At 26.3% G+C, this 144,179-nt stretch overlaps 12 protein-coding genes across 17 annotated transcripts; 6 read left to right on the forward strand and 6 right to left on the reverse strand.

Annotated features, from left to right (window-relative positions):
- Positions 1–1,984: 1,984 nt before the first annotated feature.
- LOC129613514 (cyclin-dependent kinase 12) lies at positions 1,985–9,249 on the reverse strand. 2 transcript variants are annotated; one of them, XM_055527622.1, is made up of 9 exons: positions 8,592–9,249; positions 8,380–8,499; positions 6,727–8,296; positions 6,451–6,631; positions 5,587–5,941; positions 4,599–5,519; positions 4,143–4,531; positions 3,505–3,978; positions 1,985–3,428 (listed from the first exon to the last, which is right to left on the reverse strand). In XM_055527622.1, exons 3-9 carry the CDS (start codon positions 8,258–8,260, stop codon positions 3,305–3,307), a joined length of 3,978 nt encoding a protein of 1,325 aa, XP_055383597.1. In that variant the 5' UTR covers positions 8,261–8,296; positions 8,380–8,499; positions 8,592–9,249; the 3' UTR covers positions 1,985–3,304. The 2 variants fall into 2 exon arrangements, with proteins under 2 accessions (XP_055383597.1, XP_055383595.1); XM_055527620.1 differs by having other exon boundaries at positions 6,685–8,296.
- A 1,616-nt stretch (positions 9,250–10,865) lies between these two features.
- LOC129613512 (serine/threonine-protein kinase PLK4) lies at positions 10,866–14,194 on the forward strand. Its single transcript, XM_055527618.1, has 8 exons — positions 10,866–10,998; positions 11,063–11,158; positions 11,221–11,974; positions 12,037–12,443; positions 12,508–12,890; positions 13,012–13,531; positions 13,586–13,717; positions 13,791–14,194. The coding sequence occupies exons 1-8, from the start codon at positions 10,963–10,965 to the stop codon at positions 14,034–14,036; spliced, it is 2,574 nt and encodes an 857-aa protein (XP_055383593.1). The 5' UTR covers positions 10,866–10,962; the 3' UTR covers positions 14,037–14,194.
- Positions 14,195–14,736: 542 nt separating this feature from the next.
- On the reverse strand, positions 14,737–16,591 carry LOC129613585 (putative gustatory receptor 2a; the record flags this gene model as incomplete). The annotated part of the gene is made up of 3 exons (XM_055527715.1): positions 14,737–14,878; positions 14,970–15,128; positions 15,812–16,591. Coding segments are annotated over 3 exons (1,008 nt in total), but the record flags the coding sequence as incomplete, so codon positions are not given.
- A 1,874-nt stretch (positions 16,592–18,465) lies between these two features.
- On the forward strand, positions 18,466–20,542 carry LOC129613525 (tRNA-dihydrouridine(47) synthase [NAD(P)(+)]-like). Its single transcript, XM_055527631.1, has 2 exons — positions 18,466–18,574; positions 18,629–20,542. The coding sequence occupies exon 2, from the start codon at positions 18,645–18,647 to the stop codon at positions 20,358–20,360; it is 1,716 nt and encodes a 571-aa protein (XP_055383606.1). The 5' UTR covers positions 18,466–18,574; positions 18,629–18,644; the 3' UTR covers positions 20,361–20,542.
- A 3,471-nt stretch (positions 20,543–24,013) lies between these two features.
- On the forward strand, positions 24,014–28,077 carry LOC129613523 (glutactin). Its single transcript, XM_055527629.1, has 7 exons — positions 24,014–24,087; positions 24,210–24,628; positions 25,154–25,300; positions 25,492–26,152; positions 26,259–26,446; positions 26,809–27,133; positions 27,776–28,077. Exons 2-7 carry the CDS (start codon positions 24,227–24,229, stop codon positions 27,925–27,927), a joined length of 1,875 nt encoding a protein of 624 aa, XP_055383604.1. The 5' UTR covers positions 24,014–24,087; positions 24,210–24,226; the 3' UTR covers positions 27,928–28,077.
- A 1,664-nt stretch (positions 28,078–29,741) lies between these two features.
- LOC129613450 (viral IAP-associated factor homolog) lies at positions 29,742–30,873 on the forward strand. Of its 3 annotated transcripts, none has more exons than XM_055527524.1 (3): positions 29,742–29,936; positions 30,051–30,773; positions 30,825–30,873. In XM_055527524.1, the coding sequence occupies exons 1-2, from the start codon at positions 29,931–29,933 to the stop codon at positions 30,741–30,743; spliced, it is 699 nt and encodes a 232-aa protein (XP_055383499.1). In that variant the 5' UTR covers positions 29,742–29,930; the 3' UTR covers positions 30,744–30,773; positions 30,825–30,873. The 3 variants fall into 3 exon arrangements, with proteins under 3 accessions (XP_055383499.1, XP_055383498.1, XP_055383500.1); XM_055527523.1 differs by having other exon boundaries at positions 30,051–30,769; XM_055527525.1 differs by having other exon boundaries at positions 29,765–29,818; positions 29,873–29,936; positions 30,051–30,873.
- On the reverse strand, positions 30,839–38,377 carry LOC129613449 (tuberin). Its single transcript, XM_055527522.1, has 16 exons — positions 37,577–38,377; positions 37,383–37,510; positions 37,173–37,331; positions 37,017–37,109; positions 36,826–36,959; positions 36,598–36,772; positions 36,348–36,542; positions 36,138–36,288; positions 35,324–36,042; positions 35,019–35,271; positions 34,536–34,964; positions 34,280–34,479; positions 31,570–34,218; positions 31,333–31,503; positions 31,179–31,274; positions 30,839–31,124 (listed from the first exon to the last, which is right to left on the reverse strand). The coding sequence occupies exons 1-16, from the start codon at positions 37,644–37,646 to the stop codon at positions 30,984–30,986; spliced, it is 5,763 nt and encodes a 1,920-aa protein (XP_055383497.1). The 5' UTR covers positions 37,647–38,377; the 3' UTR covers positions 30,839–30,983.
- A 148-nt stretch (positions 38,378–38,525) lies between these two features.
- Positions 38,526–39,466, forward strand: LOC129613567 (uncharacterized). Of its 2 annotated transcripts, XM_055527689.1 has the most exons (6): positions 38,526–38,564; positions 38,618–38,774; positions 38,895–39,011; positions 39,072–39,089; positions 39,153–39,237; positions 39,295–39,466. In XM_055527689.1, the coding sequence occupies exons 2-6, from the start codon at positions 38,633–38,635 to the stop codon at positions 39,347–39,349; spliced, it is 417 nt and encodes a 138-aa protein (XP_055383664.1). In that variant the 5' UTR covers positions 38,526–38,564; positions 38,618–38,632; the 3' UTR covers positions 39,350–39,466. The 2 variants fall into 2 exon arrangements, with proteins under 2 accessions (XP_055383664.1, XP_055383662.1); XM_055527687.1 differs by having other exon boundaries at positions 38,895–39,089.
- Positions 39,467–41,070: 1,604 nt separating this feature from the next.
- Positions 41,071–42,293, reverse strand: LOC129613549 (probable cGMP 3',5'-cyclic phosphodiesterase subunit delta). Of its 2 annotated transcripts, XM_055527662.1 has the most exons (3): positions 42,017–42,293; positions 41,633–41,953; positions 41,071–41,509 (listed from the first exon to the last, which is right to left on the reverse strand). In XM_055527662.1, the coding sequence occupies exons 1-3, from the start codon at positions 42,070–42,072 to the stop codon at positions 41,428–41,430; spliced, it is 459 nt and encodes a 152-aa protein (XP_055383637.1). In that variant the 5' UTR covers positions 42,073–42,293; the 3' UTR covers positions 41,071–41,427. The 2 variants fall into 2 exon arrangements, with proteins under 2 accessions (XP_055383637.1, XP_055383636.1); XM_055527661.1 differs by lacking the exon at positions 41,071–41,509 and having other exon boundaries at positions 41,516–41,953.
- A 1,489-nt stretch (positions 42,294–43,782) lies between these two features.
- On the forward strand, positions 43,783–50,518 carry LOC129613569 (protein argonaute-2). Its single transcript, XM_055527691.1, has 10 exons — positions 43,783–43,918; positions 43,977–44,038; positions 44,109–44,160; positions 46,672–47,774; positions 47,830–47,927; positions 48,107–48,925; positions 48,977–49,118; positions 49,173–49,820; positions 49,873–50,234; positions 50,292–50,518. Exons 1-10 carry the CDS (start codon positions 43,906–43,908, stop codon positions 50,383–50,385), a joined length of 3,393 nt encoding a protein of 1,130 aa, XP_055383666.1. The 5' UTR covers positions 43,783–43,905; the 3' UTR covers positions 50,386–50,518.
- LOC129613570 (Golgi apparatus protein 1) lies at positions 50,506–55,252 on the reverse strand. The gene is made up of 9 exons (XM_055527692.1): positions 54,619–55,252; positions 53,946–54,570; positions 53,465–53,887; positions 53,101–53,402; positions 52,916–53,042; positions 52,472–52,857; positions 51,198–51,939; positions 51,017–51,123; positions 50,506–50,961 (listed from the first exon to the last, which is right to left on the reverse strand). The coding sequence occupies exons 1-9, from the start codon at positions 55,081–55,083 to the stop codon at positions 50,791–50,793; spliced, it is 3,348 nt and encodes a 1,115-aa protein (XP_055383667.1). The 5' UTR covers positions 55,084–55,252; the 3' UTR covers positions 50,506–50,790.
- Positions 55,253–97,788: 42,536 nt separating this feature from the next.
- Positions 97,789–129,549, reverse strand: LOC129613586 (zinc finger protein sens-like). The gene is made up of 6 exons (XM_055527716.1): positions 129,482–129,549; positions 125,143–125,490; positions 122,926–124,024; positions 122,631–122,811; positions 102,685–102,835; positions 97,789–98,036 (listed from the first exon to the last, which is right to left on the reverse strand). Exons 2-6 carry the CDS (start codon positions 125,348–125,350, stop codon positions 97,789–97,791), a joined length of 1,887 nt encoding a protein of 628 aa, XP_055383691.1. The 5' UTR covers positions 125,351–125,490; positions 129,482–129,549.
- Positions 129,550–144,179: the final 14,630 nt, after the last annotated feature.

Genomic DNA, 144,179 nt, shown 5'->3' on the forward strand with positions numbered 1-144,179 from the left:
GTTTAATTTTAGGCATTTTATTTATTTTCACTCTATTTCCAAATAAAATTTTTTGTGCATGGTCACTTGTCGGGGAGAATCCAATAAATTTGGATCAGAAGTTATATCACATCGGTGGCAATCAATCAAACTATATTTCAAAGGAACAATTTGATCAAAAGCAGAACAGTTTAAAAGAAAGTAGTTCTGAAGAAAAAAGCATTTTATATGGCGGCAATACTTATTCTCATTCTACAATCAATAAACATCCCGAATTATATGAATTAAATACTATATTAAGTTTATTATCGATTTCAAATTCAATTTCATTAAACATCTTGTTAAATTTAATGACAACAATTGGTTTTGGTAACAATTACATAAGAAACATTGATATGGGATATTATAACTCTGTCTATGATGTTCATAATCTACTACATCATCAAACGCTAACAAATCAATATCGGAACAAAAATTACAATTTTTTACAAAATAAAGGTAACTCATCTGCATATTATCGTTTAATGAGAAAGTTACGATAATTTACGCAAAATATAATATTTGTAATATGTACATATTATACTAATAAATGAAAATAAATATTTTTGATTGTTAAATATGTATATGTATTTATTTGTATCGTAATGAGTGAATTTTGCTTAATTTAAGAAGTTCATTTTTTTCGTCAGAGATTAAATACTTCGTTGGTTTTCATTACAGGCCATTCACTTTTATAATGGTGGATCTATTAAAAGTTTTAATTTTAGTTATGAAATATCTGCGTCTACAAATACTGAAGATGGTACGAGTAAAAGAAAAAAATAAAATATATTTTATATTTTTACGTAATTACTTTTCTTTTAATTTTTATTTAAATGGTATTTATAATTTTTTTTTTTTTTGATTTTAGTTTATAAATATAATTTTTGTATTATTTACTTATACTGCTAAAGTAAATTAATTTAATATGAAATTTCATTAAGTTTCAAACATAATTATTTTGTGTATTTTTAATTCATTTTTTATTGAATTTATTTCTAAGATTTATTTTATACAATTCTACAAATTTATTATACAAGATTTAGTTCCTGTTTCATTTACATACATGTGTATTGCGTATGAATTTATGTATATACAATATTGTTTATGTTCTTTTATATTTATTATATTTTTTTATATGTAATTTTTTAAGAAATTTTGAAATAATATTATTAATTTTTGAACAAAACAAAAATTAAAAATATTTATGTATGAATTTAAATTTTTTTACCTAAGTTATACATTTTTCATGTATTTTTTAAAATTAAAGATTATATTTTTTTTTTTATGTTTAACTATTTATTTAAGTTTTCCTAAACCGTCCTAACTAAAATGGAAATTTGAATGCATTAATTTTTTTGTCTGTTATTGTTTTATTTATTTTTTGAAAGTTTTTCAGTCTCGCTCGAATATCAAATTAGCACTTACTTTTCTCCTAGTTTTAATGATTTTGTTATTAAATCAAAAAAAAAATATGATAAATCAATTTTTTTTTTTAAGAAAATAAGAATACTGATTATTTCGAAACCCTCGGTCTAATAATGCATATACAAGTGTTTATATTTTATCATAAAGGAATTTTTGTTAAACCTGGAAAATTACTATGTGGTCTCCATTTATAATGAATTAATTTTTAGTTAATTTTTTATAATGATAAATATAGCTTTATATCACTAAATACAAATAAGATTTTTTACAAAGGTTTGTTTTCCATTTGAAAGCAGATATAAGTAATTAGAAAATATGTGAATTTTTTTAGATATTCATTGTCCAATACAAAAAATAAAATTATAATTTTTAAAAAAGGAATTAAAATGATAAGGTAATCGAATTAAAATATGTAATTCTTTTTGGAATTATATACAAGGTTTGTAATTTTGAAATTATAAAATATTTTTTTTGAATTTCATAATATTGAAATGTTAGATTTAACCCCGTTAAACAGCTATGAAAAATATTTTTAGAAAATCTTTTTCTTTTTAAATTTTATGAACGTGATGCTCCTTAAAATTTTCATAAAGGACTACTTATGGCTTTTACGTGCACTAGTATAAATTTTATTTTGAAAAGTAAATTCTCTTGTAAGTCAGTTTATTAAAACAATTCGATTTTTTTTTATCAATTTTCGTCTTTCTATTTAAATATCTAAAATTTCCTACCAAAGAATTTCGAATAATATCACTAAGTTATTTCAGAAGTTATTGAAACAAAAAACTTAATTTTTTTTTATTAGTTTTATAAAATTTTGAAAAGAATTATTACATGTTTTTCTAGTTTATTTATTCTCTATAAATAACTAAAAATTTATTGCTCTATTTTCAATACATAATCATATAAGTAAATATAAATTTTAAATAATTTAATAACAAAACTAAATTATTCATGAAATCTGTTTTTTTTTTTTTTTTATTTTAAAGTTTTTGTTTGTGTTTCTTAATATAATTCAATTATTAGTTTCATATTTTTATACAATTGAATTGTTTTATAAATTATAACAAAAACAGCAAAAAAGAAAAAAAAACAAACACTATTTAAGAGGATTATTAAAAAATAATTAAGAAATAAAACTCGCATAAAATTATCTTAATGTTTATTTAAATAAACTACCTCAAATTTATATGGATAAAACAGTAAAAAATTTTTGAACACCATACGCAAATTTAAAATTTTTACTTGATTGGCCGTCTCTCTCCATGTGGTAAAATTGCAATTGATCCATATTATATGTGTGTTGATTTTTAAGTTTTTGTTAGTGCTAAAATTACTACAACTGATTTAATAGCTTATGAATTTATTTGAATAAAAAGTCCTAAATTTTTTAATTAAAACTTCAGTAGTTTAAAAGATTGTAAGTCAAATGGGAATATTTTAATTTTTTTTAATTTTTTAAGCTATACCTTTTACTTTTTTAATTTTTACATTGAAATGTCGCATTATAAGGGAAAAAAAAATAATTTTTGTTTTTCAATTTTTTTTTCTTTTTTCAAATATATTTCTGTTATAATTTATTTATATAGAGAATAAAACTATTTTATAGCTAAAGTATATTACCTCTAGATTTATCAAAAGAAATAAAAAAAGAAGAAATTCTTAAACAAAATTGATTACTCCTTTTGCTTGTGGAAAAATTTTTTATAAAGAGTTTTTAAATCTTTATTTATTATTTTTCTTTTGTCTTATTATGGAATCCATATCACTTTTTTTTTAGTTTTTTTTTGTTTGTTTTATAATAATAATTATAATTCTTAACTTAGAGTTTAAATTAATATTAATTATTAATTTTCAATTAGTTATTGTTGACACTACCAACGACTGCACTAGCTGATTCTTGTTCCCTTAATAAACGTCGCCTTTTCTTACTCCATAATTCATGACAATCTTGCCACGTTGGCAATTTTGGAATAGGCATTCTATTAAAATAAATAAATAAAATAATTCAAAAATGTAAGTTTATGTTTAAAAGCTAATGTGATTTCATTAACTCACTCTTCAGGTCGAACATTTTTAAGCCATGGAGATTTTAAAGCGTCTTCTGCTGTTATTCTTTTATCTGGATCCAAATCTAGCATTTTATCTAACAAATCTAATGCTGAATTTGGCATAAAATCAAAATCTTCCCTCAAACGCCTTCGGTATTGTTTTTTAGGTTTTAATGTATGGAATAACGGTAATTTAATAATATTTGGCCAAACTGCAGGCACAGGTGTACCACATACTTTGGATATTGTTTCTAATTGTGCCATTTCAGCATTCGCTTGGAACAATGGTCTTTTCAAAAATAATTCACCTAATATGCAACCACAACTCCAAACATCTATTGATGGTCCATAACGTTCTTCACCCAATAAAAGTTCGGGTGGCCTATACCATAATGTGATAACTTTATTAGTATATGGCCGTTCTCTGTCTTCAGCGTTATAAAGGCGGGCTAATCCAAAGTCAGCTAATTTAACTTCACCCCTAAAAAATATAAAAGTTATTCATTTTTAATTAAAGCTCTTACAATAATTATACATATAAGCTTAGATTAAAGTAAATATTTTTACTCACATTCTTATGTCAAAGAATGTGAGTAAAAATATTTACTTTAAGGTTAAATTAGTTCGCAATTTTTTCAAACTTACTTGTTGTTCATTAATATATTTGAGCATTTAATATCTCTATGCAAAAAATTTTTTCTGTGACAATAGTTTAGTCCATCTAATAACTGACGCATTATACTGGCATTGTTATCTTCTGTGAAGTCAACCATACCAGATTCCAATAGACCCATCAAATCATGGTCCATATATTCGAAAACTAAATAAAAGGAACCTTTATCCTTTCGAAATTCTAAGGCATCTTGTTTATCGGTAACGATCTCCCGCAAATTAACAATATTTTTGTGATTAAGTTGACGTAAAATTTTTATCTCACGCACAGCTGTAATAGGAAAGCCTTCCTTTTCATGCTCTAAACGCACTTTTTTTAAAGCAACCATTTCATTCGTATGATTGTCACGAGCCTTGTACACCTATTTTTTTACATAATAAACATACTTGCATTTTATAAAATAACCACAAATTTTCAAAATTTCTTACCTGGCCGTAAGTACCTTCACCAATCTGGGCAATTACTTCAAAAACATCTACACACCTTTCTCCCCAATCGCGTACAGCAGCTCTTGATGATCGCCTGTTTAAAATTGTTGGTCGCTTTTTCCTAATCATTGCAGATGTATTTTGCTTGTTGTTTGCGCTGTTGTTGCCGCTACAAACAATTGATTTGCAATCATTACTTTTCACTCCGCTGGATTGGCCTAAATCATCTGGACTACCAATGAATTCATAATCGTCGCCACTTAAATCTTCTCCGCCTGGTACCACAGGCGGCATTGGTAAATTTAAGAGACCTTTTTTTGCTGGATTCGTTGATATATTGTTATTAATTGCTATTGAACTAACTTTTGACAAAATTTCTTTTGCATTTTCTTTAAAATCATCATCTTGATGAGGAGGACTTGGTGTAGGCGCATTAACAAAGTCTTCTACATTTACACCTGGTGGCATAGGTAAAGTTGTAAGACTACCTTTCAAAATTTTTGCTTTGGTTTCATTATTATTATTTTCTACAGAATGTACAACTTTGCTATTGTTATTTATATTTATGTTTGAACTATTAGTACCAGCACAATTTGGATAATCCACAATATTTGTGGATATTTTAATTGTGGTGGAAAATGATGAATCAGTCACATCTTTAAGGCTCTCGATATTAGATGTGATTTGCGGGTTACTTGTTTCAGATTTATCCTCGTTCACTTGGCTTGAAATATGAACATTAATAATTTCGGATGATTCAGTTTTGGGGTTTTCAGATGATTCATTTATATTTAAACCATTAACTAAGGTCGGTATTGTAGCTTTTGAACCTGTTAAATCAATCAGATCACCATGAATTGAATTGTTTTCGGTATTGCTAGGACCATTGCTATTGCTTTCTTCTTGTTTCTCAAGAATTTCCTAAAAATAAATCGAATTTTCAAGATTTAAAAAGAATCAATCCACTAATAATAATGAAAAAATTTACTTGCAGAGCTTTTTCTCTTTTATGTTTGTCTTTGACTAACTCAGCAAATAAGCTTGTTTCACTGATTTTTTTATTATATTCTAATCGCTTTTTCTTCATTTCTGCACTGCAGCTACTATTATTTGCCGGTGGAGTAGTTGGTGAATAACTTTTCGACCTCCGATACCGTGACGGTGGTGGGGATGGTGATATTAAATTACTTGAATAACGTGAACGTGGCGACCTACTGCGGGAAATTCGTTTGCCTGATTTTGAACGGTGATCTGGTGATGTGCTACTTATGATATGCTGACGTTTACTATGCTTTGATTTAGATTTAGATCTTTTTCGATGAGAATTGCTCGAACTTGGACTCCTGTAAGTTAGAAGATAACATTATGATTTTTTTACACTTTAAACTCAAAACTCTTTTTACTTAGTAAAACAAACATAAAAAAGCCGATTTGGGATTTTCTAAATATGTTTCAATTCAATATACAAAAACAAATTTCTTTTATCTTAAACGAAATATGATTTTAAATACATTGAACAAGTAATTATTTATACGATATATAACATATTTTTGTGAATCAAAACCAATTTACTTAAATGTTGTTACATTATTTAAGAAATTTTTATGATTGAGTATAAATTAAATGCAACAAATTAATTAGATTTCGTATGTTTTTAAAAATATATAAATTGTTTGTTTCACGAAAAACCTATAGAAGATATCGATAGACTGAAGATTCAGTTCATCTACTGATATTCATTTTTTTGGTTCAACTACACAATATTTTCGATAAGAAAAATCTTAGCAATAATATTTTTAATTAAACTAGCAGAAAAATACTTTAATTAAATAAAATTGCTTTTGCAATATACCTTGAATAACGTCGAGAATGTTTAGGTTCTTTGTACTTATCATAACCACTGCTGCGATATTCCTTTTCCCTTTTGCTACTAGTATAGTGATATTTAGATGAAGATTGTTCTACTCTCTCGTAAGTCATATCCCTTTTTCGACGTTTATGTGGCGGCGAATTTTGATGATAACTGCTACGATCTACAAAAAAAGTTTGTATGTTAAATTAATTTGTTATGAATTTTAAATAATACCAGGAGAAATCGGCTCAGGATTAACACGCCTACTTGAATTACCAATTTCAACTTGCGTGTGATGATAGTGTGAGTTATTATTGCTGCTACTGCTTCCATGATTTCCATGGTGACGAGATGTCGACGTTACACCCGACCCTCCTCCTAAAGAATGTCGTGTGTAATGATCATTAATAGGACTTAGGTAACTTTTGGAACTTTTTCCTGCTGATCCACTGTGGTGACCCATAGGAGGGGGAGGCGTATGAGGAGAAGCAATACCATAACTGCCTCGCAATTTTCCTCCACCAACGGATTGATTATTACCACCAGATGCAATTAGATTTCTCATTGGTGGTGTCCTATGATGATGCATATGGTGCGAATGCATATGTAAAGGCGGCGTTGTGGGCCGCCCTATACCTCCAACATTACTAACACTATTTGCACTTCGGTGATGATGAGAAGAGCTACTACCACCGCCTATTGAAGAAGATTCTTGATAATAACTTATATTACTATTGGGCCGCAGTGGAGGAGGAGGCGTACCAATAGAAACTGGACTCACGTCTTTAGTTGGAGTATAAGTAGAATATGATGGAGACTTAGGACCACAACTCATTCTTTTGCTTAAAGGGGGCGGAGTAAAATTTTGATCTAAAATTGAATCGTTATCAGATATGCTTTCGATGCTTGAAATTGATTTTTGTCGCTTTTTCTTGCTCTTTTTTGATTTCTTTTTTTTATGTTTCATTTTTTTGTCCTTCTTTCTTTTTTTACGCTTTCGGCTGATTTCTTCTAATTCTTCTTCATCCTCATCGTCTAAATCAATGCTGGCTTCAGAAATACTGAAATCATCATCTAGCATGCATCCATTTCCACTAGACATGTCAGCATTACTGGAATGATCTGCACTATTTGTCAGACTAGAACCTTTATTGTTTATAATGTTACCATTTCCAGCAATATTTATATTTCTATTGTTTCTTTCAATACTTTTGTTTGTGCTTAAACTAATAACACTTTTTTCGTTCAAAATTTGGATAGACTTATTTGATTTGTATTGTGCTCCAATAATAATTCTTTCCCCACTTTGCAATGTAGATGAGTTTGATGAAGAATTTATGGGAGATCCTACTACTCCAATGATTCTACGTATCTCACTAGGTGACATTTTCGCAATGCTATTTTCGTCAAAATGTTGTTCTTCTTCATCATCTTCATTTTCCTGTAAACTTGATGGTGTTCTTCGTAATGTTATATTACAAGATCCTGTACTATTACTAATTTGTGAAAATGAATTTTGCACAATCGTTGACGTAGAAGAACCCATATTATGATGTCCTGTCATATTATTAGGATTATTAATATTTGCTGTCATCAAATTCGAACGATTTGATAGTCTTTCTAAGGCTGTGTCACTTTCTTCAGTATGTATTTCACCCGCTTCTGGATCAGAAAAGTCTTCTGAACTAACATCAGAATATTCAACAATTGGATGTATTGGTGGTGGTGGTATGTCGCGATTTCTTTTAAACTTCTTTGATTTTTTAATATTCCTTTGTAAGTTTTTATGATTTCTATTATATTTATCCATTATTTTTTAATTGTAATTTTGCTTAAAATTTTCAATCTAAAATAAAGAAAATTAAGTTTTTTACACAAGTCATCAAACAAAGTAACAATTCACAAAGTGATGAATTTGTTTTAACATACCTCTTCGATTTAATTACGATTGAAACTTTCAATGAAAAAATCTATGTGGTAAATGACATAACTATAAATTAGTCCTTAATGTTAAGAAACTGTTTAAATTTTGGAGTTTACCAAAGTTTCCTTTAAAAAAAACACAAAATAATGATATCAAAATAAAATAATTTTGATTTAAAATTTTTATAATTTTTTACCTTGTTGAAACCTTTACATACCTATTCAGAGTTCCAGTTTTCAATTCAAATAAATCAAAAATTGAATTCAGCTTTTTTATTTACAAAAAATGAATTTTATTTAATGTAAATATAAAACTCGTATTATCAAAACTCTTTTCAAATAAATTTTTTAAAGTTTTAATATATTTAAAACAATATTTTTTTGGCACTTTTTCATTGAATTCGATATTTAATCACACACTTTCCAATATGTACTACCGACACACTAGACATTTGTTCTAAATGAGGGCAATTTTTTTTTCGTCAGTCGAACAACTTTTATATTTACCCAAAAATTCTTTAAAATTCACTTTCGTATTATTCGCACAAAATTCATTGTCTTAATAAAATCTTTTTTAAAGTTAAATTTTTTCTTTTTTACCTCATTGTAATCTGATCAATTTTTTTTTATTTTTATAGTTATATTGCGATATCTTTGACTATTTCAGCATTATAACGTAATTATTATTACTTATTGATACATTTGTGTAGTGCATAATTGAAAATCTTTCTAATGAAAAAACATTACATTTTAAGAAAAGGTAGCTTTTCTTATATTTTACATGAAAATAAAAAGATTTTTAATCATATATGAACAGAATTTCTTTTTATATTACGAGTAATATGCAATTTCTGCGATGGATGCCGTGCTGTATAATTCGTATGGTCACGATCAAAATCAATCAAAAGTATAAAATGTCATCTACAGTCTTGCCATTCTTCCAGAAAATTGAATAGAGAAGAAAAGGATTTCAATGAAATTTATATTAATCACAAATAAAAAGTTTATAAATTTTTTTTCCATGTGTTAAGTTTTTTCTTAATTATTAATATAGGATAATATTTTTAATAAATAATTGGGATTACACAAGCATAACAAATATGGAAGAAAAATTTTAAAATTTGGCAATACTCAAGCTATGTCAAATTTTTATAGAGATATGTATTAATATGTATCTATTTTTAAGTTTTATGTATAGAACTATTATATAGTAAAGTTACTAGCAAGAAAGAGATGATTGAAAATTTCGTTTGTCAAAATAGCTATTAAACAATTTTTGAAGTTTTTTAGAATACGTTTGTTTGTTTCCGGAAATTTATTAAATTTTTGCAAGAAAATGCTTGTTTTCGAAGAAAATTTGAGTTTTATTTAAAGAGGAAACTCGGAAATAAAAAACTTCTTTCAAATCTCTTTTATTACAAATTATCGAATATAAATTTGTTAGCAAAATATTTTTTATTTTCTTCAAAAAATGAACTAGATGCTCTTATTTTGAGTTTAGAGAAGAATTGAACAACATATATGTAGTAATAGAATAGAGTAATTTCTAATTTTGAGGTCATATTTGAGGTTAGATTATGTCGAACATACAAATTGTGCCAGCATAACTGATTCCTAATATTTTTAAAATTTGTATTGGTTCTTCTTTTTTCCGAATTGAACACAACTCAGCGAAAAATAGAAAATTGAATACATATAAGTGAAAATATAAAATTTTGTTATTCGATGTTTAATTTATTCAGTCTAATAATATTAATGTAAACGTTGCAGTATACAACGAAAAACAGCTGATATTTCGTCCTAAAAAAATGCATGTCGCATATACTTTATGTCAAAATATTTTAGCAAGTTTTTAAATTACAGCACGCGAAATACACGACAAACACGCATCACTTTTAAAACGCGTACAAAAAACTTTTTGTTTAATTTTTTTTTCATGTCAAGTTATTGCTACAAATTCTACAGAGATGTTTTGTATAAGGATATAGTTTTATTTCGTTTATTTTTCAATGGTAATTAAAAATTTTAATGGTAATATAAATTTTCTTTTTGAAATGGATATGGACAACATAGTTAATTAAGAATTACAAAAAGAATTAAGAATAAGATAATTAAATAAGCTTAATTAAATAAGCTTAATAAGAATTAATTAAATAATTAATTGAGATAAAATTATTATACTAATTAAATTAGTTTGAAGAATGAATAATCGTAGTTACACAATAACAAAAAATGTGTTTATTTTCAAATGAAATTTTCAAAAATACAACAAATGTAATTTTATTTTTATTGAAAAAGAGTGCAATAAAAAATTTTGTTCTTTCTAAACTTAAATTTGAAAAATTTATCCTTTTGTTCCAAAGTGACCGTAAACTGGCAAATGTCACAAAATGTAACCGGTGGAATGCTAATATAATTATTGAACGAGTTGTTTCGTTAAATGCTATTTTCTTTTAAAATTGGTCGGTTGACAGTTTACTGGGTAATGTAATAGCTCGTAAACAACCTAATTATTATTTATTTATTTTTTAATGAAAAAAAGTTGTTTCAAAGTATTATTTCCAAACTTTAAAGCTCTAAATTATAATAATGTCTTTTAAAGACTCCTTTGGTGAAACGATAGAGGTTTATAAACCTTTGCTTTTATATTTTTTATATTAAATAGATAACTAATTTTGTAAATTTTAAGGAATATGAAATTTTAAACTTGCTTGGTAAGGGAGGCTTTGCTTGTGTTTACAAAGCAAGATGCAAAAATACTAATCTGTTCGTTGCTATAAAAATGGTAAAAAATAATTTAATAACCCATGTATGTTGCACACAATTTCATTCTTTTCATGAAAATAGATCAACAAAAAACTGATGCAAGCAGCTGGCATGGTAGATCGTGTACGTCAGGAAGTATCAATACACTCTCGACTGAAACATTCTTCTATTTTGGAGCTTTACACATTTTTTGAGGATTTCAATCACGTTTATTTAGTTCTGGAATTAGCTCATAACGGCGAGCTACAGCGATTTTTAAAAGATCATAAAAAGGTCTTAACAGAGTCTGAAGCTGCCGAAATTATGCAGCAGGTTGTTTCTGGTCTTCTCTATTTGCATTCTCATAAAATATTACATAGAGATATGTCATTATCTAATTTACTTCTTACTAAAGACATGCAAGTAAAAATTGCTGATTTTGGATTAGCCACACAGCTTGCACGACCTGACGAAAAGCATATGACAATGTGTGGTACCCCAAATTACATCTCACCAGAAGTTGCATCAAGATCATCACATAGCTTGCCAGCCGACATTTGGGGCTTAGGTTGTATGTTTTACACTTTACTTGTTGGCCGACCTCCGTTTGATACTGAAGGAATAAAGTCCACGTTAAATAAGGTTGTTTTAGCCGAATACGATATTCCGAACTTTTTATCAAATGAAGCTCGAGATTTAATTGACAAGTTTTTAAAGAAGAACCCTGCTGAAAGAATTAAATTAGAACATGTACTGCGTCACCCCTTTTTTTTAAAGCATCAAAAACTTCAAAGCTGTGACACTTTCAAAAATTCCGTAGCTTTGAGTGATAGTGGAATCAATACTTTCTCCAGTGGTACGTATTTAATTTTTTGTAAATAACAATTTTTTAATTTAATTAAAAATTCTGTATCTTAGAAAGAAGTCATCGCTCTACTAGGTCCAGATCAGCAGACAGATTCGGGGACTTAAAAGGCGATTATAGAAACGAGAAAGAAGTTCACCCAAGACATATCCATCCAAGTTTTGGGTTGGATCACCAACTTCATCAGGACAAAAAAGAGACCCAAGATTTCATTCTTAATTCATTGCATAATGAATGTTGCACTACAACGAAACAAACAATGGATCATCAGTTTTGTACAGAACAGAGTTCTAAACTTTTATTTGATATTCCTAACAGTAATTCTTCACAAAACTCCTATAAGTTCTTAGAAGACGTAAAATATCAAAAAAGTATTCTTGACGATGGTTACAGTAGCAATAGTATAAATCACAAATTATTTACATTTAAAGAAGAGGAATATAAGGAGAACCTTTTCCATGTAAGTTTAAATATTTATGATTTTTATGACTGTTTCAGGAATTTTTTTATCATTCTTATTAAAGAAATATGAAAACCAGTTGGATAATATTCAAGTTCTATGTGAAGATAACTTGTTTAAAAAAAATCTATGTGAAATAAATCATGACAACAAGGTTTCTGATGCTGATCAAATAGATAATCATAATTTTTTAATAAGTGGTCCAGCTTTTAGAGGACTTAAAGAAAACTTTGAGGCGAAAATACCAGTTCCACATTTATCAACAGAACGACTGCAGCAAACAAGGCATAAAACTAAAAATGCTGTTATGAGTATAACAGAGGACGGTGAAGTTGTTATTGAATTTTTGAAATATAAACGTAACATTCATGAAGAAAGGGTAATAGATGTTTGCTGGATATCAAGTGATGGAATGAGGATAATTATTTATCAACCGAACGAAGGAAGGTAGTGAATCTATATTTCATTTGAATAAATTGCTATTAAAATTGTATAATAAAGTATTATATAAATATAGTTCATATACAAGATTATTTTCTTGCAAACTAAATATACGTATTGTTTTAAGGGGTATACCTGTGTTGGATAAACCTCCTCCGAAATCATTTTCAAATGGTACAAAAGAAACTTATAACTACAATGAATTACCATCAAAGCATTGGAAAAAATACATTTATGCTGCACGATTTGTAAATCTCGTCAAAAGAAAAACTCCAAAAGTAACTTTCTACAATTCTGAAGCCAAATGTCAGCTTATGGAAAATTTGGAAACTTTTGAGATGTTTTTTTGCAATGGTGCTAAGATAATACGATCAGAAAATGATGTAATAAAATTAACTGATGAGCATGGATTGGACTTTAATATTGATTATACGCATATACATAATCCTGATATAAAACGGTTACTTAAACAGTATAACACGTGTTTTAATCACTGCAAATATATCGAAAGAGTTTTAAGTCAAATACCCGGGACTGGAGCGTGCTTTCCTGTAATTATTGGTAGGAAAACATATGTGGAACTAAGGGGATCATCTGGAAATGTAAAAGAAAATTCAAATATATATCAAACACCCAAATCACGTGACGTAATTTTATCATATAATTTTTTAAAGCATTTTAACTCAATTTATCAAATATAGATATCATCAATTGATTTTACAATGAGTGCATCGTCATCTCTCCAGTCAACGGTATCAACAAGCCGGAAGCCTTTCAATTCAAACATACCAATCAAAAGTTCGAACATTCCAGGAATTGGAAGGGCAGTACAGGTATAAATCGTTTTATATTTTGATTATTTTTTTTAGGATTATGATTTTTAATGATAAGTCGTTTTTAATTTAGTTGTCGCAAGGAGTTGTGGAAATACAATTCTATGATTCAACAAAATTATCAGTTATTCCAACAAGCATAGGTGGTGGCATTACTTTTACGAACTCAAATGGTTCTAGTACGCATTATGCAAATGTTGAAAATCTTCCAAAATTAGTTAGAGAAAAGTATTCAAATGTGCCTACCGTTATAAAACATTTAAAATGCAACGAAACCAAAGTTGTTGTAAGCGATTACAAAATTAAACATTTGAGATAGTTGCAATGAAAAATTTATTGACACTAGTTTATAGAAAATAGAGATGACTAGGTACACCAGGTTTGCTATTTAGTGATAACAAATTTTGAAATATGTACAATACTTTCATATTTTTATATTTTATCATTAGTTTATATTTTTCATTATTTATTTTCATTAAAAAGTACAATTTACATAATGTAATATATTTAATAAATTAAATTTGTATATTAACAGGCATGCTGATAATTTTTTTTAATGAATTTGATTAATATCATAATATGGCAATACTGAATTGTATTTTTGTTAAAATAGGAAAATAAAATATAATGCCAATTATAAAAACTATTATAATATTTACATCATTTTAATGCCGTTTTTAAACTGTATACGAGAGTTTAAATTTTACAATGAAAGTAAAAGCTCCATAAGAATTTTAAACTGCAATAGCGATTAACGATTGAAACGGTAGCGATTTGCATCGATATTATACAAACCTGATGTTAAAATTAAATTTTGTACCAACAGATTAGTCACACACAATAAATATGGACGTGCAAACAGTTTTATTATGGATAGGATTATTTGAAAATGTTATTTCAAATCAAACATATTTGTTATTTTAAAATTTTTTATTATTTGGAATAAATATGGTATTTACATAACAAAGGCTAGTAAAAACCAAAATTACATACGTATGTATGTATGTCTGTCAGTACGCCTGAGTGTAAATTAATGGACATCGTGCATTTTAATTTAAAACATTACCAAAGAAGAGTTCAACTGTTTTTTTTTTACATTGTTCTTTCACTTAATAAAAATTGAATCAAAATTACTAAATATGTCACAGTAGCAGCAGCCATCTGAAATAAACAAAAGTTTTACATTAAAAAACATTACAGCATGTTAAAGTTATGTATGTATGCATGTATAAGACAAAAATTTCCTTCTTACACTTCCCAACAAGTTAAAATTAATGTTAAAAAATCCGTTTGCTGTTATAGAGATTGGCTCATGAATTATTTGTAAAGAAAATTCACTTATTAAAGCATTATATTTCTCGTTTTCATTGCTTTTTTCCAATTTGTTAACTAAATTTCCTGTCCGCTCTCCCTATATTTATAAAAAAAAGCCTTAATATTGTCATCAAATTTTCTACATATTATATGGAATATAGTCGGCCTAGAAAAAAAAAACTTGTATCTTTTTTGGCGAAACTTTATATGAATGTATATACTGTATTTTTTACTTTAAAACATCTTTTTTTCAAATTTTTATTAATGTTTAATTAGAACACTGAATTTTTTAGCTTCATTTCAAGAAATTACAAGAAATATAAATATCATACGTAAAAAAATATTGTAAAAGAAAAGAATACACCAAAAATAAAAACAATTAGGTCGAACCTTAAATTTTTATTTAAATAATTTATTTTTATTTAATAAAGACATAAGAATTCCGAGCTCTGAAAATGTAATGAATTTAATAAGAGGCTTCTATACTTTTTAATCTTCAACAAAATTCAAGAATATTTTTTCGAATCACACTTGCCTAAATTCGCGTTACAAATAAAAAATTATGTACAGGTCAAAATTAAAAATTTATCTTCTATAAATTATAAAATAAGTATACTGTTAGAACGATTATTTTACTACTCAAAATTTTGTATAGGAAAATAAAAAAAAAACACAATTTAAATATGTAGATTATAAAAAGTAAGTACACCTATGTGTAATAAATAAAAATTTATACATAAGTAGGTATCTATAAAAATTATTTCATGTTATAGTTTATACCTTATTTGAGCATTCTTGACATCCCCACGACAAATAGCCTATAATTAAAATTAACGGTAGCATTGTACCCAAACATTTCCATATCGTTTCTGGTTCTGCCATATTTTCAATTGCCATAAATAACCAATACGCATTACTCGTAAAATCCAAAAAATACGATGTAATAATAGATAGTAATGACCAACCAAAGCATTCGTTAATCAAATTAACCGTATCCCATAGTCCATTATAAATATGCTTCAATGCCAAAATAGTTTCTATATTTTTATTAGATTTCATATTATTATTGTTTTCAATCAAAGAATTCACACTATCAATAGTGAAAATTCTTTTTTTGTAATTATACTGTTCTTTAATGAAATTTAATAAAATTTCATTTAAAATATCAAATCGTTCATTTACTAATATTATATATGAAAAACATTGAATAACACGTAATCTTAATGATTGTACTGTAAAAAAGGAATACCAGTAAACCGTGTTAAAATTCGTTCCTATAATAAAATTAATTAAAATTAACATATTTAGAATTAATATAGTTAAAATTATTGATATTTTATTTAGTAAATGAACTCGAATATTTCGCAAATTCACGGTACGATTTAATTTTGTTTTAAAATCATTATCAATTTCGTTATAACTTGTAAAAATTTGAAATTGTTTTTCTTTTGTTAGAATGGATTGAATTATAGTTGTAATATGTGCAACACTTTGAGATACAAATACTAGACCACTAACTAAACTTGACAATTTACTATCTTCAAAAACATTTTTAACGAAAAATGCTATTATAAAAATAAACGTGATTAAAATTATTAAAAATATAGAATGAAAATTAAGAATAGTCTGAATTTTGTGATGAACTGAAAAAGGTGAAAAACCGAATATTTTCAATATAATGAGAAAAATTGGTATGTTAAAAACGATAGAATTCATTTTTTGAGTATCCGTCATATTTTGAATATTTGTTCAAGCTAATAAGAAATTAAAACTATTATGTAGTTTTAAAAACATATTCCAATGTTAAATTATTTTAACTTTATTAAATATTAAAAAAGAAAATGAAATTAATTTGATAATGAGTTTTGACTTAGTGTCTAGGAATGAAAAGGTGCTACCTATTTGCATACATCAATCAATTATTTTTTTTTTTCTTTGCTTTTTAAAATTATTATTTTTCATTAAACTTAATCGATTTTTATATTATATAAAGTAGGTTTATTGTAGCCAACACAAATTTTTTATGTTATGTTAGATAAGTGCACATATTATGATTGATGCGTGTATGTGTCGGATACATAAGTTATTTTACATACATACGTATATCCCGAATAACATTTCATTCGTTTTTTCGCAAAAAAAAAAAACAAAAATTCAAAAGTTACCGGTGCCCACGGTGGTTGTAATTGCTCAGTCGACAGTTACCGCAACAAAACTGTTTCAGTATCTTTTAATTTTTGTACAATAATTTCCTATGCCTTATGAGATTAACATAAAATATCACCATTTCTAACCAAAAATTTACTAAGTTTAGCAAGAAACGGGATCGAACACGAGGTCGCTTCGTGCTAAATTTTAAAAAAACTTAGTTTATAAATTTAAAAATAAAACACGATCAATGGTTTTTTTCTTTTAATAAATTTATTTCCCTTAATAATTTCTATCAAAAAATGTTGTATAACGAATAAAATTTATATTTTATTCGTTATAAATATTTTTAATATTTATTTAAATATTTCTGCGTGTCGTACATTGTACATATGTAAAGTAATTTCAAATTTATCTACATATATTATATTTTATGTAATTGTACCTTATTACTTTAATATTAAATGTTATTATTGGTTACAAATTGTTACTCGGGATCTAGTCAAAAACATACATATCCTTTAGGTTATTTTTTAATTAAAGAAGGAGTTATATAAGTATTTCTGTAATTAATTTTGGTAAGTTCTAGATTTATCGACCTTATTCAATTTCAAAAAAATCGACCTTATTTGAATTTTTTCTTGGAAAATTTCAAAATTCACTAATTTATACGCATGCATGTATATATGTATTTTCATATTTATATATTCATATATGAAATGTATATTATATTTTCCTCATACGTAATACACTTTCAGTTACATTAAATACATATGTATGCACATACATATGCTTAAATTTAGTGTCTCTTTTACTGTTATATGAATATATAACATGAATTATTATAATAAATGAAACGGCAAAATTTACGGTTTAATCTTATAGTGTGATGGCAGTAGTATAGGTAATACCAAGGTTACTTATTGTTTTTTTTATAATTTTCGTCTTATTAATTTAAAATTTAACAATTCGTAACAAATTGTTAAATTTTTCTTCGAAAATGAGATAATTTCACTTTGATATACATATTACAGTAATCAAACCTGGGCGTATATTATATCTTAGATTTTGCTGTATATGTAAACAGTACCTTTTGAGTAATAGTTTATTAAAGTTGACTTACAAAATACCTACCACCGCAAAAATAAAAATGGTTTTTAGAAAAGTACTGTTTTCAAATTTTGGTCGAAAAATATTTTTTTTTACTGCCAGTCTAAGATTAATACGTCTATTGTTAGGACAAGAATTGTATTGTTCTCACGCATGATTGTCATTCTGTCATTCTAAGATCAGTTTGACAACTATTTGTTCGAAAAGTTTATTGTTTGTAAATACTGCACGTGGTAATTTTGTTAAATAACAAAATACTGCTCCTATTATTCTAAATTTTGATAAGTAATAATTTGTGCAATTTAATTCGTTATACATAATTAAATTATATCTTTGTAGATTTATCCTCATAAGGATGGATCCTGGCATTTGCTATATAAAAAAGCAATTTCTTTCAGAAAATGAATCTTACGAAAACGAAAAAACAAGTTTAAAAAGATGCTTAGATTTAGATGCGAATTCAAATGGCACAACAGAGACCAAAATTCAAAAACGGGAACATCCTAAAAAATTAAAAAGCAAAGGTATGAACAAAAGTCGTCCTGTATTCAAAGAAGATAGAAGTACCGCCTTATGTAAAGTTTATGTTAATGGGCCAACAAATGATATCTGCGAATTTAAAAATTGCGTTTATTCCCATAATATAGAAGAATATATGAAAAATAAGCCAGAAGATATTTCCGAAGTTTGTTATGTTTATTCAGTTAAAGGGTTTTGTCCAAGAGGACTTACATGTAGATTTTCAAAGTCACACATAGATGAAAACTTTAACAACAAAAAAAGTGAATTCTTTGTTGAACCTTCAAATATTAGATCAAAAAATGGATTAACTAGTGACCTTCAAGTGAAATTGCGGAAATATAGTTATGATTTTTCAAAAGCTAAAAGCTTAGTAAAAGTATTTGATAAAAACGATGATCAGGCAGTTGGAGATCACTCAGAAAAAGACAATGTACGTGATACAAATAAATTGGTTGGATGCATCGTTGAAGACGAAAAAAGAAAATGCAAAAGTGAGAAGTTTCGTAACAAATTGTTTTTAAGTCCACTTACAACAGTAGGAAATTTACCATTTAGGAGAATATGCAAAGAATATGGTGCTGATATAACATGTGGCGAAATGGCTTGTTCAGTTCCTCTAGTCAAAGGATTATCGCAAGAGTGGGCATTGACAAAACGTCACGAATCCGAAGATATTTTTGGTGTGCAAGTATGTGGAAATTCTGCTCAAATAATAGCACAGTCAGTTCAACTTGTTAGCGAGAATGTTGACGTTGATTTTATTGATCTCAATATTGGTTGCCCAATTGATTTGATTTACAAGTCTGGCGGGGGTAGCGCTTTAATAAGAAGAACTAAACTTTTAGAAACTATTACCAGAAGTTGCAGCACACTATTAGAAGATATACCATTTACAGTGAAAACCCGAACCGGTATTTATGCCGATAAAAGCGTGGCTCACGAATTGTTACCGAAACTTGAAAATTGGGGTGCAGCTGCCATAACTTTACATGGACGCTCAAGGGAGCAAAGATATACTAAATTGGCGAATTGGGAATATATCGAAGAGTGTGCTCAAAAAGTTAATATTCCAGTAATTGGAAATGGCGACATAATAAATTTTTTAGATTACAATGAAAAAAAAGAATTGGCTCCACATGTGTCCTCAATAATGATAGGAAGAGGCGCCTTAATCAAACCATGGATATTCAAGGAAATTAAAGAGCAAAAACATTTCGACATAACAAGTTCGGACCGATTTGAGATATTAAAACGTTATACAAATTATGGGCTTGAGCATTGGGGTTCTGATACTAGAGGAGTTGAGACAACAAGGAGGTTTTTGTTAGAATGGTTATCCTTTTTATATCGGTACGTGCCATACAATTTAATTGAACATCCGCCCCAAAAAATTAATCAAAGGCCCCAAAAGTATTGTGGACGGGATGAACTTGAAACTCTAATGTCTTCGCCTAATTGTAGTGATTGGATAAAAATTAGTGAAATGTTGCTAGGAAAGGTTCCAGATGGTTTTCAGTTTTTACCAAAACACAAAGCTAATTCTTATTAGATTTTTTTTTTGTTCATTTTTGTTCTAATTTTAATATTTTTTTAAAATGCATTTTTACAGTAATTTTGTTAATATTATTTATTATCTTCAAAACATAATTTTTTTTTGTAATGTTGTAATTAAAAACTGCCAAAAAAAGATCCCTCCGTTACGAGAAATGCAATTTTATCGCATCGGAAAAACATTATTAATAAGGAAATGACAATAGTCATCCTTAACTGTGCTCCAGCAGTTAAAGGATATAAATGAAGTTCCTGCAGTTATGATACAAGTATATGTGTATTTTACAAATCCTCTTCCCTAAAAATCTACCAGCTGACCCTTATTGGACTATGATCTATATGGACTGACTAAACTGTATAAACAGATGAGCACAAACATATTATGTATTTAAAATATTTTCTATACGCTTCAACAACTTTCATAATGCAGTTAGTACGCTGAATTTAAATTGTTATTTTCGAACAATAACAGTTTGCTAGTTTTGCAGATTTTTCAGTTTGAATTTATCTCACGTGTTCTATGTTAATATCTAAGTTATTACTGAATTATCGAAAATCCCTTGTAAAAAAATATAACGACTTTTTTACGAAAAATGTGAAAAATTTGAAAACTTAAGTATTTTAATTTAGAATGAAAGCTTGAACTCTACAACCTTATACATACTTATGTGTAGAATTACGAATACGATTTAAGCTGTGCACAGATCAATCCATTCATACATACATATGTATGTATATGTTTGTTTATTATATTATTTGCGATCGTAGTAAAGTAAAGCAATGTGAAAATAATAGGTGTAATTAAAGAAAAATACACTTATTTGTGTTTGTTTATTTCAAAAACATTTTTAGCAAATATTTAATAAAATTAACTTTAGGGTGCACTTGTATTTTTTTATTACTTCCAACTTAATACTTTTTTATAAGAAAGACATGTATTTTAATTTTTAAAGCCTAAGGGGGTTTTCGTTTATTCAGTTCTAGAATAGTTCTAACTTCTAGTATATTCGAAAAAACAGACTACACACACTTAAAATATAGATCGTTCGGAAATTACTGGCTGCAATAAAGTGCGTTCGGAAATTCACTATGCAATAAAGAAATGTTAAATATGTAGCGCACCTCTAGTATGAAATTTGTCGCTAACTCACAAAATTTTTTTTCTATTTTAATTTAAAATTCAAATAAAAATTTAAATTTTAAAATTGCAGATTCAGATATCAAAGGGTTTTAAAGTAAGTTTTCTTTAAGTTTTTAAATCTAGTTAAAATTTTCTTATTTTGAAGCAAATTGGGAGGCAAAAAGTTAGGATACAATTTCATAAACAATGTCATTTATGTTATTTTCTAACGAGAGATTATTTAGAAGTTTCAGAATTTATAGCCTGCGTAAACAAAAAAAGTTAGCTAAATTTTTTGCGTACTGTTTAACGCTGCAACTTAGAAATTTTAGTTCTAATGTTGGACTTTCAGCGCAGCGTGCATAACCGAAAACGCCCTTAGTTTCATATCTACGATATTGCAAATTTAAAGTTAGAGGCTTTATAATGCTTCGTATGTTCATACATATATACACATACACATCGCATAGATGTACATCGATATTTATACTTAAGCATTTTCAAAGACATATGTACACATATTTACATAAATATGTATATGTATATTAAAATAAATTCAACAAGTTTTCAAAATCTTACATGCTTATAATATTAAGTTCTTTCAAAATATTCAATTAAGAATATAGAGCCCAGATGCTATCATTATCCCTTATTGATAAAGATATTTTCTTTAGAGATTTATGTTAGGTTAGGTTGTTAGGATAACGTAATTCCCGTAAGATGGACCAGTTGTGATTACTTTTAAAGTAATTTATTTGAAACGAAACAAAAAAATAAGCACATGTAAGTGATGTATTTTTAACACACACCATTACATATAATTCACGATGGATTAAAGATTTAAAACTAATATAGTGAGTAAGTTAAACTTTTTATACGTAGATTTCTACCATTATTTTTTATAACGCTTTTTAAAACTGCATATTGTAGTGGATTATTTTTTAAGTTTTTATTCTTATTTTATTCCAGTTTAACCTGACAGCAAGAGTTAATGTATTTTGAATGCGTATTAAATTCATTATTCATTTCAAGTATGTACATAATAATAATATGTTAAAGTACATAGAGTGAAACGTTACAGATTTTGAGCAAAAGATTTAGTTTTTGATAGTAATTTTTCTAATATTAATATTGTATAGGAAACATTATTTTAGATAATTCAAATGTTTTAAATATTATCCAAACTATCACGAAAAGTATGTGTCTTTTAATTTCTCGATGTTAATGAAATAAACATAAATTTAAATTAATTTTACACATGATTATACAAAACATAATATACATAATATGTACGTAATAACAGCTTGTATGAAAGCGAACATAGTAAGGGTGTATTCGGAAACTGAAGTCGGACTGACTTTATTTAAAATATGTTTGTATGTAAATATTCTTAATACTTGTCGAAGAACTTAAATATGTATAATAAAAAAAATGGAAAAGTTCAGCCCCTTATTCATGCCTACAAATTACGAGTCTGAAATCTTGTTATAACATTGCTTTTGATCTTATTATAACATTTCTCATGTCCCATATTGCAGTAAACTATGGTTTTCAAATCCGATTTAACTTTGTTCTTTCAAAAGTAAATTTTTTAATTCAATAGTATTATATTGGATTAAGAGGGCAAAGATTTTCTAAAAAGGCAGCTCAATAGTTATAGATATGTATACCGAGATACTTACATACATACATATGTATATGTTAAAATAGATGTGTGTACGCACGTTTTTTAATTTATTGAATATACAACTTTGACGAAAATTACGATAATTAAGAAACAAACGTTAATATTATATATAACTAACCATTTAATATATTTACATTAATTCTTTAAACTATTTGTGCAAATGGACATCTAATGGATACCTAATGCAACGCATATATTCACGTTGCATTAGAGAGTATTAAATATTGTTAAGTTTAATTTTAAAATGATATATGTATTTTAGAAAAAATAATTTTAAACACCCTATTTAATATTGAAACATCCAAAATGAAATCCATTAAACGGCTTGAGTTTTGCTGTTATCTTTTTTTCAACTTTGATTGCAATGTAAATAATAATTAGCATACAGTACAAGACGAAATCTTTTACACTCATAATTTTTAATTTAAAAAAATTGCTTTATTTAAAATCATTTTAAATGATGTTGGATCGAAAAAATTTTGAAAATTTTTTTTTCGAGGAATGAAAATTTTTATACAAAAATAATTTATTTTGAATTTACATATCGTACTTATTGTGTAAAAAATGCAGTTGAATATTTTACAACCATGAATTATGTAATTTATGTGTAAAGAATAGTTATAATGTATTTACTTAGGTAGGTATTAATCTTTTTTTATAAATTGTTGGCTACATACATACCTACATACATATGTATCTAAATGTATGCCTCTACTAAAAATTTTTGTTGCTGATAATTTACTTGACAGGATTCAATACTTTCAAAAGATACTGTTGTAAATTTAAAATGTGTAGATCAACTTTTTTTGATTAGATTAATATTTTCTTTGGGTCTATGCTTATACACATATTATGTATATACATATTCAGGCAACTACGAATATTATATTTTATACAGTTTTATTTTTCGAGTCATAGGTACTTAAAAATGAAGTTGTTTTATTTTTCTAAAAATTTTATTCAAATTTCATACCTACTTTCTTTTTTTTTTCTTTTGTCTAAATAATTTTTGTTAATTCGCGCTACCCTATATATAATAGTGGAATGTATCATAAATATGACAGAAAATATTCAATATTCAGTTGAACAAACAGAACACTCAGCTCTTGATCTTTTGAAAAATACAACAAAAAACAAAGCCGTAAATGATTTGTTAACATCAAATTCAAAACATAATAAAAAATCACTCAAATTCAAAATGATAGCAGCCGGCTTACTATTAACAAGTACATTGATATTTACAATTGGTTTAATAGTTTATGTTGAAACAACAAGTGTATTAATTACTGAAAAATCATCACCTGTTCCAACAGCACAGCAAAATGACCTTTTAATTGGATTACCAGGGCAAGGATTTTTATTAGGGTCGAGAACGACTACATCATGGACAAATAAAACCATTTTACAATTTTTGGGTATACCATATGCAGAAGCACCAAGTGGCATACAAAGATTCAAGGTAATTTTAAATCATATCTAATGACCTACTTACATAAGTTCATATGAATTTAATTAGGTATAAAAAAGTGCAACATAATAAAAATAATAAGTATTCTAAAAAACTTGCAATCAATATTAATATGTCTGTATACATATATGTACATGCATCTTTAAACAATAAAATCTTTATGACGTCGTTGATCGTACTTATTTTTTTTGTGCTAGGTACTTATACTTATAACAGTAAACATGATTATGCCTTATATTATGAATAAATGAACACTTGATTTTAAAACAAGATTTTCAACTCTTTATATACATGTACATACATCCATATGTACACGTATATGCATTTTATGCATATTCTTAAGATAATTCTGAATAATATAAAATATGTATGAACTTATAACTACAAAACTTACATACGTAGGTTTTGGCTAACAATATCAAATGAACTTAAATAATTTTAAAATACTAAAAGAAATTTACTTAATTTTTTAATTTAAAATAAATTTTTTAAATTATTTAATTTTTCGTAATGTAGCCTCCAATTCCAAAATATCCATGGGCAGGTATATTAGATGCATCTCAATATGGACGTCCTTGTCCAGAAATTACAAAGTTAAATAAAACTAGTGACAAAAGTTATAATGTAGAAGATTGTTTAACTCTCAATATATTCACAAAAAATGTAAGTAAATGTTGTTATGCAGAAAATTATGTTAATTTAAAGGCATACATATTATTTAATTTAAAAATAGAATATGTAGGTTATATAAAATTTCTAGTAGTACTACTAAAATACCTCTTACAATTTTATTTTTTCGCAATAAATAATTTATGTATTGAATCATTTAATTTCTGTTAAAAATTAAATTTTAGAAGAAACTAAAATTACCTGTTATGGTCTACATTCATGGTGGTGGTTTTTCAAATGGGTCCGCAGCAGAATATCAACCAAATTTTCTTTTAGAAAAAGATGTAATATTAGCTGTTATACAATATAGACTGGGTGTTGTTGGATTTATTTCAACTCAATCTGATCTTATACCTGGAAATGCTGGGATGCATGACGTTATTCTAGCATTGAAGTGGATTCAAAAATATATACAATTTTTTGGTGGTGATTCAAATAAAATAACTATATTTGGTCAATCGTCTGGTGCTGCAATGGTAACCTTATTAACATTAACACCATCAATACAAAATCATAAATTATTTCATCAAGTCATTGCACAATCAGGATCAATATTCGCGCCATGGGCGATAAATGAAAATCCAATTAAAACTGCAAAAGATATTTGCAAAAAAATTTGTGAACCTGAAAAAATGGATTGCTCTACAGTTGAAAATGTTAACAAATGTCTATTGAGTGCCGATATTAAAGATCTGCTACTAATTAGTTCAAATGATTTATGTATAACATTAGGTGATTTAGGAGGAATATTACCAAAATTGCCAAAAATTTTAGCTAGCAATATTAAACAAAAATACACTGCATTGACAGGATTCACAAAACATGATGGATCGTTTATTCTCAGCGGTAAGAATTCGAATAATCGCAGTTATAAATTTATAATTTAAATTTAAAATGTTATAATTTTATAATTTAAATTTTTTTGATTCATATTTTTCTTATTTAATTTTAGTGATTTTTGATAAATGGATGAACCATATGAAAGGAAATATAGATGCAAAATCTTTATTTAATTTAATTGTAGAAAATGCTAATGATGATAATACAGGCATTATTAAAAATTTACTCTACAGAGATATTTTTTCAAATAAAAATCAAATAGATAAGTCGTTTGAGGATTTGATACCAGAATTCATTGATGTAAGTAAAAATATTTTAATGTTTAACTTCCGGTTTAAATTTCTCTAGAGTAAGCAATTTTTCAATGCTCAATACTTTCAATCGACCAAAATCATGAATAACGTGAAAATTCTGGCGGCATTAATTGTTTTTGAAAAAATGTCCATAAGCCTTTTGAGTTGACTTCTTTGAGAATGCATTAAAGGCCTTATTTTTGTAAAATCAAAATTTAAACAGAACATTTTTGCTTATCTTCGTAAAACGTTCAGATTCAATGGAAATACGGGAAAGTTTTAAATTCAAAACAGTATTAAAATTTCTGTTTAAATTCTATTAATTTTTTAATATATTTTTCTTTGTTTAAAATTTAATTTACATTTCAGCTTTGCAGTGTATTATATTTTAAATCACCAGCACTAACATTCGCACAAATGAATTCACCTTATAAAAATAATAAAACATTTTTATATACTTTCGATTACGAAGGTGCAAATACTAGATTTGGTTATGAATTAAGTACGGATCACTATCCATTTAATGGTGGGGTTCATCATTCTGATGATTATATTTATTTATTTCCATATCATTATAAAAATGTGAATGAACATGACACCAAGATCATTCAAAAGATGGTAAATATATGGACGTCATTTGCTATTAAGGGCATTCCAACTTATTCTGATAATGTAGAATTATCGCCAATGAATGGTAAGGCATATTATAAAGTATAAAATTATATAATAACGTTTTAATTATTTTTAAATACTTGACACTTATAATTATTTTTAAATATTTGATAAATAAAGTACACACAGCTAAAATGCATTGCGCGATATCTTAAATAAACCCATCGCAATTGCCATATACTGAAATCTGGTCACGAGATCCGAACGTATCCCAAAATGTAATATGTGAAATTTTTTCGAAAGTTGAGCTCTTTGTTTCACCTCGAGTGAATTTTTTTTTGTTATTTCGTACATGGTATCGGAGGTGCATAGGGTATACATAATAATGCATATGTGTGTATATGTATTTACATAGGAATGGACCATAAAAAAACATAAATAATGTGCATTTACAAATTTTGCTCGAAACAGATTTTTAAGTTTTTTGTTCTATCCACTAAATATTATGTGGAAAATTAAAATCTATTCAGTTGATATGACCTTGGAGTCGATGATAAAATTAATTGTACATATGTACCTATATACCTAAATGTTGAATATAATTTTTTAATATGTAGTTATCATACAATATAGACACTTCTACTACCTATTCGCAAATACTTTTTATCATTACTATAAAATTCAGATTGAATTAAATTAAATTAAACTCTTCGTTTTAATAAAGGTATTGGGCCATATATAAAAATAAATGAAAATATTACAATTGGAAACGATTATAGTGATGAATTTTTTGCTGCAATAAATGATCCAGAAAACTTTAAATTAAAGAAAAACATTGTAGAATCAAGGTACTACCCCTATTCAACAGCTGTCTAGTACTCTTATACTAATACAAAATTGTAAAAAATCTGTAAATGGCTAAAATTAATAATAATAGCATATTATATTATTTTCATCATATTTATTTATATTTTAGTTTTAGCACGTACATAAAATTTATTATATAGTTACAAAGTTTGAAAATATTAATAAATGAATAATAAAATATATTTGACAAAAATGGCGCAATTGTAATTTATTTAGGCTATTATTTGTTTTGAAAGTAAATTAATTAAAATAATATCTCATTTACAATTGGTTTTTACTATTCAAAACTTTAAGGGACCTATTAAACTTTAACCCAACTAAAACGCAAATGGATAGTCATAAATTTCCAAAACTAGTCAAACTGACTAGCCATTAGTTTTTCTATATCGTGTTTTTGTGTCTACATTCCGTAAGTAAAAGAAGGCACTTAAGGCTAAATTAAGTTCGCTTTAGTGCTTTTGTACAAAACAAATCTCCTTACTAATACTTCAACTGCTATGACAGTTCTTACTGCTATTTAATCCTGCACAGTATATAAATTTAAAAATTTTTTATACCTTTAAAAGTTTCACTAAACGGCACTTGATGTCTTAAAATTACCAATTGGTACCAGTCAGGAATTAGTACGGCGAATATAAAAGTAGTAAAACAGAGAAATATGTTACAGTAAAGACTAGGCAGCACTGGCTCTGCAACTCAAAAGCAGAGCTGTTATTTTGGGCTCCGAACCGAACTTCTTTTTACCTTTTGTTTACTTATGCTCCGATGCTCCACTAGTCTATTAAACTAGATCCACTTGTTCCGATTTGTAAATTATGGATACAAAAAACCCCTTTCTAAGAATAATTTGAACATTTTTGAACTCATTACTTAAGTGATTTTGTTTTTGGTTTTTTAACATAATATGTAGATATCACTTACTTTGATTTTGAATTTTATTAAATATAAAAATATACAAAAATAATATTCTGAGCTATTCAATAATAATATGTAGCTCTATAATTCTATGTACATTATATAAAGAAAATCAACCTCAAAACACAAAAATAACAACTCCATACAAAAATGAATTTCACATGTACTTACTTAAATAGTCCTAAACACAGAATCATAAGAAGCCAAATTTAAAACTTCCTCGTGTAATTTTTTTTGTGTTTTGTCACAACTTTTCGGATTTCTAAAAAAACTTGAAAATATGTTGGTTATTGATGAAATACGTTTCTTTATTTGTGGTGAAATGTCTACTCTGAGAGACTTCAACTAAAACGTTTGTATTTTTATGTAACTGTGAATAATAAATTTGTTTCCATATTTGTATTTTTTTAACAAAAATTATCCATCTACTCTACGGCAGGCTAGTCACCTACCTAGTTAAACCCTATGACGCTATGAAACTAGTGCATGAGAAATCATGCACTAGCCCTATGCTCCTTCTAGGAGTGAACAAAGGAAAAAAAAAAAAAAAAAAAATCCATCTACCAATATTGTTTTGAAAATTTTGCTAATAATGCCACTGTCTGTATAGGCAAAATTGGAAATACAGATTCTAAATATATTTTATATATCATGATGATCGAAGGCTAAATGTATATTACATTTAGATAAATGTATATGTATGTGATGTGTGAGATAGGTACATGACATGTAAGACTGGATATTCTTTAGTAATAATTTAAAAATATTTCTAAACGAATTAAGTATAGTTAAAACATTAAAGTTGTATATTATTTTATAATATTACAACATCGGGTAGTCGTGTTGACGTTCCACAATTGAAAGCTCCATTTTTTTCGTAAAATCGGCTACTCTGTAAAATTGTAAAACGACAGCCTTGCTCAAAAGTCAAATAAGAATGGCAAGGGGACGGTTGATACATCATCTATCATAAATTAAAAGAGAAGTATATCGAAATTCGAAATTAATTACTTCAAAAATTAATTTCAGACTTTTTAAGTTTTTTTTAAAAGTAGCATTTTATATATTTTATTTTTTTGAGGATTTGAATCTACGCAATGCTTGTAAGTTATTTTTTTTAAGCACGTGTGCTTATATCCATATTATGTTCTAAATTTTACATCAGCTGTTCATGACCATATAAGGTAAAAACTTTAATGAGAATTTTAACATTTTAGAATCCTGACGAAGATACAGAATGGAATGATATTTTACGATCTAAGGGTATTCTCCCTCCAAAACCTAAAGAGACTGAAATAACAGAAGAGGAAATTGTTTCGATAGTAGAAAAAACTATTAAACAAAAGACACAAAATGATGGTAAAAAAGAATTAGATCAAATGAATTTAGATGAGCTAGATGAGTTAGAAGATTCTGAAGATGAATATGTTTTGGAGGAGTATAGACGTAAGAGAATAGCTGAAATGAAAGCTATTGCAGAAAAATCAAAATTTGGTGTAGTTTGTTCCATTAGCGCTCAAGACTATGTGGACGAAGTGAACAAAGCTGGAGAGGGGATTTGGGTCGTTTTACATTTATATGCAAATGGGGTTCCTTTATGTAATATAATAAATCATTATATGGCATCCTTAGCACAAAAGTATCCTCAAACAAAATTCCTGAAGTCGGTCGCTACAACATGCATTGCAGATTTCCCTGAAAAAAATTGTCCAAGTATTTTTATATATTATGAAGGCAATTTAAAAAAGCAATATATAGGATCAGTAGAATTAAGAGGAGACAAATTGACAAAGGACGAATTAGAATGGATGCTTGGGCAATCAGGAGCTATTAATACTGATTTAAAAGAAGACCCACGTCCAAAAATTCGGGATAAAATGCAAAATGATTTACAGTTTTGCGATTTTTAAATTATACTTTAAAATTGTTTATATATGTATGTAAATTTATGTATAAATAAGTTTTGTTTATATATAACCTTTCTTTTTTAGGTAATTTAAAAAAATAAAATATTGGTTTGTATTTTTGTGTGGATAAGTATATTTTTGTATATATGTAACGAACACTTTTAAAATATTTTGTTAAATCTAAACATTTACAAAGAAATTTTTAGAAAATTGTAAAACAAATTTTTGTAACAGAAAACCAAATTATGTATATTTTGTAAAATCGTGCATATTTGGTCTGTGAATTTTTGAAACATCTCCCGATGAACCTGATGTACCCACTCCCCCACTAGCGCTGGTTGCTGTATCTTGATCCATTGTCGAAGTGTGCGATTCTCTAAGTAACTGAAAGAAAATTGACAAATGTTGAATTTTTACACGAATATTGATAAACATTACCTTTGCTCGAATATTTTTTATTTTTCTTAATCTTTCAAGCCAATTCGATGCATAAGGATTTTTGCTCTTCAAACTTTGATATACATGAGATGCAAGCTAAAATATACAATGTCACATATATATTATAAATCATTTTTATATTGGTAAATATTACATTTGCATGTAAAGCTAATTGCCGTGCCAACAATGGTGCACTGCGATCTGAAACAATTTTCGGATCTGGGTGACAAACGAAATTAGCGATTTCTTTCCGAGCTTTAACAAAAACTTTATTAGCGTTTAGTTCCAGTGGTTGCACCACAACGCACGCATAGTTAAATTGACCCTAGAATTTATAAAAGTTCGAATTTTTAATGTCTATCAATCATGCTTAAACTAAGTATGTATTTACTTTTATTGTTTGTAAATTATATTCTTCACCACTTTCATTATAAACTATGCTGACGTAGTCGTTTCCAATATGTAATTTTTTCTGATTGCAATTAGGATCGTTCTCTTTGTTCGGCATCAAAGTTGCAACATGGAAAGTGACATGTACAGTATCATCTTTCCAAACGTATGTAAATAAACCATCTTTGCCATTTTCTTCCATGCCCACAAAAAAATTATGCTCCTTTCCCTCTTTTAAGCTTATTAAAGTTCCTATATTTCTTAGAAATTCAAAATAACGTAAACTTCCATAGCGATTTTTTAAAATTTCTGTTTCGTTATTGCATTGACCTGGTCCAACGTATAACACTCCTATTTTATGAGTTTCAAATGGTGGAATTAGATCCAGCAACTTCACAGCATTTGTATTTTCCTGGTTTATTTTTATAGGAGTTTCAATACACTGTAATTGTCCTGTATGAAAAAGTTGCAAAAAAATGAAGCTGGGATCAATTCCAAGCCTTAAATTTGATGGTGGCGTGTGTGGACCTCTTTGCCTGAATGTGGGTGTGCTGCGTATAACTGAATTTCGATTCACTTCCCGTACTACAGAAATTGTTTTTGAACGTACTCGGGGCATATCTCCGTTATCCCCACCGCTTGAGTCTCCAACATTTGGTGCAAAAGACGCTATTTTATTTGCTGCGTTTTTCGCTAAAAGGCGAGGAGAAAGGGGAATTGGCGATTGGGGTGGTTTAGTTGAAAGCTTTTGAATATCTAATGGTATTTTAAGACTGGTCGTAGATGCCGAAGTTGTTACATTGTAAGTAGCTGGTTGACTCGTCACATCGTCAGCTGAATGTTGTTTTGGTGGAAGTACAGGTATGTCATTGGTATTTAAAGAGTCACTTTTTCTATCATTTTTTTCGCAATTGGATGTAATAGTTAATGGTGATTTATTATTTTCAGTGTTTTTAACTATATGACTTTTTATTAAATCAGAGTGACTCGGAGGAGTTGAACCAGGAATTTCTTCAGGTATAGCTTCGCAGCTTACTCTCATGTCCTTAGAAAAACCACTGCTATTGCTCATTTTTTTCTTTTGCAGTTGCTCTGCAATTATATTTTCACTATTTATTTCGTCTGCCTCAGATTGGTGGGCAGCAACTGTTACGACAGTGGCGACAATGCCGTCTGTCCATTGTTTACTGGATTCTGATTTGGAACTACCTTTTGTATGCGTGAACGGGCTTCTCCAGCTTGAACTCATTTCTGGGCTCGAGTTAACTCGTCTCACTGGGTTTCTTGATCTTGATCCCTCTGAATATTTTCTACCACAATCATCAAAAGGCAAATCATCGTTATTTTCGTCTTCATCAGGCTCAACATCACTAAAGCTTCCCGCTGATTCTTTATTCGAAATTATCTTTTTTGGAATATCAATGGGACCCGATGTTCCAGTTAAAGAAGACGTTATTTCTTCTTGCCTTTTAAGTTTTAATTTAGCTACAGCTTTCGCAGTAGAGTGCTCATTTTGTTCCATTTTTTTTTCTTTGCTAAAAGTTTCACCTGTTTCCTTACTTAAACTAGTTTCTACAGCTTTATCAATTATGTCAGCATTTGCAATCGATGTAAATGATTTATTTTCATTTAAAAATTTAGGTCCAAAAACCCCGCCGTAGTGACTAGGCATGAAAAGACCTATTAAGTCATTAAAGGGTATATCATTTCCCAAACAATCATTTGCAATAGGATTTTGAATTCTCATTATCCAGGAGATATTCCCTGTTGCACGTCTTATAAGTATTTCAGCCCAACCGGTACAACTTCTAGCACAAACTGGCTGTTGAATTGTCGTTGCTGTGCTAACATGTTGCTGAAAGGGATGTTGACTTACTATACCATCTCTATTATTTTCCACTCTGTTTTCAATTGAATCAGGATTGCTGCCTCGTCTTGGTAAAGTTTCCAAAGATCCAGAAGAACTGTTAGAAGTTTGACGTAACTTATTAATGCCACCATCTAAAGATGTTGGGTGTTGTGATGAAGAGGAAGTTGACGAAGTTAAATCAATACTTCCACCAGAATCTGTACCACTACTGTATTGCAGACTTGCCTTGGTGTACCTTTTGTTTTGAAATTCCGAAGTATCCTTTGTTTGCGCAATCAAAACTTCTGGAGAACTTGGTGCGACACCAAATGAATTAATACTATTTGAATCTAATTTATTAACGGAATGAACTGATGCGTTTTTATCTATTTGACATCTTTCGCAGAGCCCATTTCGAGTAGGAGCAGATCCGCAACCACTAGTTGTAATTGTAACTATGTTTTGCCCTACAATCCAATGCTGCGATATTCCATCTTTAAGCAGCATCTGAACTGCAGGTAATCGTTTTGGCAAAGCTGAGCATGGAGAAAATGTGTGTCTTGCTAAAAAATCTATGCATGTTTCCGCTAATTCAGTATGAAAATGTTTAAGACCTTCATTCATTAAAGGGCGTAAGTTACTTGAAGAGCTTTCGCCAGCTTTGATATTACGACCATGGCTACTGCGTTCCGTTAGGCTTGTACTACGTTTTCGACTAGAGGAATCCTCATTTAAGACTTGGAAATCTGAACGCGATGTTATTTTATTTTCTTCAAAAAGCTGAAGATTTGACTGTATAGACTGTATATGAAAAAAATTTATTTCTTTAGATAAATTAAATCAATATAATTAATGTACATACCGATATAATATAGTTAACAAAATTTTTCCTGAACGTAAGTTTACATTTTAAAAACCATCCAGCTATTACATGATATGCCAATGAGACGACATAATGATCGTATTTTTGGGGTTTTGTGTAAGGTAAAGTAATTGCAAAAACATACATATACTGAAGGGGTACAAAATTTGTAAACAAGTTATTTGGTAATCGACTTAATACTAAAAAAGAGTATTTTATAAAACATTATCGTAATGTCAAGTCTAAATGAACTAACTTGAAAGAAATTCTAACACAGGTATAGCCACTTGAACGTTATCGGACATTTTACTCATTTCTAACAACACATCTGGTAATTTTCGCATAAGGACCTCCGGCATTTCTAATATCATTATGGTCAATGTATTAATGCAGATATTGGCGACTCTTTGGAAAACTCCAATCTTCAAGGTTTCAATAATATAGTTTTGCCATTTGGATCTTAAGAACTGATGATATATAACTAAAGAAGCCATGGCGGGAAGAATTAAATAACTCAAATCGTCTGAGGAAGGTTTAACTGCTTTCAAAAACTTTCTATCTTTCTTTGAACAAAATAGTAACCAAAGAGCATTTGCTAATGATTCAATGTCATTGCCTTGAATAATAGCTTTGTTTTGCAAAATATTAGGTAGCTCTTTAAGAACCATTTGGAAAACTTGATAATCTAAAACAGATATTATTATTTTTTTATTTTAAAATTAATCAATCTCCTTTATACCTTTTTCTTTTTCCAGGCAAATCACTATTAATTTACAAGCAGGACGTATTGATATGGCCGTAAAGTTGATAGGCGGTATTGTGTCGAGATTACTTTGTGTTGATATTTGGTGTTGATAAGTAACATCAGATAGTGACAATTTTGAATCTATGCCTAGATAATGACTATATCGTATGGTCCCATTGTTGGAAGGATCAGGAAATCCTATATGATAAGTATGACTTGCACGCGCTTTAAGCATCCAAGAAAATATCTTAAACACAATATGTTGTTAAGAAAAACCTTAATAAAATATGATATTTTACCTTTTCTCTGATAGCATTTGATTGCTCAAACACTTTTGGCATCTTATAATGTTTTTCTAAATGTTCTATGAGCATTTTAAAAATTCGAATAGCATGACAAGAGGGTAACTTATATAATTTCACCATGAAAACTTCAATAAGACCTTCAACTACCGTGAGAACATCTAGTTCTGTTTCGGATTGTAAAACTGTACCATCTTCTCCAAAAACTTCAAAAGGCCTATTTAAAATTTTTTCTAGAATGTCAAGCAGTTCTCCACATCTTTTTGTTTCGCAATGCAATGAAAAATCAGTTAAAGCTTTGGCCACGGCATTACGTACTTTTAAGTCTTCTTCCGAAGATATATTATGAAATTCTGGTATTACAACTCTTTCAAGTATTTCCTCCTCATACCCAGCACGATTTGTGTCCATTATCTTAATCAATGCATAAACAGTTTCCACTCGAATTTCTGTATTCGGTATATGATAAAATCTTTGAATGAATTCGCGCAAGATTTGTAACCATTCTGGTCGCGTAGCTGATATTTTTAAAGAGCGATATTCTATTAGATTAAGGACCGATTGGATCGGCCTACTTTCTGCTATTTTTTCAATTAGGTCATAAATTACTTCTGTATTGATACAAATTTCATTACTGTGTAGCATATCTTCAATTTTATCAATTGCTTCGTGATATTTGGTTTTCAATGCGTTTTCCTTGGACATCCCGTTGCACTCTACAATTCGAGAATAATCCAGAATGAATAAATAAACAAATAAAAAAATAAATAATACAAGAATTTGCAATGCCAAAAAATAACAAAATATATACCATAAAAATATATGTTGTCAGCAATTGATAATAAAATATCGCATACGACATCCCAAACATGCTCAGATAAATCTTTGCCGAATTTGTCGACGAAGAGGGATATACTTAAGATTACTTCATAAGTTACATGGACTTTTTGACTATTTAAAGCCTGAAATTAAATAAATTTAACCAACATAGCTACATATATGATTTTAGCAGTATAATTACATGATAAAAGCTTGTTAAAACCGGTGACATTGATGTCATTGTAACAGCTGGATATACAAACACTCCCATCGTAATATGGAAAACTGCACCACGGAGCAAAAACTCATCACCATAAAAATTTTTGTCTTTTAATATGCTGCACATTATCAATAAGGAAGCATAACCTAAGTTCGTCCCCAGTAGTTTTTTCATGTTCTGTAAACCATATCTTATAAAAGACGATTTGTTTCATTAAAAAAAATTTAAGCACCTTCCATGATGTTTGACAATAGTTATGCACATTGATAGTTCTACATAAAGTAACTACACATAATGCTAATGTTTCATTGGGGAAAATTGTATAACATATTACTGCATCTAGTACTTTTAAACATTGTAATCCTATTTCATCAACTTCGGTATTGCAGCTAAGATTACATACATGACTAAATGTGTCTAAATTAATATTAAAATTTTATTCGAATAAAATTTACATTACTTAACGATTCCTACTATTATTTCATTATCCAAATGAGCTGCGTTAAATTTTACAATATTCTCAAGTACTTCTAAGTAGGGTTCCATCAATTCTCCAATCATTAAAGGGGCCCACTGAAGCATTAGTTTTCCAATCTGAAAGGCATTTACTGTACAATTTCAAGGTGGCTTTTATTTATATATTCTAAGTACTTTTTCTTCAAAATTTGTTATGTCTTTGCCATTTTCTGTAAGAGCAATTAATAAATCCAGACGATGTCGTAAATCCTCCATCACTTCATGCTTCTAAAAATATAGTGATTTCAATAAAATAGTAAGATATCGTGTATAATTATATAGTTATTGCACTTGTATCACTAAGAAAAAGTGTTCCCTCATTAAGGACAAGTTCGCATATTGCCCTTGTATCAATTTTTTGTAAAAAGTTAACGTTATTTGTCGATGCTCTGTCGATTTATTATCCACAATCAGATCTTTTGTCAATTCCCAAAGTTTACATATAGCAGCCTGGAAAATGACCAAATTATTTTCAATTTTAATTATAAATTAATTTTTTACATCTTCTAATTTCGTGGTTAAAACCATTTCACCTAAGTCTTTTAAAGTTTTACATCTTTGCGCAACCGGATTTTCGGGTCGTAGTTCACGTTCAAGTTCTGGACCAAGTTCTCTTTCTTTAACACCAACTGTTTGAATTTTATTTATTCTTCTGTATTGTTTAAATAGGTACATACTCCAAAGTTTTAACTTACCTCCAGTCTTAGAAGCTTTGAAGAAATGACGAAGCTTGTTCAAAGCATTGTCTTTATCTTTAGAGCTCATACTGTTGCACTTTATTTAGAATATTATGTGCAAGTGGTTTTAATATCTCGAAATGGTAAAAATTTATTCTTAATACAAAATAAATTTTTTAAATAAATTTAATGAAACCACTTTTCTATTTCTTATATGTCCATTTTAATGTTTTACCAAAGAATAATTACACATACAACTATATATAGTAAATATATATAATATATCCACGGCTGACAGCAGTTTTTGATATACCAAGGACATATCGCATATGTTTATATGTTGACACTTTAACAAAAATATCAATTCAAGAATTGACATAAAATTAACTGCGACAGTAATAGGTCATGAGTCAAACAGTTAAATTTTAATTTCTGACAATTAGTTATTCAAAGTCCATGAAAAGAAAACTGTTTGTTGAAAAATTCATCGTTTTTTTTCAAATGAATTATTTTTTAACTATTTCGAATAAGAAACGAAAATGTGAGGAGGGAATGAATTTTAATGGGTGAAGTTTTGACACCTTATTCTTTTGTCATTTAGCTTGAGTTGACACATATAAGCAATTAACCTGAGTATGTGGGCCTGATTTTAACCTGTAACGACTAATGAGTAAACTTCAGTTAGCGCGTTTAATACACACGAGTCGTTCGTAATTGACGCTGGATACATCCCTAATTCGAAACATTTTTTAGTTTATTTAGTTGTCGATTAGTCGAGGTCTTAACTTTTAACATTTTTTTATAATAAACTACAAGTAGAGAGAAAGATAAGAATAATATGTTAATTTCGTGATAATCATCTTAGAAATTTTCATATTTAGATATTGTATCTAATGACAATTTCTTCATTATTTACATATTTGCAAAAAGTATTCGTTTAAAATTTGAAGAAGTTTTATGTGAAATTTTTTTAAAGATTAAAATAATATTTTAAATTCAATTCAAGGTAGTTCAATTTAAATAATACGCTTTAAATGAATGTGAAAAGTGGTATTTTAGGTAGGTAGTCTTTTGATGACCGAAATCATGGAATTGGGTATTTGCCCAAGAAAACGTTTAAATTCAGACGAAAGTTATTACATTTTGCAGTCTAAGGTACATGTAAATCAGAAAATTTTAGATTTGAGCGATCCTAAGAGAATGAAAGAAATTTACAGTAAGTTTCAAAGAAAGACTTAAATTAATTTACAAAACAGATTTACAGTTTGAAGAGATTACAGTATAAATTTATAATTAGAAAGTAAAATGTGCGGTCTTTACTCTTCCACTTTTTCAGATAAAACTAGGGAACTGCTTTTTAGGGGAGCGAAAGATATGAATGCTAACTTGGAAAAAAGCTACGACTTTATGAATATTTTTTTAAATGGAACAGGAAACATCAAATATGAAAATGGTATAAAAACTTTAAAAATATTAAAAAACTCAAATTGTTGTAATAAAATATCTTATATAGCGTCAGATTGTTCAAATTGTAAGTTCAATTATAACATGTTTTTCTCGTATGTGTATATGTATGTATAATCGTTTTTTCTAGGTAATTTGTGCCTATGCGAACATTGTGGATTTTCGTGTGTAAACCTCTGCGGGGCCGTGTTATGTACTACTTGCATTACATTATTGCAAGTTCAAATATTTTTGTTTTAGTATAATCTTGTAATATACATTTTTTATTTTAGTGAATGTGGAACATTTGATGAGCCCATTTGTAAACAATGCAAATATCTGATGTAACAATGCAATATTTTCAATTATTAGAACTTTTAATTTAAATTAAAAATTTAACTAGGTATACAAGCATTTTATTAAAATAAAAATAATGCAAAATATATTTGAAAATAAAACTATGAGTATTATTGTATAAACCATCTCAGTTAAATGTTAGAAGATTATCAGAAAATTAAACAGTATTGGCAGGAAAGTGTATGCATAAAAAATATAATTTTATACATATATAGTACAAGTTACATACATAAATTTTCTCTTTCATTAAATAAGTGAAAACGCAAAATTAATGCCATATATATCTATAAGGCCACCAAGCTGAAATTATTTTCCGAATTTTTGAAAAACAATTTTTAATCTTTTATGTTTTCGTAGTATGCTGATTAAAATATTTTTTTATTTTTTTTTTTTGTGAAATTTTAGTATTCTTTGTGACTGAGCACAGTTTTAAAAACCACCTATAATATTATAATTATTTTTTTGTTTTTTTTTTCAATTTCATTTTAAATTTAATTTCTTATTCAAGAACTTTACTCTGTAATTCAGTATCCTTTCATTTGGAAGACAAGAATTTCTACGCTAAAAATTGCAATTTTTTTTTTAAATGCATTTTTCAGAAGAATTTACCAAACGTAATTTTTTAATTTAAAAAAATATGTAGAATCAGTACAGCTGATTCTTCATATTGCTGAATATTGATCAATTTCCTTCACACGAATTTCCGAAACCCCTTCTATTTAAACTTTATATAAATTTGATAATAGATATATAACGCATTACGCAAAATAATTCATATATGTATATTCAAAGGAATTAACAATACCTACATGAAATGAAGTTTTTTTTAAAACAACGTAGGTAGGTAGTACATAAAATGGTGGTTTGGCGAAATAAAAACAAGCATTTTTCAAATTGTTCATATTACGTCCATATAAATATAAACTTTAAGATAATAATTTACTCAAATATAAGGATTTAGTTATTCTGGGGACAATTTTCGTATTACATAGGTCGTACATAAAAAAATTAATATATTATTGTACTAGTATGTAGTTTTTGGATAGAGTTATTTGAATAATTTTATGTTTACTTGTTTTATTATTACTTCATTTAACTACAATTTTGGACAATGCAAATATACAAACATCATATACAATGTAAATGTATATTTACACATAAGCATTGAATAAATCATAATAACTACCATACATGACTGCTTAGCTTAAGATATTACTTTATTAAAATTATAAACAATTTTAAATATAAATCACATTTATTGATTTATATGGTTATTTTAAAATTTACGTATCTACTTGGTGATAAGTATTTATGTACATATTTTAAAAATAAATAATAAAAAACAAATGCGTTTAAAAGTGAAGTTCTGCAACATATAATAATCTTCTTAATCTTGTTTGGTGATAAAAATATCAGTCTAAAATAAATGATTTATATAGGTACTTAAAAATACCAACTTGATTAGGTATTTTCAATCAGCAACTTATTAAATATTTCAAAAATTTTTAAAACATTAGTTTTTAGACAGCAAGTTTGAATTTGAACCGTTTTATAACACTATATTATTAAACTTTTTAAAGCTATATATTACAATAATATTATATATTGCGAACCAAAAAGAATTTAAGACTGTTATAACATCATTTAATTATGAGTAAAAAATTAAATATTAAATTTCATTAATTTATATTATTATGTATGTATGTATGTGACAAAATACAAAAAATTGTTAAAATGATTTCATATGTACTCAAAAATTTTGATAGATATACATGTATATCATGTTTTTATAGTTTATAACGTACTGATTTTTCAATTAAAACTTAATAAATATTAGAAAATAAATGCTGCATGACAAGCTTTAAGTATTGAAAGAATTTTTTTAGTTTAATATAAAAAATTAAGTGAAAATAATTAATAAAAAACTAATGACCATATGACACTCAATTTTAACTTCTTTATCTACTGGTCAATTGCTCTAAAAATTGAACTTTCATTAAATTCTTTTGTAAAAATGTTTCGAATTGCTTTCTTAAAATAAATAATAAAATTGTTCATTAAATGATACTCTACACATAATATAACCTCACAACCGACTTCGTAATAAAAGTATCTCCATCGAAAAAACTTGTCTCAATAGTAACGTTCCCACTAAAAAATAAAATAACAATGTATAGGAAGAACTAAAATAACATTACTAAAACAAAAACACCTACGCGTTTAAATAAAAAATAAAAATTAAAATGATGTAACATTTTAAACCTGTTAACATACTTTAATACTTTTGCTGGCATCATTTGAGATTCTGGAGCTGCTTCTATTGTAGATTGCCACGTATTGGTAGTATTTGGTCCTACAAAACCCATTTCAAAAAACCATTCCTCCATTATACGACCCTTGAAAAGAACTTTCTGATCTAATCTAAAATTTTCCATCATTTCTACTGTGCTAAAATTGATTTCTCTAGAAACCGCTCTCAAATCCAAAATTTTTAATGTTACTCTAGCTTCATGTTCCTCATCTGATGAAGAAAAATCTTTATTTTCTTGCCATATGATAGCACCAGTATCTACGTCCCTCAATATCATCCAATTTCTGAAATGATTAAAGAATTAAAAATTCAACTAAAAATTTGCTTTTAAAAGTTATTCATTTTACATTTGAAATCCTTTGCGAATTTTTTCACCTCTAGCATTTGATTCCTCAATTTCCATTTTGCAAGGACTAAGACTCAGAAAATAAAAGTTTTTGGTAATGTCACTTATTTTTTTCTTTTGTTGATAGTTTTTAAAGCGAAACTTATTTTTTAATTTTCATTTAGGAAGTTCTTAATACGAATTCCAAGAAAAACAAAAATTCCCCACTTTAATATTGCATATTGTAATTATGAATGGATTTTTAGCTATAATTCACGGTAACGCTAAAAAACGGCTGTCAAAATGATTCCAAAATATGAGATGGCGCTCACAAATAATTCTAAAGTTTTGTTCAACATCAAATAAAGTAAATAAAGTTTTTTTGACAAATGAAAAACTGATTATTTTTAAAAAGGTATTATTTATTCAAAATATTTGAACAGCAAAAAAGCTTCGCAACCAAAACAAACAGATCGATAATAAGCCTTAATTCGGAATGTGTCATACATTAAGTCCTCAAAATACGACAATTTTGGTTCCAGAAAATTATGTCGCAACTCGCATTGTCGTTTGAGAAGGAAAAAAGGTATAGAAACAAATTAGAATTAGACGAACTATTTTATATTATAATTCCAGTTTTGCAAAAAAAAAACACAAAATATAATAACAAAACCGAAAAAAATCAATTTTGTAACAAAAATAAATAAAACAAAATCTCATTAAGTTGATATATATATCACTTTAATTCGTATTTTTAACCACTGACTAGTATTTTTTAACTTGAAAGAGTATATTATTAAAGTATGTGCTTTACTTTTGCCTTATTATTAAATTAGGTATAGATTTTTATTTAAAAACCACTACAATCTATAAAAAAAAAAATTAAAAAATTTTTAATTCGTGTCAGGAACAATGTTGCAAGTCGAATAAAAATAGTCCAAATTTATATTATGTCGTAACTTGAAATGTCGTATTAGAAGATGTCGTATCTCGAGAATTTAGTTACTATGACATTTCTTATTCGTATTCGAAAAATATGTTTGCTGCTGCAAGTTGTGTTTTGCAAATTTTACTAACACATTGAAATATTTCTACTTGCTTGTTTACTTGCAGTTCAACTTGCAAGAAAATTTTGCTGCCAGTAATTTGAGCAAGTAATTTGACATATTGAGAAATTCACAAAAAAAAATTTGTTGTTTTGATTTTTTTTTTTTTAATTTAAAATTTTTGAATTTTGTTTTATGGTTTCTAAAATTTATAAACAATTATGTATATATATTGCTAGTTGTTTTCTTCTCAAAAACATTTTCAAAAATTAACTTGCTAAACGCCTACGTCATAATAGCAAGTAATTTGACATTTCGAAAAACTAATTGACAATTAATATTATACAAACTTGCTTGCAAGTAACTTGTATGTGTAAATGGGTTAGATATTAATGTTCAATATTAAAGTTATAAGGGTAAACTGTGAATTTCTATTGGCATTAAATCGAGATATATCATTATTTTTGTAAATTATGAATAAAAATTAGATAAATAAAATTCTGCATAAGCATAGCACTATGTAAATATTCTAAGTGATAATTAGTTTTTGTTTTGATTTATTTATTAAATATATATGTATTAAATAAATTTACGTATGAACTAATTTTAATGAATATGAACTAATATTTTTGGTTTAAATTTTCGATTTGCTTTCGATAAACGAATCGATTATCGATTCAAGACAATGATCAATATTTGGCTTTTGACTGACAGCTTGAAAAAAAAGCGCATCCCTAGCATTGTGAAATACGTGGAGTGCACTTTAGAAACCATTTTACTCATCATAGGAATTTTACTTGATATTCTGGAAAGTACTAGTAATATTGTGCATATTTGTAAAAATAAAAACAACTAAATTGATAAAATGGGAAGAAAAAGTATTTATTCAAATAAAAATTTTAACTTCATAATTATTCATAATGTTTTAATTTTAAGGAGGTAATAAAGATAAAAAAGAAAAGGAAGATGTACAAAAAGATGACTCTAAAAATGTGAAGGTATATACGATTTTGCAAATTAAAAATGAAAATTAAGTAATTTCAATTTAAATAAATTTTTTACATATAGGAGGCCGAAAAAAAAACGTTGAATGAACAAGATAACAAACCTGGAACTTCAGGTAATTACATATGTACATACATACTTTATGTACATGTATTTAATAATTTAAAAATATAAAAAGTTTATTTTTAATGAAATGGACGTCATTTTATAAGATACTAAAAAGCAAAATTGATAAACTTTGCCTTCGAAAAAAACTATAATTTTAATAATTAAAAATATTCTTTTTCTAAATAAGGTTGGTTGTTTAATTGCATAAATAAGGGGAATTCCCATTATTTGTGAGGTTTCATTACGTACATATGTATGTAATATACTTATGTATTTATATATACTCGTATTTGATTGTACAGCAATTATATACTCAACTGAAGATTTAAAATTTTTGGTTTGAAAAGTAAATAACTTGCTTTTTTAAAATAAATATATTATGGACACAATATTTACATATATACATTTTAATTTTGTGGAATGCTTATTATTGTATGTAAATATGTATGTACATAAAAATAATACCCGTCGTATTTCAAAAACAATGTTTTCAAATATACAAACATACACTATGTATAAATAGTTTAGCGTAAATATTTCAAATCTTTTAAATAAAAATTTAATTTTTTGGATCAATTATTAAGAATTACAGTTTTAGATTATTATTTTTTTTTACATTAAGTATAACTTAAGTTGACAAGTTTTAAAAAGTATTAAAGTCCCCGGGGTACTGCGTTTTTGATTCCAAGAAATTTGTAACTCGAATTGTCGCTTGAGAAAAAAAATGTGTAAAAACAAAAAGTGAATAACACAAACAATTAACAAACAGAAACGGAAAAACAACAAAATATAATAACGAAACTAAAAAATCCAATCTTTTTTTAAAATAAAATGTATTTTACTTGATATATACAGTTATGCATAAATATTGAGACAAAAAAATCAGAAGCATTTGATTTTCTTATTTTAAATTTGCTCTTATTTATTAAATATTAAAAAAACGTACCTATTTTATATTGGGTTTTTTACAAGAAATGAAAAAATAAAAATGTAACGGTTAAAAGAATATAGAAAAAAGTTAAAATATTAGCTGAGTATAAATTTAAGACCATTATAATATCCCCTAAAATAATAATCTTTCATGATTATACAGAAATTTATTCTTCTAGGCATTGACTTAAGTAGGTTTTGTAAAATTTCTGCAGGAAGTTCGGATCACTGTTATTTTAAAAAATCTTTGAGCTATTCTACAGTACTAGGATTTTTTTCGATACGCTGTTTTCTATAATACATCTGGTATGCACGTTACACAAAATATTACAAAGTTCTTTGAGGAACATGTGGACGAGCAATACCTTGCTAAAAAATAACTCCAAGAATTGGCATTTCTTCCTCTATAAATAGTTTTGCTTATGTGTAATTTATTAGTAATGGCCCTATCAGTCATGCGAGATTTGATTTTTATCTTGATAAAAGATCTGTCAAGAAGATCGATCACTTGAAATACTTATATTAGTTGCTGCCACATTTTTGCATGATTTTTCTGATAGTTAGTATTTTCTCGATGAATTTCTTTTACTTCAAAATTCTTTTTTTTTTTTTGAAAATTTTATATAAAATTTTGCACTTGGATTTTTAACACTGATTTTCAATTGGATTCAGTACACTTACACAGAACAATAAAAACGTAATTGAAAAAAGTCAGGAACAAAAACATCACAAGATCAATGTAAGAACGGTGCTAGTACAATCAGGTCAAGATCAATGTAAATACGGAAATAGAACACAGAGAGTTCACGAATTACGCAAGCAGTGGTAAGATGGAGTGGCACTCATACGAAAACAAGCAGACCAGATCTATAAGGGTAATGGTCAGGCATCTTCATCTGTCATATGATCCAGATGATATTATAAAGGAATTGCTGGAAAGAGAATATCAAATAATGAATGTAATAAATGAATATAGTAAAAAGAAAATTGAATGATTGAAGAATATATTACTAAATTACCATTGTTTATGTTAACATTTGAGAACACTGGGTGAAACGAGCACACAGGGTGAAAATTTACATAACAACAATAATAATATAAGTTAGAAACGGTTCCCGGAGATTAAAACGAAGAAAATGGCTCCCAGAGGTTAAAAAAGAAGAAAATTCCTGATTTTAAATTTTGATTGACATATTAAATAGTTATAAAATATATTTTTATTAATATGATATTAATAATTAATATTAGTAATATTAAATAATATAAAATAATAAATAATATAAATAATTAGTAATAATAGTTTTTAACAAAACAACTTAAAAGTGCTTAAAATTTTTCATCGCGTTATTTTTAAAAATTTACGATAATGTAGAAAATATGAGAAACCAAATAACTTTACGCCGAAAAAAAATATAAGGCCATAATTACTACTTACTATATGGAACATATAAGTATAAAACGTTTAAAACTATAGTAGGCTGTGACTTACAGGCTATAAAACAATAGTAAAGCTATAGCGCGGTTGTAAAAGTTTAGATATTTTTAAATTGTCTTTTTTTTTTTTTTTAATTGCACGTTTAATTTTCAGGTATCAAAAAAGTTGCTGATGATTTCAGAGAACTGAAGGTTACCGATCCCCCGCAACAGCAACAGCAAAGAGAGCCCCAAATTTTGAGAAAAGAACAAAGTTTAATGCAACAACAACAAAACCCACAGCAGAAACATGAGCAACCATATAAGAAAAAAGAAAAAGACGCATGGAAAAAAAAAGAAAGAAAAGATCAGCAAAACCAAGAGCCACAACAGCAGCAACTTCCAAAACAACAGCAACAACAACAACAACAACAACAGCAAGACCAGCGGAATCAAAAAGAGCAGCAACAAGACCCGAATGCTTTTTGGGCTTCCCTCCCAAAGCAACAACAGCAGTATCCAAAACAACAGCAACAACAACAGCAACAGCAAAAACAACAACAACAACAACAGCAACAGCAAAAACAACAACAACAACAACAGCAAGACCAGCGGAATCAAAAAGAGCAGCAACAAGACGCGAATGCTTTTTGGGCTTCCCTCCCAAAGCAACAACAGCAGTATCCAAAACAACAGCAACAACAACAGCAACAACAACAGCAACAACAACAGCAACAACAACGGCAAAAACAGCAGTACCCAAAAGAGCAACAACAACGGCAAAAACAGCAGTACCCAAAAGAGCAACAACAACAACGACAACAACAGCCACAACAGCAACAACAGCAACAACAGCAACAACAGCAGTTCCCAAAAAAACAACAACAACAGCAAAAACTTGAACAACAACGTGAATCCAGAGCAGGAAGTGTTATTTCTGTAAAGTCAGAGAGCGTATTTTCACGAGAAAGTTCTTCATCTATTTCTTCAACTGAACAGTATAAAAGAACTGATATTAATTTAGATAGAGGAACGAAAGGGCGTAAAATATTACTTGAAACTAACTATTTGGATTTAATTATTAAAAAAATGATTGATTGTGCTTATCATTACGACATTAGGATGGAACCCGATAAACCAAAACGTATTCTTCGTCCCGCATTTTTGGAATACTGCAAAGCAGTACATCTTCCTCCTAATATTAAGCTGGCGTTTGACGGGAGGTGTAACGTATATAGTCCATTGCGCTTAAGCGATGATTACGTTAAAACTTGTAAAGTAATTATAGAGATATTATTAATTAAATTTTTATATTAAAAAAATGTTTGTTTAGGTAATAGTTACAGACCAGTATGGAGGTGGGAAAGAAGTGACTGTCACTTTAAAGGAAACCGAGTCATTGGAAATTGATTTGAAATGCTTGAAGGAAGAGTAAGATAACTACATAATGTATTATTTTAATTAAAAAAAAAATACTTTATTTAAATTTAAAATGTATTTTCAAAACTTCACTCTCACTATTATTATCTGATAACTTTTTTTTGCAAATCAAAAAAAGGACAAGACTTTTTAATATATTAAATTTTTTAATTACTTGTATTTGATTGCAGCTATAGGAATTTGCCGATTTATGATAAACCGATGCGTGCGTTGCAATGTTTAGATATCGTTTTGAGATCTCCTTGCTACGACAAAGCAGTTTTTGGTGGAAGAGCATTTTATAATCCGCCAAATTCAAGGATTGATTTAGGAGATGGATATGAATTATGGTTTGGTTTATTTCAAGCTGCGGTTTTAGGTGAAAGACCGTTGCTTAACATTGATATTTGTCATCGATCATTTCCATCGGAAATGCAGGTTCTGGATCTGATAAGTGAATTGCCAGGCGGTCGTTTTAACATAAATCTCAATGAAGTACTTGATAGAAAATGGATATTAAAACTTGATGATACCTTACGTGGTTTAAAGGTAATTTATAGACCACCAGCATGTTTTTCTAGTAAAGACAAACCGTACAAAGTAAACGAAATAAAGCAGTCGTCAGATACAGAAAAATTTAAAGATGAAAATAACCGAATTATAACTGTTGCTCAATATTTTGCTTCACGTAACTATCCATTAAAATATCCAAAAATGCCATGTATTTGGGTCGGAAATCCTCAGAAAACTATTTACATACCCGCTGAATTTTTAAGGATAGAAAAAGGGCAATATACTTTAAAAAAAGCTGGTCCTGCACAAGTTCAAAAAATGATACGATTCGCTGCCACAACAACTAATGAGCGCAAACAAAAAACAATGAGAGAGTTCGATAGGTTCAAGCATAACTCCGATCCAACTATCAAATCATTTCAAATTGAAATTGGAAAAGATTTTATTAAACTAGAGGGACGAATTATTGACGCACCATCTTTGCAATACGCGAACGGGTAATATTTATAATATTATTTTTTCATGCCTTAATTTAATTATTCTTTTAGAAAGTGTCAGCCCTCCGAAGGAGTGTGGGATCCCTTTCGCAAAAATTTAAAATTTATAAATCCGACTAAAGCAATGAAATGTGCAGTGTTAAGTCTTGAAAGATATGTTAATGAAGGAGATGCGAAAAAATTTGCAGACTTTGTAAATTTTTTACTTTATACAAAATTTTCGTCACTTATATTTTTAATTTTATAGTTGAAGAAAGGTTCCAACATTGGTGTCCAGCTTGAATTTCCAATAATTCGCACATCTGATATGCGAAATGTCGAAAATTGTTTTGAAAGATTTAAAAGTGACCAAATTGAACTTGTATTTGTTATTCTCAGTGAATTTAATCAAGATAGTTATTCTAAAGTTAAACAGTTAGCTGAAACGAAATTTGGGTTACTGACGCAATGCATAAAAAAAAGAACGATTGAGAGATGTAATATGTCTACTATACAAAATATATTGTTAAAAGTTAATGCAAAACTGAATGGCTCAGCGCATGTAGTCGATCAGTCATGTGTTACAAATATATTAAAAAACAGAGATGTAATGTTTATTGGAGCAGATGTCACACATCCTTCGCCCGATCAACGATCAATACCAAGTGTTGTTGGAGTTGCAGCCTCGCATGATCTTGATGGTGTTAAGTATAATATACAATATCGATTACAAGATCCCAAAAAGGAAATGATTTCAAATATGAGTGAAATCTTGGAGGCACATTTGCAAATATACCATAAAAATAACAAATGCTATCCGAAAAAAATTATTTACTACCGTGATGGTGTTTCAGATGGACAATTTCCCCAAATTAAAAAGTATGAATTATTAGAAATGGACAAAGCTTGCTATAAGGTAACTATTTTTTAATTATTGATTATGCTGAAACTAAAACAATAAATATTAGTTGAAAATTCGCCCTGCTATAACTTGTGTTATAGTACAAAAGCGTCATCGTACAAGATTTTTCCCGCAGCAGGGAGTGGGAAAATTCAACAATGTTCCACCAGGAACTGTAGTTGATACGGTTATAACACATCCAAATGAATGCCAATTCTTTATGGTGTCTCATCAATCTATACAAGGAACAGCTAAGCCAACAAAGTACGCAGTTATACGGGATGATTCGAAATATAATATTGATGATTTACAATCTTTAACAAACAATTTATGTCATGTATATACAAGATGCACTCGTGCTGTTTCATATCCAGCTCCAGCTTATTATGCGCATTTGGTTGCTTATCGAGGAAGAGTTTATATTGAAAAGTGAGTTTGATATAATATGTAATTTAGTTAATTAACAGAAAACGTCCTTATTTTTAGTGAAAGAATTAATTTATCAAAGCTAGACATGGAATATGACAAGCGACGAATAAAATTTAACCTTGATCAAAGAAATCCTATGTTTTTTGTTTAAAATATTTTCATAAAATTAAAAATTTTAATATTATTTTTATATATGTTTGTTTGTATATATATACATAATTAGGTATAAATTTTCTGCTTTCGTAAATTTGGATGAATAAAAGTCATGAAAAACTTATAAAATATTTATTGGATTTAAATTTTATTTTATACGTATATATGTAAGTATGTACATCAAACACATACATATTTATATAAAATATATGTAATTTTTAAATGTCTTGTAAAATAGAAAACTAACTAAAAAATTGTTTTTGTAAGCAACTATGACAATTTTTTAAGATGTAATGCTTTTTATACCGAATCCTGAAAAATTTTTCTTTCGAAACAAAAATTAAATCTGTTAAATTTTAATTAGTTCTAATATTGTATTTTCTCTAATATCTATTTTAAAATTCTATTTGCTTTTTGATATATATGCTTTTTTAGTAATCCGCCCCATAAACATTCCCAAAATAAATATCATACCAACAAATGATAACAAGACGACCAAGAAAAATTTTTTCGCTGGAGACGTTACGACTTGATTCATAAGTTGCTCCATATTTTCTGGTGGCATTTGAAGTGTCTGTAAGATCAATGGAATTTAAAGAAAATACAAATGCTTTGTTTTCTTTACTTACATTTTCTGCATTTCGAAACATTTCCATTCTCTTCCGTAGCTTATTTCGACAATCCTCCTCCATTGCTTTTGATTCATCTTGTAAAATAATTTGTAGACATTTTAGCTCTATTATAAAGCATGTAAATAAAAATTGTTGCAATATATGAATGAATTGTATTACAATTAAAATTTTAACTTACGTCTACCATCTCCGCTTTTTACATTAGAGCAATATTTTAACAAATCCACCGTGCATGCTCTATGTAACAAGGGATCTACGTGAATATCGGCTTTACTTTCAGAAATCAAATTTGCTACCTCTATACGGCAGTCTTGATTAATAATTTTTTGTTGAAGGAAAGCATTTTTCAAACATTCTTCAACTTCACCTTGTTCATCATTATCATTTGAATTGATTTTACAAAGAACTTTTATTTCGGATTTACAAAAGTTTTGTAATAATGGGTTTAACTTATAATTAAGCGCTTGTTCTTGTAATATTTCAATCATTTTTTGCTGACACTGGCGTTCTAGTTTTGCCTCACGGAATTTTTGTTTAAGGCAATTTATAACCTTTCCATTCAACTCTTCGTTTGGTTTGGCTTCACTTACTATATGAGAACAAAACTGATCAATATTTTTACCGCAAGCATTTTGCAATGTTGGGTTGAAACGAAAATCTGTATTTTGCTCAATCATTCTGTTTACAATTACAAGGTGACATCTTTGATCAAAATTGGGTTCATCCTTAAAATTTTTAAGACAGTCTAATAATTTAGCCAAGTCTGAGTTTTGGCAATATTTATATGTCATCTCTTTACAAGTGTTCACAAGAACATAGTCTGTTGAACTGTCATCTAGTTCTGATTTTTTAATTGAAAACAAGGTATGACGACAGGATGAACCTAAATGAGGTGTATTGATTTGAAGACATTCAAGCGCCTAAAATTGTAATATATAATACATAAAGGAAAATAATATAAATACATACGAACACATTCTAGTACGATAATTAAAATTTCTAAAATTTAAAATATGTACATTTTTTTATTCGTTGCATATATGATAATTAGGGCAAATTTTTAATTTTTGTTTGTACAAATTTTAAAATGAAGATTGATTTACTTAAGCTTCTTATATATTGTAAAATTTTGTTTTCCTAATATGAAGTTCAAATAATATAAAAATTTTATGTATTCGCAATTTATAATAAAACTTCATTGATTTCGCACAAATAGAAATTCATAGGTATTGTTATTACTTTTACTTATATGCAAAATTTAAGATTTGGGAGTAAGAACTGTAAACCTGTTGGAATATGGATGCAACCCTTGTACTAGTAGATTAATAAGAAACTTTTTTTTAATTTTGTTCTTTAAAAATTGATCGCAAGTAATCGCGATACGAAATGTTTGAGAAAACGTTTTCGTTTATTTTTAGTTTGCGTTTACTAACAAAATTCGCGTTTACTAACCTGGCCAGGTCCTTGAGCATCTAGACAATATTCCAAAATTTCTCTCCTGCAAGCACTTTTTAATTTTGGGTCAAATATTAAGTTTTCTCTTTGTTGATAAAGTTGTGCTTTGACTTGTTGCCGACATTCTTTTGGTATAATGTGACGTTGTCCCCGAATTGTGTCATTACGCATTACTTCGCTTAGGCAGGCGACGACTTCGTACTTTGTAGTACTTGAAGAACAAAAACGTATAACATGAGGTTGGCATGCTTGCTTAAATTTGTATGTGAAATGATAGTTTTTTAATGATATAATTTGGAAATGTTCTATAGCTGCTCGACACTTTAAATCTTGTCTTAGATCTGGATCATTTTTATGCGAAATCAAGCATTCCATCATATCACCTTTTAAAAATTTTGAAGCTTAGTTAGTTTTTATTTTTTTATTTTTTAATCAACTGACCTTGTTCATTGCCTTTTTTTAGAATGTGATCACAATGATTTTTCATTGCCTCTTGGCATACATTCATTATTATTGGATTTAATTCAATATGCCCCGCTTCTTCTTCTGTGTATTTTGTCACGGCTTTCTAAAAATTTAAAACACGAAAAATAACAATTTTTGATTTTATATATTTATGCACTTACTCGACATTCTGGTTGTAATTTCTCTAAGTTATCTTGTAAACATTGCATTTCTTCACCTTTTTTTGTTTTATCGGAGCAAAGTGCAGCCAAATCATCCAAACATTTGTCTTCAACTTCTGGTATAAGCTCTACCGAAATGGCTCTCTGGCGCATTACTCTTCTAACTTGTTGTAAACATATGGGTCTCAGTTGCTCTCCAGTAACTTCGCTATAAGCGATTCTATGCAAGCATGGAAGAACTAAAGGTCCTCTCTCTGGATCCATTTGCCCTCCTTCACCGTCGCCATCCCAATCTTTTTTCGCTTAAAGACAATAACTTAATATGTATATGTTTTTTAAATAATTATTTGTTTGATTTTCTTACCATGACAATATTTTATGGCATCGTCTCTACAAAGTCTATAGAGTTGAGGATCTAATTTAAAATCTCTTGCCACAAAATATTGAATAAGAAGTAAAGACTGCTCACAATTGTTCGTCATAACTTGAGATCCTATATTGTTCATCAAACATGACATCACACGAGCATCCCCACCATCTGTGTCGCGACATGCTATATCGACGACCGACTTGCAGTTTCTACGAAGCACAGGATCAACACGCCAATCTTCACCTACGTCAGAAACTTTAATAAGATCTTCAATAGCTCTCATACAAGTAAAAGAAACATGTCGATCTCTTTTTCTCTTTGAACGTGCATGCTCCATCAAACAGTGGATTATTTCTCCTCCAGCAGAATTTTGAACTTCAATTTCACCACAAAATTTGGGTATATCATCAGAACACCCTGCAGTATAACGTATTTTTATAATAATTAAGGTATGTTTATACATATGTCATATAACCTGATAGAATTTCTGGTGACAATTGGTAGTCCATCATAAGCATTCTCCTGTGATCATCTATTTCAGATCGACATTCTTCAGCAACTTTTGTACCATTTTTAATAACCGATTCTAAGCAAAGAAGTATTTGTGCTAATCTAATACTTTTGTCTTCAGACACATTACGTCGACAGTGATTATTTTTTATGTCATCTTTACACTTTTTAGCCAGACCTTTGCTTAAGCGATAATCGTGAGCCAATAATTTATCTCTTCTCATTACTTGTTCTCGACACTTGACACTCAATTCTGGATTATTTTTTTGTTTTATTAAGCATTTCAAAATTTCTCCACTACCAGGTCTATCATTAGGGCAAAATCTTTGGTAATCTTTCTCACATGAAATAAAAAATTGATGATCTAATTTAAAATTGGACGCTTGTAATTCAGATAATTTCAATATTCGTTTTTGACAATCCGAACTAAGTTCGTTAATTTTTTCTTGCATGCATGCTATTGTTTCTCCCTGTGATACTTTTCCTTCTTCTAAACTGATTCTCCCACATTTGTGATTTGAAATTTCTGTGCCACAATCTTTAATAAAATTTGTTACTAAACGATAATCAGTGAATGCTATAGATTCAAGCTAAAAGCAAAAAAAAATTATTTTTGAAAATATTTACTGTTTCCTTACTTTTTGAATTATGTCACGACATATAGATATATCATTAAAATTATCCACTTTTTCTACAAGACAAGATAAATAATATCCAATTTGGTTTCCTTTTGGTTGACAATCATTAAATTTATCTTTGTGTCTGCTGCAAGGTTTGTCGGTTATTTTTTTAACTTGGCTATCTTTAAGAATATTTCTTGTTGCTTCGAAAATTACGTGCTGACACTTATCATCTAAATACTCAACTTTGGATGACGGCATTGTTTGTATGCAATCTACTAAAATTGATAAATCATCTTGAAATTTTAAAAATGAGCAAACTGACTTTAAATCCTGACAATCTGGATTTTCTATTAGTAAATTATCTAAAATTGGGGATCTCTTGATGATGATTGTGTCAGTACTATTTATTATTGGATCGCCGGCAGTATGAAATTTGGTCGAAGTTAAGTAAAGTAGTATTAAACAAAACATAGAATTCATTATAAACTTTTAGTTATTCAAAAGTTGTTCTAAACATTTCGATTTTGATACAAGTAGTAGTAAAATGGGTCCTTTGAAAGAATTTTATTAAAAATATAAAATACCTTTCGTAATTCGTACTCGCTTTATTTTCGAAGAAAACACTATCATTTACCAACCAGGTTTTTTTTTTAATTAATGAAGTGTTAAATGTTGTGACATATAGGCAGTGCTTCCGTTTCATAAAAAAAACAAAAATTTTAAAATTTGTAAGCAGTATATACTGTCAAACAGAGGTGAATTTAAAATGGTAGCAATCACTTATGCCAGAATCATTTTTCGAACATTTGGAGCTTTTTCTTTTTTAAGGATGTCATTTTAGAGAACAAGTTCATAACTGTCAAAAAATAGATTAGTGGTTTCTTTAACCTCAGAGCATTCAGGGCTAAAGCTTTGCGTTCTCTTTTACGATCCAGGATGCTACCACTTTACGTGCTCGAGAAAAGATTTCAAAAATGGATCAGCAAACTTATGTATATTATTGTATTAAACTTATTGTATATTATTGTATTATGTATATTATTGTATTAAACTTATGTATATTAAGTACGATACAAAAATTTAAAATAACTCAGTTACATTTTAATTACTGACAGCTAGTTGGTTTATCGTTCTTTTATAAAACTGAGATTGTTATATTCCACACAAAAGAAAGTGAAAACAAAAAGTCCCATATTGATAAATTAGAAATACTAAAGCAAAGATTATTTTTGCTGCTGTCATTGCCTTATTAAACGAACATATAATACCGAAAATAAACACAATGAAAACAAAAATTAAGGGTAAATCGTAAATCCCTTTCTCAATCCAGAAAATTGTACAATCGAAAATATAAGTTTGTTGTCAAATAATTTTTTTTTTCATAAAAAATAGTCCTTTTTCTTTCTGGTATAAAACTCGAAAAAAGTTGAAAAGAGAAAACAGTGACGTCACTTTTTTCAAAGAACAAAAAATTGTGATTTGAAAAAAAAAATAAACCAAACGGAAAAGTTGAAGGAACTTTAAAAACCTTTTTAAAAATATAATAAATTTCAAAATATTTATTAAATATAAACGGTACATACATAAAGAACAATTGTTTTGACAGCTTTATGATTTTAAAAGTTTTTAAAGCACTAAATTTTATTTTACAAAATTTGAAAAAAATTTTAAACATTGAGAAAACGATGTAATCACATATTATCCTCTCACTTTTTCTTAAAATGTAATATATCAGACCTTGACATTACAGAAAATCATTTCATTTAATATATATGTGATTATATAAGTATGAATTTTGGGAGACAATATTGGGTATAGATACAAAATTAGCACACTTGTTAATATAAAATGTACATTTTTTCAAAACTGAAAGAATACACTAAAATCACCTAAACACTTCGAAAAAAAAAATTGCACTATTTTTTTTTCTTGTAGTGTAGCATTTTATTGAAATCTTGAAAATTAACTGAGCCTGGAAGTTTTTTTTAAATAAATTTTTTAATGTTTTAATTACACAAAACTTTAAGAAAGTAAGCACTAGTAAAGTAGAAAAAGATTGAATTTTAACTTTTTCTAATTAAATATTTGAAAAAAGGTGATCTAGTGGGAGATTTATGATGTTAAAAAGGGCCAGATCCCATAAGAATACAATAATTCGTCAGCTGTGAACTGTCATTTTCTCTTAGGGCTCAGGCCAGCTCTGTATTTCTATCAGCCGTGTATCAGACGAATTGCAACACAGCCGGACAGAAATATTGGTCTGGACCCAGCACTGCAAATAGTGAAGATTTATGTTCAAAATTAAATTTTTGGTCTTAAAAATCTTATTTTGTCAAGTTCTGTATAAAAAATTTCAAAATAAAATCTTTAAAATTTTTTAATTTTACATACAGAAATATTTTCAAAATTAAGACTTTTTAATGCTAATGAAGTTTTGTTTTTTTAATGAATTGGAATTTTTTTTTTATTTTTTAAAGCTTCACATTTTTCTATATTTTTTAAAGCTTCACAAAAAACATTCTGATCAAAAAGTCAATTTAATAGGCAACGCATAGTAACGCTACTTCCATGACAATTTTTTTTTGATATTTTCCGCTTTATTTAATTCTACTTTATATGTCATAAAGTTTCTTTTTGATGTCTAATTTAGTTCGAATTGAAATCGTCATATTTTGGCTTCCTACTTCTTTCAATTTAACTTCAATTGAAGACTTGAAGGATTCGTGAAGATTTTTTTTTTAGGGAATCTTCAAAATCAAGATATTTTGGTTGGCCTGGACCCTAAGATAGAGTAACAATTCACAGCTTACGAATTTACACGTATTCTTATGGAAGTTGTGAAGAGACATCAAAATCATTTTCAAATTTTTTAATTTTTCAATAAATTGCCGGAAAAATAATAATGCAAATTATTTTTTCAAAGTATTAAGATGATTTTTGTGTATATTTTCAAATTTGAGAAAATGTACATCTGACATTAATAAGTTTGCTAATTATGAATGATATGTCTACAATGAATGCCTTCTTATATAATATATGTATAGCAAATATACATATGTATTTTTCATGTGTATACTATATTAGTTAAATTAATACGCTTCATAATTCATAAAAATTATTGCAAATGTGTATTCTTATATTAAAAGTCCATATAATTCTTTTTAGGTACCTATGTGATTTCAGTTAGATTAGGAAATATTTTTACATTGTTAGTAAGCCTAATTCACTGATTTACCTAAACTACCGCATCAAGAAACTTTAAAAACTTATCTTACAAGTATCTTACAATGTTTTTATATTCGTTTTCATGTAGGGGACATCATATTTTTTACAATGATATTAAAATTACAAAAGCACAATAATAATAATTAAAATAATGATTAAAACTCAAAATCTGATTTGTAATCTAATTTAATTTATAATAATTTTAATAAACTTTATTTTATGTCGTGTATTCTAGCCTAAAAAATGTAGCACTAAATTTTTTTTTATTTAGTGTATTTTATTTCTTACTCTCAATTCTCCGGACCTGTGACCTGACTTGGCGGTTTCAAAATAATGCCGAAAAAGCTCGAAAATATATTTAATCAAAATTAAAGTTAAAATTTGAATTTTTTGATATGTTGCTTAGAAAACTCGGTTTGTGCAAATGGGTTATGTTCAATAGTTACAAAAACGCGTAGTAAAATAATATGTACAAACATACATATGTACCTATGTTAATGTACCCATTCTACATTTATTATAAATTTTACATAAGCAAGATTAAAATACATACATGAATATGTACATACTGTACATATACTGTTTTTGTGCGTAAGTATATTGAAGAATTTCTCAGATTAGTATAGAACGAAAGGAAAGAGTCCAAAGACAATATTGAATTGAAATATTTAACTTCTGCAAAACAAATACTATATTCCTTCAGGCGTTGTATGTCGATTTACCTACTCATTAAAATTTAACTTTGTAAACATTGTATTCGGAAAATAGTATTTTTATTGAAATTTCTATTTTTGTTTTATGTATTGTTTTGTCTGTCTGAATTTCATTTTATTTTGAAGTTCTATCTTGTTGTTCACGATATACAAAAGTGAATTTTTTAAAAGGTATTTAGAGAAAATACTTTAACGGTTACATACTTTCATGAATTATTTAGTCTGTCTGGTATTAGAAAGTTTTAAAAAGCTTTATAAAACTTCAAACAGTTTTAAAGAGTTTTAGCATGCAAACCGTATGGTACAATAAGGATTGTCGTTTGGTTTTTTGGATGGGGAGAAGGAATATTCAAAAAAGGGAGCCATTTTTAAAAAAGTGGAGCCAATTCCTATATTTCATCAAAAAAAACAATTTATTATCGTTCGCCTTATTGATGATATATGTAGATTAAAATGGTGTTGAAAAACCGTACTTCAAATGAAAAAAATGTGTACTTCAAATTTTCTTACTTTAAGTTTAAAAAAGACCACAATTTGATTCCTAGCTATTCTCATAAATATTTTTTAATAATTCTTTTGAATTTAAAATGTTGCTTACCATTTTAAGACAAAAGGAGTTTTTCAATTTAGTTTTAATCAAATTAACAGAAGAAATACTCTTTCAGCTGTTGCACTACAATGCGCTAAACTGAGGGAGCTTCGAATAAATTTTTCAAGTCTTCAACTAAAATGTCAAAACTGCAATATTATCATCTATTGGAAAAATTCTATACAAACATATTTCATCTGCTAACGTCGACGAATTTTCCTAAGTTTGGTTATTTGAAACTTTAATTGGCTAATTGATTAACTTGACTTAAAAAAGTAGGTGGTGGCTTTGAATTAGCAGAAAAAGGTGTATGTACATAATTTCGTTAGCCAAGGTTTTGTTAATAAATTTTTAAATATTGTAAAAAAAGTTTGTTTTTACTTAGAAATTATATTTTTCAACTGAAAAATAATTGTTTCACGAATAATTATAAATATGTATTGTTTTTGGGTCTGACTGAGGAAAAAACAAAATCGGAACAAAAGTGCAAAAGGAGGAACCGGGGAAATAACCTTTCAAATTGGAGCCAAACGATAGCCCTGGGTATAATACGTTTTCTAAATTTATAATAGACCGTCTGGGATAAAACTTAAAAAAACTTTAAAAAGAGAAAAAATGACGAAATTTTTCGCAAAAAGAAAAAAAAATTCTCATTTAAAAAAATATAAACCAGACGGAAAACTTGAAAAAATTTTTATAAACTTTAAAAATATGTGATAATTGTCAAATTTTAAAGTATTTATCAAACATAAAGAAATATTTTTTGGTTATACCAAAAACCGAAGATTTTGATTTTGGATTATAAAAGTGTGAAACTTAGAAAAAACCATGTATGAACCCATTTTGGTTATTTTATTTTTAATTGAAAATTTTATTTTTGATGCAAAATTTGTTTCTAGTGTAAACTGTAAGATTTTAAAAACTTTTAAAACCATAAATTTTACTTTACAAAACTTGAAAAAACTTTAGACATTGAGAAAATGAGAATGTCATTATTTTCTTACAAATAATTCAATCTAGAATTTTCAATGCGACATCAACATTCACATACAAATAACATAATTACTGTCAATTGTTTTAATATAAGTTCTGTCCAAGATAGATAATTTTTAATAATACATTATAATGAAACCTAGATAGTAATGTGACATCATAAAATTGAGAGAAATATGTGAGTTATTAGTAATTTTTTCACAGGAGTAAAACAATGTAAAAAATTTACAGGACAATTTTATTTTGGACACACTTATAATTTTATGTACATACATATGTATTATGTTTTAATATTGGCAATTACTAATTTGTTAGAATATCTTACTTCTCTCAATTATTTGGTCGTTTTATATGAAACATTGGAATAAAATCTGAGAAAAATGTTTGAAATTCCTTGTTTCTCATTTTTTCTGCTTAAATGATTATTTCTTGTATTAAGGGTTAAATGTGTGAATATTGAATTTTTCTTCTTCGAATGGAAAAGAAAAAACATGAATGTTTTATGGGATTACTAGGTACAAATTCAATTTGCAGTTATATTCCCGTTCATTAAATAAATTAAAAGTTTAAGTATAGAATTAACAAATTAAGTAATCTATTTACATTGATATATAATTTAATGTTTTAGTATCATAAGCATAAAGTAAAATAAATATCTTTAGTCGCAACATATTTATTTGAAATTTTATTCTACAAAAAAATTAAATATTTTGCTTTTGCCTGTCACTCATAACAGGAATTTTTGTTGTCATAAAAGGCTTTCTTTTTTCTAAATAATGTTTTTATCTTTAAAAAATGTCATTGTTCACCCTTTTAAAAAAATTTGTCCTCTTAATATATTTTCGATTGGTTAAATGGGAATCGAGGAAGCACTCTCTTCAGGAAATAAATTTACTGAAAAAGTTTAGAAATACTTCAAATTCAGTACTATTAATTTAGTTTATAAAACTTATAACTTAATTAGTGTATAGAAACTTATATGATATGTTTTTTTGTTTATTTAGCCCTGGAAGAAGCTACAGTGGAATCCGCTTATAGTCACTACTGTTTATAGTCATAATTCGGTTACAGTCAACAATTTCGTTGTCAACATCTTTTTTATTATATTTTCATGTATTTTCATTTGCTTATAGTCACAAACGTTTATAGTCACATACGGTTATTGGATCGTATTTTTTGTGAACCATATTGCTTAATTCATATATTTGACGTCGCTTATAGTCACATACTCTGAACGCCTTTTTTTTTTTAAAGCGGTAAGTAGTTTTACTACCTACTTTGCGGCAAATAGTTTAATTACAATATTTGTTGTCGAATTTGTAGCGGCAAATTTTGTAACTTAAATATTTTTTTCTGTCACATTTGTGTACTTAATTTAAAATTAAATAAAAAAAAAATAAAGTTTTGAGTTTTATTTATAAATTTTTTTTTCTACTAACGCTTATAGGCATATGATGCTTATAGTCACACATTTTTATGTAATTTTTTGTGTGACTATAAGCGGACTCCACTGTATTTTCATTTTTTTTACATTAGTGGAATATAAAAGAAATTTTTTTGTGCAAAATTAGCATATTTTCTAGACCATTCTGGCAACACTGTACCAGAGTTTTAGTTTGAAGCGCTGTTTTAGTAGTTCTATTACATTGCAGTGTAGATTTAACTAAAAAGATCTCTTGCAGTCAAAACTAAAAAGCGTGAATTCAAACCGTGTTGACATTTTGTTAAGAAACAGAATACACCATAGTTCAACAATTTTTCTAATGGCCGTGGAGAGCTTATTAATCATATCGCTGTCATTTCGTTTTTACTGTCTTTCTTATAAATCGGTCTGACGAAAGCTTTTTTTCAAATGGATGGTAAAATTCTGGAAGAATAAGATACAAATTGAAATAGGGTGTTTCGATGTCACAGGAACTTATTTTTGATATTCCCCTTCCATTCAGTTAGTTGCGTATATGTACGTATATTTTTCTTAGTTTAATATACTTAGTTCCTAGAGAGTATGATGTTGAATCTGTGAAATGCTAAATTGGCGTTTAGAAAATTTAGTGCTTTAAGTCTTAAATGTTAATGTAATGAACATTACATGGGTGTATGTATGTATGTGTGTTGTACATTCTCTATTTAAAAAATTTTCAATTCGAAAATTCCCATTTATTTATACATGTGTACTTACATACATACATATTAAAAATAAATATCGGGAAAGAAACGCATTTTTGTTTCTTCATTTTGCTCTGAAAACAAAAAAAAGCATCATGATAAAAAATGAAAATGATGATAAAAAAATGAAAAAATTAAACAATTCGTTTTTTTTTTAATAATTTTGTTTGGATTTCGTATAATTTTTATGCTACTGGTATTGTTTTCTTATTGCGTTCATTTGGTGATCGTAGTATTACCTACGGACGCTTTTTCATTGTTCTAAATTGCATTTTGCCTCTTAAAATAATAATTTAAGATTTTCGATTTTATATATATGCATATATATACACATGCATACATACACATTCAATTCTATACATATATAAGTAATATTTCGATGTACGTTTAAACGGCAAACAAATTTGGCTTGTTAGAATAAAGAAAATTTTACATGAAAATCATGATTACGGTGGCATTCATAATGAATTTTAATATTGTTTTCATAGAAATGTTTTTAATATTGCAATAAGAAAATTTTTCTTTATTTTTATCTTACTGCAGTTTTTTCTTGTATGAGCAGTAGTGTATATCAATGGGCAAATTATAATCATGTACGTCATCAAGTTCTTGATTTTTTTTTATTAGGTTTTTATATGTTTCAATATGACCCATTCAATTATGCGATCTAAAATCAAAGATTATTAAAAAATACAAAATCATTTTTAAATTTTCTCCTTTTTGCAATTATTATTAATACGTTGTTAATCGTTTTAGTTATTAACATATTATTATTGCAATTGTAAGAAGTACAAGAAGAAGAGAGATAAATACAATTGGAATAAATGAAATAAAAATGTATTAAGGTGGACAGAGAATCTTGTACAGCTTTTAATATTTTTTTATGTAACTATTCTCATTTAAGCAATGAGAATTAAAGAAGGACTGGTCGTACTCAGGAAAGGACAAACTTGTGTCAACCGTAGTAATACATAAAAGAATTATCATAAAAGATTTTTGGGAAAATTGCATCCAAATGTAGAAAATTAAGTTGGATCTATGAAGGCCACCAAATAAAGTCTCTCGGAGAGCTCTCTAATTGATACCCTATAACGTAAAATAAACCAGAGAGCAGACCAAAAAAACAATGCGCAGATCAGTATAAAAATAAAATGAAGAGCACCCTAATGACGTAATCTTTCGAAAAAAAAAAAATCAGATGGCGAAGCTTTGTTGTTGCACTGTCCTTTCAAAGCGAAAAATAAAATAATAAGGTAAAAAAAACAAACAACTTTTAAGTATTTAACCTTTAGTAATATTTCCTATAATTTAATACTTTAGTGAACGTTTGGTTAGTCGTTTAAATAATCATTATTGTCATAAAAATGTATTAGAAAAAAAAAACTAAAAAAAAAAATAATTTGGAAAGGAATAAAATTGAAACAAACACATAAAAAAACAAAAGCAACGTAAAAATAAATAAAAGTTTTCCTTTTTTCTACAAATCTGGCTATCAGTTATTGGCTATCAATTTGAACTTCCACCTATGTTACAGGGTACACAATATATACGTATATAGATAATTGTGTAAGAGATAGCAAGTTAAAGAATAGAAAACAACAAATATGGGTATCATGAAAGACAGATGTGTATTATGAAATAAATGAGAGAAAAATGCTTAGAGCTATTACAAAAATTGAATGCACATAAATACATACATATGTAAAAGGAATATGTGATTATATAGAAACTTATTTCAACATGTTAATGTTAGCAATATATATTTAAATATGTACATATGCACATATATGTATTAATGAATGTTTAAAAAATGTTTTGCGTTTTCATATTAAGATTTTTATATGAAAAATAACATATTTCTTCAATATTTTAAGAGTTTGAAATTTCATTAAATTTTGTTAAAACAGTTCCATTAAAAGCATCTTATATCTTGTTTCATAAAGCTCTACTCTTATATCTTGTTTCATAAAGCTCTACTCTTATATTTTGTTTCATAAAGCTCTACTTTATAAAAAAAAATCATGGCATTTGAACGCCTAACTATAATTTTGTATATCCGAAAAAGAAGTGATTTTAAAAATAATAATTTCTATTGTCTAATCATCATTAACGGTAAATATATTTCATAAGTAATTGAATATCATCGCCAGATATTTGATTTCCGATTTCCTCTGTACGGCCTACCCATGTTAATGAATTTTTTGCAGATGTTTTAATTTCCTTTTGCTAATGAAGGGTACAAAAGCTTCTATTGTTCGGGTTAAGTCTAAGCCCTACAAATATTGATAACATTATAATAATTAGCATAAACTTGATCATTCCTTGATAAAGTAACCCACCAAGAACCACCAAATTTCACATTAGGGGAGATAGAACTCCGATCTATAGGCATCTCCTAGTCACTTTGCATATACAATACCCAAAATAATTGAAAATTTAATATTAATTTTTCATATTTCTCCTAAATTTATGCAAAATTATATAGTAATATCAAAATTATAGCTATGTATTACATTACATAATTGAATAAAATTTCAATACTTCAACATTTTATTCTAATTAAAATTCTTCATGTTCTATTAATGAAAAACATTAGTTATTATAATAAATTTTAATAATTATTATTTTTTTTGTTTGTAAATAGCATCAGAGAAATTAATTTTTTCTCCTTATGAGAACTGCATAGCAATTGTTGACTATACGTTAACTATGAATATTTATATAATGATAAAATTTAGATTTTTTATTAATTTGATTTTATATTCAATTTTCAAAGCTCTTTTAATATTATCTATAAAGAAAAAATTAATAAAAAAATATAAAATTATTATACTTATAAAATTGATATTGGAAAATAAAAACCAGTAGCAACTATAGCAAGGCTTAGCGTTTATAAGATTAATACTATGTTAGTTTGTATATCCATTATTACATATTAATTGTAATGTCGGAGTGTCATAGGATAAAAACTAGAAATAAATTAAAAATATTCGAAGAGTTTCAACAAAATTGTTAAATATTTTAAAATATTATAAAATTTCCGTGTAATTTAAGAAATGTTCCATTAATTAAATATTGAATTTTTCATAATAAAAAATAATAAGCAATCGAGATTGAACAAGACCCTAAGTATGCCCCGCTTAGCCCTAAAAATTTAGTTTTAGTTCTTAGTACAAACTGCCGTACAGGAATTTAGTTTTCCCGAAAAATTTATTGTAGTTAATTTCTTTACCATTAATTATTTGATGAAAAGTATAAAATTCAAGCATAGTGAAAATTTAGTTTTCGTATAGAAATTGATATACAAAACATTTTTTAGTTTATTATTTTAAACTTGTACATCTATTTTAGCGAAATTCAAATATACTGACAGGATCGGTATCTTACTAAAAATACTTTGAAAAATACATTTTTGTTGAAAATTCGACAAATTAAAAAAGCAATTTACAACGCCTCTATTGTATATTTATCCTATCCGTAAATTAGGAATTTAATTTGTAAAAAGTTATATTGCGTACATATGTACATATTTATGTAAATTGTATTAATTTTTTAGCGCATAAATAATGTATATTACAGGATTAAGCATTATGAAATTTAGCATTATTTAAATGGTCGTCCAGTTTGAATAATTTTGCTAAACGATAAATTCACTTTATTATATCGAATGAATGAACGAATTATAAAATAAATGATTAAACAATAATTATTATAGTAGTTAAATAATAAAGGTTTTTATTTTTATGCAAACGCAGACCAAAAATAAAAAAACATCTGATGTGATCAGCACATAACATAACCGACCGCATTGTGTGGTGTCTAGTTAAGTGAAAGTTACAGAATATTATAAAAATGTCTGCTACATACTTCTTTTCAATTTTTAGAACATTAGTAAGCTTACAGTTAACATACCTATAAAAAAATGTTAATTTGGCTCTTAGTAGAGTTTCATTTTGTGTCATCCGAATTTCCTGAAATACTCGCCAGTTAATTTCGGTAACAACTAGAACTCAAATATCAAATTTATATTTCACATATCGTGTAAATTCGCCCCTAGTTCGGTTTCAGAGCCCTGATTGTTCCAAAAAATTTATATGCTCATAGTTTTAACACTCCTAATTTAAATATTAAATTTCAAGGAAATTGGTTGATTTTTTCTTTTTATATGGGCAAAAATAAAAAATTGGCCAACAAAAAAAACCAGTTCCCAAAGCCTGATATATCCCAAAAGTTGATCAACCCGTGCCATAGTCGAAGTAGATTTACATATAAAATTTTATGAAAATCGGTTCAACCAAACTTGAGACACACGCGTGCATACACAAACAGACAGACCGATAGGTTGCTAAAAATAGTTTATTTACACTTCCTTATACCATGGAGGAGTGCATTCCTACTGAATACTCGATATGCAAAATTTTTTGCTATCACATAACCTACCTTATTATATTCAATGCATTCGGTAAAAAGGGAAGCTATCTTTTTGTGTTAAGAAAAATAGTAATATTGTTTGTGTAAATGTATACTATATTCTAATTTTTTTCTTAGATATCCACCTACATGGAAGAAACGTAATCAAATAAAATGAAAATAAAAGAAATTGAATCGAATAACACTAAATCAATTGTACAAAGAAAATATGGATAAAATAACTGCGCCGTCGCGTAAGCTCAGTATGATTTCAATTATGCTAAAATTTCTTTAATAAAACGGAATGTGTGTGTTAAATTAATTTTCTTAGATGTATATATAAATATACTGTACATATATAATTATAAAATAAAATTTGAAGTACTTATACATACAAGTAAAATTTATTTCTTATTGAAATAGAAATGTTCGACCATTTGTGCATATTTATACATACACAACATAATAAAACAATAATTTTATATTTTTAAAAAATTAAGTATGAATAGGTAGACTGACAGTAGTTTACTTTCTGACATTTCTAAATCATTTGTCATTTATGTATTTGCAAATGCCATATCTATTATGTACAAATTTCGGTGGTAGCTGATTCCATAAAAATATTATAATCAACAAATAATATTTTATTAATTATTAGATAAGTTTAGCATGCAACAATAAAATAATATTTTCAGGAAATGCACTTTTAAAAATAAGTACATATTTTAATTTTATACCATTTTCTAGATTTCTTCTTTTGCATTCTTGTACAGATATATAGATAGAATGAATTAAATGCGGATGCAGTATTATGGGGCAAATACCTATTTGAATTAAAAAATAAACTTATGAAAAAAATCAAAAAATAAAAATGATAAAGAGAATTTCAAAATCTCTATAAGCCATGATTTTTATTTTCATCCCATATATTTATTACTATAGAAAAAATAACAATATAAAAATTTTGTTACACTGTTTAACAAACATCTAAACATTACAAGGAAATTTTTTATAGATTTTTTAATCTATTTTTAGAAAATAATTTATTCATGGAAATATTGTGTATATACAATTTTATTTTGTTTTAATATTGTATTAAAATTATTATGAAAAGGAATGAGTTTTTATCAAAAGATATTTTTTAAGTGGTGCAAAATCAATTTTAGTATAAAGTGGCAGAAATTTTATTTGAATAAACTACTGTAACTTTTTTTCCATTTGATTTGATATGCAAAACAAATTCTAAAAATAAATTCTTCTTTTGCATCAAAAGTTTATTTGTCCTTTTAAAATTTAGTATAATCCTGGAATTGAGAACTTCTTTTTTTGTATTAAAGTGTATAGTTTTAAAACTAATTTGTGTCTATAATTTTACTCCTTTTTCCAAAATGCCTGTAACCACATAGAAAGCTCACATTTATATTATATATTTTACCAACTCTATTTTATGCGGCATACGGTCGCTATAGAACTTGTATCAATGCCACATTTATTTAGGCGCAGTATATTTATTTAGCAGATTTCGGATATCATTGTAGTGAAAAATTAAAATAATAAAATTGAATTTATTTGGTTACTTTTTTGACATAATTTTTGGATTCTAAGTATACTTATATTACTTCGCAAAATTCAATAATTTAATTATATGACAGACTAAGCTATACATATTTTCTTAAAATTTTAAAGTCTATGTTTTATAATTAATTTTCGGATTTTAAAAAAAGGAATTTAAAATTTGTTTTTCTCTATGATTTTTATATTTTAAAAATATAATATGAAAATTATTAATTATCTTTCCCTTTTTTTTTGTTTTTATTAAATTTAAAGTCATATAGGAATCCCCATTGTCCTAAAAAAGAAAATTTTAAGTTCAATTCAATTCAAATAATATTTTTATAAATTCAAATAATATTTTTAAATTCATTAAACAGTCATGCAATCATTTTATATATATGTAAGAACATACTGCGTTACTGGTAACATATGTAATATTTTATTTATATTTAGTTACGATTTATAAAATGTGACAACAATGAATTTTAAATATAATTTTAGCCATTATTGCGCACTTACGTTTTATCATTTTAATAAACAATATTTATCATATGACTTATAATAAGTGTGTGTATTACAATATTTATATATATATATGTACAATTACACAAAAACTTATTTTAAAAAAAAACAAAAATCCATTGATGATTTAATGACTACTAGGCCCGACTAGAGTCTTTATGTGCAAAAAACTTAACAAGTTAGTTGCATCTTCTAAATTACTATAAAAAAGTTGAATTGTTTCTAAAAAGAGAATACGCATAAAATATGCATAAAATAATAATATTCGGGTTTTGACGCCCTTATAATGCTTTCATATTTCGGCTGAACCGTTTTCAGTTTATTAAAATATTGAAAGGTCGATGTTATATTAAGATACGATATATGGAACTCTATTACTTCTCTATTTTAGGTGTTTGGGTGAAATCTCTCATTAATGTTGACAATGCTGCCATCAATTACAGTTTTTGAAAGGAATATTGAAAGCATAGTTGTTGTGATATTTTTGTCAAAATTCGTATCATATTTCAAAAGCAAATACACTCTATTTGTAAAGAATGTTCGTGTTGTAAGGTGAGTCAAATGAATTTGAAAATAGATAAAAAATTTATATTCCGTTTATATATGTAGGTATGAAAGTACTACAAGAGTATAAAAAAATTTTTAAATTAAGAAGAAAAAAACCAAAAAATTTTTCAGTTTTTAAGATAAATTGTACATAACCAAAAAAATTTAATAAAGCCCAGCGTCTTTTTCCTTTATAGAATATATTTTGAGTATTTTCTTTTCTTATTTTATAGCGAAAATGGCATCCAGTAGAGAAACTAAAAGAAAATAAAAGTGTAATTTGTTTTATCATTGTGGTTTAACATTTTTAAAAAACTTTTATTATTTTTTATTTTTAAAGTCGGTATATTTATTAATACTGTTTTAAATATTTATGTAAAAATATATTTATAGCAGTATTTTCTATTAATTAAATAGATGTGGAAATTTATATGTGAAAATTATACCATCGAAAAATATAAAAATTGTATGCCTTCTTATTTGAAATAGGATAATGTAATGAATGACATTAGAATTGGATTGTATAATAGTTTACAAATTTATACACATACATGCGAATATGTATTATTTTATAATAAAATACATGCGTCATACAAATTCGACCACATATACATATCTTACGATATAAAAAATTGTTGCCACGTAAAATTGGTTTTGCTTTAAAAATCTGTAATTACTGTTCTATAATATGCATTAGTATTCAATTATATAATGCGATCGTTCCTTTTAAAGAAAAAAGTAGTTACAGGCGTAGCTGAGCGTTTAATTGGTAAATGAAACCCTAATTTTGAGTTTTAGTGGTAAAAACTATATAACATTAATTTTAAACGTGAAAGTTATTTATGACTAATTGGCATTTAAAACAATAAAATGAAAAATATAAAATAAATATTTCTTTTAACTATATACCTTTAAGTATTTTAGCCATAATACATCCAAATGTCTTATTTATATAACTTTTATATCTTAACACACCGTATCTATACTCAATTAAAAAAAAAAATATAAAATTTCATCTTATATCGGAAATTTAGTTAAAACCATCTACTGGAAAAAATATTTGTAACTACTCATGTCATTTACCCTTTTACATTGGCACTTTTATTGAAGTTTACTTAAATGTACTTGGTCGTAGAAAGGTGTACTTGTTCACCGTTTACATTCAATTTTGGACATTAATTGCTCAATTCAATATAAATATAAAATTTTTAATTAAATTCAAAAACCGTATTACAATGAATCGTTAGATTTTATTTTATTTATGCATGTTCTTGCGAATAAGTCACAATATGAGTTTTATTATAATTTTAAATTATTTCACAATATACAAATCAGCGTTTAAATATAAGAAATATGAAAAAAATTGGCAATCCTGCCCATTTACTAATACAAAACAAAATTTTATATTTACTTTTATTAAATAAATTAATAAAAATTTAACTTTAGGGTATATTAACAGTTGTTTTTCTTCCCGTTACTTTGTATTCCTTAAATGTAATTAAGTGATAAATCGTTAACCTTTTAAGGTGATCTTAAAAATTATGTGTATTACTTCTGTGTTAGTTTTATTTTTGTTTTAAAATATTTTAATAAACAAAAGCAAGCATTAATGATTTTAAAACGAAAATAAATATATATATATATACATATGTATATATATATGTATATATATATATATTTATATATATATATTTATATATTTATATATATATATATATATATATTATCTATATATATATACATACGTATACATATACATATATATATTAGATATATTAGATATATCATATAAATGCTATATATAGTTTGACTTTGTAATATATTGAGTGATTTAAATATATGGCTTATAAAAATTTTCATGCTTATATTACATAACTTAAATATAATTAAATATATCAAACGCTTTTCAATTAAAAAAAAAAAAATAACAAATAAAACTAAATAAATCCAATTAATTTAATTTAATTTTTTCCGTTATATGAACAGTCATATAAATTTTTTCAAATACATGTTATACATTATATTTATTTACAACTTAATATGAAAATTACGTATATATTCATAATAATTAATATTTTGACCATCAGAAGGGAACATTTTTGAAATTAAACGAGAAAAAATAGAGTTGAACCGGGTCAACTCTGTGATACTCGTACGAATTTGTTATCATATGTATGTGCGAATAAATATACCATAGTTGATTATGGGACAGACTATGACATTAAGTTGCCGTATTACCATATTAATTTATGCAAATTTTCAGTACTGTGTTTTTAATATTGAAAGCACAGCACAAAAAATGTACTGTTTTTAGAAACAATCTATTACATTATTTAAATTACTTTCATAAACAGATATCACTCAAATATTTTAAATTTTTGCATACTTTTAGGATTGGCAAAAGAAAAAAATTTAAAAATTCGTTAAACGGAATAGTGAACTTAATTAACTAATTGCGTAAATTAAAATAAATGATTATACTTTTTGATAACTTACTCCTTTTGTAGATATTTTGAAAATATAAGGTGCCGAAAATTAAAATGTAACAATTTTCGAGAGGTGATAGTTTGTGGTACGATGGAAGTGGAAGCGAAATTTTTTCAGCGAAATAAACCATTTATTTATATCTAAAAGCTGCTAAAATTTCAGATCCTATAGTTTATTGTATAGAAAACGTTATCAAAAATTTAAAACAAAAAACGGGTTTAATTGTTTTCCTAAATTTTATACTATGCTATGCCCTATGGTTAAAGAGGTCATTCACTAATTTTCAACGTTTGCAGAGTTTAAAAAATGTTTGTCGTTTCGTTACAAAAAATTGTTAAAAATTGGAATTTTAAGGACGTTAAAGCCAACTTTAAGTAGGCGAGAACCTATCATTTTTATATAAAAAATTTCAGTTCTCAGTCTTACAGGGTGTACAATTTTGCAAAAAGATATTTTTTAAATTTTCAAGTTTTAAAACTTTCACTAAATGTGATAATTTGAAAAAAACTTCATTTTCTTTTTTTCTTTTTTTATTCTTTTGTAGCTCTATAAATATTTTTCAATGTTCTATATATGCACGTATAAATAAGGGCTATTTTATAAAATTCAATACTAAATCTAATTAAAATCGTACGATTACCCTATAATAAGTAAGGGATTACAATTGTATAAATAAAATAATAAAAATTTTTAAGAGATAAAATGTAAAAAGAGAAATGTAAAAAAGAGTATACAGCAAATCGTAAAATTACAAATTAAAACAAATCGTGTAAAATCTAAAAATTCAAGAAAAATATCTTTATCGATTTGTCATTTACATATGTACGCATTTATAACAATTGAATCTAATATTGAAGCCCTTTAAAATCACTACTTGTCTTTTTTATGCACATACATATATACATACAACTATAAGCATATAAATGAATTTTTTTAAGCTCTCAAAGGGTTGAAACGTCCGTCTTCTGTTCGGATTTATTTTCAAATATGGCAAAATTTTCATGTTTCCTTTTCATTTATTATTTACAATTATTTTTGTTTTAAATTTCTTATATTCTATATTATGTTTTAATTGTAATAGTAATTTTTGTTTTTTTGAGACAACACACATGGCTTTTACAATATTTAAGCAAATAGCAATCATTTAATGATTGATTTTTTCTATTTTTTATTATTTTTGTTCTGTTATTTACGGTTCATTGAATTTTCCTTGTACATATACATATATACAAAATCATTTTGTTCATTTATGTGTACATATATTGTGAATTTTGATTTTATACATATATTTTAAACATTGCTTTTTTAAATGGTGAATTTTATTAGAATTTCTTAAAGTAAAACTTTTTACAGGATGAATCAAATATAGAGGAATGCTTATATTCAAAAGAATTTAGTTCATTAAGAAAAAACTGATGTGGAGAGCACATAATCGACTGCATTGTTAAAGTGTTGCATAAGACTATGAAAATTTTCTTCAAATATTTATTTTAAATTCTATGAAAGATAGAAAGTAGTCTTTAATTAATGTGCTTAGAAAAATATAAATTTTGTTCTTAGCTAAGGGTCATTTTGACCAGATTTCCAGAGTGACCAGAAATTTAATATTAAATTTGAAAAAAAAAAAAAATTCTTCAATTATAGTTCTTCAAATATTATAGTTATCAAATATTGGCCCTTAATGAAAGTTTTGTTTCCCAGTTCTGATATTCGTGAAAAACTTATTGATTCATCACTTTATTATTAACAGATTTTCAATATGAAATTTCAAGTAAATTGATTTATTATTTCGCTTTAAATCAGGCATAAATATAAATTCGGCCATAGTAAAAGTTCACTTGCTGATACCGGATTTCCTCAGAAAATTATGTGACCTGTGTTATTGTCAAGCGGAGCTTATATGTAAAATTTCATGTTCAAAATTAGATGTTTCAGATAACCGAAGTAAATTCAGGTATAAATTTTCGTGAAAATCGATTTTGCAAAACTTCAGATATTGATCTGCACAAACAGATTAAAGATTGATGTTGATTTCGAGACATTTTGTAAAAAACTCCAAATGATTTTCAAATTTTAATAATTAATAATTGAAAAAATATTTTATTATACTAAAAAAAATATTTGTTTGCGCGTCCTTCAATAATTATTTAAAATTATTTTAAAATTTACGCAAAAATTTCTTCTATTGTTATAGCTAGTATCAGATTTATTTAAAGAAATCGTTTTCATTATTTACATTTATGCACTTAAATTATAAGATATTTGGAATTTTCTATTTTTCAGTTAAAAAATACCCTGTATTTTATAAAATATCTAGCTTTTATGTTTTAATGGTTGACTTTTATTAGATATTATGCACTTAAAACAATAATAGATTAAGAAAAAAAAGTTATGAAGGTATAAACTTAATTAGAAATTCTATTGTGTATATATATATATAGATCGTTCAATATATCGGATTAGCCTCCATTATTTTTGTTCATAGCTTCAGTCATATATTAAACGTAAAATATACGAAGATTTAATCCATTTTTATGTACACACACAATACAAAACATATACGTTATTATATTGGCACTGATATATTGTATAAAGTACACATATACATTTATATTATACACACATCTATCGTATAAACTTCAGTAACTGACAGTGGTAATCTAATGCATAATCGTAATTAAAAGGAAAGAAAACTTTTTTGTATTTTTTTAAAGCTTTGACTTTTATTGATTTCAGATTTCAGCTTATTATTTCCTATAGATCAAATTTATTATTAAATTTGTTGCTACAAAATTTTTATTTTATTGTGACTCATACCATACTTGTAGCAAAAACGAGCAATCTCAAAAAAGAAAAGGAAAATTGATTATTTTGCTTTCAGGAGTTCATGATAAAAAAAAAAGATAAAAAAAAATATATTTTAAAGTTTTTATTAAAAAGTCCCCAAAGGAAATCATACAGACGAATCGAACCATATTAGGCTATCAATTAGGCGGTCAATTTACCCATCCAAAATGTGTAATTATTTTCTCGTCGAAATTATTTTCAATTAATATTTGTTAAATTTTAATAATTTGAAAAGTTTAATTGAAGGTCAGGCTCTCAATTTTCAAATGGCAAATTTAATTGAGTCGTTTGATATTACCTGAAGAACAAAAAGTAAAAACAAAAATTTGAAATAAGAATAAGTGTATGTTCTAGTTTCATCTAAATGAATTACCGAAAATTAAAGTTTTGCGTACTGATAATTCGAAGCGGAAAGTCTGCCATATCTGCAAAGTAATGAATTTTTTGATAACTGCAATTTAACACTGTCTGAGAAAAAAGAGTTCAAAATAACAATCAATTTTAATTTTCTATTTTGACTTTTATCTATGATTTATGTAGGAACTTCCTGGTTAGTAGTTGAATTTATGGCACTTTTCAAATTTCGGAATTATAATAGTGAAAAAACAGAGCAACTATATTTAAACTTTTAAAGTTAATAATTTTTCACTGATTTATTTTTTAATAAGTAGCTTTAAACAACAATTTTTTATTTAATTTTTTCAGGTACCTTAAACAGAATTTAATTCTCAATTTTTATATTTCACTAGTAAGGGGTACTATTTCTTGCAAAAGGCAATTACAAAATGACATTTTTGATTTTAGAAAAGTTATAATTCATATGAGATGTTTAAAATTTACAGTTACAAATAAAAAGTCTACAAAAGTTAAGCTTGGTTTACACTACTCAAATAAATGCCAAAATAATATGAAATATACTGAAATTATTGACAAAATGAGAAAAGAGATCCTACATTTATTCCATTTTAAATTGCTGACGTAGTAAGTCAGCAATTTTTAAAAATTTTATTTTAATTTCAAAATAGTCAGTTATGAAAAATGAGGATCTTGTAAATGTAAGCAAATATAGAATAATAACAGTAACAGTTTTTAAATCTCAGATTTTTGATTAAATTGAGTTGTCAAATATTTCGTATAAATATCAACGCGTGATATGCCAGATATTTTTTTTCTTTTTATACCCTTACTTATGATTTTATACATATATATATATCTTAAATCCCTTAGCTTACAATTTAATTATTTTAAACACGATGGATGTTACTCGTATATGTATTATAAAATGAAAGAATTTATTTTTGAGTTATTCTTAATTATATGCTTTTAGTTTTGAAATTGATATTTTATAGTAGTGAACCAGAAAAGAGAAGCATAAAAATATAATTATTATGTACCACAATGATTATTAACACCCATTTTGAGCAACATTGTATCTTTTTTTAATATAAAAATGCAGAATCCAGAAATCGGAATATTAAAAAGCAGTTTTTTTTATTTGTATGTATATAAATTTGAGTGTTGATGCTTTGGTGACATCTGCTTTTTTATCATAATTTTTATATTTTTTAATTTTAATTGAAAATATTATGTATTAAATTTTTAAATGTATTGAAAAAATTAATTTGGAATTTTTTTTTTTGTATTATATATTTTTCATATATCGAGTTGAGAAGAATAATTTTTGGTTTGGATGTTAAAAAAAGGATATAAGCGTTTAATTTTTAATGATTTTTAAGGTAAAAATAAAATAAATTTTTGAGTTTTTATAGTTTTTATTGAAAAATTTATTGAAAGATTTTATTTTTTAATTAAATTTTATTGGCTGAAAAGTTTGACAAGTAAGCGGAGTTCAATACGAATGTGTAGACGAAAATAAAAGTCGTATATAGTCAAAGTGAAGTTTTGGTGTAAAACACATTATACGAGTACGAAAAAAATTATTCAAATCGAAATGCTCGCAATTACACATGTCATTTTTTAAGCATTGTAGTTATCGCTATAGTTTTCGTTATTTGTCATATAACAAATATATATATATTGATGAAAATTCTTGCTACTGCTTTTGTTTGACAAAATTGACAGTTTGTATAATGACATGGCCGTGCTACATATTTTGAAATTAAAAATATTTTACTTTCAGAATGAAAAATTTCATGAAAAATTTTCACAATTCTTATTAATTATTTTACTAAAAATCAAAATATAATGCAAAGCCACGTGCCACATATGTATATATGAATGTGTATGTATATTTTTTTGTAAGAATATTAAATTTGAATATTAACATTATGTTTGTTGCATTCTGTACATAGCCATAAAACATAATATCTTGGCATCACTTAAAAATTTTGCATTATTAACCATATTAAGTGGTGTTACTTTCACAAAAAAAAAAAAAAACAATAATATTATCGGTTAAAATTACCTTATACCATTATTAAATTTAATCCTTTAAAACCACATAAATTACTCTATATATATGCACTATATATATGTATGTACATATATATGATTAAAAAATGTCCATCTGGTTCATGTATATGCAATATTATGCTGGTTGGTTTATAATATTTGAATATGAAAAACGAATTTGGTAGGTACACAATCTATATATAGGTATATATATTACATTAAAAAATTATAATTTTTATTAACAATTATATTATTAATATGTACAACGGCCACTATAATATATTGTTGGATTCGTTAATATCAACATCTTTTGTTTTCATACGAACTTAAAGTCCTTTTAAATTTATATTAATAATTAAGTGTTACCGTTTTAATTTCTATTGTAACATTTTATAGCATATTTGTGTTAAAATTTATAAAATTTTTTAGTGTAGTATTTTTAGTGTCTGACACAGAATATTATTTTGGTTGCGTTGCATGTATAACAATTTATTTTGAAGTTTTGTTTCATAAATCTTTCTAGTAGTAGTAGTAGACTTATTTTTTACGATTATTTGCAATTTTTTACAATGTAGATGGCAAATGAATTTTCTGAAAATATTGCGTTTTCACTTTGTTGCAAATTATAGCTGGTGGAAATGTCAAAATTCATATAGAATATACATATATAACTAAGACTGGCCAGAATGGACAGAAATTAATAATAAAATTTCTTAAAAACCTATTTTTGCTGGCGGCTTTTTTTTGTAATGTCATCATCTTTTTGTATGCGAGTTCTATGCAAAGTATACTGAATATTTGATTTTGTCAATTCGATGTTTTTCGTTAATAACGGAAATTGTCCGTCATGCCATTCACCGCTCTGGATCTGTTTCTACACTTAGTCTAATTTTGATTTTATCAACGATTACATACATTTTTTTTTATATGATTTGTAGCCATATAAATAAAGTAGCTAAATTTTTTGTGATTTCAGTATATTATGAATAAGCTGTTAATTTACTATTGCAGCAATAAAATTTAAAGCATTTAGTTTAAGAATTTTGTATTTAATAAAATAAATTTTATTTTTTTTAATAGATTTTTAATTATTTAATATTTCCAATTAGAACAATTTTAATTCCAAATTATATAAAATTGTTTTTAAATATTTTTTAAGGATTTTTGAATATTTATGTTTTGTTTTAATGCTCCGAAAATTCAATTGAACAAAATTTTTCAGGTATAATAAAAATAGTAAGCAAAAAAAAACTTCTTTTTTCTTTTGTTTTCATATTCTTTTGAAATTGTCATTAACCGCTAATATGATATACAAATATACACACAATCTATAAATATATATATACATTGGCGTGTTCTAAAGAAGTATGAACATAATAATTATCTTACTCGTACATATGTGACGTAAGGGAATGAAAATAATATGATGCGGTCGCTGTGATTAAGTTGCTATATAAAATTTAAAGCGCATGCTTCATGTAAAATGATAAAATATTTTATACAATCATGATAATAATATATGTATGTATATATAGATAAATGCACCTGATATGCTTAATATAACATATTTCAGTATGAATGTGTGTAACAATACAACTAAAATGGGAAGCATGCAACCGTATGTTATTTAGGAATTTTTGGTTTGTTTTGTTTTTTTTTTTTTGTTTTCTTGTATATAAACGTTTTTTCTCATCTTTTGATTCATCAAAGGACACCTTTTATTGGGATTATTATGAACGTATAAAGTTGTGATTTTAAAATTTTTTTTGTTTTTTGTAAAAAAATTGTAATTCTTTTCGTATTAATTTAATATTTCATTTATAACATTATTTGAATTAAATTATTGATGACTTTTAATAGCAAAGTTGTAAAACATATGACTCTTGTGAGATTATTCGGGATATTGTACATAATAAAACGTGTAAAAATTTGTAATTTTATAAGGATTTAGTCAATTTCTTTTACAAAATAATTTCGAGCAGTATCACATGACAAAATTTTCAGATCATGCCTGCTTTTAAAAATTATATATTAAATTTTCAAAACAAATGAATTAGGCGAGAAACTTTGTTTCTAAAAAATTCAATTCTGTAAACAATAAGTACGTTAAAGTGATTATTAAATTTTTCCTTCAATTTGTGTTTTCAAGCAATACAAGATGATACAAGCTACTGAAATATTGAGGCTTATTATGAGTGTCGAATCACTGATTGGTCGTGATAATTATCGTAAAACATTTAAAAATTATTGTAAACACAAACCAAATTGTACAAATTATTCGTGTCTATAATAAAGATTTTGAAATTGTTACGACAAATATAATAATCACTTAGTGTTTCGATACTCAGAATAAATCAGAATATTAGATTTTCTTTGCGTTTCAAAAAAAAACATTTTATTCACAATGACACAACTGTCAAAGTTTACTTTTTTTTATGAAACATAATACTGAAATAATCATAAATTTAAAATATCATGCAAATGCATACAATATTTCTTAAACTTAAAATATCCTAGAGTATTAAGTGACCAACACATATATTAAATGTTAAAGGTTAAAATTTAAAATCTGTAAATTTTTTTTTTATATAATAGGAGGAATAAAAAAAATAAAAAAGTAAAAAAATAAGAAGAAACAATCAAAAGAAAATTTGTAAATGTACCGGCCGGCATAAAACTGACTCGTTCGGTCAGGACGTCAGGTTAACTGCATATCATTAAGTGTGGTATCATTCACATTCATACTTACATATGCACATATGTGTGTGCAAGAGTTTTTGATTCAGATGTTAAAAATCTTCTCTTACTTTTATTATTAAAATTTTTTTTTGTATTTTTGATTTTTTCAAATCTTTTCTCTCTTTTGTTTTGTTTGATCTAAAGGATGATCAGGGTGTATAAACAAGCATCACATTCTTACAAATATAATATAAGTATGTATTAAAAAATCTAATTAATATTTTATATTACAAGATTATTTATATATAGATTTATTTTTTATATGTTTTAGTGTATATACATATATGAAGTGATTTGATTACATTTAACGTATGCCATGCTGCATATTGACTTGATTGTTCAAAAACAAAAAAAAAAAAAACAAAAAAAGAAATCAAAATGCACCTGTTGGCATTTCAATGACCCAATTTTTGATTTTGTTTTTTTTTATAGGAATGTATGTATGTTTTCTTTTATATGTATATACGTATATAATTTTATTATTGTTTAACTGTGTATTTTACACATTACATATACATATATCATATGTTTTTCACGTCTGAAAAATAAGAAAATTATAAATAAAATCATTTTTTCCACACTCTCTTCTTTGAGAAAGTATTCTGTGGACTCTACTCTCCACTCTCCTCTAAAGTATTATAAAATATCTGAGGACAAGGCAACAAACATTTATTATGGGTGGCATGATGCCGAGTTGTGGTAATAAAATAACTGTATATATATATATATAAATATATATGTAAATATAATATTTTATATGTTATAATATAAGTAAAATTAAAGAACTATAAATGATAAATGAAAAATAAATTGGTAGTACAACGTCAAGCAGAGTTTTTAAGGTATGTTGTCTTTAACTTTTTAATAATTTTAATAATTTTATTCATAATTAATAGATTTTAAGTATTATTGAATATAATTAACAGTTAAGAGAGTTATAACTTCGTATCATCAAATGACAGGCTTTCAACAAATGGCGCACATGTTATAAATTATCATATGTGCGCTTAATATTATTGTGAATGTGACTTATTATTATTGTAATGAAAAATGGTTTAATGTTAATTTCTGGGAGTGAGTACCCCCGTTTAATTATATAATATAATAAATATCCCAAATTTTTGGGATTTTTTTTGAACATGAAATCAAAATTTTTAAATTTTACATATTTCCATTTTATATTAATCTCTTTTGTTAAATCGTAAAAATATTTTCGAAAATTTATAAGATCTTTCCGAGAATTATAACCAAGGAAGTTTTGAATAAATGTGCATTCAAATATAGTTTGCTTTTTAAAAACCTGTTGGTAACACTTTCGTTTACACTTCTATTTGATTTTATGTATATGGTATTCCTTAAGGAGTATGCCTACATACTTGTTTATATATATTTCATTCATTTTCCCAATATATGCAGAGGTACATCTGAATGTATATAATTCTATACTGATATGTGTACGTACAATGTTTGAGTAGTTCCTTACTAGCTAGTGATTCGCTTTATTTGGTACCGCGGCAATGTTCCAAAATTATTCATTCCTATTTTTGGTTTTGTTTTTAACCATCTTTTTGCTTTTCTTTTTGAAGCTGTGTGTTCTCAGTTCTAACAACGGAATTGCTTTTTTTTCTTTAATTTTTTTTTTTTCAAAAAAAATCTTTGCGTTTCGTATTGAACGGACAATAATTCTTAAGCTCAGATAAATAAGAAAATTTTAACAATGAAATAAGTTGAAATAGAGTAAATTGAAGTTGTAGAAATGTGAATTTATATTAAAAGAAAGATAAGAAAACTAATACAAAAAGAGGGGGTCGGTAACTCTGGCAATTTTTTCTATAAAAAAGCTTTTGATATGAGTTTTATTTTTCAACAGGATTGTATAATAGACCGTGAACAGAAACGTAGTTAAACTATTTTTAACAAGATGTCGGGAGTATCGGTCTGTCTATTGATCTGTAAAATCTTATATCTTATTTGAACTGAACTGATTTTATTGAAAAATCAAATATAAGTTTTTCTGGGCGACTTGTTGAATTGTTGCGTGTGTCAGACCTTAGGAACAGAGTTTTTAATGCGTGTTCGAAATCGTTACATTTATTAGCTAAATGAATTGACAAATTTTTCGGAATAATTCGGCTTCAAAAGGTAAAACCCTACCAACAACCAAATTTAATCCGACTAAGAACTAGTACTTGGCTAATTCTTTAAATTTATAACAACTTCATTTTAATGAAGTTGATTCGTATTTTAATGAATAAAAACAAATTAAATTTTAAAATAAAAATTCTGAATGCTCCCCTTGTTATCTAATTTGACTCTATTCCAATAAAATGGGATGATTTTATGTTATGTTCATACGTTCATACAAGTATAAAACTCTTTTTCTTCGCTTAACAATAAAAAGCAAGGATTAGATATAGAAAATCTTATACTTAAAGAAAGCTGAATTTAAGAATGAAAAATAAGAAAATAAGAAATAAATAAAAAATTTAAAAGAGTTAAGAAAAGCGAAAATAAAAGAAGAGAAAATTTATGCAAAGTGAACAAATAAATCGCAAATTCTTGTGTTCGCGTTCATAAAAATTCACAAAAACAAAAATAAAAAGCAAAGAGAGCGCCATTAAATCGCATCGCAACTTATAAATTTGGTAACTAATTTTTTTTTGTCTTTTTACTTATTCGGTTGTTCTTCTAATGTCTATATATCACATAGATTTTAAAGTTTAGTATAAAAACACTCTAGTTGTTGTTTTGGGTATCTTAAAATTCGAAAAGAGAGAAAAAATAATATTGTGTATTTTATATTGAATTTTGTATACACTCTTAATTTTAAAAGAGATATAGGTAATATAATTATGTATATTTATAATATAAAGAGAGCATTTGGAATAAATATTTTAAACTTATTTATTATTTATACAAATTGTTCTGTGACAGTTGTTATTACGTCAAAATTGTTATTACGATTTCATTAAATCCGAAAATAATTGATTGGTTCAATATGTTTAATAATTTTCCTAAGGACACAGTAAACAATATAAAAGTTTTGATCATTAAAATAGAAATAGAACTGTTACCAAAATAATAAACAATATGTCTCATTTTACTACTAGCGCCGTACTATAATTTAAAACACATCAGAAATAGCTTAAGGTGCTGTCAATTAAACGTAGCGAAACCTCTACTGCGTGGTAGAAACGCTACCTTTTTATTTAATCAAAGGTGTCGAATAAATCTAAAACAGTGTAAGCGGTCCAACATCAATTAAATACACAAAACCTAAACCTTTAATTTTAAATTTAATTAATTAGGTATACTATTATTTGATTTACTAAAATTTCCAATCGGAGTTTTATTTTTATTATTTTGTGTGCACTCTGTAAATAGACTTAGCATAATATTATTAAATTTTCGTATGGCCAGTGATTTAAGTCTGTACATTGTCATGTACATATTCATATGTACATATACATTAAAGTTAAAAAATTAGTTCCTTAAAGTTTTGTTAAATTTTCCTCATATTAGATTACTTTCGTTTGTGTATGTAGTATTTTAGTTTTTGTTCTATTTGTTTGAATTTATTATTGTTTTGTTCTGTGTTTGCGATGCGCTTACGGCTTATTTTTTTTTTTTTTTTTAAGTTACAATTATAGTATTTGCAATTGTTTTTCGTTTCTTTTTTACATGTTTATTGTAAATTGGTAGGTAGTTTGACATTTTGTAAGTACATGTATATGTGATATACGTTGTCGGTTTTACGAATTGTGTGATTTCAATAAAATGGTTGGTTGTTTAACTTCGTTTTATGTTTTTTTTTTTTGATTTTTCGATTATAATAAAAATTTTCGTTTGTTATTTTGTTTATAAGTTATATTTAGTATAATGTTAGGTTAGGTTTTCCTCAATGATGTACTGTTTGCTCTGCATTTGTTGGTGTATCTAACCATGTTACATATTCGTTAATATATAGGTATGTATATATGTAACGTATATTATGTGCATATGTGCATATATAATTTTATAATCGTTTTACATTTAATACATGATGACATTTGTCTATTTTTAGGAATGTAAACACGCGTATTTTATGCCTTTAACTTCACTACTGTTATATTGCGCCGCGCGCTTCTATTAGAAGCGCTGATTTGAATAGGATTTTATTCTTATGTGTTATTTTCTTTTTCGGGATTGTTATAAGGATTGAAAGAAAAGAATAACCAAAAAACAAAATCGAACTAGTAAAATATTTTCGCGTATATTTAAAACGCCAACAAAAAAAAAAAAAAATAAAGTAGAATAAGAAGTAAAAACCTAAAATGGGGATATGTTAGAATTTACAATTGAATTCTGTATGCGGTTATGGTTTGGTATTTTATCCGTTGTTTGGTTTTATATTTAATTTTTTATGTTTTTGAACATGCCGTTTTCTGTTAACAGGGTGGTATTTCGATTCTTTCGTCATCAATTTGGAGATTTTATTTCCTATTTTATTATATTTGTGTTCTTGGTCGATTTTTTTATATGTTCTTCAGTTTTAAATTCATTTCAATTTAGATTCATTGTATGTGGCTGTTTTAGTATACAAGTCGTCGGGTATTGTTTTAAAATTATTTTCTTTTATATGTAAAATTTATGTTGTATTCATATGTATACTTATATATATGTATATATACATACAATTGTGCAGTGTAGGAAATTTAAAGTGAAAGATACAAAATTGCAAAATAATTTTTCATATGAAAAAAATTTTGGATCTATGGAAATTTCAATTGTTTTCAAATTGTTATATAATTTAATTTATTTAATAAAAGTACAATGGTAACGCGAATAAAAGATAAAAAAATGATTTATATTTTAATTTTAAATTTAATTCTTTATTTTTACTGAAATCTTATTACTGAAAATTCAATTGAATTAATTGAAAAATTTTGCAGTAATTTTTGTATTTTAATTTGTTTTCAATTAAATTTTTTCAGGTTTTTATTTTTAAATCAAAATTTTATTTTCAATTGAAAAATATGTGAACTAGTTTCAAGAAATTTTTTTTATTATGCTCGAAAGTCAATCATTGAATCCCGTAATTTATCGTAATCTCTTTATCATCATCATATATGATGAATTGTTTTTTATACCGCACATATTTTTTAAATTATACAATAATATACGGTTTGATCAAAAGAATAAACCTCCCGTGTGGATGATATTATGGATTTAAACGGAAGTTTTGAAAGGATTTAGATGTATATTTAAATCCGCCTCGGTCGCATAAATAAGAAAGCCTTCTTATTCTCTAGGAAAAATCCCGTTCTCTATATGGAAAAATTTTGCTTAAAAATTTTTTAATTATGTCTGTTAAAGATTTATTTGAAGGAATAATTTTTGTTATCTATAGACTAAGCACTGAAGCAATTGGACTTGACCAACCACTTTGTAATTTTGCAGTAGTTTAGGAATATTTTTATTTTAACCGGTTTTTAATAATTTAACACTTGGTGCTGCATATTTGCCATGTCATTTTTCTTTGCTCTTACAAATCTAATTCGTGCTACTACAGAGGCAGAACTTTTTTCTTAATTTTTGATCTTAAATTTTACCTTTTTGCCCATTATTCATCCATTTGTTCTGCAATTCTATGAAAAAATCTTCGTTATTTTTTATTTGTACATATATGTAAATATACATATACTCGTATACTATTTTTTTAAGAAATATTGATATGATTGGGTAAAAATGTCATTAAAGTTTTGATTTTTGAAATCTTAGTTTAAAAAAGGAGATGAAAATTATATCTTAAATTGAGATTAGATAAAAGTTTTGCAATATTTTTATTATACAGACATGTGATATAAATACATAATAATATGTTAAATATATGTATATATATATTATGTATGCAAAAACGTATGTATAAATATAAAAAATTTTTGATGATTGATTACAGTTTGAGTTTGATTTTTAAGAATGATTCAATTACGAGTACAAGTTACAGTAAGAGTATACATACGCGCATACATATGTATGTAACAATACGCAGTTTTGAAGTTTAAAAATTTTTTGATGTATTAACGTTTCAACAACTATAAGATTTATCTTAGTTGAATATATTAACATTGGAGCATAATCCTAAAATATCAAATTGAATTCATTAAGTATGATAAAATTGAATCACAACATGACAATTGATTAATTTTTACTGTACAATTTTTAACATACTTGATCTAAAAATATAACAAAGATATACTTGATGAAATAAGATAAAGATAAAATTCTTATTTACAGTATGTATTTGAAAACCTTTACATAAAATTAACATTTGATTATTAATTAATTGGAATATTTCTTTTAGTGAACCAGGTTAAATTTTTTAATTTAGTTTTGCTCTTTAATTTGAAGATTGATTTGCAAAAAGCTTAATTTTTCCGGTTGATCTCTTTTAGATACTTATTAAAATCATCCTCGGTAGTTAATGGTCAGTATCCTCACTTTCAATAACATCTTCTATAATACGACTTATTCTCTATTGAAATCTTTTTTGGGTGAAAGTTTTTAAATATTTGACAAAATTTCAATAATATATTTACGAATAGTTTTGTGAATTGGGAGTAAGTAAAGCGTTTAATTAATTTAATAATAATCGAATAAAATGAGTAATCGATTAATTAATTGTCAAAATTTATTGTAACGACATTTATATGAAATAAATTAAAAGTTTAGACATGAACCATTACAGATTTATTAAAATATTAGATACTGTAATAGTAATTAGAAAATTTAATTTTTGGAATTCGAATGATTTGATTTTCATAATAGTTATTAAAATTTCTATGTTAATTGCAAAAATCTGTTAACTTAAATATAATTTGTAGTTTAGTAAAATTATAGCTTATAATCAAACACTTTCAGTATCTAAAAAAATAACATTTGAATACATGTATTTTTATATACATACATATAATCTACATATATCTTATCACTAAATTAAGTGACATTTACGATCAGGGGTAACATGAGATTCTATTGTACGATCTTTTGTGTTCCTTTTTAGGAAATTCTTTGATAAATAATTACTTGTATGTATATAAATGTAGATATCTAGGTATATTGTGTATATAGTTTAACTATACTTGTATATAGTGTACATTTCAGAATAAGTAAATATAAAAATTTTCGTATTGTTACATAAATTAGGACCCAATTCAAATTGTACATTGTCAAATTGTTTTATTTTTATTGTATATAGCATTGTATATTTTGTGTATGTTGTGTAATATTTTTCTTATCTTTAATTTGAAAAAATTAAATTGTTGGAAAGTTTTATTATTCTTTAAAATGCCAAAGAAACTTACAATATATTCGTGTTATGTTTTTAGTGCGTCCTAAAACAGAAGGATAGTGTGTAGGTGGAAGAAATTTTATACGAATAAAAATTTTCAGTTTTTATTGTGTATGCGGTTGCAAAAATATTACAAATATTAAAGAAGAGAAGAACACGCTGGAGATCTCTTAAAAAGAAATCTCAATTAATAATTGTCATTTTTGACTCCACTAGTTAACAACAATGTCTGGTTAAATAATATTAATAATAGGGTTCTCTTTTAACTTTTTTTTTTCTTTTTCTTTAAATTTAATTTGCTCTGATTTTAAATGTAATTTTTCATTTATGACATGTTTTAACATGAAATCAGTTATCAGTTATCACAATATGAGTGTTGACTTTGATTTATGCATTCATTGTTATTGTATATAATAAAATATTTTAAATTAAATTGTAAAAGTGTGTGTTCGTATTAAATTAAAAATTACATAGCGTTTGATTTGGTCATTAAGGTATTCTTTTTAATAAATTCATTAAAAATATATTTTTTTTTTCGTTTCAAAAATTTTTGTTATTCCTGTATACGCCATACATATATGACAGGATTAAAATTAGTCTTGAGTATAAAATAATTGAACAAATTGTGTATGTGTGTATGTGATGAATTAAAAAATAATTAAATGAGAACAAATGGTTGCTAAGTAAGAAGCCTTTTTTGCGTGGAAGAGCTCTAAAAATTAAAGATAAGAATTTGAGAAGATATAAGTGATTAAATCCAATTATTGACACTACAATTTTCACATTTCTTGAGATATGAACACATTAATTTTTGAATGCATTTAAAGGGTAAATGGAATGTAATTCAAATAACGATAAAAAAATATTACTTTATTTAGAATCTAAGGTATTTGGAAACATAAACTATAGGCATAAGATTTAGTACTACACTTAAATGGAGGCGAAACGAGTCTTTTTCATTTTCCTACAAAATTTCTTTTGATTCATATGCTGCCGGCAGGAAAAGAGTAATCGTCATGCTATTGCTTCAAAAACCGTAAAAGTAAAAATTTTAAATTGATTAGAACTTCTAAAAGTTCTTCCGTATTTGCTATTTTAATCTTTTGCCACTCATTGTGTTTTTTATAATATTTTGCAAAATTTCTTAAATGTTAAAGTCCTTTTCAAATTAAAGTTTAAAAACCTTTCCACAAAAATATAGTTCAACCTATGTTTAACTAATTTTCTTTATAAAATATTGTCATTGACCTTTGTTTTGAACTTCTTTCGAAATATAATAAAATTGATCTTTAGATCTTCATATATTTCTAATTATATTTCTCGACTGTTTTGAGTGGGAAAAAGGTTTTTAATAGAAAATATTAAAATGAAAACAATAAAAATATTTTATTGATGTAAGCTATAGCACTAGATGAAACTATGCGGAAGTCAACATCCATTTCAAGGAGCATACAAATGGACATTAAAAGGTCACGTGCAAGATTTGCAGTACGCAAAAGATATCGTTCTGTTGACTTAGACTCATTCAGACATGTAAGTAAAACTGAATGAGCTTCAAATACATGTAAAAGAAGTAGGTCTGAAAGCTAACACGAGAAAAACTCTAATTACTTCATAATTAGTAATTAACATAATTACTTCCTATCGTTTTCTTCATAAACACAAGCTCAATACAACAGTTCGAACAATTCAATTATCTCAGCAGTATAATATCGACAACCGGATGGATCAATGAGACACCGAAAATAGCGCTGGTGGCGCTTTGCAGATAATGAACCATTTGCAAATTCCCACATTTATCCAGGAATACAAAACTAAGAATATTCAAAACACATATTTGAAATTGTTCCTGTTGTATGACTCTAAAACATGGCTAGCAAAAGATGAATACACAAATAAAATACGGGTCTTCATAAATAGAAGCGAGAGACGAATAAGCAATAAAGATTTCTGGCCTTTATATTCTTTTTTCGGACATACATATATAGGAATAACAGAGAACAGTGTAAAGAAACTTTTTGGAAGCCTTATATTCCCAAGGAAAGTAAAGCAAAGAAACAAAATGTAAGCTATTCGGAGTCATTAAAATGAAAAGGTTTAAATTGGGTATGAATTGTACATATTAATGAATGAACCCACAACTCATATCATGTATCTTTACTATACATGTGATGACGAGCCCTAGTTTGATCTTAGACATACAATCTCGAATAGTCAAACTATTCTTAATCGAAAATTCTAAGGAAAATTGTAAAATAAAATTGAACAGTCGAGAAATTAAAAATATAAATAACTGCATTAGTTATTTATATTTTTGATTTGAGAGTTAAAAAGGAGTTAAAGACCTCATTATATATTAGAGGGCTTACAAAAGTTTACATATAAAAATGTAAAAACAATACAATAATTTGGATTGAAAAAAAAGGACTTGCAGTTCAAAACTCTGACAAATTTATAAATATGTCATCCTAATAAGTTTTAAAATTTTTTTTCAAATTCCTTACGCTCACATCTTTCAATTTTTTTTTTCTTTTCATTTGCGAGTTCATTCACAATTTAAAATTGCATATGGGTATATTGTGTAAGTTTAAAAGAAGGATTTTGGTAAAAACGAAAAAAAAAGAAAAACAATTTTTTTTTTTTTGGAACAGCTGGGTTTTCTGACGGTGTGTCATAAATTTTGTCTTTTTGTTTTCATTTTAATTCTTCTTTTTTTTTTGTTTTTTATTTTAATAATATTCCTATACAATAAAGTTGGCTTGATTAAGAAGAAAGAACAGTGGCAAAATAAAACACGCATAAAAAAAATACAGTTGATCAAAAAAGTTTTAAGGAGCGAAAAACGAGAAAAAAAGTTCTAATATTGAAAAAAAAAATGTTAGTGATCTGGAAGCCAAATATAAGAAAAATTACAAGATATTAAAGATAAGGGTATTTAAAAAAATTTTGTTTTTCTTTTGCTAAAAAAGGATCAATTCCTATATAAAAACAGAAAGCAAAAGGATTTATTCCTTTGACTTTTTTTTTTACTCCTACTTCTTTATATAATAATATCATCTTTGAAGTTCATCCAAAAAGTAGTCATCAGTGCAATATTTTAACATATGTTAACAACTTTCCGATATTTTAGGCACTTTTTTTCCTTTTCGGAATTTTAAATGGTGTCATTGCTCGCTTGAACGATTTTTCAATATTTTTAAATAATATCTACATATATGTTATTGAAACAAATATTATCTACGTATAACGTATAATAATATGTGGTATATATAACATTAAAAATATTAGTTGATCAAAGTCATAGCTTATAGAACAGCACACTTCTCTTTATTTAATCACGTCTCTTTAAAATTGCAAATCTCTTTTTTTTTGTATTACAATAAAACTTGCATAAATTTAGGTAAAATCTTAAAATAATAATTTATTTTTACAGAAATTTCGATATTTGTGCCCTTATACAAGTTTGTTAGGTCATGGAGTTTTGAAAGGACAATTATCGAAAGACAATAACTCGGAAACTATTGCAATCGAAACCTGATTCGAGTTTGAAAATAGAAGGAAAATAATTACGAAAATGAGCGTGAAACTAGTTTGTCATATTTAATTAATTTGAAAGATCAATTCAATAGCCTGACATTCATTTATATTCTGACATTTATTTATAGCAGAAGAACTAATTCCTGGTCTTACTGCTTTTATCTGAATTAACAAATTGCCATAGATGTGAACACATTTACTTGTCAAAAGTTTACGTTTTTGAGATAGAGATGAAAATGGGAGAAAGCGTGAAAATATTTTTGTTTTAGAGAAATAATGTTTTCAATAAGATCCACTCGCGTACATTCGATCATTGTATACAATGTATTCTATAGAAGATCTGTAAGCCTAGATATAAACAAACGGACAGAATAAAACTGATAGCAGCATATTTTTTTCAATTTTTTTTTTTAAATTCACTATAAAGTGGTGTAGTTGAACTTCAAAATGTAAATTCAAATTTCTATGTATGTACATATATATATTGTGAATGTATCAAATGTTAATGTCCGAAAGGATTTCCAATTATCAAAACAGAGTAAAAGGACGAATTTAAAGGAATATTTTAAAATGTCATCGAATCGGAATAAATATAATTCGGTTTGTTATTATATAAATAAATAAAAAAATAAAAATATAAGAACATTGACATTAAAATGTTTATTTAAAAATTTAAATTTAAATTTTGTTTCATGATTTTTTTGTTGTTTTCTATCCGAGGAAAGTTTAAAGAACTTAAGAAAAACAAAGTTGCCTTAGTTGTAAACTTTGTAAAAAGAGAAAAAATTTGATTTTTATCATTTAAAGTAGAAAAAGACCGAATAATTTTTTTCCTATATAATTAGAAAGTTGAATAACCGTGTTTTAAAATGTTTCTTTCGTATTAAGCCTTATTCGGTATTAATCATTAATCGGTGAACTCAAAAGGGGGATATGAAAAGATATAAAGCACGGTTAAAGAGAGTAGAATTTAATTAATGCATTCATTTTGAAAATTAAATTTTGTTTATTCCTGTTTTTTATTTTGGTGCGGTTGCAATTTTAAAGATTTATTAGATCAAATAGAATATTGACCTGTTGCCATTTTATATATGAAAAAGTCAGGGATCATTTTACTAAAGGCGATTCATATGTAAAAAAATTGTTTATTTATTTTCATTAATAATAATATTGGTTTATTGAAAATTTACTGGTCATTAAGGCAATTGTAATTCGCGGGACCCTGCGATTCCAAAATGTCAAGTGTTAGTATATAAGATTGCATATTAAATTAATTTTCTCTTTTCATTATGAAACATTAATTTTTGATGGAATTTTTCTAAGCGTTAAAACGCTAGACGGAAGCTCCTGATTTTGGACTTGTAAAACGGTAATGACTATAGGTATTTCAAAGTATAGTTTTTATTTAAGCTATAAAATTTAACCAGTTAATACGTCATCATGTACTGTAAAGCAATGTAAAGAAAAGTCCGCCTAGAAAGCGGTAAGTTACTGGTTCGAGTTTAAATCGAGGTGAAAAAAATTTTTTTAATTTTTTGTCTTGACTCGTTCCTTTGATTACGTCATCATAATCTGTTAATGCACTAGAAAGTCGTAGCTCATGTATTTAAGCCAAATCGTGGCTTTTGGTGAGTAGTTGAACAAGTTTTTATGCTTTTTTTTTGCAAACAAACGACTTACTTTTAGGTCTTAGGGGAACAATTCTGAAATTATGAAAATATAAATCTATCATTTTTGTTTTCAATATACACTGGAATGTACGAAAATCACTGATAAATCCGAAAATTTCAATTATATTTGCTTCTAGAAAATGGTCATATTTCCTTCTTGAAAAGGTTAATAAGGTCATCGTTTGTCAACTTAATTATGGGGCAGAATACAACAATAATATTAATTTTAGTATTTGAACACCATACTGAAGAAGTAGACATAATGTTAAAATTGTTTTTTTTTGGAAAAATGAAGATGATAAATCTTATATTTATACGGGTGTATTATAAAATATTAGGATAATATTATATTCTTATGACATTCCATATTGAAACATCAAGAAGAAAGCAATAAATTTTGTAATATTTTTGTTCAGAATCTATATCTTACTCTTCTAGTTATATCCGCTCTTTTCTCCATTTGTTGTTTATGTGTTTATTTAAGAAAGAAAAGAGTTGTAGATTTGAAATATACCACAAATATTTACTTTTACTGTGATGATACAAATGTGATGATTATTCAAACATGTATATCACCGAAAATATCTCCAAAAATTTTGATTTTTACTTTTTTTAAAAGATTTCGTAAGAATCTGGGGAAGATCTCTGGAAAATTTAAGCTATATAATATGGTCGTGCTGCATATTATTAAAAAAGCTTTTGTTAGGAAACTTTTCCAAAAATATAGACCTAGTTACGCCGTCTTTGTTTGCAGAAGATTTCTTGAAAGAAAGTCTTAAAAAATTTCTAAGCTTATATTACATTTAACTTAAAGGTCCAGACAAACTTAAAAATACATGGTTCAATTTCATCTCATTTAAGAATTTATTCAGTTGTCTCTTTAGATGTTTCGAAAAAGATATTGAGTTTCTGTTTTTTATGTGTTTTGTATTGAAGACATTTGAAATAGGCGGGCGTTTCAATTTTGACACATAAAAATTTAATTTTTTATTTATTGTTCCTTGCTGATTTTTCCTTAAATTGTCTTCTGCCTTTTATAACATACAAGGTTCATGGACACAGGACGTTTACCAAAAATGCAAAATTTTTGCGCAGAATATGTAGTATGGTGTAGACTTGCAAATCTACTTTAGTCAGCTGCATACCTTTAATTACAAAACAAAAATAATTTTTCACTTACATTTTGATGTTTCCCTCCTTTTCTTTTTTTAATGCATAATGAAATTTTTGTCTGCATAAATATGTCAAGTTGGTGTCAATTTCGCTGGTTGACATAATGATACAAAGTGATTTTAGTACATTCTTACTTTCGTTAAAAATTCAGATTGTACCAAAATTAAGAATTGACGTAAAATTGACTGGAGATCTTTTATTTTGGTAGACGGGGACAAGTTCAAGAAAAAAAGGATTTTTTTTTTTTCATTAAATTTTAACTATTTTTTTCTAAAATCGAAAATTTAATTTATTTCAACTTGTTTTTTTCCTTATAAATTATAGCAGACTCAAAATCTTAAGCAACATATTTAGAATAATTATTTAAAAAAAAAAATTATTTCTAAAAAACTGAAAATATTTTTTACTATTTTTATTTTTCTTTTTATTTTTAAAATTTAATTAAATTATTAAAAACTAAACAATTTTTAAATTTCTTTTACAATAATTGTAATTTTACTAAAACTAATTAAATTATTTTCATAATTGTAAAATTTAATTATGTACAAAATAATTGTGTAATTTAGAAAATCTTTTTGTTTGATTTGTTGAAATTTACAGAGAGGGTGTTGGCAGGATTAATTTGATTTTTATGGATATTAAGTGAAGTATGCTATAAATATCAATGTAAATATGATTGAGGTAGACTTTAAAAATAAAATGAAAATAAGAATTTTCAAAATAAGGATAACAATAGCAACCAAATTCAAGTTGTATAATGTTTGTTTTGTTTTTATCGTAATTCACAATATTCATTAATTGCAGTAATTATTTATTTACAAAAAAAAATTAAAGAAACTTAAAAATTTTGGCTTTAAAAATTTTTTATATCCCGTACTAATTAAAGAATTTTTGAAGTGAACTGTTGTCAATTTAAGAACAATGCACAGCTACGTGGAAATTACTAAAAATTGTTGAATTTCAAAACCATACTTTTCGAAAAGAAGCGATCTAATTTTCAACCAATATAAATTAAACTTTCTGAATTCCTGCCACAATTCCATTTGTCGCAGGCATGCAATATTAACCATTATATTGCAAATTAAAATAAAAATATTTGATTATTTTACGTTTTCTATTTAAAAAAATTTAAATAAAATCTTGAAATTTTAACAAGTTATGAAAACTCTTTTGTTATTTTTTAATTGTTTTAGGATCTTTTGTAAATTAAATCGAGTTCATTCTAAAAACAAAAAAGTTAATTTTTGCACCTAGTTTTATGCAATTTTAAATTTTTTAGCAGGTTTTAATTGAAAATTTTAATTGAAAACCTTTTTTGTTAAAAAGGAAGAAAAAAAAAAAGAAAACAATTTCTTTGGTACTTAGCTGTTTTCATTATAATTTTTTTTTTTAATTTTATTTTCAGTATATAAAATAAAAATGTCAAATAGAAAAAAATTTTTTTTTTTGATTTCGATTTTATGTACTTAATTTTAACACAAAATATTTTAAGTATCCTATTATAATTTTTTTAAATTTCGCAGTGTTATGTGTCAAAAATGTAGTCAAAAAATTTGTTTGATTTTTCTCAATTAAATCTGTTAAGTAACAAGTGACAGATTAACAGCGATTTTCCGCTGCAAAATATCGAAATGAATTTAAAATACGAACATAGTATATAAAATAAATGAAACTGTTCAGAATGAAATGAAAGTACCGACCCGTACTTTACCGCCGGAAGTAAAATACCATAAAATTATATTTAGCAGTTTGTGGTTTTTTTTTGACATCCATGTGTATGTTGCATGCAAAATATGGAGCAATTGATTTTATCGTTCCGTTGTTGTTCTGGGTAAAAACGGAAATCGTCAGTACTTGTCGCTCACCGCTTTACTTCTATTTTTACCCTTAAAATTTTTGATTTTATTAAATTTTTCTAATTCTTTTTTTAAATTTCTATTTAGTAATATAAATTCAATGGAAATATCTTGTCAGAGCATATTTTATTTACAAACGTCGAAGTAAGTTTATGAAAGAGAGAGAGAGAAAGAGAAATATAGAACCGTCATGGGAAAAGTGATGCAGTACTCAATTTCGAAACTGTGAGGTAATTAAACTCTAAATTTTTAATTCAATACTTATTTGAAGTAAAATTTGCACATAATATTTTCTTTTTGGTAAATTTATTAAATATTTTCATTAATTTGAAATATATAAAAAAAAAAAAAACAATTTAATTTGAAGATTTGTTTTGACATATTATGTCAATTTTTACTTCAACAAACTTTTTGAATTTGTGGGAGAAAATCGAAACCATAGAAAAATTTTTCTTTTGAAATTTATATTTTGTTTTTTTTTTATGATGTTTACATAATTGGTTTACTGCTTTTTATAATTTTATTTATTACAATTTTAACTTAAAAAAATAAAATAAATTATTTATATTTAATGTCTATGTGTTTACGCTTGTTTTTTTTTTAATTTTTTTTGTGTTTAATTTTTAAACAAATATTGAAATAATATTGTGAATGCAAATTTTGATTATAACAATTAACAATTTCAAGACAAAAATTTTTTATAGAAATTTAATATTTTTGAAGTTGGAATTTTTTTTGTGACAAGAACGAGATTTAAATAGTTGCAATAATTTTAATAACACAATGTCAAATCAGGAATAATTAGAAGTAGAAAAAAAATTTTAATCGTTAAGAAATGAATTAGAAATTACTTGGGTAAATTCAAAAATTTTATTTATATTTGACGTTTGTTTTCTCAATCAAATGTGGCTTTTTTTTTAAAATTAAAATTTTTTAAATTTTGTGCGCTTATTTTTATTTAGTGTAGTGAACATAAAGCGTTTCAAATGAGAAACTTAGTAAAATTAAGGAAAAAATTTTTTTCATACAAGATTTTTTTTCCAGATAATTTTTCAATTTTTTTTTTTCTCGTGTGACGGCCGACATCATCTGTCGGTGATCGTTAGAAGTTAAATTTTATTTTATTTTTGTTAATCATCAAAAGTCAAATGTTTTAAATTTCATTAAATTCTTGTTTTAATTTTGTTATTTCTAAAATTAAAAAATTTTTATCTTGAATAACATTGTATTTAATTTTTTTTTTTTTATTTTTGTTTCCTAAATGTGAATTAATCAATTTATAATAAGCTTAATAATTTAGAACAAAAAAGTATTAAATTAAGATTTTATTTTACAAAATCAAATTATTAATTCTAATTTTATATTTGTATTTATAATTATAATTTTAATAATTTATTTTTTAAAACTTTGGTTATAAAGACTACATACTTAATAATTTTATAACTAATATATTATTAAATTAAAATTTTATTTAAAAATCTATTTGAAGTTGTGTAAAATAATCTGTGTGTTTTTAACGAAATAATTGTAAATTAATTTTTGATTTTGAAGAGCAAATAATATTTTTATTAAAAATTAATGGCATTTTGTAATGTTACGTTAATTTTATTCTTGTATTTAAGTATTGCGTTCGGCATAATATTGTCTTAATTTCTCAATATTATTTTGTTGTGTTAATTTAGTTTGTATTTGTCAAAATTGAAATTTATCAATATATTGTCAGATGTGAATTTGTTAACTGTAAATTTTCTTAATTTTAATTCACTTGTCCAAGTGAAAGTATGATATTTTAGTTCAATTAAGAGAATAAACTTTTCAGTGCTGTCATATTAAAATTTAGTGTAACTTTACAATGATAAACGCAATCATGTAGTATCAGGATTACTTTTAGTTGGGCAAGTGTTACAATAATGTTTTTGTTTCTAAATTGCCATCTAATGTGAAATTTGTTAATTGAATATTGTAATATTTGTTTATTAAAACTTTTTTTTGTTTTTGTAAAATCTCTTTGGGAATTTTTTCTATTTTTCTCAAAACTCACATAAAATGTGGTAACATTCTGTATTTTTTTTTTGTTTTTATTCCAAAAATTAATTCTTTGGTGTTTTAATTAATAAATATTTGTGGTTTAATATTAGTGATAACGAAAAAAGTTCCATAAATTTTTATTTTTTTTTTATATTACGGAATTAATTGTTATTTTTATTTTTATATACTCCATTTATCAAAGTTTTCTATACAAAATTAAAAAAAAAAATATCTGAATTATGAGATTTAATTTGTTTTTATAATTTTCTTTCAAATTTTGTTTAATGAATATAATTTTATATGTACAAACATTTTGATAAATTTATAGGTAAATTAATAAAAATATTATGACATTTTATTTAATTGTCACATAACAAAATTGTCATATTCAGCAACTACTTGTCACTTCAATTTTTGTAACCATATTATATTTATTATCATCTAAACTTAAACCAGAAAAATTTTCTTCGTGACGGCTTTCACGGTGTCGTCTTAAATCGACTTTACGTTGAAATGATTGATCACATAATCCGCATGCAAATGGTTTATATCCAGTATGCTTTCTCATATGTGTTATTAAATTAGAACTTTGGCTAAATGCTTTCAAACAAACTGTACATTTGTGAGGTTTCTCACCTGTAAAAAAAAAACAAGAAATTTTGTAAAAAGAGAAATTAAATGAAAATTGAAATTAAAAGAACAATAATTTTCGTAGACCATTTGTAGCATGCAATATGAAATGGTATTGTGATCGTACTAAATTGTTTTTAATGATTTTTGTAAATTTTGGTGTTCCAGTTTTATTTGAATCGATTTGCTTCACATTTATGATTGAGTGAAGTTTTGTGTCAAAAGAATTTGAATTTCAAAGGTAGTTCAGATTACTTTAGGTAATTATAACTGTTAAAGCTGGATTATTGTAACGTACGCCCCCTTTAAATTATGGAATGAAATTTAAGGAAGAGTCAACGGATTTGCTTGCATGAGCTATATTCTTCGAAAGAACGATATAAAAAATGTTTAAAATATGACTGGAAAATATTCAACGACGTCGGTCATGTGCTGTTCATATCTGCAGAGTTTTTGTTTTCTTTAACTAATCATACATTACTAAATTCAAATATTTTATGTTTATTGCCGATTGAATTGAAGTACGGCAAATGAATAAAAACTGTCAACAGATTTATTTTAATAAAAAATTATAAAAATATTAATTGAAATTTCCAATGTGACATTTTGACAATTCACAATGTAAAGAAAAATATCGATCTTGTATAAAACTGTTATATAAAAAACTGTTATACAAATTGCAATATAACAGTTATATTACAATTTGTATAACATTTATTACAACAAAAATTTCATAATATATTATTGCAATTCAAAATGCAAATCAAAAATTAAAAAAAAAATTAATATTTAGTAACGTATAACTTTAATGCTTCAATTAATGTAATTAAATCAGTGATTAAAATTATAACACTTAATGTGATTTTTGTTATCTATCATCGTTATTTTATTATTATTAACCCTCCTATCTACATATATACAGCTTTAATCATTTTAATTCAAAAACGAATATAAATTATAGAAATACACGCAAAATGACATATACATTAGTGTTCTTCGCGTTTGGAAGTAATTTAAAACGATTGAGTGATTTTTATTGAAATTTGATTGTAGTAATTCAAATTCATATACATACATATATACATATGTTAAACTATTAAACGACGTGGCAGTAAATTGAAGTGTTCCATTTAAAGACATAGAAACATTTTAACCGTATAACACTTTAGGTGTTTAATATTCATTTGCTTTATAAAGGACCTTAATTACACCCGTTTATATAAAGGAGTACTCGAGAATTGAGAAAGATAAAGAGTTAGCTATGCGCATTTTTTCCGGTAGAAGATAAATATCAAATTTTTTATAATTTAGGTTGGTTCTTATTTGTTCTATACAAAATTTATGTACAAAATAACATTCCATTTATAAAGTTTGCACTTTCCAACTTCTCCGAAGTAGTTTTTAGTTAATATTGTTTTAGATGAAACGGAATTTCCGTGTATTTCTAAATACAATTTTGCTCTGAACGTTTTGCAGCATTTGGCATTGGTTTTAGTGTGTTATATACCTTATTAAGTAAAACAGTATATATCAACCGTCGGCAAATTTTTGTGGGTTATAGACAAATATGTACTATGTGAGTGTGAGTATAGGCCATTGAAGTTTTTTACATTACATACAAGAAATATGACTTACTTACAAGAAATATGACATTTTCAACTGACATTATTGATTATTTGTTTTGACACATAATAAATACGTATGAAATTTTAATCAATTCTATGATTTAATTCTTAAATTTTTTTTTGAAAACTTTCAATAGTCGCAATCGAATATATTTTTCTCTTGCAAGCAGTATAATGGGCAACATTTTGAAGTACAATGAAGTGGGCCGTATTTTGCCGACGGCTGATTGTTGAATTTGGTTGGTGTTATAACAATATTAATGTGGTCCATTAATTGTTTGAAAAAGTATTTTGGCCAGTTTAATGCTATAACTATGTCAACTCTGACAATTTATTTGAATTTATTAAAAATGTCGTAAATGTCGTAATTTGTTAAAAAATGTCATAAGTTATAAGAAATAGTTAAAATTGCCTCATTTAAAGATGTCCTTATAAAATTTATTATATTTCTAGAATATTCTGAAAAATTTTACAATATTCAATTTTCATATTTCAATTATTACAATCTATATGACGCCATATATGTATAAGAATGTAATTTTTATGATTAATTTCAAAATCCTTTTATAAAAATTATTTCGCCGCGATTTTAATGTTTGAGCATAATTAGAAGAAAAAAAATTCCCTAATTTATATAAAATGTTTTTTTTTTTGCTTTATTGTCTTCGTAATTTAATTCCCATATTATTAAAATGCATTATTTATTTAAACTTGTTGCTGCAGTGGCAGTTATCGCTTGAATTGTTTTTAAATAAGTTGGGGTCATATCATCAGTATAAAACAAGGAATTTGATTTTTTTGAATTATTAAAAGTTTTGATTCAATCTAATAACATTTAAGGTACTTAAATTTTTGATTCAATAGCGAATTCGAAATGTACTAAAGTAAAATGTACTATACGTACAGCTTATGATTCAGAAAATTTAATTTTACTATTAATGTACTTCAAAAATTTTAATGAATTGTTAGAGAATTTCTAGAGAAATCATGAAAATATTAAAATTTTCAATATAAAACAGTTGTTAAAAATCTCATATTAAATTGTAATTAAAAAAATAAAGTTTTTTTTCAGTAGACAAAGTTTCTTATATAATTTATGAGACCTTTGATTTGAATCGTAAAACTTAATAATGATTTTTTTTAATGATTTTTAATACAAAATAAAATTTGTATTTTTGTTTTTGATTTTTAAAATTAATTATAACTATTTATTAACAAGTTTCTTTTACTTTTCATTACTTAAATGTGTCTTGCCCCCTTCGAAACTACTCAAATTTCATGTTTGAAAAAATTAAAATATTAAAAAATAAAATATTCCACCTGTATGCCTTTGTATTCAACCCTTTTTTTTCTTATTTTAATAACTTTATATTTTTTTTCCTTTTTCAGGATATTAACGTATTAACAGTATGTAAATATATTAAGGGACATGGCTATTATGCAAGGACAATAATAATTACTTTAATTTACATTAAAAAGCGGAAGGGATTTACGATACAAGGATAATAAATATGTAATTTGTTGAATTTAGAGTTGTTAAGTTTTGAAGTGATTTTCTTTTTTATTATAGATTGTTTTTGTTAATGATTTTGAAATGTAAATATGTTACAAATGAAAAATTGGGAAGTGCATGATATAATTATAAAACGAAAATTTATTAAAAGTAAGTTAGTTATACTTACTTCACTTTTTGAAAAAATTGTTGAATATTGTGAATATTTTTAAATTCGGTGCAATACTAATATTTTTTTGAAGATTCTAGTTTTAAGAAAAATTTTGATGGAACAGTTAGTAAATTTATAATTTGAAAAATTGCATACTTTGAGGCTAATAACAATCTTGTAGTCTATTAATTTACTTTTCTCAGATAAAAATTATTTTGAGCTAAATCCAGCAATAACAAAAAAAAAAGTAAAGGCAAATAATTTTTTCAGAAATTTTTACCAATAAAAATATTAAGTCACTCATTTGTCAATCACTACTTTTCTCTTTGAGTCTTATGTCATTTTATATGAAACTCGAATTCGCTCAATAAACGACCACTTTTTGTTAAAAATTTATAGAAATTTTTATTGTTCTAAAATTTGAACCATCAGTTAAAACTCTACTTTTAAAAACGGAAACGATAAAGATAATTCTGTCATTTTAAAATATAAAGAATAAATATGTCATTGTTCTGCCATCTTTATTTGAAGTGTCAAAATAATGTTATAAATTAAATGAATTTCGAAATTTTTTTTTCTGACGGTGAGAACGAATTTCTTGCTCTGAACGTTACTCTTTAAAAAAGCGAACATGAATTAAATTTTTTGACAGATCTGGTCTGATGTTAAAAACGGAGGGCGTCTCAAACATATCGACCGGTTATCAAAATGTTTAACCTGTTTACAGTTATCATTGCTTTCATAATTTTACGAATTCTAATTACAATTTTAATAATCATCTGGTTCTTTAAAAGCAAGTGTGAAAAAATAATAAAATTGATCGAAAATACACTGTTCTAAATTGTTATATTTTAAATGTTCAATAGTGTGTAAAATGTCAGATATGTCAATTATATAATTGTATATTAACATTAACATATCATGTTTTGATTACTAAAAGGTTTCAAACAAGGATTTGTATACATACATTTGTTAACAACAAATCACATTTACACATTCACATATACATGTGTATTTATATTGTATTCTTTTTGGCATTACTATGTATATGTAATTCAAGCAAAGAATAACAACAAATCACTTAAAGTTATAAAGTAAAATATAATAAAAATTTTATTATATACAATATAATAAGAGGGGAAAATCATAATAATATGAAATCCGTGACTGATCTTAAATTGTAATAAATGGGGGAAATTTTCCCTCATTTTATTTTTTAAATCAACATGGAACAATTATACCCAATTTGTAAGAATTTTATTTTTTGTTTTCTTGTGTCTTTTTTCTTATTTTCTTAAGTATATATTTGTATATAATAATACTATATGTATGTAAATAATTAAATTATAATTTGTTTAAACTTACCTGTATGAATGTACGTATGTTTTTTCATATCAGATTTTTGATGAAAACGTTTACCACAATATTGGCACGGATATGGTCTTGTGTCACTATGAATTAATAAATGTGTTGATAATGTTGATGATCTTTTGAATGTTTTACCACATTGTTTACACTGTAAAAACATAATATTATAATTTTATATACATAGAATATAATTTTAATAGTAATATATTTATTAAAATATTTGTATAATTTATAAGTGGGTAAATATAAAGTACATTTGAATAAATAATAAATTTAAGTTAGTATTATATTTAATAATTTGGTTTGAAAATTGTACAAATTATTTTAGAAATTGATTAAAATATTTTCAAATACTTATATTTTATAGTTATAAGTTTGCGTATATTAACTATTGATATTATATAATCGTATGGTTAGATTAAAATTTAAATATTGGAAATTAATTATTGCCTATAAATACAAATAAATCTAACATCAATTTTAACTATTAATTTGGATTGTATTAAAATATTGAAAGTTGAAATTTAAATATAAACATAGTCCGTAATCGGAAATGTCATTTGTCAAAGTGGTATGCTAACAAATTAAATATTTGCAACTTATTCAGTTTATTAAAAATTGACAACCATTTTACAAAACACACTTCTGATGACGGTAATAAATGTTCCACAAGCAACAAATCTAACAAAAATTTGTCTAACATTTAACTTTGATTGATTTAAATTAACATTATGCGGCGTGAAATTGGTGTTAGTTATGATTATTCGAACGTGTTGTCAGAAAATTCGCATTGAGTTCGTATTCGTGTTGAGTTCGTACAAATAGTTTGAGAGAAAAAAAATCATTTATACAAATATCACAGTCACTCAATTTAATATTAGCAATTTCTTTAGATTAATTATATGCTACTTATTATACAAATACAAAATTTAATCTATTGCTAATTTTCATTTACGAATCCAAAAAAAAATATCGAACGCAAAAACTTCAAAAGATCACAAATGCTATTAATCATCATTATAATGATATGAGAGACAAAGCAAAATTTCCTTGCAAAAAAAAAGAAGAAAATAAAATGAAAAACAAAAACTAGATCATCATTATTTGATTATTACAATCATCACCACTATCCATATATGTATATATGTGCATATATATATATATTTGTGTACATAAACAATACAATCAGTTGGAAATCCCAGCTTAAATATGGTATTTATTTGCATAATATGATATATTAATGTGCATGGATATTTTACTAGGTACTTGTTATTGTATTGGAATAGTGTTGCCGTCAGATAAATTTCTCAAATAATGAGTGTGATTAAAAATAAAATTATATTTTCAATTATATCACTCAGTATACCAGAAAGAAACCAATAATATTCCGATCTAATAATAATCAAACTTAATTTCTTATCATTTTAGCGAATTTTAAGTGAATAATAGCTTATCGAGCTGCCATTTTTACATTGCTGTAATTTTGATTTTATTTCGAAAATAACTGAAAATTGAGACCATAATAATTAATATTCAAGTGTATAAATTTGGTTATGTTAAATTTATTTTTTATATGTGACATAATTTGATAAAAACATATAGAATTTTCATTTCATTGTTATTGCCATATTGTTTTAACAATTTGTATATGTCACGCAACTTAATATAATAAATTTACTATATTTTTATTTGAGAGTTAACACTATATGAAAACGAATCACTTAATCGGAAATTATGTACATAATATACTTGTTGCATATCAGCTTAAATAATTCAATTTTATTATAAATGAAGATTTTTAAAGTTAAAATATCGCACACGTATTAATGTTTGTTCCGTTTCGAAATGTTCCTATATTTTATTTTCTGTTCTAAAGACTCTTTTTTTTTTGTAATAAACTATAAAAACACAATAAATCTATTAATTAGCTGTACTATATACTGTTATTATCTAAAAAAAAAGGAAACCAGTTTAAAAGAAAATAGCTGTCATCATCATAAAATATACACATATGCACATATTATTATTTATTAGTCTTTATTTGCATACATTTATACATACCTACAAGTATAACAAGTACGAGTACATACATAAAATTTTGAATCTATACTTTGTTTCAAAATAAATATGTATTACATCCGGAATTTTGACAACTTTTTATTATGTTTGTATAACATGTGTTTGTATACATGTATATAATTTTAATATTTAGCTACTTGAATTACTCGCTCTTTCCGTTTTCTTATTATTATTGGTTTTTTGTTCTTTTTTTGTTTGTCCTTCCACATTTTTATTGTTTGTCATAAAGATCACTAATGATTTGTTAGATATTCTTTTCATATATCGTTTTGTTTGGTCTGTGAGACCTTATTCAATAAGGTCTAAAAAATCTACAATGAATAGATGCGTGTTCAGTAATGAATTTTTTTTTTTAGAAAAATCTGTTTTTACAAAGTAGTGTATAAAATCTGTTTTGAAGATGTTTTCGTTTAGAATTATCGAAGAACAAATTCTATTCGTATGAACTTTGTTTTTCTTTAAAATGAGATTTAATTTCAAATAATAATTTTTCAATAAAAAATATAAGATTGAGTGTAAGTTCTGTAAGACATCCACCGGAATAATGTGCGAAAATACTCACTTAGAAACTACTTTGTAAACACTGTGTATAGGCTGGTGTGGTTTTGAATCTGTATTACAAACCTTGAATATTGTATGTGCCCCAAATAGAAGACTATTACTCATTGCAACTTTGAAATTATTACTGTTACCACCGTCTTCATCGAACTTGTTGTATTATATTTTTAAATCATAAACATATGACATTTGTTGTCATATATGACATATGTCAAATAAATTTCAAATAAATTTCAAAATAATTTAAATACCGCATTCATTTAATTTCTGATATAAAATTTATGAAATATTTCAATTAAGCACTTTACAACAAAAATCGTTCGATTGTTGATTATAAAGCGTTTTAATAAACTGGACGTACTTATAGTCGCATGTCACAACTTTATTAGATATGTTTTGTAGATGGAGAAAAATAATAGTTTAAATAAAATATTTGAAAAACTAAGATGAACAACATAACAAAAAAAATTCTTTTATTCTTCATAACATTTTTATATTTGGGGCCGACCACCTTTCTCATATATGCAATCATACAATATTAATATATTTGAATATATACGTTAATATATATATTTGTATGCACATATTTTATAAAAGAATTAATAACAATAAAAGATTTTTTTCTTCAACAAGAGACACTTGAATCAATATTACTTATGCCTGGTTTGATTGTTCATATTTGTAACTGTTTTTACTTCTTTTTTTGGTTGCTGGTAACCTACCTACATCATTTACAAGTAAGTATTTTAGGTAAACATAAGTATAAGTATAAAATTTGTGTATCACATGTAAATACTTTAAAAAATACCACGTTTTCCGCTAATATTTACATTTTGTAAATAATCTAGTAAATTGTGTGCAGCTTAATAAATAAAACATATTTTTTTTTTGTAAAGTATATGATTTGAATATTTAATATTGTAAAGAAATGAAATAAGAAAAAGTAGTAATATGAAAATTTTAGGATGCTTTGAAAATTAAACCGTATTTAGAATAATCTGGGATGCAATGATTTGCCTTTGGAAAAGTCCCAGCTTCTTATAATTAAATTGAAAAATAACCTTTTGGCATTGATTAATTTATTAATTTGGAATCTGTATCAAGAATATAGTATTGAATTCTATATGGCAAATTAAAATTTTATTAATTTTGGGTATTAAAATCGTGTACAGAAATATGTCCTAATTCTTAAACTCCGAAATAAATAGAAGTGTATATTTCCAGGCGCAATTTTATGACTACCATAATGAATTTTATGAAAAATCAATTTTGAACTCTTTGTCAATAAGGTTCATTCTGCGAATGTTGATGTCGACCAGTAAATTTCTAAATTTATTTAGTCTGAATTTTAATTTGATCAACAAAAAGTTTATTTTAATTTATCATCACAATTTTAAAATCTATATGCGGTGGCTGGAACTCGGAGTCATTGTTACCAAATTGTATAATTTTTATTGTTAAATTTATTTAAAAATAATTATGTGAGTAACTACAAAAGAAATGGAAATTTTTGTCACTAATAAAACAATAATATGTCAAATAATTGTCTCAAATTTGTAATTTATTGATAAAACATCACCAGTTAAAAAAAAAATGTCAAATAATGACTTTTAAAAATTAAAAGTGACATTCCAAAAAATTATTATTGTTGCAAATATTTATTTTTTATTTAATAATTTTTTTTTGTTTTTCTTTTTTCTCAAATAATATCAATTTTGTTTACTGATTAAAAAGCAAAAATATTGAACTTTATTAAATAATTAATATAGAAAGTAAACAATATCAAATGTTTAATGCATAATACTAGATCTATTATATGGAGTCCAGGATTTTACATACAAATGTCGATCTTTTATTGAAATTATTTTAAATTAAATTTAATAAATAAGTTTAGAGTGTAATAAAAGCAGGACTTAAATTGTGATAAATCGATCACCAGTCACTGATTGCTGAATTGAATGATATTCCATATTGCAATTTTCAATTGTATAGAGAAAAATTTATTATTATAAATTTTGTCTTATGAAATGGGCGCTTTAATAATATGGAAAGAACGTGACTACATATCGTTTTCAAAAAAATTTCTTAATATTTTGATTGATAATTTAATACGAAATTTAGAGTTTACATTTTGTTTTTTATCATGGTCTCTCATCTGATAAGATTTATTCGATTTGGAAAATTCTATCAAATTAAAATCAAATAGAAATCTGCGTCTCATTTATGATATTACGTATTTTTAATCGCTTTTGCAAAAATGTGACCTTACCATAGTTATGCGGTTAATAAAATCGAATTAGAATAGATAATACGTAATAGCCTTAGTTTATCTCATTTTGGTCAAAGTGGCAACACTGCGTTCCACTTATGTACATTTTAAAATTACTCATGATCTTATATATGTATGTAGTTTGTAAAAGGATGGTCTTGTTCGGTGTTGAGTAAAACATAACCTTAATTTTTTTGATATAACCATTTTTCTTTCTTGTTTTTTTTTTTCAAAACACTTGTTGTTTTCACTGAGTGTGAAAAGTGTTTTTTTTTTTTCACTCACTTTTCATTTACATGTGAGTTTATTGAGAGCGATATTGTAGCGGGTATTATGTTAGAGGGAGATATATCGTAGTGCACTCACTGACTGAGTAGTTGAAATATGCAAATGGAACGCAAATAATATAGCGGGTAATTACTTAAATTTTATTATGACGACAAAATTAGTGTTTGCTATAGTTGTTAAGGCTAGGCTACTCTTGATAGTCTTGACTCATATTTAATATTTTAAATACAATGTTGCGTTTTTGCTTAGTGAAATATATCATATTATATTTTATATATACATACATATCTATATATAAATTCTGGTATGTAGGTATATTTGCACAAATTATTTAATTTTTTTTTTTTCAAAAATCAGATAAACAACTTATAATGTGATGAATGACGTTTGAGACTGTTCACATATTTATTTAATAAATTATTAATATTTATGTATATTTGCTTCTAATTCAATAAAATAATTTTTAGAAATTCTTAAATAAAGAATTGAACACTGTTTTTTTATAAAAAAAAAAATTTTTTTTTTTGTTTTTTATGCCATATGTTTTTTTTTTAAATATAAGAACAGATTAACTGATTAACTGAAAATTTTTTTAATGTGTCTTGTATTGAAAATGAAATTTTGTTATTATCATACATTGAAACGCATTTGCACAAGTGCGGATGCCAAAACTAAAACACAAAAAAAAAAATAAACCTCGAAATGTATTTTTCTGTTCTTTTTTCGCTTAATGGAAAAAGCGAATTTTTAAAATACATTAACCCGGTTTTATTTAAATATTTAAAAAAAAAAAATGATTTTGATTTTCTTTTCTTTCTTTAAATATTGTTGTTTTTTTTTTTGTGAAAATATGCAAGGATAATAGTTTTGTTTGCGGCACGTGTATTATTGTTCTATTTTTTTGGATTTTCCCATTAAAATCATATATAAAATATTTTTCCATGATTTATTGAAAAATATTAATTTTACACAAATTTATATATACAATAATTATATACAACAAGATTCCACTGGTTCACTTACATTTTGACAGGAAAATATGATGTAAATTGTAACTTGCACATTATTGAAGAGAAATATTGGAAAACGAACATATCTCATCCCAGCACTGCAGCTAGCCATTTTGTAACAATTAACAAGTAATTAACCGGATCAGAGAATTGGGCTCCGCAACACTTACGGCCAGAGCGAAACAGCCACACAGAATATGTATAGTTGTCTCATCATCGTCCTACTAGAATATATACGAAATTGGGTCTGATTTTCTCATTTTATGAAAATCATATTTCACATAGACTCAATAAAAGCACGAACGCAATTTCGCTTTACCCTAGTAACTTTGAGAAAAATTTCCTTGAGCAAGATGGAACGAAGAGCTTCGCATGAGGTATTCGTTTTTGAATTTCAAAATTTTATTTTAGAAAACACATACATTACTCGTATAGAAAAAAGGATTTACTACATTAAGAATAGTGTGGAAGCGAAATGGTAAGAAGAAAATGTACAGTTTGGTAATAGAAAACGATTTTTTGCGGGTGAGTTTTTTAATATTTCTTAAACTTTAAGAAATGTTCAAAAACTTAACTTTAAACAACTTTTAAACAACTTCTTGACATAACTATTGAATTAACAACAAAAAAAATTCATAAATGTAATTAAGGTACTGCTACTCATTCCTAGGGTTTTTTTTATTTTTGCAAAAATTTTATAAAGCATTGAAATTTAAACTTTCAGAGTAAAGTGAAGAAAATTAAGTAAATTAATCCTTTCATTTGACGCAAATTCTTTTTTTTCCAAAAAAATTCGTAAGATTTTAATGAAAGTCATTTGTATTGTTTATAATTTCCAAAGAATTTGTTTTTTTTTAAGAATTAGACGAGAATGACAGCATATAAAAAGCAGAAGAACAACAAGAGAAAAAAACAAGCGTTGATAAATTTTTAAAATTTTATTTGTAAAAATTTTAAAAAGAGAGCCGCCTATGTGTCATTCATTTTGACTTTCTTTTTCAATAACACCCAAATTCCTTCAATAAATGAACGCGTTTTTTTTTGCCAAAATTTACGTAATTTTTCTTTGTATGCCTTGTAAATAAATATAAGATCTTTTATAATTACTAACAATACATCTGTATATGTGCATGTGTATAAACTTAATTTATGAAGTCTCCTTGAAACAAATAAAACATTGATTTTAAGAACCGCAATTTGTATTTGATTGAAAATTTAGTCTTAAATTTATTTTTAATTTTTCAAGAATTTTTTCTTGTTCCTTAGATTATTTCTTAAAAAGCCCTTTATTTTGTCAAAATACACCGTAATTGTAACAATATTATCGCATTGTATTCATAATTAAAATTTTTTTTTTCGAATTAATAAAAGTTTCGATTTTTCAAGTTTGTTTCGACAAAAAAATAAAAAATGAAAACAAAATTGTTTTTAATTGTTCATCTTCACAAAATTTGTTACCAAGTTGAACTAATTGAATAAATATTAAGAGATATAAAAGTTTGACAAAAATAAAGAGTAAATTATATCATCAAATAATAAACATTCAACCTTTGTTTTTTGTATTTTTTAAGAAAAAACACAAAAATCACAATAGAAATCACACCATTATTTTACTAAAATATTCAGGGACTGTTTTCCAGAACAATAATTTCGAAAAACTGAAAAACACTTTTATTTACATGAAAAATAGTTATTGAGTTTATCTAAACATTATAATTTCCAATGATATTTTTTCTTTTATAGTTTTTTTTTTTTGGTTTTCTTTTATATTAATTGTTTGTTTTATTCTAAAATAGTTATTTTTTTTTTCTTCTTTAACAGGAGAATTAATGATCTCATAATATATGAAAAAATAGCGTAAATATAAGCATTCGACACAATCAGCAGAGGAAAGATTTTTGGAGTATTGCAGAGATTGGGTATACTAGAAAAACTCATAAGGCTCCCTTGCATTACACTGAAAAATATGAAAGCTAAAGTGCTACTTCAAGGCAAATTTACTGAATCTTTTACCTTTAACTGTGGCGTGGAACAAGGAGATGCATTATCCACTTTGACTTTTAACTTGATGCTGCGGACGATATATTCATCCTTGCGCGTAACACCAACGTTTCGAAAGAAGTTTTTACAATGTTCGCTAAAACCGCGGCTAATTTTGGACTAGATATTAATAAGAACAACACTAAATATTTTATTAAAACCAGAATCCAAAGAGTTACTCAAAATCTTGGTGCTCAAAATTTCTCTGGTGCATCCAAGCGTCGTATCGCGGCTTATATCAGGGATGGCATGTCCCCAGGGGAAGCCCGCAGATATGAGAAGGAAAGACTAGAAAAGCTGAGGGCCTGCGGGTCGGGTGTTGTGGCCGACAATTCCCAGAAGAGTGAAAGGTCAGAAAGCAACACCCCTGATGCAGGGCCCTCAAAAAGAGGTCGATGAAGGGCAATGTTGAGGGAAAGGTCCCTAGGAACATTCCTCAACAAAACCCGAAAATGACTTCTTATCGGGATGCAGTAGCACAGGTCAAGGTGGCCATCACTCATAAACTGCATCCAAAGGAAAGGCTATCCGAAGTTCAGGGGGGGAAAATCAAAGTAGCCATCATGGATGAAATGGATAAAGTTGTGGATTCTCATCCACAATTCATTGCAGCGTAGCAAAGGGATGGATGGATATCCGTAATATGCAACAATTAAAACACCAGGGAGTGGATAACCAGTGTCTGCAGGAAGATAAAGCCTTGGGACGGTTGCAACGTCGTGGTACTAGATGGCGACGACATGCCCAAACAGCATGTCTGCGTTACCTACGTTCCAAGATGAGTTCCTGGAGGGTGCTGAGGATGGATAAGGAGAAGGACGGGGATTGCTCCATCACCTTGGATTCCGGATTGGAAGATCTACGGAAAGCAGAGTTCCGACTTTTCCTGAATTTCAGGCTAACCAAAAGAGCCAAAACTCATTGGAAAGTCTGAGGTCGCTCCGAAAATTGCGGCAAGGGAAACAAAAGGGCCATCGACCAGCACGCCAAATACAAGCGTTCCGGGTGAACCAAAAGGGCTCAAGCCCATTGGGAAGCCCGGAACTACTTCGGTATTTGCTGTTGGAGGGGCTAGCGTGGCACCTGGGACGGCAAAATAAGCTGTGGCAGGGCAGGCGCCCAACAAGATGCGTAAAAAGGCAGCAATGGGAAGCAAGGCTCATGTAAAGCCTTTGTCTAAAGGGCCAAAGCCCATAGACAAGAGTCGGAGGAAATGATATGGCTGTGAGGTGCATCCAAATAAATCTACAGCATGCTAGGGCTTCTACTGACGTTCTAGCTCATAGATTTATGAAGGACCACCTCGATATCGCCTTTATCCAAGAGCCTTACATAGTGAAGGATCAGGTTAAGGGCCTAACAGGTGAGCTATTGTATGATAATACAATTGGGGGCTGGCCTAGTGCTTGCATTTTGTTTAGTAAAAGCCTAACGTATTTTCCCATTCCAGATTACTGTTCTAAGGATTAAGTAGTTGCGTTGGTGAAGGTGAAGTCTTCCGGGGGCTGAACAGAGTTCATTGTGTGCTCATCCAACCTCCCGACCAAGTCGTCGGTTTAGTGGGAAGATTATAAAGACTCACTCACGAAATACAATAAAGAAATTAGGAAAGCGGGGAGAATTTCGTGGAGGGCGTTCTGCAAGGGCATTGATGAACTCTCCAGCAGTGCGCGTCTTCACAGGGTGCTTTCCAAAAAGTATGCTGGCGGGTTGGGCTTAATGGAACGGCCTGATGGCTCCATGACTGAGCAAACGTTGGAGCTTATGGCGTCAACGCACTTTTCTGACTCGGAGATTTTTCGGAATCACTCAAATGCGGTCATTGAACCGAGGGCATCCTGGCCCAGGAGGGATGACTGGCAACGATCCCGTCTGGTCTTCACGATGGGCATGATCAGATGGGCTGTTTTCTCTTTCAGGCCCTTCAAATCTCCAGGTGATGACGGGATATATCCTGCATTCTTGCAAAGGGGTTTCCAACATATCCCCAGAGCACTGTAGGAAATTTTTCGTGCAAGCTTTGCGTGGGGTTACATCCCTCAGGCATGGAGGGTAGCTAAAGTGACGTATATTCCGAAGGCGGGTAAGCAACCACCCAAGGTCTTTCCGTCCAATCAACCTTACTTCTTTTCTATTGAAGGCAATGGAAAAAGTGCTTGATAGATTTATACGGGACGATGCACTGAGAAGCAATCCCTTGCATGAATCTCAGTACGCCTATCAGTCAGGAAAGTCTACTGTTCTCGCTCTGCAGAATCTGGTGCGGGTCCTTGAAAATTCACTGGAAATGCTGGAGGTGGCAGTTGGCTGCTTGCTTGATATGGAGGGAGCTTTTGACAACACCCCATATCATGTCATCTGTGAGTTGTTGCACAAACGAGAGATTGATGCGACGACTAGCAGATGGGTTAATCGGATGCTACAGGATAGGATTATTAAGTTCACCATAGCTGGACGATATACTCTTCATCTCCGCTGCAAAACGATGTCCGCAGGGCGGGGTTCTTTCGCCCCTCCTGTGGTCCATTGTAGTGAATGATCTAATCGCTGCTCTCAGGGGCTTCGGGGCACGTGTCTGGGGATACGCCGACCAAGAGCACGATCCAAGCAAGAGCACTTTGATCGCCTTCACCAGACGCAGAAGCAGGAATAGATTAACGAGCCCAATTCTGTTTGGTGAACGTATTAGTTACTCTAGGGAGGTGAAGTATGTGGGAGTAACCCTGGATGATCGTCTCTCCTGGAATACCCATAGGCCCATCGTCACCTATGCGTCGATTGTATAGTGCCGTACGGCTCAGCAGGCGGATGTGCGGGCCAAGCTGGAAAAGCTACAGAGGCTGGCCTGCCGCCTCTGCACCTCCATAAAGGGACCAATAAGAATTGATACCAACACGTATCGAGCAAGATATAATCATGAACTGGAGGCATTATTACAACATAGAACCATTGTTCGTTTCATAAAATCGAGGTGAATAAGTTGGCTTGGCCACATTATTTGTATGTCAAACCATATTGAAAGGAATTTTCATGCATCGCGAGTAAGGCGTAAGGGAGAGAAGAAGACCAAAAAACAGATGGTTGCAAGTGGTTGAAGTGGATTTAGCTGTAATGGGTGTTAGAAATTATAACACGTTGGCTCAGAATCGCAGAGAATGGAAGAGAATAGGCGAGTAAGCTTTGGCTCACAGAGGGCTGTAATGCTAAGCAACAACAACAACAACAACATAATATTTGAAAATAAAATTATTATGGATTTGTCTTGTTTAGTGTTGAAGAGATACTAGCAATACTGATATGACGTATATCATGTATGATTCATTTTTTGCATTATATGCGTAGAAGATGGTGAACTATGAATCAGTTTCTATTATATTTTGGCACTCTTATCACCTTCAAAAATAAAATAAATAAAGTGAATAAATTTTGTATATTGTAGAAAAAACGAGGTACGCAATACGAAAACATTATTCTCACCTACAAATTACATTCATTGAACAAATATATGATAGTCCCTCATTTTCTTCTCACTTAGTGAGTTAATCACTTTTAAGAAAAAAAACGTTTAATTTTAAGAAAAAAATTTGATAAGCATATAACCAACCGCAATGTGTTTAGTGTAAGTGCTTCAGAAGGTTATAAAAATGAGTTTCAAACACTTCTTTACAATTTTAAGGACACTAGCAAATTTTTAGTTAATCAAATTTCAAGAGTTTCTATCAATCCGTTCCGTAGATATAGTAAAAAATATAGAATCGCCCCCAGTTTGTGGTCAGAGTCCTGATCATTCCAAAAAATTTATTAAAATTGAATCAAATTAGTTGACTGTTTCTCTTTATATACGCAAAAATGTAAAATCGGCACGCAAAAAGGTTCACCTCCCGAAGCCTGACATTTCGTTAAAGTTGATCAATCCGTGCCGTAGCCAAAATAAACTCACATATATAATTTCGTGAAAATCGATTCAGCCGAACTTAAAGTACACGCGTGCACACACGGACTGACAAACCGACAGATCGACATCTCTCTGAAAGTAGTTTATTTACACTTCCCCACTATGGAGAAGTGCGTTATCACCAAAAACTTGAAATCCCAAATTTGGTGCCATCACATAACTACCGATGTATAAAGTAACGAAATAAATAATATTTCACATTATGTAATAAATAATGTACAGTACTCTGCAATAATTATCTTTAATTTTATTAATGACGTAATATGTCTCCCAGAACACAGATGTCATTAGTTAACATTTGTAATAGGGCGCTTTATAACTTACAAAATTTGACAATGATTTAATTTTTTTTTGTTTAGCTTTTTTTTTATTATAGATTTAAATCTTTTTAAAAATTTTGTTATATATTTACGTAGATATACGTAGATATACTCATGAACATATAAATATTCAATTATAATTAGTATGTAAAGATAAAATTGAACAATCATTGTTAATCAATGTTAAAATTTGAACAGATGTTTTAATTTTTCAATGAAATTGAAAATAAAATGTAAAAATTTAAAATAATAAGGAAAACATACAATAGAAAATATTGAACTTGCTATAAGTAATATGCGGGATACAATAGGTCCTTACTGAATGAGAACGACGCTGGAATCGATATTGGTTGTTTAGTATGTCACGAAAATTTTGCCTGCGTTTCTTTCAAAAGAATTGATACTTCAGGATTCAAACTATTTCAGTATTATTTGGAGTATTAGCAGACAGTAATAACTTACTCTGAATGATAATTGTTCATAGGCACTTATCCTTCATAATAATGATGACATCTTAAAATAATTGTGAATAAAATGACATCTTAAAATAATTGTTAGGTCTTTTCATAAAGGCAGTATTTCGCAGTATCCCGCCAAATTAGTTAAATCATATGAACTCTTTTGATTTTATAGAATAATTAAAATTATATTGCATATTCATCGCGTCATGTCTTTGCAGTATTCGTTTTGCAGTATTGCGTATAGGAAATGTTCTGTTATTATAAACGAAAGGGCAATTAAAATATTCTCTTCGAATATTACTTGAAGGGTTTTTAAGTACTTAAAAATGCAAAATGTAAATTATGAATAATAAATTATAAGGAAAAAAAAATGTTATTGTTAAAAAATATGTATGCCTTAAATCAAATATAAAAGTAAATATTTTTAAGCTGAGAATATTTTTGATAAATATTTTTAATTTTGAGTTCAGATAAAAAAATTTTTTTTGGGGTTTTTTTATTTTGCCTAACACGTAAATTAGCAATGTTTCCACCGAAAAATATTTATTTTATTCGTGTAAACATTTTATTTATTTAATTGTCTTCAGATTTTTAATTAAATTAAAATTTCATTTATTGTTTTTCTTTAAAAAAAACTTTTTGAGGTTAACTTGTTTTCAATATCTATTCAATTGATCATATTATTGCCTACAATAACCTTGTAATCTAAAAAATATGAATGATAAAACAGAACATCAATAATTGGTGTGTTTCTTTTACCAAAATAAAAAGCTTCAAATGACTCCGGAGTAGTTTGTAACTTAAAATGGCTAACGTTATGAGTAATTTGTGAAGGGAGTTGTTTCCGCTTTCAATTAGGTTATGTTCTTTAGTGTTTCTATTAAGATCGGCTGGGCGAGAACTGATTACTTTGGGCTGTCCAGATTTTAAGTTATTAAATTATAACTTAATTATTATTCAATGATGGCTGTCTTTCGAAGGTTCACTTGAAGAGGATAGCAAAAGGTTAAAACATCCGTCGTGTAAGCACGAGGCGGTTGCTTGGTTGCGGTTGCGATATTCCGGGAGGGGCTTTGCGATATTCCGTAATTTCGTTGGAAGTTCGGCTTGACCCGGTTGCAGTTTATAGGTCGACTTTCCGCGGTGTCTTCCACAATATGATATTAATGATTTTATTAATGTCAATTTTTACTTATAGAAAATCAAATAAAATCAAATTTTTTGAAAGCAAATTGAATTTTTTAAATTGAAATTTATTTAATAATAATTATTCTAATTAAAAATATTTAAAAGTAAATAACAAATTATTTAAATGTCATTAATTTTGTATTCCTGAATTTTAATATCGACGCAAACAAACTATCAAAAGTGTAAATGAAGGAGTGAGGAAGGGGAGAAGGGTTGCAATTAATTGTTCGAGTATTTTTAATTTCTTCGATTTGATCAATAAAAATAAAAGTTATAAAAATTGATTTTCCTTTAATGTCCCCCTGTTGTGTTTTTCTAGAGAAATAAGGTAAACTTAATAACTTTATTTTAATAATTTTTATTTTTATGTATATTTAATGGGATCTAAAAATTATATTTTTATTTTAGAGGACATTTTCTTTTATTTGTATTGCATTCTAATTTATTTTCCAAAAACAAAACTCAAATTTTTTTTGCGTGATATTTTTGGCCATCTTTTTTTATTTTTGAATACAAAACTAATAAGAAAAAATGACAAAATAATTGTAAAAAATTTTTAATCAATCCGGGCGAAAAGGATATTAAAAGCAATTAAATGTGACAAGAATAATATCGAAAAGGAAAACTAAAATAAAAAAAAGTAAAATATCAATTAAGAAGAATGAAATAAAATTTTATTTTTATATAAAATGCTGGTCTGAGGGGATCATGGGATTCGATTGAAGTGTGGGAAATATTATGTAGTATAGATTTAAAATTAATGATAGAGTAAATGTTTGAATAGAAATCGAGTAAGTATAGTTCGTGTTAAAAGTAATAATTATCGCTTTTTTTATATTTAAAAATACTTGCCCATCATAATTTAAATATTTTATTTGGTTTTCTTTTAGGTTACTGTGAGTCTAGAGGTAAAGAAGGTATAATCAAATACACACTGTCAAAATATTACTTTGGAAAGCATAAGTACAAGATGTTTCAATATAATTATTGTAAATTTGTGAATTTTACAATTTTATTATTGGAGCAATGTAGACATGCTAAAATATTTTTGGTCGGCGATGAATTCTAGGCTGATTGCGAAAACTAAAAAAGTGATTGAACCAAAAATTCAAAATTTTTACAAAAATAGTTTGTAATTAAAAATGCCATAATCTAGGTATTTCGGGGGCAATAAACAGTTCAAATGTAGGTGCGTTACAAATTCAAAAGTACCTGGACTATATCTAATATATTATTTATTTCTGCCAAATAATTTGGGTAAAATTATTTAACCTTAAAATTTTTTCACTTATTAATTGATAATTTTCTGATTTATATAAAAAAAAATTAGTAGATAACCTAGAATATTTTTGATAAAGGTGACATTTATTAAATTTAATAGCATTTAAAGAATACCTAATAAATTCAAAAAAATTAATAACTCAAATAATTCTAGATTGTGAAGGAAGATTTCTAGATTATTAACTCTTCTTTATATTTCGGGCAAAGAAAACATGCTACAATTTAAGTAATAAAATTTGTTATTTGAATTTTCTTACTTCTTTTTTTTTGTTACTATAATTTTTTACCCCTTTTGTAAATAAATAATTTTTTGAGTTATTTGGTATGAGAAAATTATAGAAATTTTATTTCAATTGTTTTCCTTTTTGAAAATTTATACCTACTAGAAGAAAAAGCAAGGTTTATTAAACATTGACAAAATAATCTGTTTTTATTATTCTAACGTCCGATAATATCCTTTTCCTGCACGGTATACATTGTCCTGTTTTTGTCTTTTTTTGTTAATTGAAATTTTTTTATTTTAGTTGCGTAAATATTAGAAAAAATTAGGAACAGGGTTACCAATAAAATTATTGAAAATGATCAAGTTGACAAGGTTCATAAGGTTTCGCCAATTTCAGTAAATATTGTTCTATTGAGAAATTAATGCACTCTACTATTTCTTTCATGACCACAATGTGGTACATACGTAAACCTGCAGATAAAGATTCTTGTCAGAAGGGCAGTGAGTCAGATGAAAGAGTAATTCTGTCCGGAATTTTGGTATAAAGAGGAAAAACACGGTAATAGTACAAGATTAAAACTTACGCCGTTATTTTGGGTTTTAAGTTTGCCTAGTGATGAAATTGTAATTATGTCTGGGTAAATTACTTTTTTTCATAGTGAGGAAACGTAAATTTTTGAACTTTACAAGCTAAAACCATCCCTTATTTTAAAAGGGGGATTTTGTCATTGGAAATGTTGAGGTTTGTACGGAAGAAAGCCATCAAAACCTAACTTTAACCTATCACATTATTTTTATCCTGTCCATAATTAATTTTATTGACGATTTTAGTCATTTAGCAATATTATACCTTAATTTTTTTAATTGAACCTCCTGTATTGAAAAGTGAAGATTCGTGTTAATGTAAAATAGAATTTATTTATTTAGCAATTATTTTTAATATTTTCAATTTAATTACTAATATTTGACAAATCAATTTTTAAATAATAATATCAAAGGAAAAAAAAACTACAATTATTATAATGAATTTTTTTGTGATTCATTCAATTTTCAATCAAATATTAATTGAATGAGATGATGTTAATTTATGATACAAAATTATAAAATCAATTAGAAAAAGATATTTAAAAAAAGAACTTCAGAATTTCGTTTCCATTAGAGAATATAAAACCGCTAGGAATCAGAAAGAAAAAGGGCTCTTCTAGATTCAGAACCGTATTGGCAGTATTAAGTTCGAACTAAGAAATCTGCAATATATTAAAAAAAAAAGTCGGCAAGTGGCACAATGTTTTTGTCTGTCAAAAAACCTGGCAGTAAGGACACCCGGCAGCTTGTTTATTTTTTTAAAAACTGCTAACATGGGGCTATGCTTTTAAAAAACACCGTTAACTCAGAGCTAGATTATCAAAAATTACCGCAATTTGCCGAATATTGAAACAGTTTTGTCTTTTGTCAAAAAATTTTTGAAATTCTAAAAATTATTTGTTTTTTTTTTGGATAAACAAGCTTCTTACAAACTTTTAATTCAGTATAAAATTCAAAATTCTAGCTTTAAAGAGTGTAAAGTTTTTTTATATAGACGAATGGGAGTTTTTTTCCTTATTGTCCCTTATACATTTTCGGATCTCTGAACTATCGAAAATTATAATATACATAGTTAAATTTTGTAAACAAATCTAAGTAAATGAATAGAATAAATTTGAAAAACTAATTCTAATATTTTAGTCTTAATTCTTCATTAATTTTTAGAAAACAAAATGTTCATTCATTAAAAATTGCCGCGCACAAAACATTACTTTGTCTTATCAATATAAAATTTCTAAATTTTAATATCAGGGACGTAACCCACTTTTTTTTTTTTTGCGCTATAATAATTTAATGACTAATTTTCAATAATCGCATATATATTTATTATTGTAATAAAATAACAAGATTAAAGAAAGTTACCAATTAAAAATGTTTTGTTTAAAGTATACAGAAACCGTTTATATACGTTTGTATAAAATATATATAGAAAATTTAGGCCATTCGCATTTCAACCAAAAAAAAAAAAAATTTTTTTTCAAACAATGAACTGGTGTTGTATTTGAGACAAAAGAGTTGTAAAATGTTTAAATATATTTGTATGTATGTTTGTAGGTGCAAAAGAAAAACCTTTTATTATATATTATATTTTCTTTTTTGTGTGTAGATAAGCGATTATATTCAGAGTGACTAATATTTTATTTACCGTTTATTTTTTGATCATTGATTAAATATACCATAATAATGTGTGCGTGTGTTTGTATATGAGTGTATCCAAAAAAATTAACTTAATATTTTTTTTTAATGTTTCAAACTTTGGTTATAATATTAAAATTGAAATAATAAAATGTATATATGTACGTAAGATATATGTACAAATATGTATATAAAATGCACGTATTAAAAAAAAAAGAGAAAAAAAAAACACTTAAAATAACAAAAGGTTTTTCATATTATTCCTTTTTTTTTTGGTTTTTGGTTTTTATTTGCTTATTGTTCCGCGCATGTTTTCACTGCTTTGACAATATTTATCTGGACACTGAATAACAAGAATGGCTAGAGATAAGTAAACGCACTTGAAATGGGATATTGACGTCGGTATTGGCATTTGAATAAAAATAAGGGGGAACAATTATATTGGAAAATAACTGTTTTTTTTTCGTTTTTTTTTAACTAATTTTCAAAGGGGTTAATTTTGATTTTAATTTCGGTTCACCTTTTCCAATTTCATTAATAAATTGCTATTAAATGTGGTTAATTAAATAATAATAATATTTTTGAAATAAATATTTTTTTTATAGGTTGGAAAAAAAAGTTTCATTTAAGTTTCAAGGGAACGCAATCAATACGAAGATTTTGAGAATAGCTTTTTCTTCGTTTCATTTTTATTAACCATTTGATTGCACACTTATTTTTTAGGGAAGTTGAATGAAAACATGTACCACATTTGTTTCTTGTCCTTAAATTTGCAGGGAAAGAGCTTAAATTTTTTATTTTTTAATATCTATGTGTAATAAGAACACTTACAGTTTCTTATATTCTCAAATTTTTTGCATTCGCTCTTGAGAGTTGAAAGTAAACTATTTAGATAATTTACAAATGATCTCAAAAGGACAAAATTGTTAAAGCATAAGAATTATTTATGATTTAGAATGTAAAGGATTTCGACATTTAGTTAAATTTTGACATCATGATTCATTGTAACGGTAGGGGTTAAACAACCAAGGATTTTGCTCAGAGACGTTGCTATGTTGTTAAGAAAATCGTATTATAGGCTTAAAATTAAATTTCAAAAAGAGTTTCAGAGTGCAAAAGTGTAATTTTTGACAAAAATGACAATTACAAATATTTTGAATTTGGTTCAAAACTATGAAGTTTTTAAAAATTAATAAACTTTTTAGTGGATTAGTAGTTGGCCCAATCTTAAAAATTTTAATTTTTTATTAAAAAATTTTATTTAATTGAATTTGTTTAATATTTTATTGTTTATTTTTTTACTTTTAGGGGAATTGCAATTAAATTTGAGCAATTGGATTTTTAGAGCAAATGAACTCTGTTCAATTTATTTAAGACTGTGTTTTATTTTTTAGTTGTTGATTTTTTTTTTTCTGGAACCAACTGAAGAATTTTGCATTTTTTTTTTAATTTTTTTTCTTTTTTTATTATTTAAATATATTATAAATGTTTATTAAATATTTTTATTGGTTAAATATAATATTTTAATATTTTATTTAAATAAATTATGTGCATATTCGTATTTATGTATACAATGTACAAAATTTTGAGGTGATTAATTTTTATTAAATGGTTTTAATAATTTTCAAGGTTAAAAAGGGGTTTTTTTTCTGTTAAAATATTCTGTTGATCAACGAATTCTGAAAAATTGTACAAACGAAATGATTACTGTGAACGGTAATGTTTGAATACCATAAAGATCTTATGTCTGTCATGTCCAGTGTAAATATGTGAAGAAAAGAAAAAAAAAACAAGATGAATGTACAAAGTAAGAAGTCTAAATTTAGAATATTAAATAAAATTTATCGAAACAAAAAAAATATGAACGTCGATTTGACAGAAAAAATAACAGAAACAAGTTCAAGGGTATTTGAAGGGTATGTAAATTTTAAGAAGAAATTATTAAGATTTAATAACATTCGACCCTGATAATTTTTAATGTATATAAACGGTTTAATATAAAGTTACTATATAATTTATGAAATATGAAGATATTAAAATAAAAAACTCACCTGAAAACTTCTCTCTCTACGTTTCTCTTCATCACGATATGGTGAATGTTGATTATGATGATGTATTTCACCATTATTACCAAAATTTGCTGTTGAATCTGGTCTTTGAATAATTTCTTTATGAATTTCTCTTTTAATATTTAAATTTAAACTATTTGAATTAGATTCACGGCATACATTGCTATTGTTATTATTATTATTACCATTATTATTATTATTTTCATTATTATTATCACTGTTAAAATTATTATTAATCTTATTTAATTTATTAAAATTATCTTTATTATTACTGTTATTATTATTATTATTGAATACAAATATATCAGTCCTATTTTGTCTTAAAATTTCTAATTCTCTTTGACTTTGAGTTAATTTTGCAAAAATATCTAATTCAATATTTTGTTGTTGTTGTTTTAAATGATGATGTTGTTGTTGCTGTTGTTGCTGTTGTTGAGAAGCATATAATGCTAATGCAGCAACATGTTGATGATGTTTTATTGTATTATTTTTAAGAATTTCATTATCAGATGAAATAATTTTATTTTTATTAATTGAATGTAAAAATGATTGTTGATGTTGTTGTTGTTGTTGTTCTAAAGATAATGTTGGTGATGAATAAATTGATGTTGGTGTTGTTGATGATTCACGTCGATTATTATCAAATGAGTTACGATTATGATAACTTGATTTTCGACGTTCATATTTAAATTTTCTAACAATTGGATCTATTGTTGGTGATAAAATTGACGATTCTTTTTCACACATACTAGCTGGTGACCATATTACAGCTGATTGAGAACGATTTGATAAATTTAATGTACCACCAGATGTAATTAAATCATTATCATTTTCATCATTTTTATGATCAAAATTATTATGATTATTATTTATATTTTCATCATCATCACTTGAATTGTTATCGTTATCAGGATGTATTGAATCCATAATTAATTTTGCTGATGGTGGTGGTGTTGGTGAACCATGATTATTATGAAGATTATTTTGATTTTGGTTATGATATAAATCTTTATGATCACGTTTATTTAAATGATGTTGATGTTGTAATTGATCATAATCATCATCATTTTCATCAATAATTGTTATAGAACTTTGACGACCATTTATTGAATTTTGTTCATCTCTTAAATAATTTGTTAGATTTTGTTTTGTTGATAAATTTAATGGCATCATATTTTCATCATCATTTGTCATCATTTCATCTCTTTCTGGTGTCAAAGTATATTCTCTATTTTGATTATTGCTAGTATAGACAGGTGAATGTGGTGTTGCTGGAGTTGATGGTGTTGTAATACCAGATGTTGATTGAAAAAAAAATTGTGGCCATAGCAAAGCACTCGAATATAATAACGGATTATAAAGCAGTGGTGGAAGATCTATATATTTTTAATTGAATAAATAAAAAAAAATAAATTTTTAATATTAAATACTATTGAATATTTGTGGACAGTATGTAAAGTGTTTTGTGAGTTTTTAAATACATGGCAAGTACACCTGCCAATAATATCAAATCAGAACCTCCCGGCACGGCCGTCTACAGCCTTCTATCCCTTCAGGCAAGAACTGTATACATTTTATATGATGAGAATTTTTGACTGATTAGGTCACTGCCAATGGTAATTGCCCATACATAGTAGCAGGCAATTAATTTGAAAACCGACTTCCACTTTCAGATGATTTTGTTTACTTTATTCATTTACTGTGTTTTTATTGCAATTTTTTATCAATTTGTGGAATTTGTATAAAATAATATTGAAAAAGCAAAAAAAAAATAAATTTGGAAAAAAAATGAGAAGATGGTCTTCATAAAACCATCTGTCAACTTACATCGAAGGAAAAACAAAAAATGCTATTAAGAGACCTGCTAAATATTATGAAAGCATATGAGAATTATGAATTTTGATGGTTGTGATATACTCGGGCGTGCTTTGAATTTCCAAAAAAAAAAAAAATAAAAAACAATACAGGAAGACAAAAAACTGTTCATAATTTTTTTTCCCGTGCAATGAAGAAAACTTATTAATTAACATAAGAAAGGATTCACAATGAGGACGTGATGAAAAGAGAGAGAAAAAAAACTCACATAAGATTCACTTTTTTTTTGTTATCATAAATTGAACTACTGGTCAGATAATTTTTAAATGAGCCACTGAGTTTTTTTTTTTTGGTCCGTGTTTTTTACTGTCATGTTTCGTGTGGTATTCTACTTTGCCGCATACTTAAACTGTAAACGTATACATAAACGTATATTTACACATATAAAAATGAAAACAAAAAACAAAATTTGTTTTTGCAACTCTGAGTACATTTTACGTTTGAGTTTTTTTGTTTTCTCTCCCTTTTGGAGAATTTGGATCGTGACATGCATTTAATTTTTAAAACAGAAAAAATATTCGCATACATACTTGCATGGACATGTATTTTTTTCCGTTCTTACATATATGTATATATATGTATATATATGTGATACAAATGTATATATATATGCATTTACCTCTTCCGTTAAATTTTTGTCCAGCTGATGCTGCTAAAACAGTATTAAATGCAGATGCTCTTTGAATCCAGTTTTTTTGTGATGATAAAGTCATATCAAGTGCTGCGACTGATGCCGCTGTTGAATTTGTTGTTGTTACAAATTGTCCTGGAAGTTGAGATGATGATGTTGCAGATTGAGGTGATGGTGGTGGTGATAAATGTTCCATAGTATTTCTCTTGTTTTTTATGGTATTTGTGTTTGTTTTTTTAAATTGTTGTTATTGTTAATGACGAATATTGAGTAAGAAAACAAAAATAATAAAATTATGTAGAAAAAACAAGTTGAAAATTATAACGTGTCGTCCGTCTGTAAGGAAGAAAAAAAAATAAAAAAATGAATGAAACAAAAAATAAATGGCATGTGGCCGTAAGTTTTTTTTGCTGTTCTTTTTTTTTAACTAAATTAAATTTTAAATATTTAATATTATCAAAAAAAAAATTTTTTTCTTACTATAATATAGGCACTTATTAAACAGTTATTATGCTAATAAATTGATTATTGCAGTTTTGTATTGTAGGTTTCAAGCAAACTATTACAAAACACACATGTCTACATTGACAATTTAATTATGATTTGGATTTTTGTAAAATTATGATTGATTTCAGCAGATTTAATTAAAGTGAATTGATTAAATTTAAGATTTTTCTTTAATTAAGAGGAATAGTTAATGAAGTTTTAAAATAATTTTGCAGCTTATTAATGTTATTTTAATTGCAGATCTGTTATTGTTTCTGTAAAGCTGTGTCAAAGCTGAACATAGTGTAATTTCATTAATTTTAGTTTAAGCGCATTAATTGACTAGGTCAGTTTATAAAAACTTGTTATTAGGCAATGACTATCATTAAAATTGCCATTAATATCATTCAATTGATCTGAGGATTTCGTCAAAATTAAAAAAAAAATTAAAACATTTAAGGTTCTTATAGGTTTAGGAAATACAGTTCGTTATTTAATTTTATTAAATAAATATTAGTGTTTCCATATCTGGATCGCAAGCACTATACTAAGTAATGAATAATTCGTTTACTAGAATTGACAATCTCGATAAGACATTAAATAAAATTTAATTGTATTGTTATTGTCCTTGTAGTGGTACAAATTTTATGACAAAAAATTTAAGGGGAGTATTCAATTACTTTAAAATTAAAACAAATGGAGAAAAGATTGTGTCAACTCTGATTGTGTCATTCTCTCGATTGTGATGCTCACAGATGACAAAAACATACTGTTCCTATTACTAAATTTGTTTGTTTGTATTTGAAATAAGAGTAAATACTTTTTAACACAAGTATAAGAACAACGGCTTACACAAATTCGGTATTCTTGTGTCAGAATTAGAGATATGGGATTGTTGTATGAAATATAAAAGAATCATGCTTCAGTTCCATAAAAATATTGGAATAGCTATAGTGACTAGCCTATACCATAGTTTTTCTTAATATGAAATATTTAAGACCATTAATATTTATTGTTTAATTCTATTGGCATTAATAATATCGAATATTATAGATATTATAGATATTATAGATAATTACTTCTATAATGACCTGGTCACGGTTATCCGAGGTCCGAAACCCATCGGTTAAAGGATCAGGACTATTATCACTACACTATTGTTCAAATACTAAATCTGAGGTATAAGCGCCTGAAAAAATGGCATATTGCTTCTAAACTTGTATGGCAGCCATTCGAAACGCCTTTTCGTTCGAATCAAATCTAATTTTTCCGGTTTCGAGTTTGAAAAATTTTGGTACACCTTTCTTCATATATTTGGAGTTATTGTTTTAAAAATTTGATTGAATGTTATTAGTATAAACAGAATAGAACCCGCATCAATTAGATGTGTTACCTTCTATTATTCATAGTGAATTTTTATAATTTTTCATTAATTTTTTCAAATTTTTTATCCATTAATTACCGAGATTATATAAAATGAGGATTATATATTGTAATATTGTTGAATTAATATAAAAAATGAATTGAATATCATTCAATGTAAACCACTTAAAATTTTCTCTGTTTGTTTGCTTTAATAATTAAAATAATAATAATTGTTAATAAATTGAATTGTGGATTATTCTAAATAAGTAATTCAAGAAATTTTATAAAATCCTACTGTGGGAGCCTCAATTATAAAATTCCTTTTTTAAAGGAACTAAAAAATAGAATAAAATTTAATAAAAATCTCCTTTAATGTATTCCTTTTTTAATAAAATAGAAAAAGGTGGAAAAAAATTCTGTAACTTTTATAATTTTTTTCGTGGAGTACTTGTAACACCTGCATTAGGTGCATTAATTAGTTGGTTTAATATATTATGATGGTTTCTAAATGTAAATGCTATTCTTATTCTTCTTATAATTCCTTAAATTATTTTATTTTCTTTTTTATCCTGTATAATGTTGGCGTCCTGCGTAAAAATGCTGACTATCAAATAAAATTGTATTAGATATAAAAAAAAAGAGGAAAAAAACGGAATTATCAGGGACCAGGAGTCAATAACATATATTATATAAGGGTATTTAAGGAAATATAAAATAGTTCTGAGTAAATTTAAATGCACAAGCATTTATTGGTTGGGAAATGAATATTTTAATGAACACATGTCCTACGGTAAGTGTATATGAATATAAAGCATTATTTAAAAAATTCATTATTCAATCTTAAAATTTATAAAAATATTAAAGGATGAAAATTTACATGGCCATTCGAATCTATACAAATTTATAATACTTTGGATAACAATAAAAGGACGGAGAAATTTCATCATACAAAAATACGATATTAAAGTTGTACGTCACAATTGTTAATAAAATTCAATAATAAAAAATTATGGTTTTTCTATTACAGGTGGAAAATTTCTAGTTAAATCAGAGGCCTGCATCTTATCGAAATATATTTTATAAACCAATATCGAAAATAATATCGTAATATCGAAATAGATTTTATAAACTCTTATGATTTCTGATTTGATACCATTTAGTTTTTATGATTCACATTTTTATAATTAATTTTGAAATAAATCTAGAAAAAAATTTTTTTGTACTTCCCGTAAAACCTGCCGTTTTGAAATTTAAAATTGATTTGAATTTAATTGGAACATAATAAATTTCAGGTAATTAAGATTGTATTGTTAAATTTTGTGTATCGGTATTAAACCATGATTTTTTTGGTATTTTTTCTATAAAACAAAATTTGTTAAAAAATTGCAATTTGAAAAATTTATTAAGCAATAATAACTTCTTTATAGATTCCGACTGCAAATCAAGATCATTTCTTAAATAGGAAAATTTAAATTTTGTGAATATATTCTGATGTATTTTTTGCTATTATTAGAAAAATGGATACAATTTATAAATTTACTAAACAAATTCGAACATGAGTTCTCTTTTTACATATAAGAATTAAGGACTAAAAGTATATATTATGGTCTGATAGGAAATTGTTCTTCTAATTTACGAAATCACTCAAATACTAGAATAATTTAAAATTATAAGCTTATACGAATACGGTTGTGTATAAAACTTGTGTACATTGATTCAAATTTCAAATTTTAAATTTAATGCCGAATATACTCAATTATATAATATTCAAGCAATTCGAACAAAAATTATTAGCCGAACTAACAAAAATTTTACAAAAACAATGCTTTATGTTTTGTATTCCGATATTTTTCGATATCTATAATTTTTCAATAATCTCTTTAACTTGTCTGTAAAAAATTATGTGCTAAATAATTATTTAATTAAAAATTTTTCACAGTTATAACGCTTCATTATCCTTCCATTAGTATAGAGAAATTGTAAGGGTTATACATTAAAATTTACATTTTATATTTTGTCAAATTAATATTCTAGCAAAATTTTAATAAATTATTGTTTTCGGAAATTCAATATTAAATATAGTATTCAGGATCGAGGATATCTAAATCAGTAAAAATTATAATTTTTTTTAAACGGTTTAGGGTTCTGAAACCGAAACGAATTCGGTTTAAATTAACAACCAAACAACTGGTTTCATTGTTTTATAATATATTTATATTTTTATCCAACAATAAAAGTCTAAATTCCAACTATTAGCATTATTATTGCTTTGGAAATAAAAAAGTTTTGAAATGGACTTAGCTCAATTTCAAAATAAACCATTCAAATAATGCCTAGAATCCCATTTGATAGAAACATAAAAAATTTAATTTCTTCGAATTCAGTGTGTTTTGGAACCGATAGAATATATTTAGTGTTATATATTTAATATTAATTACTAATTAAAAATTTTAAATAAATAAAATTTAATTCTCACCTCTCTTTCTCTCTTCAATTATTTTTATTTAATTGAAAATTTTATTTTAATTTTAATTTTAAAAATTATGAAACCTCAATTTCAATTTCCTTACAGTTTTCATTTAAAATTATTTAATATTAAAAATTAAAAATAAAAAAAAATTTTTAGTTATGACAATTTTTATAAATTTATTTTTATAAATTTTAATTATTAAAATTATTATTTTGTGTAATTGTGGACGTAATTTAGAATTTGAATCTCTTAAGGCACTCAATGTTTTGTTTGTTTTGTTTTTTTTTTCTGGTTCTTCATTTAAAAGGCACTTTGTTTTTTTTTGTTTTTTTCGTTATTTTATTTTATTTTAATTTTTTATTATTAAATGTTTTCTCTCGAATTAAATTTTTTTGTTACACTTTTATTTGTTAATAATAAAGGATGTGAATAAGGATATTTAGAATAGAAAATCATTTAATTAATGGACGCGCGCGACTTTTTGCGTATTTTCTTTTATTTTTTTATTTTTTTACTACTCCTTTTTTTGGGCCTTTCATTTTTAGTCATTAATTTGCAGTTTTTAACTTTGTTTATCATAAATTTTTAGTTTTTGTACTAAATATCACCCTGTTATTTGATTGTTTTGTCAAAAAGGCACTTATACAAAATACACAATTAGTAAAGTGTGTAAAAATTACACTTTAAAAAACATCATAAAATAAATCATTTTTTTTTTATAATTCCTATTGTTTGTTATCCTTTTTTTCCTCTCAAAAATTTCATTGTAAATTGCAAAGTAATTAAAAAGCAGAAAGAAAAATCACAAAAAAAAAATATTAAGTTAAAAAAAGGAATTTGAAATTCTCTTGAAATTTTTATTGAAAATTGCGTAAAATGAACCGCTCGATACGGTGCTCAGCACCTGACTGAATCTCAACTAAATGGTGATCGTATAAATTGAAAAGGTAAGTTTTTTTTTGTTTTGCTTTTGTTTTTCTTGTTTTTATTTTCTGTTTTTTTTTTGAAAAATAACAAAAAGAAAACGAAGGCAAGTAATATAAGAAACAAAAAAATTCAACCACAGTTTAAAAAAAAAATTTTCTTATTTTGAAATTAAAAAACCAAAAACAGTTTTAAGTCACCAGGTATTCAGTACTTTTGCCGCCTGCATGCCTGCCTTTTACTTATTTAGAAATTAAAAAAAGAAAAACAGAGTCAAAAAGGAGAATGTGTTGAAAAATGTTGAAATTAATTTATTAATATTTTTTTTTTTGTAAATATTTCTAATATTCCTTTATGGTGAAATTAGAAATCTCGAGGTGAAAATGAAATCTCGTAATTGTAAATAAATTGAAAAAGAAAAAAGAGTGGTCAAAAAGGAAATAAAAATCAAGAAGGTAAGTGGATTAATTTTTTTATTTTTTTCTTTTTTAGGTTCCTTTATTGTTTTGCAACAAAATGTGTTGAATTGAAAAATATACACCATAACTTTTATACAAAAACTATAATACTTTTTGCTTTTTTTATACATGATACCGGTGTAACGGTATTGCATATTATTTTTTTGTTGTTTAAATTTTTACTGTACATAAAATACAAATGTAAATTTAAATTATATATACATATACATATATACATATTCATATATATATTATATGGGTTGTGAGTAATAAAATAAAAATAGTAAAAATTAGAGTTTTATAATAGTGGTTGGAGATTTGAATAATTTTACTCTATTATATATTAATATACATTTTGTTATACTTTTATACATAGAGAATTAATGTACTTGGTGAATACTTATGCTATGTATAAATGGTGAAAATAATAGTTTATTTGTAATATAAGAATATTGTGAGCCAATACCAAAAATTCGTTATTTTAACCGTCGGAAATTTTGTATTTCATTGGATCATAATGGTATGCACAAACGTAATAATATATAACACATTTTTTGTTTTTGTTTGTTGTTATTTCATAAACTGAATGTGTTGAATGTAAATATTGAATACGGGTATAATGAAGTCTATATAATGTGTATGTATGTTGTGCGTATAATTATTTCTGAGATGATACCTTACAAGTGTAAGGTATATGAATAGAAGTAAGCATAAATGTATATTGTATATATATAAATATAAATGTATGTATATAATAATTCAATATATTTATTTTGTAATGAGTAATAATTATTATTTTTTTTTGTTATTGTTATTGTTTTTTTGATTTGAATAATATGAATAAAAAATATGGTTTAATTGTTTTTATTATTTTGAAAATTATATTTAAAATTCTTGTATATCTCATTGAATTAATCATTTTGTAAATAAAATAAATGCATATAACATATAAGGTATATATATGTATATAAGCTTTAAGATATATAAGGTATTATATTTAAGCTTTTTAATTAAATTAAGAAAACAAAAATTGTTTTGATTTCATTTTGTATTTTTAATTTCCATATACATACATACATGCACAAAACTATAGGTATATAATTATATTTTAATTTGATTTGTTGATTTTGATTGAATTACGAATATATAGTAAACAATTATATAATATGAAAATAATAAAAAATTGCATACTTATAGGTGTATTACTTTGAAATTTTATGTTATATAATATGTAATATTCTCAATATATTTATTCTAATCTTAAATTAAAGAATTTGAGTCATTTTTTGTTTAATAATTAAAAAACTGAATTATAAATGTTAAATTGAATACTATAAAATATAAAATTAGTTAAGGAAAAAATTGCATATTTATAGGAACATCAATTTTTATTTACTTCTTAATTTTCTCAAAATGAGCTCAATAAAGCGATATTTCGTCTAGATCTAGATTGTATATTGACATTTTGATTTCTATTCATTTACTCATTATTGAAAAATATGAAAATTAAACTTAATATTTAAAATATTTAAAAAATTTAAAATAATTAAAAAACAAGTGAACTAATATTTTTAATTTATAATAATTTTGAAAGAAAGCTTTTGACTTGATGCAGACTCTCATATTAGTTGCCTGTAGCTTATATTTGAGTGAAAAAGGTTATAGTAGATTGATCATTTTAGTTTATCAGGTAAACAATCAGCTACTTTTCTTAATATTCCTGCCTGCCGACATTTTTTTGTTTTAGTCTAAAGTAGTTGTGAATTAATTTTAATTATTAGTATTAATTTTTTTATTAAAGCTTTTTCTGTACTATAATTACTAATCAGCATTTATTTTGTTTTTAGAACATTTATTGTCAGTTGATATTGGTTAATTATTTTGTATAAGAGTTTATTGTCAGAATTTATTTTGGTTTGCATTATGTTAGAATTCATCTCAGAGTAAACTATACGCTAAATCTAATATACACAAATATTTGTCCATTAATGTCTAGGTTGACTACTTTATTTACGTAGTATAAGAATAGAGAAGGGAATAACCTGCAAAAATGACTCTGTAATTTACTTTTTGATTTTCACTCATTCTGAATATTGTAAAATGTTCCTAAAGTACTCTGCAAACCATCTACGTGCTCTTCCATTAATACCCATATTTTAGAGGAACCTTAATAAAATTTTTCTGTCAACCGAATCAAATGCTTTTGTTAAGTCATAAAAAAAACAATCTCAACTTTCGCTTTCTTCTTGTGTTATTCCTCGATGTGTGCCAATGTATCAAATAAAGTCGTGTTTACATTCGAGTTCTTTCTGAACCCATCTGTCTTTTACTTGTTATGTCATATTTTTCGATATACTCTGCACTAATTTGTCTATTAACTGCACTAATTGTTTCGAAAATTTTCGTCGATTTTATTTTCATTGTCAGCCTTAAAAATACGTATGCATATATCTTATTAATTTTCAGTTTGTCAGGAAAATGTGATTTTCAAAAAGAATTTTGATGTGTCGCTTATATGAAAAGCGAAAAACGTGCGAGTTATTTAATAATTAAATTAATAACAAAATTAATTAATAAAAATTTGAAAATTTAAGAGTACCGCATTAAAAGAATAGAGTAATATTCCAACTTTCAACTTAAATTACTATTTAATATTATTTTTATTACATTATCTCTATATATGTACTATGAATGACCGCCATATTTGAATTAATCGCGGCATATAAAATTTTTTTTTGTTACTGCAACATAAATTGAACTGATTGTGAATTATAGAAAAAATCCTATATATCTTCGGCAGTAATAATTAAAATGTAAATTATCACAATTTTCAACTTTATTTTTCATATTTATAAACAGTTATGCCCCTATATTATAAACACACACACATACAAATTTCAATCAAATTTGAATTTTTAAAACTAATATCTAAAAAAAAAAAAATAAATAATTTTTTTTTAATTAAACGAACACCTAATTTTATTAGTAAATGAACAGAATGAATGTGAAAAAAAAACCAAAGCAGCTGCATTTTATGATTCGGTTCACTTCGTGTTACGAAAAAAAAAAAATATGAGCAGTAAAGATTCAACAAAAACATTTTATGAAATGTCAAGACACGCTTTTCATGTCATCTATATCGGGTTCGGGTTGTACTATACAAAATGAGATCGGGAAGATTCAGAATGAGTGTTGTAAGTTTTGCATAATAATTTTTAATAAAAATAGTTTTAAATTCCTGTTTCTCCTTGTGTTGTTTTTATTATTTCCCACATATTTGTATTCTATTTAAATATATGTGACTTTCATTGTTATTTTATGATTATATTTACTATTATTTTTTTCTTTTTTTTTTCATTTTACAATTTTTAACGGATTCACCTTATGTCGTTGTCGTTATTTTTGATATTTTCATATATAAAATATAATTTTTTTTTTTTTGAAAATTTGAATTTTTCCCTCCAAATGCGAGATTGTTTATATATAAGTAGTAAAGAGAAAAACAAGAAAAGTAAAAAAAACCCCCACAAGGAACAATAAATTAAAAAAAAAAAACATTTCTATGTTAAATGAAATAACAATGGTTATACAACGCTAAAATTATAAGGGTATTATAAAATGGAGAAAGACAAAAAGAGGGAAACAACATTATGCTTATAAATTGTGAATAATATATAAAAGAGATCGGAACAGAAAAGCAAAAAAAAAAATAACAAATGATCAATTCCAAGCTCATCGTTTCACCATCAAGTCCATTTACCTTTTTAATAGTAAAAAATAAAAAAGAAGAAAGCCAAAAAGAAATCTAAGTCTAGTGTTTCAATGTGTGTTTGAAGTTCCTTATCTTTATTTTGCATTTTCTTTTTGTTTTATTGTGAATTAAAAAATATTCCTATATAAATTCAGTATAAGCAAAGGTAATTCACCTCTTCTAAATAATCTGGTAAAAAAAATATAAAAAAAAAAATTTTTTTTGATTGTTGTTTTGATTTTTGTTTTTAACTAACAAAAAATTTATAATAATTACAATGACAAAATTTATTTTAGCTCCACCCTATTATAGGCCGAAAAAATTTCAATCATCTTGCATTTTATTCATAGAAATCAAATTTTATTTTATAAAACCTACACATTTACTTTTTTTTTTAATAGAAAAATTGTTTGTTATTTTGTTTTTGTATTATAATCAAAACAGTGTGGTGAAAATGTGATTTATTTTATTTTTATTCTTTTTGAATATTTTATGTCATTGTAAATATTAGTGTGGTGAATAATTTTTCAAACGGACACAGATTGATTGCACATCATTTTGAATAAATTTTTTTGAATTTTGTCAATATTTTACAGTTTATTTTGTTTTGCCTTCTTATTATGACATTAATAGTAAATTCACACACACACACACAAGTGTGACTATAAAATTGAATTTAGTAACGAGTAGGGGCGTGGTTGAATATTTTTCTGTGTGCGTTATTTATTTTTTTTGCTTTGGTTGTATTCTCGTTTTAGATTCATGTATACAAGTGTGGTGAATTTTTAAATTTGAAATTAAAAATATAAATACATTTGTATGAATGTTTTTTTTGTATAATTTTTTATCAATGATTTTCTTTGTTATATAGGAATCAGAGATAATTTTTGTTTTTTTAATAATTATAAATTTTATTATCATTTCTAATAGGCAATCATTTTACATACAGGTGTGTATGGGTGTGTGTTAGGTGTTATTATACTGTGTGCTAGTATAATTACTGGTATAGTTACTATTTTAGTTATAATATGCTGTATAGATTATTATGTTGCTAATATTTAACTAAAATCTAATCTTAATGTACTATAAATATGTAGGTATATTATACATACATTCATTAATATGCACATATAATTATTACACGTATATAATAAATGTATATGTACGTACTTGTATGAATTAATAATGATTATATGTAATAAAAATCCAGGTGAAGATTTTAAACTATAAACATAAATTTACTGAAAGAACAATAAAAAAATGAATAAAGTAATACATACGTGAAAAAAATATAAAAACTACACACATATATATGCCAACGAATGTACATGAATGTGTATAGATTTATGCACCCTATAAAAGAGGTAAATATTTTAAAAGATTCAAGTTAAAATAATAAAATATTGTGTGGTGATATTTTATAAAACACAGCGATAATAATACGAACGTATGTGTATGAACGTGGTGGTAAAAAAATTTACATACATAAGGAAAAGTTTCAACGTATATTCATTGAAATCTTATACAGTGTAGGCACGTGTTTGGTACGAGCCTACGTTTTATTTTATGTTTCTATGATTATGAGTGGTGTAAAAATATATTTTTGTATGTGTGCGTGTACGGGGAGATATATAATATTCAAAAATATTTTTATAAAAAGATGGATGAAGAGTGTTAGATTTTAATTTGGACGGTAGGAAATTTATTTTTCTTGTTATTATTTTTTTTTCTCATTGTTATTTGGCTCCTGTTTATTACTCTGTTCTGGTTGAGTTTCCTGGTATATTTTAATATGCATACATATGTAGATAGAGGTTAAAGCTTGCCAACACTAGTATATATAGGGTTTTATTGTTATGTTATAGGTGCATTGCACAAATGCACATATATATTTATGTGCATAGTGATTCTAACTCATGATTATATGTGAAACAAGAACGTTATCTGATCTAGTTTTTTTTTTGATGATCAATAATTGTAGTATTCAATGTAGAAGGGGAAAATATGTATGCATATGCGTATTATCTCTGTAGGTCTATATACTAAAATTAAATTAAATTAAAATATTTAAAAAATAATTATTTAACACATTTTATTTGTTTATTGTTAAAGGTGAAAATGAAAATCATAAGAAAATTGCCTTTGTTGTAAGAAAAATAATTTTGAATATAGTGTAGGATTGTTGAACGATAAAATTGAATATTTACCTGTATTTAGTGTATAAGATATTTTAGTGTCTTCTTCCTGTTTTTAAGCATTGCCTTTAAATACTTTGCTAGAAATTTATCATTCTTGTCTATGTTCTGCTTCTTTTTTTTTTTTAAAGCTTTATTTTATTATTCATTTTTGTTACATTATCGTATAAAGCCATGAAATTAATTTTTAAAAAAAAACCTAACCTAATCTAAAATAATTCATTTTTGCATTAACTAGGAATTTATAAGGAAAAAATTTTAATCCCTAATCTCTCCACCATCCAATAAAATTACTTTTTTCAAAAAAAAAACTACATCAAAATTTGTTATGTCTATGTTGTATTTTAGCAAATTATTTACTATATTTTCAGGGCTATACAATATTCGTTGGTCTGTAATTCGTCTATTAATATGATAAATTATTGGTAATCCCTCGTTATTTTGGATATATTTATTTTCATCTAGATATATGAATGTTTCTGGTGGAATTATACCATTTTTCATTGCTAGTTTAAAATATTCTTCATTAGGATAATATATATGGGAAGTTTGCGAGTTTTCTTGTATTTCCCTTGTTTTTGTAAAGTGGTTCTTTATTATTTTTATAATAAACAGATCTATTCGTTCAATTTTTGCTGTTTCGTAGATATATTTTGTTCTTTAATAACAGATATATTTTGTTCTTTTATAATCAGTTTGTGGATCCCGAATTTTACCAAGGCAGGCCCTCAAAATGTATCTTTCCATTTTTCTAATTTTTTCCATATTTCCTGCGCTGATGTTGTACCAAATTTGAGCACCATATGTTATTACAGGTCTAATTAATGATTTATAAGCAATTATTTTGACTTTAGAACTTATTTTTTTATTATAAAACAAGCCTTTACCTATTGAAAATGCACATTTCGCTTTTTTTAACTGATTTTCAACGTGTTGCGTGTAATTTAATCTATTTGTTAAGTGTACACCTAAATATCGTACTATATTCTTGTGTGGGATTATTACATTGTTTTTAGTTTTGATCTGAAAATTTCTCCAATATCTCTTAATATTATAATTACAGTTTTCTAGCCCTAGTCTAAACAGGATTGTTTCGCTTTTTCATCGGTGGTTCAGTGGTATGTTCTGCTTCTCCTATGATATTATTGCTTGAATTTAATGATGTCGTTAATAATTAATTGATTTTTCAGTTGTCTTCTATTAGGGAGCTTCTAGTGGTTTAATAAAAATTATTATACATAGATTCTACTATATATTATATTTTTTATTATAATATTATAATATATCATTATATATAGTAGAATTAATATGACTGCAAAAGAGTGCATTGTAAATTGATTTTTTGACAGTCTCTGGTACAAAATTTGAGATTTTAGTGAATACACCAGGAAACGAAGACAGTTTCTTACATATTAATTCTGTGCAAGTGTTCTATTTCCATTTCGCGTTCATCTAAATCCCCTAATATTTGAAGTCATTATTTTGTTCCTATGATTCTTTCAAAATTTTAATATTGAGCAACGGTAGAAATGCACCGTTGCCACCACATATTTAGTTTTTTTTTTACGTTAATTGTTAATTTTTGACATTCCATCCACAACTTGATGTTTTGAATATCACAAGTCATTTTTAATTGCGCATATTGTAATTTTCAGCACTCTTAATACCGTAATCTCTGAATTTATTTTCAGAATCGAAAACTTTCTTTAAAATCAGGAAAAAAATAGATGCTACCTTTTTTTATTTTTTAACCCGCATGTTATCATATCAATTACTGTTGATTCTGTATTTGATGTTTTTCCGTAAATTTGCTGAGTTCAAGGCGTCTTCTTCATTCAATGTGTAAGGTGTGTGAATTACTGTTTGTAACGATCCCATTATTTTATTTATAATTACTATTTTTGTAACATTTACTGAATATATTGAACGTATCACTTGTGTAGAGCAGTCGGTTAAGGTGACTGACCTGAAATATTAATAACGCTTAATCGTTTTTATCCTATACTTCTCTTAATGCGTATTAAGCAAAATTTTGAGATTCCTTATTAGTTTCTTCTAATTTATGCGTTTAAAACTTATTTGTGTACGTTTCGGGTGTTTTATGGGAAAAAATGTATTAGCTACATAGCCTGTGAAACCTTTTGCCAATTGACTGATTGTTGTCGGAATTTGAGCCTTTTTATAGCAATTTTATAGGAAAGTTTATAGGATCATCTTTGATTTCCTTTCAAAAATTTTTTCAGCTTTTATAAAGAATGGATTCCCTGATTCTCTTTTGCATTATGTTAGAAATTTTCCTAAAAAAATCGATAACTTAATTAGTTCGTAGTTAAAATTTTATTATTTGGGTCTAAATGCATATTATTAGTATTCCTAAATACCTTTTAAACTTCAGTGAGCCTTTTAGAATTGTTGTGCATTGTAAAAAAAGTTTTTTGGTATCACTTTTGTAATAATAATTTGTGCTTCCTTTTCTTGTATGTCTTCCCACTTATTTCTTTCATTATTTTGTTTTTTGACGAAACATAAATTAAATTTTCAGAATTTTAAATCATTCCATCATAGCATATTTATGAAATCCATAATAATGATCATAAAAGACATCCTTTTATTTTTCCTTCGCAAAAATAATAATAAAAAATAAGAAGAAAAATTTTGAATGTGAATAAAATCCACCTTCTGTGTTCGTTTTCATTTCATGATCTTTCAGATTTTGCAGTTTCCTTTTATTATTCGGCAAAAAAAAAAACAAGAAATTTCGGTCGTTTATAACACCAAATGTTATCCTTTGATGACCCCATTGTTTTAAAAATGCAAAAATGAAGAAAAAAAATTTTTTTGATTTTATTTTTATCAAAGATCTAACTGGTTTTACGATCAGCTGTTTTATTTGTTAAAGTATTTGTTAATTCTAGAATGTTGAAATTATCAAAAAAACCTAACGGAATTATAATTGCTTAGAGAGAGAAATTTAATTTTTAAAGTATAACTTTGATTGCAAAAATTAGATTATGTTGCCAATGACTTGTTTACTCAGCATTTTTTAGTGGGTGACTTAAAGTATTTTTGGTACCGGAATGCAACATTCGTTTTGTAAGTATGTTTGATTGCTCTTTAATTTAAAAATTAAATGTTTTAATATTTTCTTGTATTCTTGTTTGTTGCATTTTTGTTATATTGGCAGAATTGTTGACAATATACAACAAAGTTTTAATATATACAAAGTTTAAGCCTCTTTGGGCTTACGGTATTCAGTTATGAGGCTGCGCTGCGCAGACTCATATCCAATCTATTCAAAGATTTCAAAATAGAGTATTACGGGACATTGTAAACGCCCCTTGGTATATCCGTAATGCCGATATACACAGGGATCTCACGATCCTAAGTGTCACAGACGAAATTAAAAAGCAAGCAACCAATCATAAATTGCGTTTATCCAATCATATCAACATCGAGGCGGCTCGATTGGTTGACAATCGAAACTTTGTTAGGAGACTTAAATGTACGAGACCTCTCGAGTTAGCTTGTAAATAATCAAAAATGTTAGGGCAAAATTAATGGTTATTCGTTTCCGAGTAGTTTTATAATTTTTTTTTGAGGAGGGTGATTTTTAGTGGATTAAAGTTCCACACTATTCAAAGTTTTTATTTTTCAATTGCATGATGAATTTCTAAAATTAGACAATGTGCGGTCACAAAATTTGCGAGCTTATTAGAAAACTTTATTTTTATTTCATGTAGGGCTTATAAAGATAGAAGTACCTTAAACTGGTGGTTCTTATAAGCATAAGAATTTTTGGTTAGATAAAATTGAATATTTTCCACCCCTACGTTGATTTTTTTCTTTCGTATTTTTTAATATTCGTTGTCATTCATTTCGATTTGTCAGTTGTCAGTAACTAAATTTTTATTTTGGTTTTTTTTTTGTTATACTTTCGATTCAATTAATAATAGTACGCGTATTTATTATAAAAGGACCCTTTTCTATATTGAAAAATTTTTACTGTTTATTTATCGGACATAGCGGTTTTATTTTAGATTTTTTCTTTTGTTTTTTGCTCTTCATTTTATGTATGAATTACAATCCCCGAGCAATTCATCTTTACCGAAATAAAATAATTTTTTTTTTTTTTTTAAACAGTTAAAAATGGTTTTTGAAAATTATCTCTCATTTTTTTTGTTGTTTTTCAAATTAAAATAAATTTACAACAATAAACGTTATTAATTTCAAAGCAAAACAGAAATGAAATAACAGACAAATAAAAAAAGAAAAGAACATTAAAAAAAACTGCACAAAAATTCGTCAAATAATATGGGGGTGCGCGGCTTTTTAAAATATAATATGTAGGTATGAAATTTTACCTTAGGTGGGAAATAAGTATGGCCCGTGCTAAAGCTGTTGCGCGCACAAAATAAAAGAACATAAAATAAAACAAAAATTTTTGGTTTTTTTTTTGTATTTTATTTTTGATATGCACAATTGCGACCTCCAGAATTTGTTTATTTAAATTGATTTACGGTGAAAACTTAAAATAAGAGTGAAAAATAAATTTAAGGAATTCGTTCATTGAAAATGAAGAAAGAAAGAGGCAGATAAGGAAAGAAAGAGAGAAGGAGCGAAAGTGGGAGAGAGAGAGAGTGAAAGAGAAAAAGAGAGGAAGTGAAAGAGAGAGAAAGAGTGGTAGAGGAAAAGAAAGAGGAGACCGAAACTGGAAGAGTAACAGAGGGTATAAGAGATATTTCAACTATTTAAGGAAGATTCTTGTAAGGAATAAAATGGACGTCTTGGACGGAGCCTGAACAAACTACAATTTCAAGGTAGCTATAGTTCGTTTATTATTTCATGATTTTTAATTTTAATATTTTATACAAATTATATGTCATTAGTTCTTTAACTTAAATAACTTCCTATCTGGTATTTCGTATTGCGACATTTCAATTTCTTCAGAGAATAACGTACAGCTATAATCTTATTTCACTCAGCTGTCATTACACACTAACAAGCTGCCAATTTTAAACATGTATTTAGTAAGACAATAAAATTCCAAAGCTGCAGTTTCAATCCGGAGTTCTTTTAATGCAATCCATTTCTTTTGACTAAATGTTTCTGATTAACTCACTTAGATTAGATATCTATTGTCAATATAATGAATTTAGTGATAATACAGTGCGGACCGTAACTAGTACCGATTTTTTTACACTATTCACTAATAACTACACACACATGATATACTGCTTACAAATTTTCTTAAATGATTTTCAGTAAAAGTCATCTACCACCCTTAAAAGGCACTCATTTAATAATTATAAAAATTAATAGCACGCGTATGCCATCTTCTTTCATCATTTCAAATCAAATACACAATAATTTTTGTTTTCCAATAGCAAAACTCTTACACACAAACGAATTGAAAAATTCAAGAAATATTTTTTTTTTCATTTACTTCGTTGCACTTTCGTTTCATCCCTTCAGGTTTTTAATTTTTACACGCTCGTTGGTATTATAAAGGACTTGCATTTTAATAATATATATTTGGACTTATATAGGTACAAGTATATGTATATTTACTTTTAATTTACTGTTTTATTAAGGCACACTTTTTCAAAAACTGCATTTTAGGTAATCTAAATATAAAAATTTAAATAAGTGCAACAACTGACTTGTTTTCATTAATTTATTCGTATTTTTGCTTCTTTTTTGTTTTCATGTCGAAAAAATTCATCAACGAACCTAAAATTAAAAATTAACAAAAAAAAAAGTGAAAATATTTTTGAAATATAAAAAAAAAAAGAAAAAAAATCCTGTTAAAATAACCTTAGGGTTTGTTTTTGTATTGGACTTCATCCAATTTTCAATAACAGTAAGGGAATAAAAAAAAGCGACTTTTCTGACATTGTGTGAAATGAAAAAGAAGCAATGTTGGGAATTTTCACAGAATTTACTGTTATTTATATGCGTGTGTTTAATTATTACAGCTTTAGTACAAGGTCAAGTTTTTGATTTAGTCGAAAATGAAAAATTACGAAATATCTATTTCGGATTCGGTTAATAAGCACGATTATGGATGCCGTATAAGAAAATACAAACACATACTTTAAAAAGAGATTGAGGCAGAGAATTGGAAGAAAAGGAATTCAATGGAATTCAGTTACACTGGCTCCAAAAAAAAAGAGCAAAAAACTAATTGCTTTCTGGATACGAAATAACTGGATATGGAATACACCATAACTAATAATTTTTCGGTGAAAATCGAAAATAACCAATTACTTTATAAAATGCGGAATAATATTTTAAAATTCTACAGTTTCGAAGAGCTCTACAATATTTGTTCGCGATTTTCAGAAATTCAATTTGTGAGACGATGATGTCCCGAAAAAAAACTTCGACGTGTTACAATATTTGCTTTTATTTCGCTAGTTGTCCGAGACAGGTAAATTGTCTCCGGTAATTACACATCAAAACTTAAGTAAAATTTAAATGTAAACATAATTGCTAGTTGAAAATCAAAATTTTGAATATATAGAGAAATCTTCATATGATTTTAGTGTGAAATTTTGGAAAATATGTCACTTTCACAATATTCACACCAAATATGTCACTTTCGATTTCATTCACCTGATTTTATTTTGCCTCCGCCTTTGTTTTTTTTTTTTGTTATTCACTGTTTTGTATTTTAATTCAAGTTTATTAACTCGCTTTATGTTAAACAAAATATACAAATGATTGTGTGTACAAAGGTATAAAGATATAAGCGAGGCTCGCGCCACTTGGATGGATAGCACACTCCAGTGACTTTTCATTTAAAAACAATCATGATTATAAATATTTTGTATATATATGAAGGACTTTTACGTTATAAGGACTTAACAGTTTATTTTTTATTTTTGTGTAGTTGTGCTTTTTGTTTTTTTGTTTTTATTGTTATTTTTGATCCCTATATATTTTACGTTATCTTCGATTAAATTTTTTTCCCCGATTGATTTAAAATTTTCTATTTTTATTGTATAAGGTAAAAAAATACAAAAACAAAAAGAAAAAAAAGTAAAACAAAAATAAAATTTTAAGCGGACTCCCATCAAAGTCCGTCTGTTGTTATCCAATAAAAATTCCTCTCTTCTTCTAGAGATTTGACTTTTGAGGTTATTTCCTTCGACTCTTTTGTTGTTTTGGATTTGTTTTTTTTTTGTTGTGTTTATTAAGGTTCAGTTTTTTTTTTTTAAATCCTGTAAGTTTGAGAATGATGATCAAGGATTTTTTTTGTGTTCTTATTCTTCAGGAGGATATAATCAAATAGAAATAAAAAAATAATAAATAAAGAAGAAGGAGAAAAACAGAAAAAAAAATTGATAACGTTGCAACGACATGTGAAGCAGCAG

The sequence above is a fragment of the Condylostylus longicornis genome, unplaced genomic scaffold (genome assembly GCF_029603195.1).
Source record: "Condylostylus longicornis isolate FDR11 unplaced genomic scaffold, ASM2960319v2 ptg000084l, whole genome shotgun sequence".
Lineage (NCBI taxonomy): Eukaryota > Metazoa > Arthropoda > Insecta > Diptera > Dolichopodidae > Condylostylus > Condylostylus longicornis.

Excerpts from the sequence above, each read along its gene's own strand:
- LOC129613570 (XM_055527692.1), bottom strand. The coding sequence starts at position 55,083 with ATGAATTCTATGTTTTGTTTAATACTACTTTACTTAACTTCGACCAAA. Across the intron at positions 54,571-54,618 it reads GTCGTGACATAATTCAAAAA|CTTGAATCTATAGCATTCAC; the intron begins GTAAGGAAACAG and ends TTTTGCTTTTAG. Across the intron at positions 53,043-53,100 it reads AATTACAACCAGAATGTCGA|AAAGCCGTGACAAAATACAC; the intron begins GTAAGTGCATAA and ends TTAAATTTTTAG.
- LOC129613449 (XM_055527522.1), bottom strand. The coding sequence starts at position 37,646 with ATGAGCTCTAAAGATAAAGACAATGCTTTGAACAAGCTTCGTCATTTC. Across the intron at positions 37,110-37,172 it reads ACTTTTTCTTAGTGATACAA|AAGCATGAAGTGATGGAGGA; the intron begins GTGCAATAACTA and ends CTATATTTTTAG. Across the intron at positions 34,965-35,018 it reads TTGCCTGGAAAAAGAAAAAG|ATTATCAAGTTTTCCAAATG; the intron begins GTATAAAGGAGA and ends TATCTGTTTTAG.
- LOC129613523 (XM_055527629.1), top strand. The coding sequence starts at position 24,227 with ATGACAGAAAATATTCAATATTCAGTTGAACAAACAGAACACTCAGCT. Across the intron at positions 25,301-25,491 it reads TCAATATATTCACAAAAAAT|AAGAAACTAAAATTACCTGT; the intron begins GTAAGTAAATGT and ends ATTAAATTTTAG. Across the intron at positions 27,134-27,775 it reads AGAATTATCGCCAATGAATG|GTATTGGGCCATATATAAAA; the intron begins GTAAGGCATATT and ends GTTTTAATAAAG.
- LOC129613514 (XM_055527620.1), bottom strand. The coding sequence starts at position 8,260 with ATGGATAAATATAATAGAAATCATAAAAACTTACAAAGGAATATTAAA. Across the intron at positions 6,632-6,684 it reads TCCTGAGCCGATTTCTCCTG|ATCGTAGCAGTTATCATCAA; the intron begins GTATTATTTAAA and ends CTTTTTTTGTAG. Across the intron at positions 3,429-3,504 it reads AAAAATGTTCGACCTGAAGA|AATGCCTATTCCAAAATTGC; the intron begins GTGAGTTAATGA and ends TTATTTTAATAG.
- LOC129613549 (XM_055527661.1), bottom strand. The coding sequence starts at position 42,072 with ATGGAAATTGAGGAATCAAATGCTAGAGGTGAAAAAATTCGCAAAGGA. Across the intron at positions 41,954-42,016 it reads ATTCGCAAAGGATTTCAAAT|AAATTGGATGATATTGAGGG; the intron begins GTAAAATGAATA and ends TAATCATTTCAG.
- LOC129613586 (XM_055527716.1), bottom strand. The coding sequence starts at position 125,350 with ATGGAACATTTATCACCACCACCATCACCTCAATCTGCAACATCATCA. Across the intron at positions 124,025-125,142 it reads ACAAAAATTTAACGGAAGAG|ATCTTCCACCACTGCTTTAT; the intron begins GTAAATGCATAT and ends AAAAATATATAG. Across the intron at positions 102,836-122,630 it reads GTAGAGAGAGAAGTTTTCAG|TGTAAACAATGTGGTAAAAC; the intron begins GTGAGTTTTTTA and ends ATGTTTTTACAG.
- LOC129613567 (XM_055527687.1), top strand. The coding sequence starts at position 38,633 with ATGACCGAAATCATGGAATTGGGTATTTGCCCAAGAAAACGTTTAAAT. Across the intron at positions 38,775-38,894 it reads GAGAATGAAAGAAATTTACA|ATAAAACTAGGGAACTGCTT; the intron begins GTAAGTTTCAAA and ends CCACTTTTTCAG. Across the intron at positions 39,090-39,152 it reads AGCGTCAGATTGTTCAAATT|GTAATTTGTGCCTATGCGAA; the intron begins GTAAGTTCAATT and ends CGTTTTTTCTAG.
- LOC129613512 (XM_055527618.1), top strand. The coding sequence starts at position 10,963 with ATGTCTTTTAAAGACTCCTTTGGTGAAACGATAGAG. Across the intron at positions 11,159-11,220 it reads TGTTCGTTGCTATAAAAATG|ATCAACAAAAAACTGATGCA; the intron begins GTAAAAAATAAT and ends TCATGAAAATAG. Across the intron at positions 12,891-13,011 it reads TATCAACCGAACGAAGGAAG|GGGTATACCTGTGTTGGATA; the intron begins GTAGTGAATCTA and ends TATTGTTTTAAG.
- LOC129613569 (XM_055527691.1), top strand. Across the intron at positions 44,039-44,108 it reads ATGACTCTAAAAATGTGAAG|GAGGCCGAAAAAAAAACGTT; the intron begins GTATATACGATT and ends TTTTACATATAG. Across the intron at positions 49,119-49,172 it reads CGAAAAAATTTGCAGACTTT|TTGAAGAAAGGTTCCAACAT; the intron begins GTAAATTTTTTA and ends TTAATTTTATAG.
- LOC129613525 (XM_055527631.1), top strand. The coding sequence starts at position 18,645 with ATGGATCCTGGCATTTGCTATATAAAAAAGCAATTTCTTTCAGAAAAT.